The sequence below is a fragment of the Aotus nancymaae genome, unplaced genomic scaffold (genome assembly GCF_030222135.1).
Source record: "Aotus nancymaae isolate 86718 unplaced genomic scaffold, 86718_ANA_hifiasm-v0.15.2.pri h1tg000007l, whole genome shotgun sequence".
NCBI classification, from domain to species: domain Eukaryota; kingdom Metazoa; phylum Chordata; class Mammalia; order Primates; family Aotidae; genus Aotus; species Aotus nancymaae.
This window is the reverse complement of record NW_026988418.1, coordinates 3,204,081-3,342,010: the sequence shown is the minus strand read 5'-3', so window position 1 is coordinate 3,342,010 and position 137,930 is coordinate 3,204,081. Positions and strand designations below refer to the sequence as shown.

Genomic DNA, 137,930 nt, shown 5'->3' with positions numbered 1-137,930 from the left:
CCATCTCAAAAAAAAAAAAAAAAGCAAAAAAATAAAGAAATTAGAAAAAGTATGTTGGCAGAGATAGCTGATGGGACAGGAGAAGAGACAGCTGGTCCAAAGACAGTGTATCCGGCTTGCACATGGCTGTAGGTGAAAACCCCTAATCACAGTCATCCCCACCAGTTAGAAGTCTGGAAATAACTAGTACAGTGCTAGTATGATGAATCCACGATCATCAGAGCCCCGTGCTTTCTGTTGTATTGCTCTACCATTCTCCGCTATCTTTAATGTGATGTTTCTACCTCATTGTCTGATATGGTTGCTCAAGCTCTAGTAATCGTGTCTGTATTCCAGCCCAAAGAAGAAAGGGGTAGAAAATGGCCTGGTCTAGGACCTTTTCTTTCTTTTTTTGAGACGGAGTTTCACTCTTGTCGCCCAGTCTGAAGTGCAATGGCATGATCTCAACTCACTGCAACCTCCACCTCCTGGGTTCAAGCAATTCTCCTGCCTCAGCCTCCTGAGTAACTGGGATTACAGGTGCCTGCCGCCATACCCGGCTAATTTGTTTGTGTATTTTTTTCTTTATTATTATTATTTTTTTAAAGATGGGGTTTCACCGTGATGGCCAGGCTGGTCTTGAACTTCTGACCTCAGGTGATCCACCCACCTCGGCCTCCCAAAGTGCTAGGATTACAGGCTTGAGCCACCGCGCCCGGCTTGTTTGTATATTTTTAGTAGAGACAGGGGTTTCACCATCTTGGCCAGGCTGGTCTCAAACTCCTGACCTCAGGTTATCCTCCTGCCTCGGCTTCACAAGGTGCTGGGATTACAGGCATGAGCTACCACATTTGGCCTCAGTCCAGGAACTATTTAAACAGTCATAATTGTGGGGGCTCATGCCTATAATCTCAGTATTTTGGGAGGCCAAGGTAGGAGGATTGCTTGAAAGCCCAGGAGTTTGAAACCAGCCTGGGAAACATGGTGAAATCCCGTCTCTACAAAAATTCAAATAATTAGCTGGGCGTGGTGGCACATACCTACAATCCCAGCTTTTTGGGAGGCTGAGCCCAGGAGGTTGAGGCTACAGTGAACCATGATTGCATCACTGCACTACAGCCTGGACAACAGAGTGAGATCCTGCCTCAGAAAAAAAAAAATACAAAACAGTTCCTGGTGTGCAGTACTATGTGACAGTAGTCCCAGCTACTTGGGAGGCTCAGGTGGGAGGATCACTTGAGACCAGAAGTTCAAGTCCAGCCTGTGCCAAATAGTAAGACCCTGATTCTAAAACAAAGAAAAGGCTGGTTGCAGTGGCACGCACCTGTAATCCCAGCACTTTGGAAGGCTGAAGTGGGAAGATTGCCTGAGCCCAGGAGTTTGAGACCAGCCTATGCAACATGGCAAGACCCCTATCTCAGAAAAAAAAAAGAAAAAAGAAAAAAGAGAAGAAAAGATAAATTAATTAATTAAAAACAGTTCCTGGGAGTTGCACAAAACACTTTGCATACAATCTGTTGGCTAATACTTAGTCACACCTAGCTGCAAGGAATTCCAAAAAAATCATGGTTTTTACTGCAGACCAACTACGTGTGTAGCTAAATATCAGTCTTTTATGACTAAGGACAAGCAAGATGATATGGATATTAGGGGAAAACTAGTAGATTTAGCTTCAGAAAGCATTCTGACAAGCTGATGCTTAACCTGAGTTTTGAGAGATGAATTAAAGTTAGCCAGGCAGAGTAGAATGTTTTTGGCAGTAGGCTACAGAGTGCATTTTTGGAAATGCAAGCGAGTCAGGGTGTCTCCAGCATGAAGTACATATTTGGATGTAGTATGATACACCCACAAGATCACCTCTTTTTGAGATGGAGTCCCACTCTGTCACCCAGGTTGGAGTGCTGTGGTATGATCTCAGCTCATTGCAACCTCCACCTCCTGGGTTCAAGTGATTCTTCTGCTTCAGCCTCCCAAGTAGCTGGGACTACAGGTGCCCTCCCTGACGTCCGGCTAATTTTTGTATTTTTAGTAGAGACAGGGTTTCACCATGTTGGCCAGGCTGATCTCAAACTCCTGACCTCAGGTGATCTGCCCACCTCAGTCCCCCACAAGGTGCTGAGATTACAGGCATGAGCCACCACGCCCAGCCAAGATCACCTCATTTAAGGGGTCATTCTGAGTGGAGAAGCATGGCCCATTCTGAAGAAAGAGGCATACCTAGAGGTGGAGCAGGGAGGGGCCAGCCTGGGCTAAAATTAGGTTCTTCAGTAGAGGAGGCAGCTTGGGTATGGCTTGGCCATAGAAGTCCCTAAACTCTCCTCCATCACAGGCCTAGAGGTCCAAGAAACACTGATTTGCAATTAGGACAAGTCCCCTTAACAAGGAGGTTGTGGAAGCTCTGGAGCTTAGCTAAAGTGCTGAGGTAACAGTCTAGGACTGGCTAATGATATCAAGGCCATTGGCCCCACCAGCCTCAGCCACTGGTCAATGTCAGGGCAGTGGGGAAGGGAGTAGAGCCCGCATAATCTGCCAGCTGGAGCCTCCTCCCCGACACATCACCAGGACTTCCAAAGGTTGTGTTTATTTCCCTGATGTGTTTGCAGACATCAGGGCAGGGCAGCTGGCTGGGTGCAGGGTGCCTGGCATTCTGGAGGAATGAACTCAATCCCCGTGACTCTGCCTCCACTGACCTTCTCTGCTCCTACAGCAGGTGGACAATGACCTTGGCCCCCGTCACCAACTCAGAGAGTTCAGCAGGGAATCCCAAATGTTCTAGCACCTCCCCATTACCTAGCAGAGCCCCTCAGCTCCCAGTGGCCCTTGTCCCCTCTCCCAAAGACACACATCACATGCAGACACACCAAACATATTGTTGACACAAGTGATCCCCAACCTTTTTGGCACCAGGAACTGGTTTCATGGAAAACAATCTTTCCACAGACTAGGGTGCGGGAGAATGGTTTCGGGATGAAATTGTTCCTCCTCAGATCATCAGGCCTTAATGAGACTCTCATAAGGAGCACACAGCCTAGATCCCTCACATGCACAGTTCATAATAGGGGTTGGGCTCCTATGAGAACCTAACGCAGCCAGGTGATCTGACAGGAAGTGGAGTTCTGGCAGTAATTCTCACTCACATGCCACTCACCTTCTGCTGTGCTTAAGACCAGCTCAATCTGCTGTGCTTGATTCACCAGCTATGAATCCTTGGCATGGGGCTTGTGCTTTCTGAGCCTCAGTCTTCTCTTCTGTAGAATGGGGGAAATTGTGTTTGCTTCCTAGGGTTCCTAACAGCCCACGGACAGGTACTGGTCCGCAGGCTGGGAGTTGAGGACCCCTGGCTTGTACCACATACTTAGATCCTCACCTATCTCCAGATATACAGTTATAGTTATTCACACACAAAAGTCACACACATGACACATATGCTACATATAGATACAGCCCTCCCACTACCCACATCACATATAGAAACACCCACCTTGACACCCACGTTACATACAGACATCTATACACTACACACATGATAGTATAGTACGCCATGACTCACGACACACCATACCTTGTACACATCCCACACATACATCCATACCCATACACTCGCCTGACATTACACCCAGACCCCCATCGATATTGGTTTCTATGTTTGTGGGGCAAGAATCCCAAAGTTCTCTTATTCATAGGAACCCTTGTCTTTTGAGCTTTGATGGGGCAGAGACTCAGCCACGCAGTTACAGGAGAGAAGGAAGCACCCCTACCTCCCCAACTCAAATACATATCCTCAGCCCACGGCAAAGAAGGAAGACCAACCTTTCCCCCACTACCCTCTGGACCTACGTTTGCCCCTGACATTGAGGACATGGAGTTCTGGGCAGTGGATCCAGTGTGATGCCTCAGTCCAGCCCCCACTGCCCAAGATGCCCTAGGGACAACAGCCACAGCCAGCAGCCTGGAAGCAAGGCTGGGCCAGGCCCCCAATGTCACGGTGGCAGGAGAAGCTCTTATGCAACAGGTACTAGGGAATGTGCAGGAACCTACAGGAACTGACCCAATGGACCTGGGAAAAGAGTAAAGAGGAAAGGCCCTCACGGTTGTTGACATCCACTCTGTGCCAGGCACTGTACCCAGAGCTCCACAGCATTGTCTCCTGTTGTTCTCATACCAAATGTGATCCCCATTTTATAAACAAGAGAACTGGAGTCCAGGGAGGTGCTCAAACCCTCACAGACAGTAAATGATAGGGCCTTGCTTTGGACCAGGGATTACCTGTTCCCACAGCACTGGCCAGCACCCTGAAGTTGGGCTGGGATGCTGCAGCCAGGCAACTCTAGGGCAGGAGTAAGGATCCCTGGCTGCAGGGGCCTCTGTCCTGCATGGGCCTCCTTCCCTCCCTCTAAGTGGGGAGCACTGAGGCAGGAAACCACAACCCAGGCACATGGAGCTGGGGATCAGGAGAGAGGGAAACAGATGGGTTCTAAGTTTGGTCCCGATGCCATAGGCTAAGCCCATACTAGTCCTGGATATTGAGCCAAAGCTGGCGCCAGGCTAGGGGCTGAACTACAACTTAAGGCAGGTCAGAGCTAGAATCGAAGTTTCGACTGAGCCAGGAGCCAAACCTGGAACTGCTGCTGCTGCTGCTGCTGCTGGAACAGATCCAGGTCAGGGCGAGGAGCCAGAGATGGAGGGGACAGAGACAGAGGCTCAGGCGCCCCTCCACACACTCCCAGAACTCCTCAGCACATTGGGTACCACACCGGGCACAGAAGAAAGGACACACGGGAGCTCACACTGCATAGTGAGGGAGAGAGAGAGAGGAACGCAAAGAACTTTAATCCAAGGCACACCGGGCTCCGGCCAAAAGGCACTCCATGAAGCTGGGCTTTGAAGGATGGCCAGAACTTCAGTCATCAGAGATGGGTGAGAGAGATTGTGGTGGGCAGGGTTGGTGATGGGAGAGGCCCAGAGGCAAGAAGGCCTGGCCCAGGGCCTATTCCCAGGAGGAAGAGTCAGCATTCTGTTTGGTAAGAGTGCACAGCAGGTCAGAAGGGCAGTGAGTATGAGGCTGCTGAGGTCAATGACAAGAGCCCACAGAACCTGGTGACCTGTACGGGAAGCTGAACTTTAGCCAGAGGGCAATGGGGTATCATTGGCAGGCACTAAGAAGGTCAGACCTGTGTTTTAGAAGGGCCCTCTGGCTGCTGATGTGGAGAAGAGACTGGGGGTGGGGGTGGGAGAACCGGAAGGCAGGGAGATGAAGGAGGAAGCTGATGTCATACCCAGGGCAAGAGACCGTGAAGTGCAAGCTGGGAGACTGAACCAAGGGTGGAGGGAAGGGGACAGATGCAAGATCTGTAGAAGGGGAGGGCTGACAGGAGTTGGTGATGATTTGGAGGATGAGTGTGAGAGAGGGTGAAGGCTAGAAAGGCCCCCAGGGGTCAGGGAGGCAAGAGGCCGTTGCAGAAGTGGGGCCACCCCAGGGAAAACTGGAGAGACAGAGCCTGAGCTCCAGGCTTGTCCCCCGCAACTCTGCCTCTCACCAGCTGTGAATCCTTGATGTGGGGCTTGTGCTCTCTGAGCCTCGATTTTCTCTTCTGTAGAATGGGGGAAATTGTATTCATGTCCTGGATTTTTCATGAGGATTAAATAAAACATGTCTGAGAGTGTCCGGCACGTAGTAAAAGTCAATGCATGCTTCACAGTTCAGCCCTGCTCAGCCCAGATCTCCAGCTCCCAAGCAAGATGCTGGCTTCTATCAATGATGATCTCCATGCCTCATGGCCACAAGGAGTGGAGCTCGCTAGCCTGGCCTGCAGCCAGCCTGGTGTCCCACTGGGGGCAGTCTGAGGAGCTAGGATTGCAGCCGTGGGCATCTCTGGCCTCCCAACTTCTCCACAGCTGAGAATGTCCTGGGTGTGCTGTTTGCTCACTCTCAGCCAGTGGGGCCCAGTCAGGACCTTCTTCTCAGTTCCCCTTCTCAGCAGTGTCCCAGAGGCCCACTAAGTGGCCCTGGAGAGCAGGAGGGAGCTGCTGAAGGGCACGTGGGTATCCTGAACTTGCCTGGAATCTTGTTCCACCTCACCCTTTATCTGATGACAGCCGTCTCTGCTCAGAATCCCTCCTCCCCACCTGTTCCTCAGTCTGCCTCTGTAGTAAGGTTTTGGGAACAGGTCCAGCCCAGCAGGATGGAGGCTAAGTCCACCTGGGGAGGCAGCTGGACCCTTCAGTCTTTTGGGCTCCTCTCCTCCTCCTTTAACTTCCTTACAATTCCTTAAACTTTTTTTTTCTTCTTTTTTTGGAGACAGGGTCTCACTGTGACCCAGGCTGGAGTGCAGTGGTACCATCACGGCTCACTGCAGCCTCGTCCGCCTGGGCTTGAGTGATCCTCCCACCTCAACCTCCTGAGTAGCTGGGACTACAGGCATGTGACACCACACTCAGCTAATTTATTTTGTATTTTCTGTACATACAGATTTCACCATGTTGCCCATGCTGGTCTTCAACTCCTGGACTCAAGCCATCCACCCACCTCAGCCTCCCAAAATGCTGCAATTACAGGCGTTTAATTGTGCCCAGCCTCTTAAACATCTTGTTGTTGTTGTTTTTCTGAGACAGAGTTTTGATCTTGTTGCCCAGGCTTGAGTGCAATGGCACGATCTTGGCTAACTGCAAAGTCCGCCTCCTGAGTTCTAGCGATTCTCCTGCCTCAGCCTCCCGAGTAGCTGGGATTACAGGCAAGCACCACCATACCTGGCTAATTTTGTATTTTTAATAGAGATAGGGTTTCACTATGTTGGCCAGGCTGGTGTTGAACTCCTGACCTCAGGTGATCCACCCACCTTGGTCTCCCAAAGTGCTGGGATTACAAGCATGAACCACCGCGCCTGGCCAAACATCTTTAATCCCTTAAATACAAATGGATCCTCACAGTACATCCTAGGCCTCTGGCTCTTTGCACACAGTCTGGTGGGGGTGATTTTACCACTCCCCAGAGCCCCTGTCTTATCCATGGTGAATCTTAAGCCCAGCTTCCTCTCCTGAGCACCAGAACCCCAATATTCCACTGATCTCCTCGTGACCGACCCAGACTCGCAGACTCCACATAGCTAAAAGCAAGCCCATTCTCCCTCTGGATCCTCAGTTCAGTGAACGGGTCCACCTCCCACCCCTTCTCCCAGGCCAAAAACCCAAGAGTCAACCTTGTCTCCTCTCTCTCCTCCAGACCCCACATCCTATTAATTCTTCCTTCTAAATACCTGTTCCCTGTCCTCCAGCCCACTCTACTTTCAGGTCAGATCAACCTTTCTTCCACCCAGTCACTAACTTCTACCTGCTAGCCTCCAGCTATGCAAACCCAAAGGCCTGCAGATCTTTTACTTGGTTTAGGGGACTCAAATGGCATAAGCAGCTCATTCTGACATGTTTGAGAAATCTTTCATTAGATGTCTTAGGGCCAGTGTGGTGGCTCACACTTGTAATCCCAGCAATTTGGGAGGCTGAGGCAGGAAGATTGCTTGAGCCCAGGAGTTCAAGACCAGCCTGGGTAACATAGTAGACCCCTGTAGTCCCAAGCTGTTCGGGAGGTTGAGGTGGGATGATCACTTAGCCCAGGAGTTTGAGGCTGCAGTGAGCTATAATGGCACAACTGCACTCCAGCCTAGGCAACAGAGCAAGACCAAGAAGAATAAGAAAGAAGGCAGAAGAAAGAAGAAGGAGGAGGAAGAAGAGAAGGAGGAGGAGGAGGAGGAAGAGGAAGAAGAGGAGGAGGAGGAGAATCTGGAAATAAGAAGATTATTTCCAGAAAGTACCATTTTAAAAATCAGGCAATCAACAAGAATCACAACTAAATAAGGCTGGGCTCGGTGGCTCACGCCTAATCCCAACACTTTGGGAGGCCGAAGAGGGCAGATCACTTGAGCTCAAGAGTTTGAGACCAACCTGGTCAACATGGTGAAACCCCATCTCTACCAAAAATACAAAAAATTAGCCGGGTGTAGTGGTGTGTGCTTGTGGTCCCAGCTACTCAGGAGGCTGAGATGGGAGGACTGCCTGAGCCCGGGAGGCAGAGGTTTCAGTGAGCTGAGATTGCACCACTGCACTCCAGCCTGGGTGACAGAATGAGACCTTGTCTCAAATATAAAATTAAATTTAAAAAAATCACAACTAAATAAAGTATCTGCCTTTAAAAATAAACTTGCTTTTCAGACCCTTATAACAGGGAAATTGTCCAAGAGTTTTTTATTATACAACAACTAACACCACTTTGCAAAAAAAAAAAAAAAAAAAGAGGCTACAAATAATATTTAAAATAATGTATTATAGCCAGGTGCGGTGGCTCACACCTGTAATTCCAGCACTTTGGGAGGCTGAGGCGGGTGAATCACCGGAAGTCAAGCGTTCAAGACCAGCCTGACCAACACAGAGAAACCCTGTCTCTACTAAAAACACAAAATTAGCCAGATGTGGTGGCAGGCACCTGTAATCCCAGCTACTCGGGAGGTTGAGGCAGGAGAATCACTTGAACCTGGAAGGCAGAGGTTGTGGTGAGCCAAGATCATGCCATTGCACTCCAGTCTGGGCAACAAGAGCAAAACTCTGTCTAAAAAAAAAAAAAGTATTAAATGATTTTAAAAAGCCACTTGCCTCTAGCGTAACACTCAACAGCAACTTACATAACACAAGCATCTCAAATCTTCAATCCCTTCAAAAGAAGCCAAAATCGAAGTTTTAGATGAAATTTCATAACTTTTTTTTTTTTGAGATGGAGTTTAACTCTTGTTGCCCAGGCTGGAGTACAATGGCATGATCTCAGCTCACTGCAACCTCCGCCTCCCGGATTCAAGCAATTCTCCTGCCTCAGCCTCCTGAGTAGCTGGGATTACAGGCACATGCCACCACACCCAGCTAATTTTTGTATTTTTAGTAGAGACGGGGTTTCACCATGTTGGCCAGGATGGTCTCGATCTCTTGACCTCGTGGCCCACCCACCTCAGCCTACCAAAGTGCTGGGATTACAGGCATGAGCCATCCACCCAGCCCCAAAATTTCACAACTTTTAAATGTTGACAATCAGTCTGGGTGCAGTGGCTCATGCCTGTAATTCCAGCACTTTCGGAGGCCAAGGTGAGTGGATCATCTGAGGTCAGGAGTTCGAGACCAGCCTGGCCAACATGGTGAAACCTTATCTCTACTAAAAATACAAAAATTAGCTGGGCTACTCTGAAGGCTGAGGCATGGGAATCACTTGAATCTGGGAGGCGGAGGTTGCAGTGACCCAAGATCACGGCACTGCACTCCAGCCTGGGTGACAGAGAAAGGCTCAGTTTCAAAAAAATAAAAAGTTGGCAATCAATTTTTTTTTTGAGATGAAGTTTTACTCTTGTCTCCCAGGCTGGAGTGCAGTGGCACGATCTTGGCTCACTGCAACCTCTGCCTCCCAGGTTCAAGCCATTCTTCACCTCAGCCTTCTGAGTAGCTGGGATTACAGGTACCTGCCACCGCACCCGGCTAATTTTTTGTAGTTTTAGTAGAGACAGGGTTTCATTATGTTGGCCATACTGATCTCAAACTCCTGACCTCAGGTGATCCACCCACCTTGGCCTCCCAAAGTGCAGGGATTACAGGCGTGAGCCATCACGCCTGGCTGGCAATCAATTGTTTTTAAAATCTCTAAAACCACTCACTGTTCAGGCCTCCAATTAGCAACTTTGGGCTCCTCTAGTCCATGCTCCACTCCTGAAATGGTCTTTTTGTAATAATAAGAATAAAAATAATTTTAAAAGTTCTACATTTAACAAATGCTTAATAGTTGCAGACATAGTTCCAAGTGCTTCACACAGAATTTAATCCAACACTCCATGAAGTAGTGGAACTACCTCCACTCATAATCCAACACACTTCAGCTGAGGCCGGGAGAGGTTAAGGAATTTGCCCAAGTTACACAGCTAGTCAGTGGAGGAGCCAGGATTCCAACCCAGCAGCCTGACGGTGTACACAGCCATGAACTGTGAAGGTCCTTGAGATCAGGGACTATGTTTTCATGCACTAACTCTTGCCACAGCTGGATAACTGATGGATGCATGAATGAGTGGATGCGTGACTGAATGAAAGCCAGCGAAGATCTAGTCTTCTCTGCCTGATTAATACCTCCCTGAAAACCGGGGGCCCTGCCCCAGCAGCGGACGCCAAGAGCGCGCGCCAGAGGTCACAGAGGCTCAGCGGGGAGCGGGGCTCACACAATGCAGGTGCCGGCTGCTCCCTCCCTTCCGCCGCTTTGAGGCTTTAGAACGACCTCGGCGCTGCTTCCTGCCCTCAGCCTGGGGCCTGCGACGTCCGGCTGCCGATTCCCATCTCTGCCTCCTCCAAGCCACAGGCCTAGGTTGTCGGGGAGGATGGGTGGGGGAAGAAGCGCCCCTTGATAGGCATGGAACATCTGGCCAAGTCCGGGGCTGAGGGCTGGTGTCCAGTCCCTGGTCTACCTCTCGGTTGTGCGACGGGCCACATCTTCCAATTGTGCTGTAATGGATTTGTTGCTTCCTAGTCCTGCTCCTCCTTCCTCCTGGACACACAGGGTGTCAGAGTAGACCTGCACTCAGAACCGCTTTGAATTCGGCACCCCCGCACATCCCAAATATAATAACAATAATAGCTTCGACATCATGGAACACCTTCTAGGTGATGGAAACGCCCAGCTAAGAGTTTTGCAATGGATTATCCTATTTAATCTTCAACACAGCCAGGCATGATGAGTAGGATTCTCCCTATTTTACAGGAGAGGAGACAAGATCAGATTGGTTTAGGTGCCTTTCTCAGGTCACACAGTTAGTAGTGGCACAGCCCAGATGTGTCTGATTCCAGTGTCTTGCTTGTTCCTGGGCGTTCTATGTGGTGGCTGCAATACTTAGGACCAGGGAATTGAATCAGGCCTGAGGATATGAACCTGGGGTGGGGGGTTTCCCTGCCCTTCATGAAGCTCCCTTTCTGATGAGGGAACACGTTCTAGCACTAGATGATATAGAACCGCACTTCATTGCCAGGCAGACAGAAAGGGATGCCTGAGCACTTAAGTACAGATGGATTTCAGGTGGGTGGAACAGTTGTGCAAAGCTGGAGAGTGGGTGGGAACCTCCAGGCCACATTTGTGCAACAATACAATACTCCCACAACGGCCCCAACAATTGCCTGCTCAAATGGGGTGCTCCCTCCACAGGGATATCTCTGAGTGTGTCTGTGTTGGCAAGATCTCTGGAAAAGCCCATGTCCTCCCCCTAACTCCTGATGTGGGGATGCCTAGGCAGCGATGTCCTGGCAAATGTTTAACAACCTGGAAGGTGGGCAGCGGGAGGTAGGGAACCTGGATTTGTAGCATTTGTGGGTTTTCATGAAATAAATAGTCTGCCATGACCAATTGCAAGCAACCAAAGTCGAAGTTTGGCCGGGCATTGTGGCTCACGCCTGTAATCCCAGCTACTTGGGAGGCTGAGGCAAGAGAATTGCTTGAACCCAGGAAGCAGAGGTTGCAGTGAGCCAAGATCACACCATTGCACTCCAGCCTGGGCAACAAGAGTGAAACTCCATCTCAAAAAAAAAAAAAAAAAAAAAAAAATGCTGGGCGAGGTGGCTCACGCCTGTAATCCCAGCACTTTGGGAGGCTAAGGCGGGCAGGTCACGAGGTCAGGAGTTCTTGACCAGCCTGGTCAATGTGGTGAAACCCTGTCTCTACTAAAAATACAAAAATTAGCTGGATGTGGTGGCGTACACCTGTGGTCCCAGCTACTTGAGAAGCTGAGGCAGGAGAATCTCTTGAACCTGGGAGGCAGAGGTTGCAGTGAGTCAAGATTGTGCCACTGTACTCCAGCCTGGGCAACAGAGCAAGACTGTTAAAAAAAAAAAAAAAAAAAAAAAAGCCAGGAGTGGTGGCTTACGCCTGTAATCCCAGCACTTTGGGAGGCCAAGGTGATCAGATCACTTGAGGTCAGGAGTTCGAGCCAGCCTGATCAACATGGAGAACGCCTTGTCTCTACTAAAAATACAAAATTAGTCAGGTGTTGTTGTGGGCTCTTGTAATCCCAGCTACTGGAGAGGCTAAGGCAGGAGAATCGCTTGAACCCTGGAGGCAGTGGTTTCGGTGAGCTGAGATCTCACTATTGCACTCCAGCCTGGGCAATAAGAGCAAAACTCTGTCTCAAAAAAAAAAAAAAAAACCATGAAGTTGAAGTTGGACAGTAGCACATCACTATATAGTACTTTCACCATAACTGATACAATAGGTAGATAATAGCTAAATTAGTAAAATAATTAGGGACTAATGGGTTTGGAGTCTTTTTATCATTTTTATTTTATTTATTTTTGAGACATGGTTGACCGCAGCCTCAACCTCCCAGGCTCAAGTGATCCTCCCACCTTAGCCTCCTGAGTAGCTGGGACTACAGGCACTCACCACTATGCCCAGCTGATTTATTTATTTTTTTTGAGATAGAGTCTTGCTCTGTTGCACAGGCTGGAGTGCAGTGGTGTGATCTCTGCTCACCACAACCTCTGTCTCCCGGGTTCAAGCAATTCTCCTGCCTCAGCCTCCAGAGTAGCTGGGATTACAGGTGCGTGCCACCACGCCAGACTAATTTTTTGTATTTTTAGTAGACACAGGGTTTCACCATGTTGTCCAGGCTGGTCTCAGACTCCTGCCTTTGTGATCTGCCTTCCTCAGCCTACCAAAGTGCTGGGATTACAGGTGTGAGCCACCGTGCCCGGTCACGCCTAGCTGATTTTTGTATTTTTTGTAGAGATGGAGTTTCACCCTGTGTTTCAGGTTGGTCTCAAACTCCTGGTTTCAAGTCATCTGCCTACCTTGACCTCCCAAAGTGCTGAGATTATAGGTACAAGCCACCATGCCCAGCCCAAATAGTTTATTTAAATGTAAATTTACATCGTTTAATTTTTACTTTATTTATTTAGTACCCTAATCCCATGACATATTATAATTTTTTTTTTTTTAATTGAGATACGGTCTTTCTCTGTTCTCCCAGGCTGGAGTGCAGTGGTACAATCATAGCTCACTGCAGCCTGGACCCTCCAGGCTCAAGTGATGCTTCTACCTAAGCCTTCCGAGTAGCCAGGACTAGAGGTGCACACCACCATGCCTGGCAAATTTTTTAATTTTTTTGTAGAGACAGGGGTCTCCCTATGTTGCCTAGGATGGTCTCAAACTGGGCTCAAGCAATCCTCCCACCTTGGCCTCCCAAGGTGCTAGGATTACAGGTGTGAGCCACCATGTGCAGCTATAATTTAATATTATAATTTACTATTTAATGATCAGGTTTAACAACCAGCTCTTAAGATTCCTGAAAATGCAACAGTCAACTTTCACCAAGCTGATACAAGCCAGTTCCAGCACAGCACTGAACCTAGATCACTCGGTCCTGGGGCTTTCAGCCCCTTCTGTTTCCTCCAGCCTCAGGGCTCCCACGCATCTAGCCTGTGTTTCCCTCACCATCTCTCTAGCCTGGGTTTCCCTCTAGTGGACAGAAGAGTTATTTCCAGGTGATTCTCTTGCTCCACCTGTGCCCAGAGCTCAGTACCCTAAGAAAGGTGCAGAAGAAGTTTGTCATCACTCCTCCTTAAGACCTTAAGGGGCTGCTCTGCCTATGGGGTAGCCATTCTTTTATTCCTTTACCTTCTTGATAAACTTGCTTTCACTTAAAAAAAAAAGGTTCCTTAAGGAGGGTACATACAGTCTTACAATTGCCCTCAAGCGCAAGATACTTAGTGTTATGTCCCCGTGAGGGGCAGTGCCAGGAGGGCCCCCTTGGACTTTAGTCATTATCACAATCTCCAGAGCTGTTCAGAAAACACATTTCATCCTCCGTGTGGCAGCTCAGGCTGGCTATATCAACCCTTCAGGTTTAGGGAACACTCTGCCCGCCCCCCACCCACAATCAATTCTATCTCTAAGAAAATAAACTGGAAGACTCAGTTTGTGTTAGGAATTAAGCTCTCACCCAATTCATAGCTCACTGGGGAAACACTGATGGAGACCATTCATATGTTGGGTACAGATGAAACCATGGAGCCTGTTAGATGCAGATCTGGGGCTCAGGACGCCGCATCCTGCATTACACTTCTCCCAGAAGTGACTTTTCCAAAGCACAGATCTATCTGTCACTCTTCTGTTCACAAGCCTCCTCTGATTCTCCAATGCTTTTGGCTTTAGTCCAAGCTCCGTAGCCAGGCTTTCAGGGCCCTGGCTGGGACCTCACCCAGATTGTGTACCTTAAATGTCCAAAGAAGAGAAGAAAACTGGCATTTTTGGAATTCTCTTCTATGCCAGATGCTGTGCTAAAACTTTGCAAACAGTTTAATTTAATTCTCCAATAATGCTCCTAAATAGGAAAAAAACACTCTACAGATGAGAAAACTAAGGCTTAGTACAAGCCTGCTCAGCGTGACACTGCTTCAAACAGAGTTTTTCCTTCAACCTACCTCTCTTTATTTATTTATTTATTTTTTTGAGACAGAGTTTTGCTCTTGTTGCCCAGGCTCGAGTGCAATGTCGCAATCTTGGCTCACTGCAACCTCCGCCTTCCAGATTCAAGCAATTCTTCTGCCTCAGCCTCCTGAGTAGCTAGGATTATAGGTGCCCACCACCACATCCAGCTACTTTTTGTATTTTTTTTTTTTTAGAAACTCGATGTTTATTTTCCATGAATCTTATATGTTGTTTAAGAGGCCACACAAGAACAGCTTAAGACCATTCAGCAGTTGCTCCTACCCATTCAGTGGCCTGAGCAGTGGGAGCTGCAGACCAGTCTTCCGTGGCAGGCTGGGCACTCCAGTCTTCAGTAGGGAACTGCTGGATAGGCACAGAGGGCACCCGCACGCCTTCAGACCAGTCAGCAACCTCAGGCTGAGTAGCAGTGAACTCAGGAACTGGAGCAGTCCATTCGCCCTGAAATTCCTACTTGGTCACAGCCTTTTCAGCAGCAGCCTGCTCTTCTTTTTCAATCTCTTCAGGATCTCTGTAGAAGCAGAGATCAGGCATGACCTCCCACTGGTGTTCACGGGAAATGGTGCCACGCATGCACAAAACTTCCAGAGCCAGCATCCACCACATCAAACCCACTGAGTGAGCTCCCTTATTGTTGCATGGGATGGCAGTGTTGCAGAGGAGAATCTGTGTTACACAGAGCAATGGCAGGTAGGTTAACATAAGACGCCTCCTTGAGAGGCTGGTGGTCAGCCCTTGGGTCAGTAACCACAAGCAGCTGTGGCTCCCAGAAGGCTGCTTGGATCTGGTTGGTGAAGGTTCCAGGAGTAAAGTGGCCAGCAACTGGAGTGGCTCCAGTGGCGGCAGCAAACTTCAGCACAGCTCTCTGACCAGTATTCCTGGAGGACATAACACTGACATCAGCAGGGTTTTCAATGGCAACAATGGCACGAGCAGCCAGGAGAAGCTTCTCTCAGGTCCTCTTCAGATTTATGATGTAGATGTCATCACTTTTCCTTTTATAGATATACTGTTCCATCTGGAAGTCAAGGTTGGTGCCACCTAAATGGGTTCCTGCTGCCAGGAACTTAAAGACATCCTCCTCCTTCATTTGCAGGACATCAAGGGCTCCGGACATTGTGAAAGTTTCCCTTTAAGTTATGACGGGAATCCAGAACAACACCGTATGGAGCCCTCGGCAGGTGGCGCGGAAAGGCTAATTTTTGTATTTTTAGTAGAGACAGGGTTTCGCCATACTGGCCAGGCTGGTCTCAAACTTCTGACCTCAGGTAATCTACTGGTCTCGGCTTCCCAAAGTGCTGGGATTACAGGCATGAGCCACCGCACCCAGCCTGTTCTTGAAAGCTGCTCTTTTCTCTCTAAGCCTGGCCCCTTCCCCAGGTTGGCTGTAGAGGGAGATGCAAGGTCTCCTGAACCCTTTTTTCACTGAACTTAAAGCAAGGCCACATTCCTTAGGGTTCTAAGGAAAGGACAGCTTTGCAGTGAAACCCAAGCCAAGGTAACAGAGCCACAGATGTAGGAAAAGAAACCAGATTTTTTTTTTTTTTTTTTTTTTTTTTGAGACAGAGTCTTGCTCTGCCACCAGGCTGGAGCGCATTGGCACACTCTCGGCTCATTGCAACCTCCACCTCCTGGATTCAAGCAATTCTTCCGCCTCAGCCTCTGGAGTAGCTGGGACCACAGATGCGTGCCACTACGCCCGGCTAATTTTTTTTGCATTTTTAGTAGAGACAGGGTTTCACCATGTTGGCCAGGATGGTCTTGATCTCTTGACCTCGCCCACCTCGGCCTCCCAAAGTGCTGGGATTACAGGCACGAGCCACCTCACCCAGCCAAGAAACCAGATTTTAAATCTGGTTAAATTCTTCTGGGGCCAGCTCCAGAGCCCTTCCTCTTCCTACCTCCCCACTCCCTAAATCTTTTTTCTCCTCCTCTCCCATCTTCACCTTTTTACTTCCACTAAAATCCTAGGCATCTTATAGATCAGATCAAATTTCCCTCCTCCAGAAAGCCCTCTCAGACCACCTGGCTCAGGAATCTGCCTAATCAAAGTAAGAATTGTTGGCCAGGTGTGGTGGTTCACGCCTATAATCCCAACACTTTGGGAGGCCAAGGGAGGGGGTGGTTGATCACCAGGTCAGGTGTTCAAGACCAGCCTCCCATCTCTACTAAAAATACAAAACAGCCAGGAGTGGTGGTAGGCGCCTATAATTCCGACTACTAAGGAGGCTGAGGCTGAGGCAGGGAATTGCTTGAACCCGGGAGGTGGAGTTTGCAGTGAGCCGAGATTATGCCACTGCACTCCAGCCTGGGCTACAGAGTGAGACTCCATCTCAAAAAAAAAAAAAAGAATGGTAAGAATTGTTACAGTTTAAAAGGAAGAAAAGGCTGGGCGCAGTGGCTCACGCCTATAATCCCAGCACTTTGGGAGGCCAAGGCAGGTGGATCATGAGGTCAGGAGATCGAGACCATCCTGGCCAACATGGTGAAACCCGGTCTCTACTAAAAATACAAAAATTAGCCAGGCATGGTGGAGAATCACTTGAACCCGGAGGCAGAGGTTGCAGTGAGCTGAGATCACGCCACTGCACTCAAGCCTGGGCAACAGAGTGAGACTCCATCCCAAGAAAAAATAAATAAACAGAAGAACAGCACAGCACAGTGGCTCACACCTGTAATCCCAGCATTTTGGGAGGCCAAGACAAGTGGATCATTTGAGTCCAGAAGTTCAATATCAGCCTGGCCAACATGGTGAAACCCTGCCTTTACTAAAAATACAAAAATTAACCAGGGGTGGTTCTGTGTGCCTATAGTCCCACCTACTTGGGAGGTTGAGGTAGGAAGAGGGCTTAAGCCTGAGAGGTAGAGGTTGCAGTGAGCCAAGATTGCACCACTGCACTCCAGCCTGGGTGTCAGAGCAAGACCCTATCTCAATCAATCAATAAATGGAAGAACAAATTCCTGGCTAAATATGAAGATTGTTCACATGTGTTTATCTCCACTCACTCCTGAAATTCCACTAAAATGACAGCAAGTGGATTAGAAAAAATTTTTTTTTAATTTACAAGCACACACACACACACAAAAGAAACACTGAGTGCGGTGACTCACACCTGTAATCCCAGCAGTTTGAAAGGCCAAGGTGGGCAGATCACCTTAGGTGAGGAGTTCAAGACTAGCCTGACCAACATGGCAAACCCTGTCTCTACTAAAAATACAGAAAAAATTAGCCAGGCGTGGTGGTGGGCACCTGTAATCCCAACTGCTCAAGAGGCTGAGGTAGAAGAATCACTTGAACCCGAGAGGCAGAGGCTGCAGTGAGCCGAGATGGTGCCCAGCCTGGGTGATAGAATGAGACTCTGTTTCAAAAAAAAAAAAAAGAAGAAGAGAAATAATAGGCCTGGCGTGGTGGCTCATGCCTATAATCCCAGCACTTTGGGAGGCCGAGGCAAGTGGATCACAAGGTCAAGAGATTGAGACCATCCTGGTCAACATGGTGAAACCCCGTCTCTACTAAAAATACAAAAGTTAGCTGGGCATGGTGGCGCACGCCTGTAGTCCCAGCTACCTGGGAGGCTGAGGCAGGAGAATTGCTTGAACCCAGGAGGCGAAGGTTGCAGTGAGCCGAGATCGCGCCATTGCACTCCAGCCTGGGTAACAAGAGCGAAACTCCATCTCAAAAAAAAAAAAAAAAAAAAAGAAGGGAAATAATAATAAAATAATAAAGCAAAAAAGAAGAAAGCAAAAAGACAACCCATAGAATGGGAGAAAATATTTGCTAACTGTGTATCTGATAAGTCTCTGGTACCCAGTTTTATCCCCACTGACAGTTCTTGAGTGGCTCTTTAAAATATATAAATTTTTAAAATTATATAAAAAGAATCTAGTATCTAGACTAAATAACAAATTCTTATAAAAAGACAGCTCAGTTAAAAAACTGGCCAAGCGGCCAGGTGTGGTAGCTCACACCTATAATCCCAGCACTTTGGGAGGCCCAGGCAGGAGGATCCTTTGAGGCCAAGAGTTCAAGACCTGCCTGAGCAACATAGAGAGATCTCCTTTCTATAAAAGATTAAAAGATTAGCTGGAGCCAGGCACAGTGACTCACACCTGTAATCCCAATACTTTTGGAGGCTGAGCCAGGTAGATCATTTGAGGTCAGGAGTTGGAGACCAGTTTGGCCAACATGGTGAGACCCCAGTCTCTACTAAAAACACAAAAATTAGCCAGGCGTGGTGATGCACACCTGTAATCCCAGCTACTCGGGAGGCTGAGGTAAGAGAATCACTTGAACCCAGGAGGCAGAGGTTGCAGTGAGACGAGATTGAGTCACTGCACTCCAGCCTGGGTGACAGAGTCAGACTCCGTCTCAAAAAAAAAAAGAGGAGTCGGCCAGGCGAGGTGGCTCTGTAATCCCAGTACTTTGGGAGGCCGAGGTGGGTGGATCATGAGATCAGGAGTTCGAGACCATCCTGGCCAACATGGTGAAACCCCGTCTCTACTAAAAATACAAAAATTAGCTGGGCATGGTGGCGTGCGCCTGTAGTCCCAGCTACTCGGGAGGCTGAGGCAGGAGAATTGCTTGAACCTGGGAGGCGGAAGTTGCAGTGAGCCGAGATTGTGCCACTGCACTTCAGCCTGGTGCCTGGCGACAAAGTGAGACACCGTCTCAAAAAAAAAAAAAAAGAGGAGTCAAACTTCCAATCCTCTTTTTTTTTTGAGACAGAGTCTCACTCTGCTGCCCAGGCTAGAGTGCAGTGGTGCGATCTCGGCTCACTGCAACCTCCGCCTCCCCAGTTCAAGCAATTATCCCGTCTCAGCCTCCCGAGTAGCTGGGATTACAGGCACGCACCATCACACCTGGCTAATTTTTGTATTCTTAGTAGAGACAGAGTTTCACCATGTTGGCCAGCCTGGTCTCAAACTCTTGACCTCATGATTCATTTGCCTCAGCCTCCCAAAGTGCTGGGATCACAGGCGTGAGCCACTACACCTGGCCTATTTTTGTATTCTTTTGTAGAAACAGGGTTTCACCATGTTACACATGCTAATCTCAACTCCTGGGCTCAAGCAATTTGCCCACCTTGACCTCCCAAAGTGTTGGGATTACAGGCAAGAGCCACTGCACCTCGCCTGAATTACACACTTTAAATGGTTAAAATGTTAAATTTTATGGCATGTGAATTTTCCCTCAATTTTTAAAAAAAGAAAACAAGGAAGAGGATACAACATTAACTGACAGATATCTACAAACCTTGTGAAGCTTAAAAGCAGACAGATAAGGGCTGGCTGATTTAGCAAAAGGTCAGGAGTTTGAGACCAGCCTGGCCAACATGGTGAAACCCCGTCTCTACTGAAAATAAGAAAATTAGCTGGGTGTGATGGTGGGTGCCTGTAATCCCAGGTACTCTGGAGGCTGAGGCAGGAGAATAGCTTAAATCCGAGAGATGGAGTTTGCAGAGCTGAGATCACACCATTGCACTCTAGCCTAGGTAACAAGAGTGAAACTTCCCCCCCCCAAAAAAAAAAGAAAGAAAGAAAAAGAAAAGGAAAGAAAATAGGAAAATAGAAAGATGCACTGGTACTGACAATTGAGGAGTCCCCTGCTAGGAACCTGCCTAAAACCCTTTAATGAAGCTCTGTAATTAATACCCCCCACACATACATATAGAGCTTTCAATCAGCTTTTAATGCCTCATTGTTTTGTTTTCTTTAATATGGGGTCTCATTATATTGCCCAGGCTGATCTTGAACTCCTGGACCCAAGCAATCCTCCTGCCTCAGCCTCCCAAGTATCTGCGATTACATATACACACCACCATGCCTGGCTTTACTCTGTAATATACATAAACATTTATATCAAGGATTATTGGATATTTGATGAAAGCCTCTAATGAAACACACGAAGCAAAGTAAACAAGAGAGAAGTCAGAGAAAACAGAGAAAACAGGGAGCAGGAAATACTTTCCAAATTTATAATAAATGTGAAAACTAGTATTAATAGCCTCAGAGGCAGGAGAATCACTTGAATCCAGGAGGCAGAGGTTGAAGTGAGCAGAGCTCATGCCATTGCACTCCAGCCTGGGTGACATAGCAAGACTCTGTCCCAAAAAAATTAAAATAAAAAATAAAAAGTTTTTTTAAAAAAGTCTCAGAGGAAAATGGGAAAAAGATTGTGTCCATGGAAAAAGGACAGGAAACTTCAGAAAGGGAACATTTAGGGAATAACAAGAAAAAGAGCTCTTAAAAATTAAAAACTATCAGTCAAAAAGTGTTTAAGTCAATAAAAGGATTGGAAGTTGAGAACATGAGTAAAAGGACTGGATGTTTGGCTGGGTGTGGTGGCTCACACTTATAATCCACCTGTAATCCCAGCACTTTGGGAGGGGAGGCGCGTGGATCACGAAGTCAGGAGATCGAGACCACCCTGGCCAACATGGTGAAACCCCGTCTCTAGTAAAAATACAAAAATTAGCCAGGTGTGGTGGCATGCACCTGTAGTCCCAGCTACTCGGGAGGCCAAGGCAGGAAAATTGCTTGAACCGGGGAGACAGAAGTTGCAGTGAGCTGAGATCCCACCACTGCACTCCAGCCTGGGCAACAGAGGGAGACTTTGTCTCAAAAAAAAAAAAAAAGGATTGGAAGTTTGACTCCTAGGAAGTCAAACAGAACACATAAAGTGTTGTTGAGATGAGAGAAAAGACAAGACAAAACAGGAGTTTCAGAGAGGGAGAAGGGAAAAAATGGAGGAGAGGAATTTTTCAAAGAAATAATTACAGAGTGAATTGGTTTCCAGATCAAAAGGCTTATGGCAGCTGGGCGGGGTGGCTCACGCCTGTAATCCCAGCACTTTGGGAGGCCGAGGCAAGCAGATCACTTGAAGTCAGGAGTTTGAGACCAGCCTGGCCAACATGGCAAAACCTCATCTCTACTAAAAATAAAAGATTAGCCAGTTGTGGTGGCAGGCGCCTGTAATTCCAGCTATCTGGGAGGCTGAGGTGAGAGAATTGTTTGAATCCAGGAGGTAGAAGTTGCAGTGAGCAGAGACTGCACCACTGCACTCCAGCCTGGGTGACAGAGCAAGACTCTGCACCACTGCACTCCAGCCTGGGTGACAGAGCAAGACTCTGCCTCAATTTAAAAAAAAAAAAAAAAACTAGGCCAGGTGTGAGGGCTCATACCTGTAATCCCAGCACTTTGGGAAGCTGAGGCGGGCAAATCACGAGGTCAAGAGATCAAGACCATCCTGGCCAACAGACTCTGCACCACTGCACTCCAGCCTGGGTGACAGAGCAAGACTCTGCCTCAATTTAAAAAAAAAACAAAAACTAGGCCAGGTGTGATGGCTCATACCTGTAATCCCAGCACTTTGGGAAGCTGAGGCGGGTAAATCACGAGGTCAAGAGATCAAGACCATCCTGGCCAACATGGCGAAACCCTGTCTCTGCTAAATACAAAAGTTAGCTGGGCATGGTGGAGGGTACCTGTAGTCCCAGCTACTAGGGAGTCTGAGGCAGAACTGCTTGAACCCAGGAGGCGGAGGTTGCAGTAAGCTGAGATTGCACCACTGCACTCCAGCTTGGCAACAGAGATCTGGAGTTAGGCCCAACTTCACAGGTGAATGGCACAGTCTCCACAAGACTGCCCTCACTTCAGAAACCAGCTATTAATAGAAGCTCAGGATTTCCCAGGCCACACACACTTTTGACCAACTGGCTACAAATCTGGGGGTTCCCACTACCCACTCAGGTTCAATAATTCCATAGAACATCAAAATCAGGAAAGCACTATACTTATAGTTACAGTTTTATTATAGCAAAAGCAATACAAATCAGGACCGGACAAAAGAAGAGACACAAAAGGCAAGGTCTTGGAGGAACCCAAATTCGAAGCTTCCAGTGTCCTCTTCCGACAAAGTCAGGATGTATCATCCTCTGGCATATTGATATGTAACAATACACACAGACTATTATTAACCAGAAAAGCTCACCAGAGCTTCAGTGTCCAGAGTTTTTACTGAAGGTTCATTATGTAGGCACGACTGACTGAATCATTGTCCACATGATTGAACTCAGTCTCTGGCACTCTTCCCCTGCCCAGAGGTCAGACTGATTATCAAGTGGCTCAAAGCCCCAACATTCTAATCACATGGTTTGCCTTTCTGGCATGGGCGGCCCCTATCATGAGTCATCTTAAACTACCTAGGGGTCCCCCATGGGTCACCTTATTAGCTTAAGCTATCAGGGCCCACCAAAAATAACAGAAACTCCTACTGCCCAAGAAATTCCAAAGATTTAGAGGCTACCTCCAAGGAACTGGGGAGAAAGGCCAATAAATTCTTTGTTACAACAGACCCACACCAAGGCACATCATTGAAAACATTTAAAATGTCAGGGACAAAGAATATATCCTAAAAGCTTCCAGAGAAACAGGTCACATACAAAGATTTGTAGATGAAATGATATCAGTCTTCTCAATAGCAATACTGGTTGCTAAGAAACAGAAAAGCAGTACCTTTAAAATTCTCAGGGGAAATTATTTTCTAATCTAATATTCTATAGCCAGCCAAACCATCAACCAAAGGGTGTACTAAAGATAATTTCAGAAACACAGAGTCTCAAAAATTTTACTTCCCAAGTACCTTTTCTCAAAGCAGATGCTGGAAGATGTGTTCCACCAAAGTGAGGAAGTAAAACAAGAAAGAAGAAGAAATGAGCTCGAGAAAACAGGGGATGCAACACAAGAGAGAAGCAGAAGGAATTTCCAAGATGATGGTAAAGGGAAGTCACAGGATGGCGATTATGAAGCAGGCCAAGAGATCAATAAGTTCAGACTGGAACAGGAAGACAAAGGGCTCCAACCAAGGTGATTCCTAGAAAAATAATGTAACTGAGAGAGTGATTACCTAGTGTGTTGGACCATATGGAGTAATCTTTGTAGCTCTAGCGGGAATGTGTAGGGTTAAATTAACAATAGATATGTAGAAATCTAAGCAAAAGAAAAACTGAGACAATCTAACACTGAAAAAAATATTGTATAAGAAAGGAATTGTAGGCTGGATGCAGAGGCTTAGGCCTATAATCCCAGCATTTTGGGAGGCCCATGTGGGAGGATCATATGAGCCCAGGAATTCAAGATCAGCTTGGGCAACAAGGTGAGACCCTGTATCTATAAAAAAAATTTTTAGCCAGGTGTGGTGGTGTGCGCCTGCAGTCCTAGCTACTAGGGAGGCTGAGGTGAGAGGATCACTTGAGCCCAGCAGGTTGTGGCTACAGTGAGCCAAAATGGTGCCACTGCACTCAAGCCTGGGCAACAGAGACCCTGTCTCAAAAAAAGAAAAAAAGAGAAAGGAAATTTAGGCTGGCTTTGGGAGCTTTGCCTATGTGAGTTAGCCCTGCTCTGCAAGGGGCAATTAAAAAAGAAAACAAAACAAAACAAAACAAAAAGGGCTGGGGATAGTGGCTCATATGACTATAATCCCAGCACTTTGGGAGGCCAAGGCAGGCAGATCACCTGAAGTCAGGAGTTTGAGACCAGCCTGGCCAACACGGTGAAACTCCATCTCTACTAAAAATACAAAAATTAGCCATCCATGGTGGCACACACCTGTAGTCCCAGCTACTCAGCAGGCTGAGGTAGGAGAATCACTTGAACTTAGAAGGCAGAAATTGCAGTGAGCCAAGATCAAACCACTGCACTCCAGCCTAGGTGACAGAGTGAGACTCCATCTCGAAAAAAAAGAAAAAAAAAATGTAGTTGTAGTATACCATACAGTTAAAACACTGTGGATATTAAATATTTATTTATTTATTTAAAAATGTAACTACGGGCGGGCGGATCACCTGAGGTCGGGAGTTCAAGACCAGCCTGACCAACATGGTGAAACCCCATCTTTAAATAAATAAATAAATCAATAAATAAAAATGTAACTACAATTTTATTGGTAGAATAAGGGAAAACAAAATATAAGGGCATGGGAAGGGAAATTTATAAGAGCTATATCTTCTCCTGTTGTAGGATGCCAACAGAAATTTTTTAAAAAATTGACACATGGCATCCCTAATTAAAAAAAAAAATAGAGGCTGGGTGCAGTGGCTCACACCTATAATCCCAGCACTTTGGGAGGCCGAGGCAGGTGAATCACGAGGTCAGGAATTCGAGACCAGCCTGACAAACATGGTGAAAGCCCGTCTCTACTAAAAATGCAAGTCTGTAATCCCAGCTACTCGGGAGGCTGAGACTGGAAAATCGCTTGAACCCGGGAGGTGGAGGCTGCAGTGAGCCGAGATTGAGCCACTGTACTCCCAGCCAGGGCGACGGAGCAAGACTCTGTCTCAAAAAAAAAAAAAAGAAAAGAAAAGAAATAGAAGGGATAAAAAAACAGCTAAAACAATAGTTGCCTTTGGGGAGTGGGAATCAGGTGACGGCAAGACAGAAGATGGCCTTCTTTTTAACTTTGCCATATGCCTAGTTGATTTTTTTAAAAAAATTATTACATGTATTGTGATTAAAAACATGTTTTAGAAAAAATAAAGAAAATAGAATATTGCAGAAAAATGGAAGGTCCCTGGGGTGGCATTTGTTACCTTGGTGAATCCATCACCATCCTGGGTCAAGCTTAGAAACCAGAGTTGGTTGCCCTAAAAGCAGCAGCATCTCTACAGAACAGACACACATTAACCAGGCTCATGAGACTGATATTTCAAATCAGATGCCAATTCATTAATTTATAAGAGGAAGCAGGGCTTTGAAGCAGACTGGATCTTCCTGTTCAATGATGAGTGCATTCTCTCCCTGTGGACTGATCTACATAGGAAACAGAATGGTTTTTAGAGGGTTGCTTGGTGATCCAGAGATGAGTGAGGTAGGGGGTGAATTGGGTGGCTCCAAAGAATGATACTTCCATCTCCCCTGTTCCTGGACCAGCATCTTTGTCCCCAGAGAATGGACACTGCTGGTGATTGTCTTGGCAACTCTCCTTGATCTCTGGCTTCCTTGGCTGCGCAGCCCCTCCTGACTGGCACCCTTTTTCTTTAGCTGTATTTTTTTTTTTTTTTTGAGACAAGAGTCTCACTTTGTCACCAGGCTCCAGGCTGGAGTGCAGTGGCACAATCTTGGCTCACTGCAACCTCCGCCTCCCGGGTTCAAGCAATTCTCCTGCCTCAGCCTCCCGAGTAGCTGGGACTACAGGCGTGCGACCACCACACCTAGCTAATTTTTGTATTTTTAGTAGAGACGGGGTTTCACCATGTTGGCCAGGATGGTCTCGATCTCTTGACCTTGTGATCCACCTGCCTCGGACTCCCAAAGTGCTGGGATTACAGGCTTGAGCCACCGCATCCGGCCTCTTTAGCTGTATTAATAATACTCTTAACCAGGTTGTGGTCTAGACTGGGCCTGAGAGTTATTCTGTCTCTGTAAGGTATGGTTGGGTTCTGTGTCCCCACCCAAATCGCATTTCAAATTGTAATCCCCACATGTCCAGGGAGAAACCTGGTAGGAGGTGATTGGATCATGGGGGCAGTTTCCCCTATGCTGTTCTTGTGACAGTGAGTGAATTCTCATGAGACCCGATGGTTTTATAAATGGCAGTTTTTCCTACACTCACACACTTTCCTGCTGCCTTGTGAAGACGTTGTTTGCTTCTCCTTCCCTTTCTGCCATGATTGTAAGTTTCCTGAGGCCTTCCTAGCCATGCAGGACTAAGAGTCAATTAAACCTCTGCTGTTTATAAATTACTCAGCCTCATGTATTTCTTTATAGCAGTGTGAAAACAGACTAATACAATTGACATATCTCTACTTTAAAGCATTAGAGGTGGGGTGTGGTGGCTCACATCTGTAATTCCAGCACTTTGAGAAGCCAAGGCAGGAGGATCACTTGGGCCCAGGAGTTTGAGACCCCATCTCTATAAAAAATTAGCTGGATATGGTGACACATGCCTCCATTGGTGCCAGCTACTCAGGAGGCTGACATGGAAGGATCCCTGGAGCCCAGGAAGTCAAGGCTGCAGTGAGCCATGACTGCACCACTGCATTCCAGTCTGGGCAACAGAGTGAGACCCTGTCTCAAAAAAACAACAACAACAAAATAGGGAGGCCGAGGTGGGTAGATCACTTGAGGTTAGGAGTTCAAGACCAGCCTGGCCAACATGGTGAAACCCCATCTCTACTAAAAATACAAAAAATTAGCTGAGCATGGTGGTGGGTGCCTGTAATCCCAGCTACTTGGGATGCTGAGGCAGGAGAATCACTTGAACCAGGGAGGCAGAGGTTGCAGTGAGCCAAGATTGTGCCACTGCCCTTCAGCCTGGGCAACAGAGTAAGAGTGAGACTTTGTCTTAAAAAACAAACAAAAAACAACAACAAAAAAAAAAACGCAAAAACTAAAGCATAAGAGTTTTGTGTTCAGTCACATACTTAGTACCCATGATGTGCCAGGCTCTGTTCTAAAGCCCTGGGGTACAGCAGTGAATAAGGCTGACATTTGTCTGCCCTCATTGAGTTTACAGTCTGATAAGGAAGACATTAAACAAACAAAATTTGCAAAGTGAAGAAGCAGCCTAACTCTCAGAAGACAACCTAATTTCCTTTTTCCTACTTCTTGACGAAGGGCAGCACCTCCTGGTTACCCCCAGATATCATCTACAATGAAACCATGGGAGGAGCTGCACGGTAGGGGCTCTAGTCTAGGTAAAGAAGGCCCATTCTCCGAACATAAATTCCCAGCCTCCTGTGAGGTCTATATCACCAGTTCTTCCAATAAAGTCATTTTCTGCTTACATTTGTCTAAGGTTGGTTTCTGTTATTTGTAACCAGTAACTCAGACTAGTACAGCAACCACCTCAGACACCTGCCGACCAGAGAAAAGTCACCAAAAGGCAGTCCAATGCCTGTGCCTCAGGGCTGCAATCAAACCTGGAACCCTTCTGATCTGTGGCTTCCGTTTAGCACAAAGCAGGGCACACAAGTTGTCTCAATGAAATCTGGTTGGCTGAGTCCCTCAGTAAGTCAATTAGTTCACAAATGTCTGCCAGAAGCTGTTCCAGGTGCAGAAATCACAAAGCAAGTAGGAGCAGGTTTCTGCCTGCAAGAATGTCCCACATGCAGCCCAGACCCAACATATTTAAAACGGAAGGCTGACTTTTTCCCTGCCTTCTCTCCCAACCTATATAACAACTCACATCTGTGTCCCATGCTCCAACCACACTGAACTGCTTGCCCTTCTCACTTCTGTCTGCCAACAGTGAGTAGTTTGGTGTTCTTAGACCACAGGGGTGTGAGGCAAAGAGCGAGACAGCAGGCAGTCAGGCTGAGGTAGACAGACACCAGACCTTGATGCCAGGTGGAGGAATCTAGATGTATTGGCTGCTATCCCAAGTTACTCTCCTCTGTCCTAATCTCAGACTGGCCATATAGTTTAATTTTTTCTCTTTCACCAAAGGTCATCTGCGTAGAAGATGACACAAAGGGGGACCCAGGACAGTGTCTCATGCCTGTAATCCCTGCACTTGGGGAGGCCAAGGAGGGAGGATCGCTTGAGCCCAAGAGTTCGAGGCTGTGGTGAGTCATGATCCAGCCACTGCACTCCAGCCTCAATGCTGAGTGAAAAAAATATATATTAAAAATTAAAAAGAAGATTATACAAAGGGGTTATCTATCATCTTGGCCAGCGATGCAGGGCTAAACTCGAAATGACTTGGTCCTGCAGTATTTTCCAGATGCCAAATTCTCATTCTCTTTTCTCTACTGTACAGCTCAGCTCCTACAGTGTTTTGTGTGAGAAGAGAGGGAGGGCGGCGGGTCTCAGCCCTGGTTTTGCCCTGGGAAAAACTCCTCCTCACTTCTGCTCCCGGCCTCCCCTTAGCCCAGGGACCTAAGCCAGCTCCCTCTGCCTCTCCTCCTGGCCCAGGCCCCTTCCCTAGTTGCTCTATTTCCCTAAATCCTCACAACCCTGTGAGGTAAGCATTCTTATTCTTTCATTTCACAGATGAAACTGAGACTCAGAAAGGTTACGTTTCAGGCTTATCTAAAGCCCAGAATCTTCTCTTTACTTCGCTGCCGTCCAGGCTTGGGCCACCGAGCTCAAGAAATGGGCCAACGGGTGACCAGGCGGACGCCAGGGCCAACCCAAGTTCAGGGCTGAGGGCCGCCAGGTGGCGCATTTCCCTTCTCCTCCCCCGCGGCGGCTCCGGCGCACCTGAACCTAGCGAGGCGCGCCAGGGAAAGTAGGAGCGCAGGGTGGGGCGGGGAGTAGCCCTAATTCGCCAGCTCGGAGTGGGCAAGGAGCACGGTTTGGCTCAGCGGGCTGGGACCGCCAGCGCCTCGCTAGAGTCACGCCTCCACCAGGCGGCCGCTGGGCCGCATTAACCCGCCTCTTGTTTGCGCTCCCCAGCGTGCAATTTATTTGGGGGCCTACCGGCGATAGAATGGAGCGGGCGAGCCTTGCCAGGAGGTGGGGCCGGCCCCACCTGTCGACTGCCCGGAGTGGGCAGGAAGGGGGCGGGGTTTGTCCCATAGGGCCCGCCCCCCAGTCCCCGGGTCCCGGGCGCGCGACGAGATATAAGGCTCAGGAAACAATGCGCCTGCAGCTCGCGCTCCCGCGCCGATCCCGAGAGCGTCCGGGTCGCCGTGCGCGAGCGAGGGAGGGGGCGCGCGCGCGCGGGGGGCGCGCTCGTGAGTGGGGGGCTCGCGCTCGGGGGCGCGCATGTGCGTGTGTGCGGGCTGCCAGGCTGCCCCGAGCCGGCGGGGAGCCGGTCCGACCGCTCCAGGTGGAGGGCGGCGGGAGCGAGGTGAGGCTGCGGGTGGCCCGGGCACGGGCGCGGGTCCCGCGGTGCGGGCTGGCTGCAGGCTGCCTTCTGGGCACGGCGCGCCCCCGCCCGGCCCTGCAGGGCCCTGGGAGCTGCGCTCCGGGCGGCGCTGGCAAAGTTTGCTTTGAACTCGCTGCCCGCAGCCGGGTCCGCGCGCTGAGAGCGTCTTCCCCAGCCACTCTGACCCGGGGCCCGGCTTCCCTGGACGCGAGGACTGGGCGCAGGCTGCAAGCCGGTGGGGTTGGGGAGGAACAAGACCTGGCAGCCGGCTGTGCCGAGGGACCCGGGGACGCTTCCTTCGCCCGGCCGGCACCCGGTCAGCACGTTCCCCCTTCCCTCCCGCAGGGAGCGGACATGGACTACGACTCGTACCAGCACTATTTCTACGACTATGACTGCGGGGAAGATTTCTACCGCTCCACGGCGCCCAGCGAGGACATCTGGAAGAAATTCGAGCTGGTGCCATCGCCCCCCACATCGCCGCCGTGGGGCTTGGGTCCCGGCGCAGGGGACCCAGCCCCCGGGATTGGTCACCCCGAGACGTGGCCCGGAGGGTGCGCCGGAGACGAAGCGGAATCCCGGGGCCACTCGAAAGGTTGGGGCAGGAACTACGCCTCCATCATCCGCCGTGACTGCATGTGGAGTGGCTTCTCGGCTCGAGAGCGGCTGGAGAGAGCGGTGAGCGACCGGCTCGCCGCTGGCGCGTCCCGGGGGAACCTGCCGAAGGCATCCGCCACCCCGGACTGCACTCCCAGCCTCGAAGCCGGCAACCCGGCGCCCGCCGCCCCCGGTCCCCTGGGCGAACCCAAGACCCAGGCCTGCTCCGGGTCCGAGAGCCCAAGCGACTCGGGTAAGGACCTCCCCGAGGCATCCAAGAGGGGGCCACCCCATGGGTGGCCAAACTCTGCCCCTGCCTGAGGTCAGGCACTGGCTCTTCTCAAGTCCTTGGGCCATATCCCCCTCTCTCTGACTGAAGCTGCCCGTGTAGCCCCCAACAGTGTCTGTCTGGCACGTGGGTATGTTGGTAAACAATTTGGAGAAGTGGCGTGGGAGCCAGCGTCCTTTCGATGATGATTGGAGCCGCAGGGGACCAGGGTTATGTGGTGAGGGTTGGCGCTTAGAGAGGACAATACTGGGGTTGGACTGTAAGGGATTTCTGTCTTAAGGAGTCTGGAAGGGGGTCCCTTAAGAGTCACTCCAAACCTGAAGTTTTTTTTCTGCTGCCTCTTTCCCTGGGAAACTCACACTCCCCTGGGGGGAGAACAAGCCGAGAGCCTTTTGTGCAAAGCCAAAGCCTTCATCCTTTTAATAAAAACCTAGGTCTCCAGTTGGCTTTACTTTAAAATGCCAATAATGAATGCCCTCTTCTTGCGCCTCCCCACCACCACTTACCACTTGTGCGTTGGTGAGACAGGGAGGGAGGAATGAACATTCCCCATTAAGAGATGGAAAAACTGAGGCTTAGAGATAGAAAATCACTACAAGTCAGTTCCAGCTTTCTGCCATCTAGCCAGCCCCTCTTCCCCAATGCTCCGTTCCAACCAGGCACCTCTTCCTTGATGTTTAGGTCTTTGTGGTAGCTTATCTTAGAAGGATTACACCTTGCCTTGCTGTTTGTCCTGAGATGGAAAAGTGTCCTTCCCGCTCCCTCTCAATACAGCTCCAGCTTCAGCTGCTCCCTTGCATTCCACAAATATTCACTGGCTTCTACTTTGTGGCAACCTGTGGGCTAGGTTCTGGGGTCAATGCCATAGAGCTCCAGGCACTCCTCTCCCATCCTTGATGCAAGTGCAAACCTTGCTGAGGCAGACTGGGGCATCCTGTGCCACCAGACTACATTGTACTTATTCCAGCATCTTAGACCTCCGCACCCATGAGAAGTACTGGAGAGGGTACTTTTGTAGAGTGTAGCCTAGTGACATATAAATCAGGACCAAGAAAACTCACTAGTCTTTAAGAATAACTTTTACATGACCATTTGATAGGGAACCGGGGGATGGGTTATGGAAGTGGTCATACACTTGAGAGGAAAAATAGGATAACAAGAAAAATTAAAAGTCTTTTTTTTTCCAGTCCACTGCATTAAGGTCGTTTTTAACCGGCTTGCTTTCTACACCAAGAGTTTATGTTTGTTTAATGGCTGGAAAGGGAAACTTGAGATCAAAAACCCAATAAAGATGTATTTCTACAACGGCTGGTGGAGTGGTAGAATGGAAAGGGCATTGTTTTGGAAGTTTGGACATTTTAGTTTGAGATCCAGAACATTACAAAGGTGATGTGGACTTGGCTTATCTGGGCCTCAGTTTCCCCATTTGCACACGATGGGGTTGGACTTAATTATTCTGCTGAAGACATTTCCTTTTCTGTGTAGAGTAAGACACTACTCTCTGAAAGGGAGAGTGGTGTCTTAAATTATTTCTTCCTGAGATAGAATCTTCCTGAGCCATGAGGCTTACCACTGAAAATTAAAGGTTTGGGATGTGGGGAAGCCTGCTGAATCATTTTCTGACCTACCCTTTAACCTGAACCTGTTTGTGAGCGCCTGGTTCACTCACAGGCCACATGGCCCGGAACAAAATGCAACAGATTGCAAACAATGAGGCGGGGGATGGGGAAAGTGATTGGCAGTAGAGCTCAGCCAATAGGGGCTAGGGGCTGGGTAAGCCAGCATTCCAAACCCAGCATAATCAGCCAATCATGGGCTTTGGGGCCAGGAGGGCTGAATGGTCAGGTTTTATTAATGGAGAAATAATACGATTGTCCACACAATGGAAGCCGTCCTGACAAAGGGGCTCAAGCTTCCTAATATGCAAAGAAGCTGAGAACGGAGCTCTTCTGTTGTCAGGCCGAGATGCATTAAAGTGGACTTCTGTGTGGAAGCTGCAAAACGTGTGGAGCAAGAGGAGAGTTTTCTCCCAATTGCCCCTCTCCTGGTCAGGTTAACCTAAGAGACCTTCAAGCCAGTGAATTAAATTAAGGGCATTTCCAGGTGTCTCCAGGTCTCTGGTGTTTTGGGCCCCGTATCTGGGGCATTCTACTGCCCAGTCTCTGCCTCTGGTGCCCAGTCTCTGCCTCTGGTGCAGGTAGTTTGGAAATGGTTGCTTGTATCTTTGTGAAGTTCCTGCAGTCTCGCCAACCTATGATTACAAATCTAACCTTCTGGTCCAGGGAAGGAGGTGGGGCAGGCGACCTATAAATGATGGATGACTTTAGAAATCCATTGAACCCAGGAGCAAAATGCTCCTTAGGGAAACCCTTTCCCTCCCCTCTGTGGGTGAAGAGGGATGGCTTGCAGCCCTCCCTTTTCTGAATCTTCAGCTGAAAGGGATGGCAGAATAGAGAGGTGGGGGAATAATAGGATTTATAACTTGTGAAAAGTAACAATTCCCCAAGTGCAGGCTGTGCTGGGCAGGAACAAAGGGCAGCTCTGCCCACAGACCCCTCATTTACAATTCTGATGGGGCATGAAAGAGCCCGACTGGGGAAGATCTTTATAGCTAAACTCTGTCCCAGGCTGGTAGCTCTTTCTCTCCATCCCCTCCATGGGGGAGGGGAGAGCCTTTGCAGACTGGGGGCTGTTGGCTTGGGTCTGCCTTTTGTTCTTATCTAAGCCTTGCTGTGCAAAAGGAAATTGGAGAATATTTTCCTTCTTGCTAATGTCCCCTCCTTTCCTTCACCGTCCCCTTACCCCATTACAAATGAGTCCACTTTCTGCTCACCTCAGTTTGTTTACATCTAAATTGGAAAAATGTCACCTACCTTCCCAAGCCCTGACATAGACAGCTAAAGCTGTAGGGTCTATGTTTGTGTTTCTTATGGGATGTGTTTCTTCTCTTGATCTCTTTTCTGGGACAGAGAATGAAGAAATCGATATTGTGACAGTAGAGAAGAGGCAGTCTCTGGCTATTCGGAAGCCGGTCACCATCACGGTGCGAGCAGACCCTCTGGATCCCTGCATGAAGCACTTCCACATCTCCATCCATCAGCAACAGCACAACTATGCTGCCCGTTTTCCTCCAGAAAGCTGCTCCCAAGAAGAGGCTCCAGAGGGGGGTCCCCAAGAGGAGGCTCTGGAGAGAGATGCTCCAGGGGAAAAGGAAGATGACGATGAAGAGATTGTGAGCCCCCCTCCTGTAGAAAGTGAGGCTACCCAGTCCTGCCACCCTAAACCTGTCAGTTCTGATACTGAGGATGTGACCAAGAGGAAGAACCACAACTTCCTGGAGCGCAAGAGGCGGAATGACCTGCGTTCGCGGTTCTTGGCCCTGAGGGACCAGGTGCCCACCCTGGCCAGCTGCTCTAAGGCCCCTAAAGTAGTGATACTAAGCAAGGCCTTGGAATACTTGCAAGCCCTTGTCGGGGCTGAGAAGAGGATGGCTACGGAGAAAAGGCAGCTCCGATGCCGGCAGCAGCAATTGCAGAAAAGAATTGCATACCTCAGTGGCTACTAACTGACCAAAAAGCCTCATTGTTCTGTCTTACAAAGACACAAGTTTATTTTTTAACCTCCCTCTCCCCTTTTGTAATTTGCACATTTTGGTTATGGCGAGACAGTCTGGACAGTAGATCCCAGAATGCATTGCAGCCGGTGCACACACAATAAAGGCTTGCATTCTTGGAAACCTTGAAACCCAGCTCTCCCTCTTCCCTGACTCATGGGAGTGCTGTATGTTCTCTGGCGCCTTTGGCTTCCCAGCAGGCAGCTGACTGAGGAGCCTTGGGGTCTGCCTAGCTCACTAGCTCTGAAGAAAAGGCTGACAGATGCTATGCAACAGGTGGTGGATGTTGTCAGGGGCTCCAGCCTGCATGAAATCTCACACTCTGCATGAGCTTTAGGCTAGGAAAGGATGCTCCCAACTGATGTCTCTGGGGTGATGCAAGGACAGCTGGGCCTGGATGCTCTCCCTGAGGCTCCTTTTTCCAGAAGACACTTGAGCTGTCTTAGGTGACGAGAAGCTCGCAGACTTGATTAACATGGACCATTACCTCACTGTCAGACACTTTACAGTAGCCGAGGAGTTGGAAACCTTTAATATATATAAAATGATGTTAGCTGACCCCCTTCCTCCCATCTAAATGCTGCGACCCTGGGAACATTTAAAGAGCTTGGCCTCTAGATTCTTTGAGTCAGGGCCCTCTGGGTCCTCTCCTCTGAGGGAGGGACCTTTCTTTCCTCACAAGGGACTTTTTTGTTTCATTATGCCTTTGTTATGCAATAGGCTCTATAGCACCCTTTCTCACAGGTCAGAAATATTTCCCCAAGACATAGGGAAATGGATCCTAGCCTGGGGCCTGGGGAAAGCTTGGAGTCCTGGCTCATGAACTTGATCCCTGCCCACGTGTTTTCAGAGGGGCACTTGAGGCCCAATCTTTTCTCGAGGCAGGTGTAAGACACCTCAGAGGGAGAACTGTACTGCTTCCTCTTCCCACCTGCTTCTCATTTCAGTCGTAGACCGGCAAGTTTGAAGTTCTGGAACCATGCAAATCTGTCCTTCTTGTGCAACTCCAAGGAACTTGCTGGCTCTGCAGCCACCCTTGGGCCCCAGGCAGCCTGCCATGAATCAGATCTCTTTCCCAGAATCTGGGCCTTTCTGAAGTTTTGGGGAGAGCCGTTCTGGATTCAGTGCTCCAGAAGGTGGACTTGCTTCTGGTGGGTTTTAAAGGAGCCCCCAGGAGATATGCTTAGCCAACCATGATGAATCCATCATGGTTGCCTCAGCTGGACTTGGCAGCTCCAAGTGGAATCCAGGTGCAGCCTCCAGTCTGAGAAAGTCACCCAACCTAGCAGTTGTCATGTGGGTAACCACAGGCATCTCTAGGCCTGTCTTGGAAGAAGGACCAGTAGCCCCTCCAGAACTCTGCCCAGGATAGCAGGTGCCTCCTGGCTCTGGGTTTGGGAGTTGGGGTGGGTAAGTGGTGGTAAGTACTATATGTGGCTCTGGAAAACCAGCCGCTACATCCAAATCTACTGTCCATAATGGTTTCTTTCTGAGGTTGCTTCTTGGCCTCAAAGGACCCCAGGGGATGTTTCGAAATAGCCTCTCTAACCTTCTGGAACATGGTTTACAAAAGCCAGCTGACTTTGGAACTGTCTATGGAGGACAGTTTGGGTGTAGGTTACTGATGTCTCACCTGAATAGCTTGTGTTTTATAAGCTGCTGTTGGGTATCATGCTGGGGGGAGTCTTTTTTTTTTTATATTGTATTTTTGTATGCCTTTTGCAAAGTGGTGTTAACTGTTTTTGTACAAGAAAAAAACTCTTGGGCAATTCTCCTGTTGCAAGGGTCTGATTTATTTTGAAAGGCAAGTTCACCTGAAATTTTGTATTTAGTTGTGATTACTTATTGCCTGATTTTAAAATGTTGCCTTCTGGGATATCTTCAATAAAAGATTTCTCAAACATGTCAGAGTGGGGGCAGCGTATGCCACCTGAGTCCTCCTGAACCATGGAAAACTATTTCAGGGTAGCCACAAGTGATCCAGAGGGCTGCCTTTCCCTAACCATGTTGCTAACCTGGTCATTCCACTCTGGGTTCCTGAAATGCCATTTCAGACATGTCGAAACAATGTAGGCTTAGTACTCAGTGAACACAGAATTCTCTTGTGAATTGCAAAGAGTGCTGAATTTGTACTTTAGAAGGCTTGAAATCCTGGCTCCACCACTTCTGCGGCCTTTAGTGTTATCTTTCTGAGTCCTAGTTTCCTTATCAGTAAAATGGGGATAAATGCTACTTCACTGGGTTTTTGCAGGTATTAAATGAAGTGGTAGACTTTAAACTGCTTTCTAAACTGTAAAGCCTTATACTCTTTAGGATGGTATTATTCTTATCTTAGTGGTATGATGATCTTCTGCAAGATGTCTTTTAAATTTTTTTCTGAGAATTTGTGTTGCAGTGTACTTTTTTCTTACAGAAAGATAGTTTTAAAATTCTTTTTCCTGGCTGGGTGCAGTGGCTCATGCCTGTAATCCCAGCCCTTTGGGAGGCCAAGGCAGGCAGACTGCTTGAGCTTAGGAGTTCAAGGCCAGCCTGGGCAACATGGCAAAAACCCATATCTACAAAAAATACAAACATTATCTATGCATGGTGGCAAATGCCTGTAGTCCCAACCACTCGGGAGGCTGAGGTGGGAGGATGGCTTGAGCCCAGGAGGCAGAGGTTGCCCTGAGCCTAGATCACACCACTGCACTCCAGCCTGGGCAACAGAGTCAGACCCTGTCTCAAAAAAAAAAAACTTCCTCCCTTAATTAATGAAAGAAAGTTTTTTTTTTTTTTTTGAGACGGAGTTTCGCTCTTGTTGCCCAGGCTGGAGTGCAATGGCGCGATCTCGGCTCATCGCAACCTCCGCCTCCTGGGTTCAGGCAATTCTCCTGCCTCAGCCTCCTGATGAAAGAAAGTTTAAGCTTCATTTCCCTCCCATAGTTCTCATAAACTTGCTGTAAATGCAAGAGAGGAATTCAGTAATAGCTGTTCCTCATAGGGCACTGCTTATGTCTGAACACTTTGCCATATCAACCATGTGTCAGGGCTACAGATGAGGAAACTAAGGTTCTAAGAGTAAACAAAGCTATGCAAATTCACAAGCTTGTAAGTTGTGATTTGAAACCAGCTCTGCCTATTCCAGAGCAAGAGGTCTTAGCCACTACATTATGATGATCAGCTTGTTGGTTGGCACGGAGTATATGGAGTAGGTAAACATGGAATTCCATCACTTAACTGCTTGTTGGAACTCTCTCTCTTTGGGGCTACTGTGCCTGCCACTTATTGGGATGAAACGGAGCAAATGTCCCACCAGCAACTCTGAGGCATATGTGTGCCGGGTGGGATAGTCTTGCTGCAAAAAAGCCCCCTCTGGGGCTGAAAAGAAAACAGTTGCTGTTCAGGGTGGCCATTAGCATCATGGTGAAAGATGGCAGCTTTGGCTTTGCCTCCACTAACTCCTCCTTACAGATGGGACTTGTGTTAGTACTGCCCACCTGGATTCTTATGGAGCCTCAGTAGGGTCAAAAAGCTCTTAATTCCTCACGTTTACAAAATTACCCTCTTGTGACCTTCCAACCTGGTAAGTAAGCAATATCTGCCTGATGGTACTGGAGCCCAGAGAGTTTTCTTGCTCAAAATCACATAGCAAAATCAGGATCCCAAGCCCAGTTTCCTCTCAGGTAAGCTTTTTCCACATGTTCCCCACTGCACGAAGGTAACAAACTCAGAACCTAAGAAGCTGTTTGGTAAAACCGACATAGATTATTGGAACTCTTTTCTTAAAACTCCCAGTGTATTTATCTTCCTTTTTTGAGGCCACTAGTCAAGAGTCTGGTTTGTAGGACATACCTCCCTTTACTGGACCTTGAAATAATTCAATAAAAAATTTTGAAAGCACTTAGTACAATAGTATGGATCCATGGGTACAGGCATGAATGTTAGTAGCTTTGCATATCTTAATTCTTACAATAACCTGGAGAGCAGGGTGCTGTCAGCCCCATTTCACAGATAAACCAACTGAAGATCAGAGACATTTAAGTCATTTGTCTAAGCCCACACAGCTAGTACCAGCTGCCTGATTCCAAGCTTCAGCTCTTTTTGAGTCAACTCTGCTGAGAAAGAAGTGGGAATAAAGCCATCTCCTGGGGGAAGGGAGGGTGTTTCTGGAATGCGAAGTATTTTAAGCTCCTTCCTAGCTCATTTCTACAGACTCCTACCTCTATCTTTGTCTGAAAATAGCCAGGAGTTTATTCCTGGATTTCAGAAGACAATTTCTACAAATTAGGTTTGCCTCTGAATAATGCACCTAAGGGATCACACTCCCAACTCAGAATGTAGACGATACGGGGTGACCCAGAAGCCACACTGGGTGCAAAGAGAGGAGGACATCGTCTCTGTCAGACAATAAAAGGCTAAAGTGTATGCTTAACTTCTGCTTCTGTTGGCAGTTATTTTGTGAGGAACTGAGATAGGTTGAACTATCTTAGATGTGCTGAATTTGTCTACAGTGCTCCCAAGGTCAGGATATTCCAGAATACTAACTTTAAAAGGGGAAAAAGAGGATGGGGATGGCTTTTTTGATCTGTGATAAGTGATAGGAGGGACTGTGAGAGAGGTTCCTTTTTAAGCATAAGATAACCAGCTGGGAGATGACTGATGACCGGGTGACTGGGAAGGGGGAAGGAGGAGGTGTCTGAATGTGTCAGCTAGAGTTCTGTTGATTGGTGTGTAGGCATTTCTACTGTAAGCCCAGTGGGCGGCTTTTGTTAATGTCTGTTTATTTATGCTCCAGCCAAAGGGAGCAACTGTATTAATGTTACCATTCTCGTGGCAAGGAAATGTAAATATTTTAAAAAGAAAGTCTCTAATCAGGTGTGTTATTAAATGATTAGGCTCAGTACCAGGGATCTAGTAGGTGCTCAGTAAATAATGGATTGCCTTTAAACTTGTGGGATGCAGTATGATTGAGTGGTCACCCACACCCGACAGGTCTCAGTTCCAAATCTTGGCCCTGCATTTTCTTGACCTTGGGCAAGTTATTAACCTCTCCTAACCCTCGTTTTCTTATCTATAAAATAGGTAGAAATAGTAGCATGTGCTTCATTGGGTCATCAGAGCAATAGTTAAGTGTTCAGTAAATGATTAGTATTGTTTAAACCATGTTAACTAGCCACAGTTGGAATACAGATTAGTCGTATCTGAAAGGTGATAGAAGTAATTGGTAAAATAAGAAAACTTCTCAGAGTGCACATATTGATGCTGGTTAATTATTAGGAAAGGAATAGCCAGGTTTGGGGAGCTTGTGATAAGCAGAGGAGGAGGGAGGGCAAAGACTGGAGCCTCAAACTGGTTCACAGCATCCACAGCCCGTGGCCAGCAGAGATTGTGCATCAGCAAAGCCATTGCACATACAAATCCTCTACTTTTCCTTACTGGGCGTTGTGGTGCCTTTACACTGAGCTAGAGTCAACTGACTCCAATTAGTCATTAATGCCTATCTTGTTAAGATAGTAATTCTCAAATCTGAGTGTGTCTTAAGAATCTACCCACCCTGGGTCTGGGCCAGGAATCTGCATTGCTAACAAGCAAGCAGGGAGGTGAATTCCTAAGGCCACACTTAGAAAAACATTGGCATAAGGGGTTGGAGCCCAGGTTTTGCAAAGACAAAAAGTATTAACAGAAGGTGGTATAGATGCCATAGTATAATGGTTAAGAACAAGGACTTGGGGCCAGGCAGTGACTCATGCCTGTAATCCCAGCACTTTGGGAGGCTGAGGTGGGAGGATCACTTGAGTTCAGGAGTTTGAGACCAGCCTGGGCAACATAGCAAAATCCCATTTCTACTAAGAAATTAAAAAAAAAAAACAAAAAGCTGGCATGAAGGCTGACACTGAGGTGGGAGGATCACTTGAGCCCAGGAGTTTGAGGAGGCTGCAGTGAGGGAGGCTGCCTGATTATAGAATCAGGCCACTTCAATCCACTCCAGCCTGAGTGACAGAGTGAGACCCTATCTCTAAACAACAACAATAAACAAGGACTTGGGGTTACTACCTGTGTGATATTGGGCAAAGCATTCAATCTCTGTGAGTCCTACAAGTATCCTTCTTCTGTTAAATGGAGATAATAATGATATCTATATCATAGGACTGTTGTGAAGATTAAAGCAGTTGTTACATGTAAAGTGCTTAGAACAGTGCCAGCTACGTAGTGAGAGCAACATGTTTGCAATGATACATGAAGCTATGGTTTCTTCCTTCTGGAAGTTTATAAGCGTGGAAATATAATCAGAAAACATTCTGGTTTGAAGAAATAATAATAAAGAGATCACAAACATGATCACTATAAGGCTGGTTGCGTCGCTGGGAGCTTGCGCACACCTCTCCCTCCCTCGCCAGGAGCTCGGACGCTCCCCACTCCCTCGCGGGGAGCTTGGATGCTCCCCCCTCCCTCACGGGGAGCTCGGACACACCCCCTTCCCTTGCAGGAGCTCGTGCACACACCTCCCTCCCACGCGGAGAGCTCGGACACACCCCCCTCCCTCGCGGGGAGCTCGGACACACCCCCTCCCTTCGCCGGGAGCTCGGACACACCTCCTTCCCTTGCCAGGAGCTCGGGCACACCTCCTTCCCTTGCCAGGAGCTCGGACACCCCCCACCGGGAGCCTGGGAAAAAAAGCCCTGCCAGGACCTACCTGATACCATTTTGTCCTATCTGGGCCCCACTCCCTGCCATTTTGTTCCATCTGAGCCCCCACTCCCCACCATTTTGTCCCACTCACCTTGAGCACAACCAATCAAACGCTTCCACTCCCTATAAAACCCCACGTCTGAGGGGAGTCCGTGCAACTTCTCCGGCCCTTCCTGTCGGACCACAGAACCTCACCTGGGAGACTGAATAAATTCCTTCGCATTGGATTATTTTCATGCTGGCCTCAGTTTCTTCGTTTTATCCTGAGTGAGAACAGACCTTACAGATGGTGCCGAAACCCGGGAGAGTTGTAAGACCCCTCTTGGGGGAAACTGACTCCTCCACGCAGAGCCGGACCAGGAAGCTGCCGTTTCACCACAAGGTAAAACTTCTGTTACCCACTACCCCACCTGCTGCTTTCAGGGAGTCCCTGTCCAGAAACCGCTTCGCAGCGTCAGGGATTCCCACTGCCCCGGGGTCCGTAACCCCCAGCTTCCCTGCTGCGGGGTCCGTGACACCCAGCTTCCTTCTCCACGGGTCCGTGACCCTGGCAGGCCTCCCGCCGTGAGTCCGTGACTCCGGCTTCCCTCCCTTCCTTCCCCACGGGTCCGTGACCCTGAGAGGCCTCCTGCCACGAGTCCATGACTCTGGCTTCCTTCCCCATGAGTCCGTGACTCCAGTTTAGAACCTGAGTGTAAGAGGAGACGTCCCTACACTCTTGTTCTCTCCCCATCAGGGGTCTTTTTTTAGGGTCAGGAATTTGAGGGAGACGTCCCCACTTTCCTGAACCCTCACCAGCAACCGAGGTGTGAGTACTCAGAAGCCCTGTTTAAGCAGCCCTGCCTCACGGCAGAGTTAAATCCTCCGGCTTACACCAAATTCTTTAATTCAAACTGGCCCATTTGGCATAAAGGCTCCCGTTAGAAAGAAACTGAAAATACAGTTTCCTTCTCATCTGCTTTTCTTTTTTGGTTTCTCTTTCTCTTTCTGTTTTTCTCTCTTTCTCTCCACCTCTCTTCTAAAATGGCGGCCGTACCGCACCCTTAAGATGGCGGCCGCTTTCTACCTTTAACTCTATCCTCTCCTTTCCTAACTCCGATGCGAGTGAGTGAGTGAGTGAGTGAGTGAGTTTATGTGTAGTCCCACGGCCTAACAGCTATGGGGCTTGTGTGGGCCTTCACCCGCGGTTCCACGGGGACATCATAAGGCATAATGGTGATTCACCTCAGAGCTGTCCTACTCGGACTTCCATTCTGGGGTGACCAGGCCTGGGGTTTATATGGGTACACCTTAGCCAAGACGCCCCTGAAATATCCCTTCAGGGACGTGGCTGGGAAGGCATCAGACTGGTCTCCCATCTGGCGGCACCCACCCTTTGTCCGTCAGTCTTGTATGTGGTACTGTCTTTATTGTAGCCATGTGGCAGATAACCCTAGCCATGTCTTTTTTTGTTTTCTTCCTGATTATAATCATTATAAATGTGCAGGCTTTCTGGTATCTTCATTCCCGACCCACCCTCTGTTCCTCTTGCACCACCGCCCAGGTGCTTCTAGCTGAAGAAACCTCCTCTTCACCCTTAGCCCCTCCACCCTCCTTCTCTTCCTTTTCTGACCTCGATGCATCTGAGGAACTCTCCTTTCCGCTGGTCCGACCCAATAATCCTCCACCCTATGACAGACCTCAACCCCCCTCAGCTCTTCCACCTCCTAATTACAACCTGGCCTCTCCTGTTAGTGCTCACACCCGCTCACACGGTGCTCCCAATGACGAGGCCTCCCTCCTTTGCCCCCTCCGCGAGGTGGCCAGAGCAGAGGGCATTGTCCGAGTGCACGTTCCCTTCTCCCTCTCTGATCTATCAGCCATTGAGAAATGCCTAGGTTCTTTTTCCACCAACCCTACTGCTTACACTAAGGAATTCCGTTACCTTACTCAGGCATATGATTTAACCTGGCATAACACATTTGTAATCCTATCCTCCACCCTCACCCCAGACGAGCATGACCGGATTTTTACAGCAGCCCGGGAACATGCTAATCAGGTACATTTGACTGATAACCAGATGCCAGTAGGTGTGGCAGCGGTCCCAGAGGCTGACCCTAATTGGGACTATCAGGACTGTTGAGATGGCCGCCGCCGCCAAGACCAAATGCTACAGTGCCTCCTGGCAGGCATGCAAAACGCAGCCCAAAAGGTAGTCAATTAAGATCAGTTAAGGGAAATAACTCAGGGACCCGATGAAAACCCAGCCGTCTTCATTGACCGCTTGACTAATGCTATGATCCTCCATACACAGCTGGATCCGGCCTCCTCAGTAGGAGCTATGGTCCTAGCCACCCACTTTATCTCCCAGTCGGCGACTGATATAAAGAGGAAACTTAAAAAAGCTGAGGAAGGCCCCCAGACTCCAATGCGAGACCTGGTAAACATGGCATTTAAAGTTTTTAACGGCCAAGAGGATAAGGCTGAGGCCACCTGACAGGCCCACTTAAGGCAGAAGGTAGGCCTCCAAACCCAAGCTCTTGTAGCAGCCCAGAGGCCGGCAGCCCACCGAACATCTGGTGAGGGAGGTCCATTGAAACCCTTCCGAAATGTTTTAAGGGCCCCGCCCGGGTCCTGTTATAGATGTGATCAAGAAGGACACTGGGCCCGGGAGTGCCCCTGTCCTCATCCACCTCCTGGACCTTGCCCAGATTGCAAACGGACTGGACACTGGAAGGTTGATTGCCCATCCCAGACCAAAGGCCCACTCCCCGCACCTCTATGTGAGGAGCAGGCCAATCTGCAGGAGGCAGTCCCTTCACCTGAATTTCTTGGCCTTCTGGATGACTGATGCAGCCTGGACTCGAGGACCCCCTTCACCCTTGCCGAGCCCAGGGTAATGCTGCAGGTAGCGGGTAAGTCCATTTCCTTCTTAGTGGACACGGGGGCTACCTACTCTGTATTACCTTCCTACTCAGGGCCTAGCATACCTTCCCAGGTCTCGGTCATGGGAGTTGATGGAAGGCTTTCCTATCCCAACCAAACCCCTCCCCTAACCTGTCTCCTCGAGGGACACCCCTTCTCTCACTCCTTTTTAATCATACCCTCATGCCCAGTTCCCTTGCTAGGAAGAGATATTCTCCAGACTGTGGGGGCCATTCTCCAACTCACTAATCTCACATACTCAAATTCAAACCCCTCACATATATACACCTCCTACTGTCTCTCCTAATGGAGGCTACACCCTGTCCTAACCCTATGTCCCAACTCCCTATCCCTCCGGATGTAGTTGATCCCGTGGTGTGGGATACATCTAAGCCTGTAGTGGTGAGACATCACACACCAGTTAAAATACTTCTCAAAAATTCTACTCGTGTTCCCTCATGTCCTCAGTTTCCTATTTCAAAGACCCACCATCAGGGCCTGAAGCCTATCATCGCTCGACTCCTAGCTCAGGGACTCCTTATACCCACGAGTTCCCCTTGTAACACTCCTATATTGCCAGTCCAAAAGCCGTCCGGCGACTATTGCTTGGTTCAGGACCTACGCCTTATCAATGAGGCAGTAGTACCCCTGCACCCGGTAGTCCCCAACCCATATACCTTGTTATCTAGCATTCCCTCCAGTACCTCCCACTTCACAGTTCTGGACCTCAAGGATGCCTTCTTTACCATCCCTCTACACCCTGAGTCCTTCAACTGGACTGATCCGGACACCAATTTGGCACAACAGCTTACCTGGACAGTTTTGCCCCAGGGATTTAGAGACAGTCCTCATATTTTCGGGCAGGCCTTAGCAGCTGATCTCAGCTCCTGCCCTCTCCAACCCAGTCTCCTTCTCCAACATATGGATGACCTTTTACTCTGTAGTCCTTCCCTCTCCCTGTCTCAACCGCATACTGCCACTCTTCTTAACTTTTTGGGATCCAAAGGATACCAAGTATCCTCATCCAAGGCACAGTTGTCAGTCACCTCAATAGTATACGTAGGCATTCGACTCACCCCTACAACTAAGAGCCAGACAACAGACCGTAAAAAGGCACTCCTTTCGCTACAGCCTCCAGAGACAGCAGACCAAATTCTCTCTTTTTTAGGGTTTGCAGGATTTTTCCACCATTGGATACCGAATTTTGCCTCCCTAGCTAAACCTCTGTATGTGGCAGCTAAAGACACACCCACGGGACCCCTCTCCCACCCTGGGGTAGTAAAACAGGCTTTTAAAACCCTACAAACTGCCTTGTCCATGGCACCTCCACTCCAATTACCCAATCTCAACCGCCCCTTCCATTTGTTCACTGACAAACAGGGAATTGCAGTTGGAGTCTTAACCCAGCCCCTAGGACCTGTGTATCATCTGGTAGCCTATTTATCAAAGCAACTTGACCCTACAGTCAGGGGATGGCAGCCTTGCCTGCGGGCCTTGGGGGCGGCAACAGAACTCACTAAGGAATCCCTAAAACTTACCTTAGGCCAGCCCATCTTGGTATTTTCTCCCCATTGGCTCACTGACCTTCTCTCTAATAAGTCTCTCGCACACTTAGGACCTTCCCGGTTACAAGAGTTTCATCTACTCTTCATTGAAAATCCTTCAGTCAATCTTCATCCCTCTTCTCCACTCAACCCGGCTACTTTACTTCCCCTTCCATCCCACTCCCCTTCCCCAATTCATTCCTGTCCTGAACTAATAGAGGCATTTGCTAAACCACGAGAGAGTCTGTCTAGCCTTCCACTCTCCAGCCCAGACCTTACCTTATATGTAGATGGGAGTTCAGTAATAACGGCTGAGGGATGGCAAAAAGTGGCCTATGCTGTAGTCACAGATTCAGCCACCCTCGAGGCACACCAACTCCCTGATGGGACGACATCCCAAAAGGCAGAGCTCATCACCTTAACTCGAGCTCTTGCACTAGCAAAAGGGAAACGAGCAAATATCTATACAGACTCCAAGTATACTTTCCTTACTACCCATTGTCACTCTGCCCTCTGGAAAGAGCGAGGATTCCTTACCATAAAGGGGACCCCCATAGTCAATGCCACCCAAATCTCTAACCTCTTGCAAGCTCTGTTACTGCCCAAAGAGGTTGCTGTCATCCACTGCCGAGGGCACTGAGCCCAGCAGGATGCCGTTTCTTGGGGCAATGCAAGAGCAGACATGGTAGCCTCCATTCTTATTCAAGAGATCATCCCCCGCTTCAGCCTACCTGCCACCATCCAGTCAGACAACGGTCCAGCATTCATAGCCCAGGTAGTCCAGCTGGTCACCAAGTCTCTCAACATCTCCTGGAAACTACATATTCCCTACCACCTTCAGTCATCAGGTAAGGTCGAACGGGCCCATGGCATTCTCAAAGACCGTTTGGCCAAACTGACCATTGAGGTAAAACTTTCTTGGCCTACTCTCCTACCTCTTGCCCTAGCCCGGATCTGAGCCACCCCATGGGAACCAATGGGCCTTAGTCCCTTTGAGTTGCTGTACGGCCAACCCTTCCTGGTCTCTCATAATTTCCCAGTACAACCACCTCCCCTAGCCTCATACCTTCCCTATCTATCTCTCCTTTGCCACTTAGGGAGCATGCAGATCGCGCTTTCCCCATCGTACCAGGGCTTGGAGACTCGCACCCAGCAGCACCCCTACGGCCAGGTGATAGTGTTCTCCTCCGGGAGCTCCAGCCAGGATCTCTGCAGCCCAGGTGGTCAGGACCCCATATTGTTATCCTGACCACCCCCATGGCTGCCAGGCTCCTGGGTCACACCCCATGGTATCATGTGTCCCGCCTTAAACCGGCACCGCAAAATAACCAGTGGAAATCCAAATCCCTGGGCCCCACTCGCCTTCACCTCACCCACGGCCCCTGCCCATCAACTCCTGATCTTTCAAATTCTCCTTCTAACATTTCTTCTAATATCTCCCCCTAAAGCCAGCCCCTACTATGCCTGGCAATTCTACTTGCAGGAATCCTGGAAACAAGGCCCCACCACTAGAACCCAATACAGTGCTACAAGCTCATATGCGAGAAGTTGGACGAGTGGCTGTCAACCAAATGCTGTTTCATCCCTTTGTCCGACTCTCAGTCGAGGCGCCAGCCAACTGACCTGTCCCCCTTACTTCGCCCCTATTCAGCAGGAAGTAGTCAGAAACAGCAGTGCCCTCTATCTATCATCAAAAGGTCAGAATATAAGGCTGGTTGCATCACTGGGAGCTCGTGCACACCCCCCCTTCCTCGCGGGGAGCTCGGACACTCCCCCCTCCCTCACGGGGAGCTTGGACACACCCCCTTCCCTTGTGGGAGCTCACGCACACACCACCCTCCCTCGCGGAGAGCTCGGACACACACCCCTCCCTCACGGAGAGCTCGGACACACCCCCTTCCCTTGCGGGGAGCTCGGACACACCCCCTTCCCTTGCGAGAGCTTGTGCACACACCACCCTCCCTCGCAGAGAGCTTGGACACACCCCCTCCCTCGCGGGGAGCTTGGACACACCCCCTCCCCTCGCAGGGAGTTTAGACACACCCCCTTCCCTCATGGGGAGCTCGGACACACCCCCCTCCCTCACGGGGAGCTTGGACACACCCCCCCGGGAGCCTGGGGAAAAAAGCCCCACCAGGACCTACCTGATACCATTTTGTCCTATCTGGGCCCCACTCCCTGCCATTTTGTTCCATCCGGGCCCCACTCCCCACCATTTTGTCCCACTCACCTTGAGCACAACCAATCAAACACCTCCACTCCCTATAAAACCCCACGTCTGAGGGGAGTCCGTGCGACTTCTCCGGCCCTTCCTGTCGGACCACAGAACCTCACCCGGGAGCCTGAATAAATTCCTTCGCATTGGATTATTTTCATGCTGGCCTCAGTTTCTTCATTTTATCCTCGGTGAGAACAGACCTTACAATCACAAAGTAAGGCAATATGTGTCTCAAAGAAGGGCTATGAGCCTCAGAAGGGGAAGAGAACATTTTGTTTGGAGTCATCATGAAAGTTTTGTTGGAAATTGTGACATTAACCAGAACTAGAAGTACAGATAGTATTTGGCTAAGTGAAAAGAAGGATGTTCTAGGCTAAGAGAATAGCTTTGGGAAAGAGCAGTTAAGAAGGTTGTGTCAAATCTGGTCTGATTTGCTGGCTGGGTAGTCTCACTTTTACAAAATAAAGAGAATTGTACTAGATTTCTAAGGGGATACTTTCAATAGCAAACATCCTCTTGTGATTCTTTGAAATAGGGAAGTCAGGGGAAGAAACTGATTGTGGTTTGGGACATGATGAAATTAAGGTGATGGGGTCATCCAAAATGAAGTACCTAGCAAGTTGAAAACGTGATATTGAGGCTTTAGAAAGGGATTTAAATGGAAGATACAGGCTTAATACTCATCAGGATATAAATATGGCCAGATGAAGTGGCTCATGCCTGTAATCCTAGCACTTTGGGAGGCTGAGGCAGAAGGATCACTTGAAGTCAGAAGTTCGAGATCAGGCTGGGCAACATAGTAAGACCGTGTCTCTACAAAAGATGAATAAATTAAAAAGCTGTTTTTTCTTAATTTATGTATTTATTTTTGAGACAGAGTCTTGTTCTGTTGCCCAGGCTAGAGTGCAGTGGCACAATCTCAGCTCACTGCAACCCCTGCCTCCCAGGTTCAAGTGATTCTCCTGCCTCAGCCTCCTGAGTAGCTGAGATTACAGGCATGTGCCATCACATCTGGCTAATTTTTGTGTTTTTAGTAGAGATGAGGTTTCACCATGTTGGCCAGGCTGGTCTCGAACTCCTGACCTTAGGTGATCCGCCCACCTCAGCATCCCAAAGTGCTGGGATTCCAGGCGTGAGCCACCACATCAGGCCCTAAAAAGCTGTTATTTTGATACTGGGAAGCTGAAGCTGGAGGATCACTTGGGGCTACACAGATGATTAAGGCCCAGAATACCAAGCTAAGAGAAAGAGAAAGGACCAGGGAAGTAAAGGACAGAACTCAAAAGAGTGATGAGATTAGAATTGGAAAAGACCTCTGATGGCTTTTTCCCTTTTGCATCTCCGCCACCCTGATTTTGCAGCCTTCAGGGATCCTCTGCTGGGTTGCAGGCTATCTTAGCGGGCTCTACAGGCCAGAAGTAAGCTGCCTCTCAGAACATTCTAGTGTGCTCTGGAGCAAACCATAAAACTTAACTTTAGGTGTAACATAAGCCCTGTAACAAAGTGAGCTCTACTCTCTTCTTGGTCTCACTTGCTTTGAGCAATTCTGATGCTCCCCAAAATTCAAATGTGAATTGGCCAATAGCCAACGGAAATAGTAATGTAAATAGCAATTTACTGACCCAATGTAAGATACTGTGATTACTCATAGGCACTGTACTAGAGGATGGGGATATTGTCATCCCCTCCCCAACACCAAAATTCATGTCCTTGCAGAACTGTGAAGGTGACCTTATTCGGAAATAGGGTCTTTGCAGATGTAATCAAGTTAAGATGAGGTCATACTGGATTAGGATGTGCCCAAATTCAATCACCGATGTCCTAAGAAGAGGGAAATTTGAACACAGACACACACACAGGGAAAACATTCATGTGAAGACAGAGGCAGAGATCGGGGTTATGCTACCACAAAACAAGGAACAACAAAAGATTGCTGGCAACCACCAGAAGCCAGAGGAGGAAGGGAGGGATTCTTCCCTAGAGGGAAGCATGGGAACTTGGTCCTGTGGACACCTTGATTTCAGACTTCTAGCCTCCAGAACCAGGAGAAAATAAATTTCGCTCTCTCTCTCTTTTTTTTTTTTTGAGATAAAAGAGTCTGGCTTTGTGGCCCAGGCTGCAGTGCAGCGGCGCAATCTCTGCTCACTGCAACCTCTGCCTCCCAGGTTCAAGCGATTCTCGTGCCTCAGCCCTGCCCCTGACTGGGTAGATGGGACTATAGCTGCACATCACCACGCCCAGCTAATTTTTGTATTTTTAGTAGAGATGAGGTTTCGCCATGTTGGCCAGGCTGGTATCGAACTCCTGGCCTCCTGCCTTGGCCTCCCAGAGTGCTGGGATTACAGGTATGAGCCACCATGCCCTGCCAATTTCCCTTGCTTTAAGCCATGAAGTTTGTGGTAATTTATGACAGGCCTTGGAATCTAATATAAGAACCATGTTCATCATAAAATATCTCCCACAAGAAATATATATATATATATATTTTAGCATTTAAAATGAATTTTACTGTTTGAATTTTACAAGTAGTCTTTAGAGGCCTCGAACAAGAACTCTGTTGCAAAACTCTAATAAATAGCTTGCCCCAAGTCCCCAAACAAAGTAATTTTTATCTGGGGTAGCTAATTAGCATGAAGATTGGGCTGCAAAAGCATCTAAGGTTGTACCAAAAAGCTTGTTGGCCATGTGTGGTGGCTGACACCTGTAATCCTAGCTCTTTGGGAGTCTGAGGCAGGTGGATCAGTTGAGGCCAGGAGTTCAAGACTAGCCTGGCCAACATGGCAAAACCTCATCTCTATTATAAACTTTTATAAATAAATTTTTAAAAAGCTAATGCTTGTCTTTGACCAAACTTTCTTTCTTACCTGGGAAATAGATGCTTCAGGCCTCCCATAGCATATTCCTTTTTCTGTTCTAAATGTCACTACATCCTCTAGAATTCCATCTGCACTCTTTGGATGATCTGCTTTAAATGGCCCTTTTACTCTAATGGCTTTATTTTTTGCCTTCTCCCTGTAAATTTCTTTCTTTCTTTTTTTTTAGATGGACTTTTGCTTTTTTTGCCTGGGTTGGAGTGCAATGGCGTGATCTCGGCTCACTGCAACTGTTCCTCCTGGGTTCGAGCAATCCACCTGCCTCACCCTCTCGAGTAGCTGGGACTACAGACGCGCGCCACCATGCCCAGCTAATTTTCTTAATTTTAGTAGAGACAGGGTTTCTCTTTATTGGTCAGGCTAGTCTCAAACTCCCGACCTCAGGTGATCCACCCACCTCGGCCTCCCAAAGTGTTGGTATTACAGGTGTGAGCCACCACGTCCAGCCAAATTTCTCTCTTTTTTAAAATAAATTGTAAATGTGTTATTTAAGGTATACATAGGCTAGCAAATACTATTGAATAAATACTTATGGGTCATCACTGAGATTTTGCTCCCTATCTTTTTGCACTTCCCCCACTTTCTCCTTTCCTGCCATCTTTCTGTGCCCATCCGACCCTATGTATTGCTCTCAATTTCCTAAAGAAGGTGAGGTAGTTGCAGAAAGCCTAACTATATATCTGCCCTTAAGGTACAACTCACACACACTGTGGGTGAGAATTAAATGACTAACTGTGGGCTTTCAGTAAGGCAGGTAAGGAATTATTACTCTCCAAGTAATTTGAGTATCCCTGGTATCTCATTTCTGCGTTTTAGATATGCTCTTCCAGGCTGAACTTATTTTGGCATTTTTGCCAAAACCATAATTTCTTTGCCCGTAATAATCTGTAACTCATGAAGCATGTTGGAGATGGGATTCTGCATCCATCACCTCTAGATATATACATACATTGTAAATGAGAGACTTTTTTTTAGCCACCCTTCCAGAACACAGTGAGCTACTTCCCCTCTGGCCTCACAGAAAGGGGAGGGGAGTCAGAGCCAATACCTAGGCATGAGTACAATTAGCTTTCCTGACTCCCTTTTGCCTTCTTTTGTCTCTTCTTTACCCTGAAAAGCTTCCCATTAGAGGGTTTTATGTCGTTTTTGAAAGAAATACTTATTATCTCTTGGTCATAGACTTCAATTTCCCAATTTTCCCTAGAACTTAATGTCTCCAATTAGGATTTCAAGTTACAGAATATCTTTCAGGACCTATTTTTAGTATAATTTAGAGTTCAGAAGATCACTAGGGAGACAAACAAAGCTACAAATAAAATAGCCTAAGGTATTTTTAAAAATAATGTTCCCATTCTCTTTTGGTAGGACTAATAGAATTATGATGAATGGAAATGGTCCTATGTTTTTTTTCACTTCTCCTCATTTGTTTTGGACCACAGGCTCCATTCTGATTTAGGAGTCTTTCCTGCACAGCATTTCAGTGATAATTCTCCCCATGGTCTATAGGATCCCTGTTCTCCTTGTTTCTATAGCAACAGTCCTGTGTTGCTTGGCTAGAAGCAATTTTCTGCTGCTATGGTGAAACTCCATTTTTCCATTCCTTTCTCCCTAGTTGCCTTGGTAACGAGTCTCTTCATCTTCTGGTCTCTTGGTGGTAAATTCCACCCCCATCTTTTTCTCTTTCTAGTAATAGTCAGCTGGTCATGACTTGGACAGTGCTATCCCATCTGTGAGTGAGCATACTCTGTCATGGTCAGATTGTCATCATGAAATCAGCCTCCCTTTTCCTTTAATTGCATCATTTCTCTGGCCTGCCATCTTTCTGGTGGTTGTCATGGTAACCGTACCCTCTGAAAGTCTCTAGGCAAAGGTTCTACAGTTAACAACCATCATGTGAGAATGTCTGCCAATATGTGGCCATGCATCTCCATTTTAAACCCAGCCCCAGGTGGGTATCACAAATTGGAGAGAACAGGGCTTTTGATCAAAGCAGGCTGGATTGAGAAAAGGAGGTACAGGGGACCCAGAACTGGGAACTGGTATGCTCCAAACAATCTAGGTGGCAACAAGGTTTAGGCTGGGTCTGCAAGAGTGGTCGTTATGCCAATGGTGATTCAAGTGATTGAGAACTGTATTAGCAGTCATTCCAGCAGGCCTGTCAAATGCTTGAAACTTGCAAGGGTCACTCCTTTGGCCCAGGGGATCCTGGTGATAGGACCTGAGAGTTAGACAGAGCCAATCTCAGTGAAAAAGTAATTAGAATTCTAAAATTGACTAACAAGGGGTCAGTAGAATAGTTATTTAGGCACATTTACACATTACTGAAAATTTCTCTGCCCTTAGGCTGCTGCTTTTACCTCTTCAGAGAGGCAGGTGGGATGTTACCATTATAATAATACAAAGTATTCAACAAATGGTAGGTGTTATGTTCCAGGGCATTGCAGCAGGCAGTTTTCAGACATTACCTCATTTTCTCCTTATGGCAATCTTGAGATGAATTTAAAGATAAGAACACTGAGGTTAAGAGGTAAAGTTAGGCCAAGAGTGCGGGCTCACTCCTGTAATCCCCGCAGTTTAGGAGGCCCAGGCAGGAGGATCACTTGAGCCCAAGAGTTGGACACCAGCCTGGGCAACATAGTGAGACCTCATCTCTCAAAAAGAAAAAAAAAAATAGTGGGCATGGTGGTATGGGTCTGCAGTCCCAGCTGGGGTGGGGTGATGGGGTGCTGAGGTGGGAGGACTGTTTGAGCTCATGAGGTCAAGGCTGCAATGAGCTGTGAGATTGCACCACTGCACTGCAGCCTGGGCAATAGAGCACGAACCTGTATTAAAAAAAAAAAAAAAAAGGTGTGAAGTTAATGAAGGCCACAGAGCTGGGATTTGAACCCAGCTCTATATTACTCCAAAGCCCTTTCTTAAAACGGTGTGGTCTCTGGAATTTTGGTCCTCTCTGGTCCTAATTTTTTCCACCTCCATTTTAACCTGAAGGTTGCTACAACTTTAATCCTTTTTTTTTTTGGAGGCGTTTTGCTCTTGTTGCCCAGGCTGGAGTACAATGGTATGATCTGGGCTCACTGCAACCTCCACCTCCTGGGTTCAAGTGATTCTCCTGCCTCAGCCTCCCAAGTAGCTGGGATTACAGGCATGCGTCACCACGACCACCTAATTTTGTATTTTTAGTAGAGACGGAGTTTCACCCATGTTAGTCAGGCTGGTCTGGAACTCCCAACCTCAGGTGATATGACCACCTCGGCCTCCCAAAGTGCTGGGATTACAGGCGTAAGCCAGGCGCCCAGCCAACTTTAATGATCCTTTCTACCTGCCTTCCTTTTCCTCTTCCTGTTTTGCAGATTGTAGTTTGTTTTTCTCTGTTCTTACCCCACTTGTTGCATTCTTTGGCCAATGAGATGAAAAGGTTTGCCTTTTTTTTTTTTTTTTTTTGACAGAGTTCTGCTCTTGTTGCCCGAATTGGAGTGCAATGGTGCGATCTCGGCTCACTGCAACCTCCGCCTCCCGGGTTCAAGCGATTCCCGTGCCTCAGCCTCCCGAGCAACTGGGATTACAAGCATGCGCCACCACGCCTGGCTAATTTTTGTATTTCTAGTAGAGACGGGATTTCCCCATGTTGGTTAGGCTGGTCTTGAACTCCTAACCTCAGGCGATCCACCATCGTTGGCCTCCCAATATGCTGGGATTACAGGTTTGAGCCACTGCGCCGGGCCAAAGGTTTGCCTTCTGATAGAGTATGAGGTTGTACTATGGTATGAAAATATTAGAGCAGTTGCCCTGGCCTGAGAACTGGGCAAATCTCATTCTGGAGAATGCCACACCTCTGAGGTCACTGCCTCGGGCACTAGATCCCCAAGTCATTCTCCTCTTCATTTAGCAAGTATTGGGTGTCTGTCTATTCGGTACCAGGTACTGGGCTAGGCACTGGAGATACAGCAATGATCTAGGCAGAATTTGTCCCAAGATGTCAGACAAAAAACAAGATACCTATTTATAATTTTATATTGTAATAAGTGCTATGAAGAAAAATAATTGAGTGCTGTGAAAGAATAATAAGGACAGATCTATTTAGATAGGGCTGCTAGATGTACCATTTAAGACGGCAGGTAGTTGCGGTTCTGACACCAGCTAGTTGAGTGCAGTCATGTCGCATGGGTGCTGCGGCTCCCTCCTCCCTAAGTAACCTTGCTACAAAGCCTCAGATCCGCGCAGGCGCACAGACGGTTGCCATGGGGACAGCTGTCCGACGCAAGCGCAGACGGCCATAAGATGGCGTCCGTGGCGGCTGCCCGAGCAGTTCCTGTGGGCCGTGGGCTCCGAGACCTGCAACGAACACTACCTCTTGTAGTGATTCTCGGGGCCACAGGCACCGGCAAATCCACGCTGGCATTGCAGCTAGGCCAGCGGCTCGGTGGTGAGATCGTCAGCGCTGACTCCATGCAGGTATGGCAGTGCGGTTGGCCCGGGCGCCTGGGAACCCCGGAGGCCGCTTGGACACCCTGTGGCAAAGGTCTAAAAGGGTGAACCCGAGGCTTGTAGGGGCGGAGGGGGTAGGTAAAGGGAGCCCATACTTACTAGGCGCCCGCCGCATGCCAGACACAGTGCCAGATGTTTCCCTTTTAATTCATTAACTTCTCACGACGTTACTTTTTGGTAGGTTCTATTACCTCCTTTTATGGAGAAGGGAGTTGGGGCTTAGGGAGGTGAAATGACTTTCCATGTCACATCGCGAATAAGTGGAAGACATGGTATTTGAACCTACAAGATCGTTATATAGGCATCCAGTAAATATCTTTTGAATGAAAATTATTTCAGCGCTTAAAATTATTTTAGCTCTAACCCTAGCCCAGCGAGATAAGGATAAATTGGATACCGCCTATGGTGTGTGCTGCGGGAGTGGAATAGAGTTGACAGTCAGGAGACCTGGATTCTAGTCCCGAATCTGTCATTGGCCATGCGACTTCGGATCAACAATGTCTTTTATTTGGACGTTGTTTTATGTGACTGTGAAGTGAGGAAAATGTCACCTACCGCACAAGGTTATAGTGCTTGATAAATGAGATCTTGAGTGTTAGAACGAAGAACAGAGTGCCCTGTACCGAATAAGGCCAAACTCGTTGTAAATGCTTTTTTAAGCGGAGGTTTTAAATCCTACTGACCGATTTAAAGTCGAAGGGACTTTGTCCTCTTCTTTGAACTAGGAGGCCCAGAAGCGATGTACATCACATCTGGGAGCATTTTGCTCGATTAAGAGTGGATGACATTTTGGGCAAATATCTGATGGAGGAATTACAGCAGGTATTGAAGAGAATGTAGTTTTGAGTCTTCACAGAGTAAATGAGATGTTGAACATGAAATGCCTGGCACTGAACCTAGCACCTGATGAGTACTCAGCAAAGAAGGGCATTTCCTTTCCCCAACTCTCCCAGAAGCCAGTGGGCATGGTTTCTGCTTTCATTAGTTATTTGGCATGACAAGACCATCAGCACACATGAAATGATCGGATATTCAACAAATAATTTGTTTGCAGTCTACTTTGTGCCAGCTTCAGAAGACAATTTAGTTCAAATGCCAGCTGTCTTTCCAAGATATGCAACTATAGCCTAACCTCTTCATGCCTTTGTTTCTTCTTCTGTAAAGTAGAAAGAATAATATCAATAACACAACATTATTGTGATGATTAAGTGAGATAAAGTATGTGCAGTACTTTATACAATATATGGCTCATAGTAAGAGGTAAAAATATAGGAGCTGCTATTTTCTGCAGGGCCCTACTGAAGAGACAGAATCATGATCCCTGCCCTTAATGAGTTTCAGTCCAGCTGAACATGAAACAAGGCAGAGCTAATAAATGTTTGGACAGAGGTATTAATGGATTTGCAAGGTGTTGGGAGGAGAGAGACTACAAATGCTAGATTTTATGACAAACAAGTATTATAGAATTTCTGAGACAGGAGAAATCAGTGAAGGCTGGCTTAGTATGGAAAGCTCTCTGAAAAGGGGCTTTAAAAATAGGTCAAGTTTGGATAGATAAGAAAGAAGAAAAGGCTTATTAAAGAAAAGAGCACGAGGCTGGTCCAAAGGTACTGAGTTGTCTTAGTTGATTGTTCACAGTTACAAGTGGAACTCCTTTTTCTACTCTTTGGCCCCTTCTCACTACTGTACATGTTAAAATAAAAGGAACATGAATGAAGATGAAGATTTAGAAGGTGAAATGGGCATAGTGTATAGGTAGGATAGTAAAAGGAGAATATTTAATTGTACATATGGAATGTGAGATGAGTAACATGATGAAGGCAGTGTGTAAGGAACATTAATTTGTGAGCAGTACATATGGTACTTGAATGAAAAATATCCAAGAATGATGTAATAATAGATCTTTGGTCTGATACTTCAGAGACTTGAGTAATAAGAGTTTCAGTAAGATGGAGTTACACTGATGACATCTAAGTCCATGCCAATATTTATGTTCTATACTTTATTTTTTTGTTGTTGTTTTTATTTTTGAGACAGAGTTTCACTCTTGTCGTCTAGGCTGGAGTGCAGTGGTGTAATCTTAGCTCACTGCGGCCTGTACCTCCTGAGTTCAAGGATTCTCCTGCCTCAGCCTCCCAAGTAGCTGGGATTACAAGCATGCACCACCACACCTGGCTAATTTTTGTATTTTTAGTAGAGATGGGGATTCACCATGTGGGCCAGGCTGGTCTCGAACTCCTGGCCTCGAGTAATTCACCTCAGCCTCCCAAAGTACTGGGATTACAGGCGTGAGCCACTGTACCCGGCTCTTGTTCTATAATTTCTATACTTCTGGGTTGGCTTGGTGTTAGTGGGAATGAAGAGGAAGAAAGAGATGTAACATTTTGAAGGTAGTGTCATGTTACAATAGGAGTTGGGTAGTCAGGGAAGAAAATGATTCCCACAGTGTGAGTCTAGATTCAGGTTCACATGTCTGCGAGAATATGGTGAACCTGGAAGTCAGAGAGATCTTGCAGGGCACATGGGAGTGGCAACAGGACATCCAAAGGGGATGTCTAGTTGGTGGATTTGTGGAGAATGGCACAGAAGTGAATCTACTTCAGGACACTTTTTCCCTCTACTTAGTGGAACCTCTGTGCCTACATAACCACGTGGCTTGCTCCCCTCTTTGTTCAGGTCTTTACTCATGTCACCATATTAAGACCTCTGACTCCCTCCCCCCATAAACCACGCATAGTTCCTGTCAAGAAAGTGTTCTCAATAATTTTCCATCTTTTTTTTTTTTTTTTTGAGACAGAGTCTCACTCTGTCACCCAGGCTGGAGTGCAGTGGTGTGATCTCGGCTCATTGCAACCTCTGCCTCCCTGGTTCAAGCAATTCTCCTCCTGCCTCAGTCTCCCAAATAGCTGGGATTACAGGCGCCCACCCCACACCCAGTTTTGTATTTTTAATAGAGATGGAGTTTTGCCTTGTTGACCAGACTTGTCTGGAACTCCTGACAGGTGATCCACCTGCCTCAGCCTCCCAAAGTGCTGATAAATGAGATCTTGAGCCATAAACGAGAACGTGAGCCACCGTGGGCCTTACATCTATTTTTAAGTAAGTTACTGGGTTCTGGCAGGGAGGATTGGATATAGCTCTGTAATAGCTATTAGGTCTTTTTACTCTTTCTAGCTGTGTACCATAGAAACGTTTGTTTCTTTTCTTTCTTTCTTTTTTTTGAGACAGTCTCCCTCTGTCACCTAGGCTGGAGTGCAGTGGCATAATCTTGGCTCCCTGCCACCTCCACCTCCTAGGTTTAAACAGTTTTTGTGCCTTAGCCTCCCAAGTAGCTGGGATTACAGGTGTGTGCCACCACGCCTGGCTATTTTTTTTGTATTTTTAGTAGAGATGGGGTTTTGCCATGTTGACCAGGCTGGTCATGAACCCCTGGCCTCTTGCCTCGGTCTCCCAAAGTACTGGGATTACAGGTATGAGTCACAGTGCCTGGCCTACAGCTTGTGTTTGTTTGTTTGTTTTGTTTTGTTTTGAGACGTTGTTTCACTCTTGTTGCCCAGGATGGAGTGCAATGGCTCAATCTTAGCTCACTGCAACCTGTGCTTCCCGGGTTCAAGCGATTCTCCTGCCTCAGCCTCCCGAGTAGCTGGGATTACAGGCATGCACCACCACAATCCACAATCGGCTAATTTTGTATTTTTTTTTTTTCAGTAGAGACGTGGTTTCTCCATGTTGGTCAGGTTGGTCTGGAACTCCTGAGCTCAGGTGATCTGCCAGCCTTGGCCTCCCAAAGTGCTGGGATTATAGGCATGAGCTACCGCACCCAGACTATAGCTTGTGGTTTTCTTTTTTGAGACTATGTCTCGCTCTGTTGCCCAGGCTAGAGTGCAGTGGCACAATCTTGGCTCACTGCGATCTCCGCCTCTTGGGTTTAAGTCATTCTCCTGCCTCAGCCTCCCAAGTAGCTGGGACTACAAGCGTGCACCACCACGCCTGACTCATTTTTTGTATTTTCAATAGAGACAGGGTTTCATCATGTTAGCTAGGATGGTCTTGATCTCCTGACCTCATGATCCACCTGTCTCGGACTCCCAAAGTGCTGGGATTACAGGAGTGAACCATTGCACCGGCTGGGAATTTTTAACTTGTATGCCACTCATTCTTCATAGGAGTGTGCTACATTCTGATCAGGATATAGATATATTTTAGGATTCATATTGTAAATCACAGTGTTAATTCATAGTGGTATCTGTCAAGTGGAGTGTTTAGCTGACTGGAAGCCACCTGATGCACTCTTTGAAGATAAAATTTGCTCCAGCTAAGAGATATTAATAGAATCTAATGTCAAGTTGGTACCAAAGACAGTGTCTATTGGAACAAAGGGTAAACTTGGACTTGTGGAGAGCCTAGACAGAACAGTAAACTTCTTTGTTGTAACAGATCAAAGGGTGACCAAATAGAAAGTGTGATGATTAGAAAGTCTTTTCAAGTTTCCAAATTGGGTTTTTTACAACCAGTATTTGCATTTTAATAATTCCTTTTGGTGTCCTGCTGAAAATTTTGTATTTAGAAGTATACCAGTAACTCAAAAACTATTGCACTACACTATCTTAAATGTTAAATTATCTCACACCTCATACTGCTTTTGTCACCCCTTTGTCCTACTTTAAACTGTAGGGTCATCCCCAGAGCAACACCTATAGCACCTATAGGGCAGTTCCTATCCAGAGAAAGTATTTGTTTTTGTAAACATTGAACAAGTGCTTTAAACTCCTGAGGTAAAACTACAATGGGGTTGTTAAAGGTATTGTGTCTAGAGCGATAGTTTCTTCATGTAGCCTGATATGCAGTGACTTACTTCTCTAGCCATCTGGCATCTGAAGGTCCTGCCTGTCCTCTTGCTTCCCAGTATTTTTTTCTTTTTTTTCCTATGACACAAACCCAGGAGGTCCTGAAAACATTTTCCCTCCCTTATGCATAGATTCTTATGCATGGTATTTGTGGACTGGGAAATCATAACTACTTTTTGAGGGAATTATCTGCTTTGGGATTTCTCTTAGGTTTTGCTGAGGATTTCTACATGGCAGTTCTGACAGAAGTGAGAAAAAACATTTGTGCTTCATTTGCTGAGTCTTCTGAATGGTGGTTGTTTCACAAATTATAGAAATAAAAATAGTCTCATTCCGTAGTAAGAGTCTGAATTCAAGGAGGTACAGGTAATACAATCCCTGTTTTCCAGGATGGAAAAACTGGAGGTACAGGAAGATTAAAGAGCCGTCTAGAGATCACACTGCAAGACACTGGGAATTGGATCTGGGTCTTCTAACTCATTTGTAGAGTCTGATATATTTCAGGAAGATGATACCGAAGGTCTTCTTTTCAGTCTGTCTTTTTCTTGGCATGTAAATTCAAGGTACAATGCGAGGCCTTCAGTGACTGGATGAAACCTTGTACTGAGAAAATTGAAGGCCCTTGCCAGACATGTACAATGATGGCCTGGAAATACAAACTACCAACTATATGCTAAGAGAAAAGAAACAAAGTGTTCTGTTTGTGTTTATAGAGAGGAAGTGTCTCTAATGCCTCAGCTCTTCAAGTCCTGTGGAAAAGCATTAGCTGTACATAGGAGCACAGTTCCTTTTGTGTTTGTTTAAACCTACAAGAGGAAAAGCAAATGATTCTTGGCAGTCTGACTAGTAAGCAAGCAGAGTATGTATCATCTTATCTAATAGATGTGGAGCTCTTTGTTCTTCTTCCTTTTCTTTTTTTTGAGACGGAGTCTTGGTCTTGTCACCCAGGCTGGAGTGCAATGGCGCGATCTCAGCTGACTACAGCCTCTGCCTCTTGGGTTCAAGTGATTCTCCTGCCTCAGCCTCCCAAGTAACTGGGATTACAGGCTCCTGCCACCACACCCAGCTAATTTTTATATTTTTAGTAGAGATGAGGTTTTACCTTGTTGACCAGGCTGGTCTCGAGCTCCTGACCTCATGATCCGCCCACCTAGGCCTCCCAAAGTGTTGGGATAATAGGCGTGAACCACTACACTTGCCTTCTTTAAAAAAAAAAAAAATAGAAATGGGGTCTCACTATGTTGCCCAGGCTGGTCTTGAACTCTTGACCCCAAGTGATCCTCCTGCATTGGCTTCCCAAAGTGCTAGAATTACAGGCATGAGCTACCCCACCCGGCCTCTGTATTCTTTCTGTCTGCTTTGGGACGTACTGTAGGAGCAGTGTTTGTACCAAAAGACTGTCTGATCAAGGGAGATATGGAATGCTTGCGGGTTGGGGGGATATGAAAGGAGAGATGGAATGGTGGATGACAGTGGCTTAATAAAATGTGAAATAAAAGGCTTGAAGACCTGTTCACCAGGAGAAATGGAGTCTGTATGAGGCTATTTGCCACAACTGACAAAGGCAGTCTTTTAAAAGGACTAAGACTTACAAGAGGCTAAAAAGGAAATCTCAAAATTTTCAACTCATCATATATATATATATATATATAATTTCTAGGTCCCTTGGTTCACCTTCATTGTAAGTGAATTTAGTTTTCTTTTGTCTACAATATTAAGCTGTGTATGTTGTACATATGTGGTTACGTTTTTGCAGCAACAGGGAGAATTTGGAGTCAAATCTGTGTTCTACAAGGAAGGAGAAGTAACTACTGGACAAATGGGAAATCATAGGAGAGCACAAATGAGGCTTACAGGTTCAGATTCATGAGGATGAGTGCTACCCTGATGTTTCACCCTGGGGCAGGGTGTTGAAGCAGCTCCACTTCAAAAAGAAATATGTATTTGAGGAGTAAAAGTTACTTGGAATGCATAGGAATTCACATATGTGCTCCAGTGTGATTTAATGGAATTAGCTTTGTTTTTTTGTGTACTTTTGAATTCCTTAGAAACTTGAATCAGACCAGGATCCTGTTTGCCACTTGATCCCTTTGGGGCTCTATTTGTGAGCAACAGCCTCCCTGCTCTTCCCTCGTTGTGGCAGCCAGAGTTAAAGCCCTCACTACTGTACCATGAATGATCATAATAACTATACTGCTGAAGATAATAGCAAAAAATATATATGTCAGGCACTGTTCTAAAAGTTTGACAAATATTATCTAATATCTTCATCACAACCTTTTGATATGGGTGCTGTTATTGTCTCATTCCTACCCAAAATTACTGTCTTGAACCCTGTCTCCATGCTGTTTTATACTTTTCCCTCTAAGTCCTATTTATTTATTCATTCATCCTCCATCCCATTCTTTTCTTCTGTACCACTGTGTACATTTTATCAAGCAGAGAAGTGGGAAGAATAATATTACTGACAAAAGAACACTATGGGCAAAGTTAAGAAAGTGCATGATATGTTTTCAAGGAATGACCAGCAACTATCTGGCATAGAGGGTACTTGAGGGACAGTAGTAGGAGGTAAAAATAAAAAATCTAGATCCTGGGAACAAATTTTTGAGACCCTCAAAAGTCATGCCATGAAGTTTGAGGTTTTAAAGAGGGAAGTGGTAGTAAATCTGTTTTACAAAGTAATTGGGTGGAGAGTGGGTTAGAGAAGGAAAAAGTTTAGGATTCTGTTACATTAGCCTGGGTGAGAGAGGCTGAAGTTGGGTTTTCGCTAGAGAGAATAGGTAACCATTTGAATATTTTAGAAATACAACCAATAGGATTTTGGTTATTGAATTGGAAACACTACGGAAAAAAATGAGAACAAATGTATTTTTGTATTTTTAGTAGAGATGGGGTTTTGCCATGTTGGCCAGGCTGGTCTCAAACTCCTGACCTCAGGTGATTTCCACCTCCTCAGACTCCCAAAGTGCTGAGATTACAGGTGTGAGCCACCGCGCCCGGCCAACATTGAGCTTCTTTTCATATGCTTATTTTCCATCTGTATATCTTTGGTGAAGTGTCTGTCAGATCTTTTGCCCACAGGAGTGGGGTTGTTTGTTTTCTTATTGTTGAATTTTAAGAGTTCTTTATATATATCCTGGGTACAAATCCTTTATCAGATATGTTATTCACAAATATTTTCTCCCATTCTGTGGCTTATTTTTTCATTTTCTTCACAGTATCTTTCACAGAGCAAAAGTTCTAAATTGTTATAATGCCTAATTTATCTGTTTTTTTTCTTTTATGAATTGTGTCTTTGAAGTCATCTTAAAAACTTATTATCAAGCCCAGGGTCATGCAAATTTCGTTTTCTTTTCTTTTTTTGAGATGGAGTCTTGCTCTGTTGCCCAGGCTGAAGTGCAGTGGCGCAATCTCGGCTCACTGCAACCTTTGTCTCCCGGGTTCAAGCAATTCTCCAGCCTCGGCCTCCTGAGTAGCTGGGATTACAGGTACACACCACCACACCCGGCTAATTTTTGTATTTTTAGTAGAGATGGGGTTTTGTCATGTTGGCCAGGCTGGTCTTGAACTCCTGATTTCTGGTGATCCACCTGTCTCAGCCTCCCAAAGTGCTATGATTACAGGCATAAGCCACTGTGCCTGGCCTCCCCCTTTTTTTTTTTTTTTAAGATGTTTTATAACTTCATACTGTACATTTAGGTCTGTGATCAACTTTGAATTAATTTTTGCATAAGGCTGTATATCAGATATATATATGAATGTTCATTTGTAACAGCACCAGTTTTGAAATACTATCCTTTCTCCATTGAATTGGCCTTTGCACCTTTGTCAAAACTGATTATATTTTTAAGTCTGTTTCTGATATCTCTATTCTGTTCCGTTGAGCTATGTGTCTGTTCTTTCACCAATATCACATTGTCTTGTATTGAAGCTTTATAGTAAGTCTTGAAATTGAATAGTGTTAGCTCTCCAGCTTATCTACATTATTGTTTTAGTCCCTGTTTATTATTTCATCATATAGATGCACCATGATTTACTTAACCAGTTTTCTACTGAAGGACATTTGAAGTGTTCAGTTTCTTGCTGTTACAAATGATGCTGAGATGAACATCTCTGCACATATGTATTTTTGCCCTTATATGATTCTCTCTTCAGGATAAATTGCTAGAATGATATTGTTGGTTGAGAGGATACACACATGGCTTTTTTTCCCATCTTCTTCCACTTCAAGAGCTTCAGTAGAGGGTATATTTTGTATTATTGTTCTTATTGAGGTTAAAATCACCTAACATTAACCATTTAAAAATGAACAATTCAGTCGCATAGTACAATCACAATGTAGTACAGCCACCACATCTATTTAGTTGCAAAATAGTTCATCACCCCAAAAGAAAATCCCATATCCATTAAGCAGTTACTCACCATTTCTCTTTCCAGGCAGCCCTGGAAACCTCCAGTCTGCTTTCTGTCTCTATAGATTTACCTATTCTGGGTTATTTCATATAAATCACACACACACACACACACACACACACACACACAGAGAGAGAGAGAGAGAGAGAGAGAGAGAGGAAGAGGTGGAGTCTTGCTATGTGGCCAAGGCTGGTTCCACCTCTGCCTCCCAAAGTGCTGGGATTACAGGTATGAGCCACCATCCCTAGCCTGTGCCTGGCGTCTTTCACTTACATTAGTTGTAGCATGTATTGGTACTTTATTCCTTTTAATAGTTGAATAATTTTCCATTGTATGTATATACTACAGTTAGTTTATCTGTTGGTAGACATTAGCACCTTTAGGCTATTGTAAATAACACTACTGTGAACACAGTGTACATGTTTGTTTTGGTACCTGTTTTGAATTATTTGGGGTATATACCAGGGAGTGGAATTGCTAGATCATGTGGTAATTCTGTATTTAACTTTTTAAGGAACTGCCATAGTGTTTTTCACAGTGGCGATACCTTTTTACATTACCACCAGCAAAGTACAAGGGTACCAGATTTCTCCCTATCGATTCTAACACTTACTATTTTCCTTTTTAAAAAATTATAGCCATCCTAGTGGGTATGAAGTGGCATCTTACTGTGGTTTTGATTTATATTTCCCTAGTGGCTAATGATTTTGAACATTTTTGGTGTGTTTGTTGGCCATTTGTATCTTCTTTGGAAAAATATCTGTTCAAAGTCCTTTGCTCATTTTACACTTGAGTTGTTTTTTGCTGATGAGTTGCACAATTATATTTTGAAACATATTGCCATACTACTTTGGAGAAAGTTTATACCCAGTAGTGTGTCTGTTTCACCTCACATTTGCAGTTCTGTGTATTCCCGGTCTTTTGCATTCTTGTCACTCTGGTAAATAACAAATGGATTTCATTTTAATTACATTTCCGAGGGAGGTTAATTATCTTTTCAAGGCTGTATTGGCCATTGGTGTTTCTCCTTAATTTTATTTTTGTAGGGATGTTGTCCCTCTGTTTGCAGGGCTGGTCTTGAACTCTTGGCCTCAGGTGATCCTCATATCCCAGCCTCACAAAGCACTGGGATTACAGATGTGAGCCACTTTACCTAGCATGGCCACATGTGTTTGTCTTTTTTGAGTTTTCTGTTTGTTACGCCTTTTATTTATTTTGTCTTTGAGACAGGGTCTTACTCTGTTGCCCAGGCTAGAGTGCAGTGGTACAGTCTCTGCTCACTGCAGCCTCTACCTCCCGGGCTCAAGCGATCCTTCCACGTCAGCCTACCAAGTAGCTGGGACTACAGTCCCAGGTGCGCCACCCACACCTAACTAATTTTGTTTGTTTGCTTTTGTAGAGACGGGGTTTTGCCATGTCACCCAGGCTGGTCTTCAACTCCTAAGCTCAAGCCATCTGCCTGCCTTTGCCTCCCAAAATGTTGGGATTGTAGGCGTGAGACACCATTCTTGGCCAGCCATTAAAAAAAAATACTATACTAGAGAGAGAGAGATATCTCACTGTTGCCCAGGTTGGTCTCAAACCCCTGAGTGTAAGCAGTCTTCTCACATCAGCCTCCCAAAGTGTTAGGATTATAGGCATAAGCCACCACACCCGGCCTACAAATAGTTTTTTAACACTCTTTTTGAAAGAGTTCATGTCTGCCAGGTGTGGTGGCTCATGCCTGCAATCCTAACCCTTTGGGAGGCTAAGGTGAGTGGATTACTTGAGCCCAGGAGTTAGAGACCAGCCTGAGCAACATGACAAAACTCTATCTCTACAAAAATTTAAAAAATAACCTTGGCCTGCTGGTGCACACCTGTAGTCCCAGCTACTTGGGAGGCTGAGATGGGAGAATCGCTTGAGCCTGGAAAGTTACTGCAGTCAGCTGAGATTGCACCACCACGTTCCAGCCTGGGCAACAGAGCACCACCCTGTCTCTTAAAAAACAGAAAAAAAGAAAAGAAAACCATTATTACAAATACTGTGTTAGGTAATGAGAAGTAAACCAAAAAAAGAAAAAGGGAAGGAGAAAAAAGGAAAGGAAATTGGGTAGCTAACCAAACATATCCAGACCTAAGTATGCCTGGATAACACAGGACCCCACAGTTAACCTGCAGTTACCTACAAGTATGTAGGGAAGAGCAACAGGGGCAATAAAGGCTTGAAAGCTCTGGGTATATATTCATTTATGTTAGCAACACTAGCAACTAGTGACTTTTTTTTCTGAGATGGTATGCTGCTCCATCAACCTCATAGACTAAAGTGATCTTTCCACCTCAGCCTACCGAATAGCCGGAACTACAAGCGTGTGCCACCATACCCATGCTCAGCTAATTTTTAAATTTTTTATCCCTATGTTGTCCAGGCTGGTCTCGAACTCCTGAGCTCAAGTGATCACTCCCTGCTTAGTGCTCATCTACCTGGCATCATTCTGAACATTTTGCATGCACTAACACTAATCCTCAAATAACCTGATAAGGAGTGTAGGTGCTCATAATATCCTCATTTTACAGATGGGGACACTAGAAGCAACAAAAAATTAGATATTTAAATAATCTGCTAAGTGAAGGCCACCGCTGGATGGCAGAGGCAAAATTTGAACCTAGATGGTCCACTCCATGATACTCTATTGTCTCCTCCTAACTTAGACATGGACCTCCAAATACTGGAGTACCTCAGCTCTCATATGCTATTTTAGGTATCTTGAGATAAAATATCACTGAAATCATCAAAGATGGGCCAATCTTAAGGCTGTACAGATGGCCAAAGAATGGAAACTTCATTATGAACCTTACTTTCTCTCTTAAGCCCTTTGTTTTTGTGTCAGCATTATGGTCACATGGCGTTGTCTGTGTGTATATTTGTAGCTTTCTCTCATAAGAACCTTGAAGGGGTTCAGTGTGTGGTAGCTGTCTTTTCCTCAGTTTCTGGAATTTAATTTCACCTCAGTAGGAATTCATTACTTAAAGCAAACAAACACACCAGAGTCAAATGGGGACAAAAATTCTACTAGTAGGAGGCAGCAGAAATAACTTGGGTTATAGGCAGGGCATCCTGGCATTAGTCCTGTCTCTGCTTCCAGCCGGTTACATGGTCAGGGGAGCCTCAGTATTCTCAAATATACAATTTTGGGTGTTTGGACTGGATGGATGTTCTGAATTTCCTTATGCCCGTGCTTCTCCAGTGTTTGTTTGCAGGTGAACTTCCAAGCAGCCGCTGCAGAAGCTCTATGTTGCAGTTTCTCATGTTTTAACTTAAAAATATGTGCCAATTTTGCATTATCTGCCCTAATGTTTGTTTAGATGTAAAAATGTTTCAATTTTTTAAAACTACTTAGTAAGATTGATGCTTCAGAAGAATGTACCACATGCGTATTATACACATCTCAGTTTGAAAACTGTGGCCTTATATGATTCTGGTTTCTTTTCCCTTAAAGGGAAGAGCCATAGGAAAGAATAAAAGCCGTGATCTGCACTCTAAATTCCAAACCATGAGTCTCACCACACTTACTCAACAAATCAGGCACAGGTTCTTCTGCTTTTTTTTTTTAAAATTAATTTTTTTTCTTTTTTTTTATAGACGGGGTTTCACCATGTTGGTCAGGCTGGTCTTGAACTCCCGACCTCAGGTGATCCGCCCACCTTGGCCTCCAAAGTGCTTGGATTACAGGCATGAGCCACCACGCCCGGCCGGTTCTTCTGCTTTTTCATTTTGTTTTATTTTTTTGAGACAGTGTCTTGCCTTGTCGTTCAGGCTGGAGTGCAGCAGTGCAATCATGGCTCACAGCAGCTCTGACCTCCTGGCTCAAGCAGTCCTCCCACCTGAGTCTCCTGAGTAGCTAGAATTATAGGCATGTGCCACCACAGCTAGCTGACTAAAACTGCCTTGGCCTCCCAAAGTGTTGGGATTACAGGTGTGAGCCACTGTGCCTGGCCTCCTCCTGCTTTCTGAGCATCTTAATCTGTCCAATTTATTCAGCATGTCTACAGTTGAATTTCTGCCACAGTTAAAAAGAATAATGGCCTTGATGTTCCTACAGCAAACTTATTAGTCTTAAACTACTGAAGTTGTTTTTAAAAACGTTAGTTTTGGCTGGGCGCGGTGGCTCACGCCTGTAATGCCAGCACTTTGGGAGGCTGAGCGGGGTGGATCATGAGATCAGGAGTTCGAGACCAACCTGGCCAATATGGTGAAACCCCGTCTCTACTAAAAATACAAAATTAGCTGGGCGTGGTGGCACGTGCCTGTAGTCCCAGCTACTCCAGAGGCTGAGGCAGAAGAATTGCTTGAACCTGGGAGGCGGAGGTTGCAGTGAGCCAAGGTCGTGCCTGCACTACAGCCTGGGCAACAGAGCAAGACTCCATCTCAAAAAAAATAGTTATGATTTTTTTAATAAAAAAGTAAAATTAATCAAGAGATCAACCTTTCCCCTACTCTTCAACATCTCTTCAGTTGAACTTGTTTAAAGGAAAATCAACTTCCCAGTGAGTGTCAACATCCTTTAAGAAAATAATTTTTCCTTTCATGTACCTATGATAAAACTATCTTTTCTCCCGAAGCTTGGACTATTAGAACTGGAAGAAATTAGCTGGGCGTGGTGACAGGTGCCTGTAATCCCAGCTACTTGGGAGGCTCAGGCAGGAGAATCGCTTGAACCTGGGAGGGGGAGGTTGCAGTGAGCCAAAATCACGCTACTGCACTCCAGCCTGGGAAACAGAGACTCCATCTTAAAAAAAAAAGAACTAGAAGAGATGTTAGATGTGAGAAACTTGAGGTTCCAGAAGAGAAATGTGACCTTCTTTCCCTCCTTCCTTCCCTCCCTCTCTCTCCTTTCTTTTTCCTCCCTTCTTTCTCTTCCTTCCTTATTTCCTTCCCTCCCTTTTTTCTTTTTTCTTTCTTTTTCTTCTTTCCTTTCCTTCCTTTTTTTCTTTTCTTCCTTTTTTATTTTTATTTTTTAAAATTTTTCTTTCTTTATTTTTTTTACTTCCTTTCTTTCTTGTTGTGCTGCCCAGACTGGAGTGTAGTGGTGCAGATATGGCCCACTGCAGCGCAACCTCTTGAGCTCAAGCAACCCTCCCATCTTAGCCTCCTGAGTAATTGGGACTACGTGCATGCCACCATACCTGACTAATTTTTTTTTTTTTTTTTTTGGTAGAGACAGAGTCTCACAATGTTGCCCGGCTGGTCTTGAACTCTGGGCTCAAGTGATCCACCTGCCTAGGCCACCCATGGTGCTGGGATTACAGGTGTGAGCCACCATGCCTGACGAGAGTCCTTACTGTTAACCACTTTTCCATATATCATGTGCTTCTCGATTATGTCCACTAGACAGTTGAATATACAGGTCTGACACCACAAAAAGAGAACTAGATTGTGGATATGGATTTTGGGAGTTATCAGCACAATAATGGTTGTAGAAGCCATGGGTGTCACCCAGAGAAAGTTTATAATACTAAAAGGGCAGGTGGATGCCATAAAGACTGCTGTTTCTCAATATTGTTCCCTGATGGGTATTGCTAATAGATCAGTGGCTGGCCTCAGTAAAATAGATGGAAGAAGGTCTAGTGGGATAAGAAGAAAAACCTGGAAAGAATGGTGCCCTTGAAGCCTCAAAGGGGAGTGATTTATGGAGAGAGAGCTCAATACTATCAGATTGTTGCTTTTTCCATTACTTGTTTTGAGAACTTAGTAGAAAAGTGTTATATTTGGCAGTCAGGTTCATTAATGATCTCAGTGAGATACCCATAGGGCAGTGGAGGGCAGCAAGCAGTGGATGATTATATTGAGCCATAATCCAAGGTTATGGTTTTCAAGGCAGGTATAATCCATTGAGGCAAGAAAGTGATTGAAGGACTTTAAGATCTAATTTGAAATGGGAAGGACATGAGTGAAAAGGTGAATGATAGCTTGCAGGGAAGGAACCAAACCATGGGGCAGCTTTCCCTTTTGCTTGTAGACAGCTATATTGGGACATCACAGCCAGCACCCAGAGCTCTGGGATCTGCCCACTGCCATGGACACTGCTGCTGATTAGCACACTCAGGGCCACCCTACAGCAAGGCAGCCCAAAGGGATGGAGCCTTAAAAGGATGGGATCTTTGGCTATACACTAAAAAAATTGTGGGGAGTATCTGCAAAGTGAAATTTCTTTAGATCAGAGATTCTCAATTTCAGGACTGTTGACATTTTTGGACCAGATAATTCTTTGTGGTAGGGGCTGAGGGCTAGACCAGAGTGCATCATTGAATGTTTAGCAGCATCCTTGCCCTCTACCCTCTAGATGCTGGTAGCACTCCCAACTCCACAGTTGTGACAATCAAAAATGTTTCTTGCTGGGTACAGTGGTTCACACCTATAATCCCAGCACTCTGGGAGACCGAGGCAGGCGGATCACCTGAGGTAAGGAATTCGAGACCAGCTTGGCCAACATACTGAAATCCCATCTCTACTAAAAACACAAAAATAGGCTGGGTGCGATGGCTCACGCCTATAATCCCAGCACTTTTGGAGGCTGAGGCAGGTGGATCACAAGGTTAAGAGTTCACGACCAACCTGGCCGATATGGTGAAACCCCATCTCTACTAAAAATACAAAAATTAGCTGGGTGTGGTGGTGCGTGCCTGTAGTCCCAGCTACTCAGGAGACTGAGGCAGGAGAATCGCTTGAACCTGGGAGGCAGAGGTTGCAGTGAGCTGAGATTGCGCCACACACTCCAGCCTGGCTCCATCTAAAAAAAAAAAGAAAGAAAGAAATAGAAAAAAAAAAAAAAACCACAAAAATTAGCCAGGTGTGGTGGCAGGTGCTTGTAATCCCAGCTACTTGGGGTCTGAGGCAGGAGGATTGCTTAAACTCAGGAGGCAGAGGTTGCAGCAAGCCAAGATTACACCACTGCACCCCAGCCTGGGCAGTAAAGCAAGACTCCATCTCAAAAAAAATAAGGTTCTGGACATTGCCAGATGTCCCCCAGTGAACAAAATCACTTTTGAGTTGAGAACCACTGCTCTGGATTCTGCTGGTTTTCCTGTAGGTCTCTGTTGTAGATTTCTTTGTTTTTTTGTTTTTCCATATCTTTTTTTTTTTCCGAGACAGAGTCTTACTCTGTGGCCCACGCTGGAGTGCAGTGGCACAGTCTTGGTTCACTGCAACCTCCACATCCCTGGTTCAAGTGATTCTCCTGCCTCAGCCTCCCGAGTAGCTGGGATTACAAGCACGCACCACCACACCTGTCTAATATTTGTATTCTTAGAAGAGACAGGGTTTCACCATGTTGGCCAGGCTGGTCTCAAACTCTTGACCTCATGATCCACTGCCTCGGCCTCCAAAGTGCTGGGATTACAGGCATGAGCCACAACACCTGGCCCCCTGTTTCTTCCATATCTTTGTCGTTGTTGTTGTTTGTGGGGGTTTTTTTTATATCTTTTTTTTTTTCCTCTGTTGTAGATTTCTTTTACCTCCATTAGTTCCTCTGGGCATTTCAGCTCTGTTGATTTGGAGAGTTCAAGTTATTTCAGCCTTGTACCATTTTTCCAAAATTTATTTTCAGTCTGGAAATAAACCGTCAACAGAGATGAAACAAAAAGGTATACTTTTCTATAATACCCAATTTAATGCCTAGAACATTAAATGTTTAATGGTTATAAACTTTTATATCATGTATCTCCTTTTATTACAGCTATTTGTGTCTAACTTGGACTCTGAGGACTAGCACTCTTTTTTTTTTTTTAAAGAGACAGCGTCTTGCTTTGTTGCCCAGACTGGAGTGCAGCAGCACTTTCTTAGCTCACTCCAGCATTGGATTCCTGGGCCCAAGTGAATCTCCTGCCCCAGGCTCCCAAGTAGCTGGGAGGCACGTGCCACCACACCTGACTAATTTTTAAATTTTTCGTAGAGATGGAGTCTCACTATGTTGGACAGGCTGGTCTTGAACTCCTTATCTCAAATGATCCTCCTACTCAACCTTCTAAAGTGCTGGGATTATAGATGTGAGCCACCATGCCTGGCCATGGGACTTTCTTAATCTTCTTTGTGTAACTAACATCTTGCAGTATACCTACACATAGTAACCTCTTAATAAATGTTTGCAGAGATAAGTCAGTTATGTTAGATAATTGATGAAGTGGGTTAAACCTGGAATTTTTCAGAATATTTCAGTCATCAGGCCCTACCAAGAAGCCAGTAGTCCCTCAGTATTGTCCAAATATTGTTTGTGCAGAAAAAAGCATTTTATTCCAAATCATTTCTATATACACAGATCACAGGTGTACTTTGGGAGAAGGGGAAATGGAGCAGAGTGGCATGCTGTCTTTGAAAGATAGCACAGATCCTTTTGGCTCTTCCCAGCATTCAGGATGATTGTAGGTAGGGTAATGCTGAAACTAATTGAAGCTGAAAAATAGGAGAAATGTAAGACATTCAGCTACAGATCTCATATGTGAATGTTTTCTAGGCTGGTAATAAAATCATAAGCCTGATTGTGGCATTTACACAATGGATGTGACCTAAACCTCTGGACCAAATGTGATGTTTACAAACTTGATTGATTTCTGGGTTTGTTTAGATATTTATGCTTGGTGAAAATGTGAAAAATGTTGTGTTTTTGCTTTTTAGCCGTGCACTACGATTTTAATTGATAAATAAAGGATACCCATAAAAACACACAATTCATAACTATACAGCTCAATACATTATCAAAATATTAAAATACCTGTGTAACCACAACTCAACTGAATTTCAGTTCAAGAAATAGAACAGTATCAGCTATCATCATTTTGAAAATTTTATTTTATTGCTGCTATTCACTGGTTTCTTATTGTGCCTAAAAGCTATCATCCAAGTCTTTTTTTTTTTAATTATGGTATAACATTGACCATTAACCATTTCAGTGGCCATTTTAGTCCTTTCAGTATTTCATTGGCATTAAGTACATTCACATTACTCTGCAATCATTACCACCTTCCATCTCCAATAAGTTTTTATCTTCTTAAAATGAAACTGTATCCATTAAACAATAAATCCCTATTTTTCCCTCTCCCCAGTTTCTGGTAACTAACCTTCTACTTTATGTCTCTATGAATTTGACTACTCTAGGTACTTCATATGCATGAGATCGTACAGTGTTTGTCCTTTTGTGATTGGCTTATTTCACTTAGCATAGTATGTTCAAGTTTATCCATGTTGTAGCATGTGTCATCATTTCCTGCCCTTCTTTTTTTTTCTCTGAGACAGAGTCTCGCTCCCTACCCCAGGCTGGAATGCAGTGGCGCGATCTCGGCTCACTGCAACCTCCGCCTCCTGGGTTCAAGCAATTCTTCTGTCTCAGCTTCCTGAGTAGCTGGATTACAGGCGCCTGCCACCATGCCCAGCTAATTTTTGTATTTTTTCATAGAGATAGGGTTTTACCGTGTTGGTCAGGCTGGTCTCGAACTACTGACCTCAGGTGATCCACCCACCTCGGCCTCCAAAGTACTGGGATTACAGGCATGAGCCACCTCGCCCAGCCAATTTCCTGCCTTTCTTAAAGCTGAATAATACTCCATTGTATGCGTAGACCACATTTTGTTTGTCCATTTCTCTATGGATGGATATTTGGATTACTTCACCTTTTGGCTATTGTGAATACTGCTGCTGTGAACATGAATGTGTAAATACCTGTCCAACACCCTGTTTTCAATTCTTTTGGGTATGTACCTGAAGTGGAATTGATATGTTGTATGTTAATTGTTTTATTTTTTGAGGAACTGGCATATTATTTTTCTCCTAATTTTTGTTGTTTTTAACCTCTAGAGATGGGGGATCTCGTTATGTTGCCTAGGCTGACCTTGAACTCCTGGGTCTACCTCGGCCTTCCAAAGTGTTGGGATTACAGGCATGAGCCACTTTGCTCATCCCAGAACTGCCATATTGTTTTCCATAATAGCTGCACCATTTTACATTCCCCTGAGCAATGCACAGGGGTTCCAGTTTGTCTACATCCTTGCCAACATTTGCTATTTTCTGTTTCTGTTTTTCTTTTTCTAATAACCACTATAATGATTGTGAAGTACATCCATGTCTTTTTTTAAATAAACTTTTTGTTATGGAAATTTCCCAACATATAAAAAAAATAGGGCAAATAATGAAATGAACTACCCCTATATCCATCGCCTAGAATCAATAATTATGAACACTTCACCAATCTTGTTTCACTTATAGTCTGTCTCTCCTTTTCCTGTTGTTGCAATGCAGATCACAGTCATATACTTTCATTTATTGTGCTTTAATACACTATTATACAGGTGAGTATCCCTTATACAAAATGCTTGGCTTGGGACCAGAAGTGTTTTGGTTTCCTAGCTTTTTCTAATTTTGGAATATTTGTATTATATTTACCAATTGAGCATCCCAAATCTGAAAATCCAAAATCCAAAATACTCCAGTGAGCATGCCCTCCAAATGGTGTGTTTGGTGCTCAAAAGTTTTCAGTTTTGGATTTAGTTAATGACTATAAAACATATCCATAAAACCATATTATATGTAAATCAGATGTCTAGTCAGTATCACCCACATATTTATGTCCCATTTCTTTTAATCTGATGGTATAAGAGGCAGAGGGTTAACAGATCACCCAAAGATGACAACTTATGTTAGTAACTGAGTTGTAGTACTTTTATGAATTACAGTTTTTAATTTGTTAACTCTATGAGTTTAAACCATTAATACTCTTTTCTTTTTCCTGATATTTGCTGGCATTTCTATATATCATAAGCGGTACAATAGGCCACTTCCTTTAGTAAATAAGGTGAGCTAGCTCTGGGTTACCTTCTGTTTGAATTATATTTATGTGTCAGTTTTCTTAAACTCACCATTTTAAGGGACTTTAGAAGATACACCTAAAGTCAAATCACAGGAAGAAACTTTATCTAGCCTTCTAGTGTCTCTAATAGAAGGTGCTGGTAGAGATATTTACATTTTGACTTTGTTAGAGATGTGAGTAATTGTATATTTGCAGCTATGCATATGATACTGATTAACATTAACTAACATTAATCTCAGTGTGAAATTTTAGAATCTTTTTTACTGTAACATACTTAACAGGATTCAGGAATCCTCTACTAGCAAAATCAAGTCTTTGCTATGTGAACTCTTTAATATTGGATCATTTGGAATTCTAAGCCACAGCAGAGCCAACCAACGGTTGTGGGAAGAGAGAGAGAGGGGAATAAACAGTTATTATTAACTCTTTTCCTCCCTTCAGTTTTTTTTTTTTGTTGTTGTTGTTGTTGTTGTTGTTGTTTTTTCTTTTTGAGACAGAGTCTTGCTCTGTTGCCCAGGCTGGAGTGTAGTGGCATGATCTTGGCTCGCTGCAACCTTTGTCTCCCAGGTTCAAGAGATTCTCCTGCCTCAGCCTCCTGAGTAGCTGGGATTATAAGCACACACCACCACACCTGGCTAATTTTCTTGTATTTTTTTTTTTTTAGTACAGACGAGGTTTCACCATCTTGGCCAGGCTGGTCTTGAACTCCTGACCTCAGGCGATCCACCTACCTTGGCCTCCCAAAGTGCTGAGATTACAGACATGAGCCACCATACCCAGCCCCTTCCGTTTTCTTTTCTTTTCTTTTTTGAGACAAAGTCTGGCTCTATTGTCCAGGCTGGAGTGCAGTGGTGTGATCTGGGCTTACTGCAATCTCTGTCTCCCAGGCACAAGTGATCCTCCCACCTCAGCCTCCCCAGTAGCTGGAACTACAGGTGCCTTCCACCACACCCAGCTAATTTTTTGTATTTTTTGTAGAGATGCAGTTTCACCACGTTGTCCAGGCTGGTCTCGAACTTGTGAGCTCAAGCGATCCGCCCACCTTGGCTTCCCAAAGTGCTGGGATTGCAAGTGTGAGCCACTGGTCCTGGCCCCTTTCGATTTTTTGTTTGTTTGTTTTTTCTTTTTTTTTTTTGAGATGGGGTCTCGCTCTGTTGCCCAGGCTGGAATGCAGTGGCACGATCTCAGCTCACTGCAACCTCTGTCTCCCCTTGGCTCACTGCAACCTCTGCCTCCTGGGTTCAAGCGATTCTTCTGCCTCAGCCCCCTGAGTAGCTGGGATTACAGGCACATGCCACCACGCCCCACTTGTTTTTTGTGTATTTTTAGTAGAGATGGGGTTTCACCATGTTGGTCATGCTGGTCTCGAACTCCTGACCTCATGATCCACCCACCTCAGCCTCCCAAAGTGTTGGGATTACAGGCATGAGCCACCGCGTCTGGCCTCCCTTTTAATTTTCTTAATTTGCACAGAAGACACCAGTGTATGATAACCATATGACTTTGTATAACATTAGAAGGAACTCTTGTTCAAGATATACAGAAAAGAATATGATTTATGATTCCATTAATTTTCAGGTATGAGAATGCGAGTCTGCTGTCAGGCACAAATTAAATGAGTTAAAAAGGCAGAGTTGATACTTTCCCTATGGCTCTATTTACATTATTTTTTATTTATATGCTGTTTTACTCTTTACCGATTTTATTTCATTGAACATAGCTTATATCCTTGCTTGGTAAATGACCTCAGTCACTAAGAGCATAGAGGCTTCTGAGTATTAAACAGTAACACTAAAATTATTTCCCCTTCTCCTTTAGTTATTGTGATAGTAGTAATGATAATGATAGCAATTAGGTAGTACTGACCCTTATGTGCCACTTAACAATGTGCCAGGCAAAAACTAAGTGCTTTTTAGTAGTAACTCATTTAATCCTCACAGTAATCCAAGGAGATAGGTATTATTATTTTCCTTTTACTGATGAGGGATGAGGCCCAGAGAGGTTAGTAACTGCCTTCTCCAACTACAAATAACTAGTAAGTGGCAGAGCTAGGAAATGAGCTGAGGCAGCCTGGCGCCAGGGTCTTTCCTCCTAACCATTACACTGGACTGTACTTATTTGACACCCATGTAAGTAAAGGGAAACGTGAGATAAAAATGCTTTTAACATCTTTGTGGGTTCTACGGAACTTATTATTTGTTCATTCAGTGCTCCCTGTGGAATCAGTGATTACAGAGAGAACATTTAATCTCAAAGTATTCATCCCTATTTTCAAACTAGTATTTTCAGATCTGTTCTTGGAGACCTTGCATTTAGAAAAAGTACACTTGAACTTTTTAGTCGAATTGGCAGATCAAGAGCTCACAGACAGGATATTGCCTTTGAGTATTTATATTGTCCTTGCTGACCCCTGAAGCAGTAATTTTGATAGATCACAATGTTTCCACTAGAGTACAGCAGTATTAGGGGTTCTGACTTCAAAGTGTGTATGTGTATGTTTTACATGTATTTTTGTAGTTAGACTACTTTTCCACAAATGGAACCAATCTTATACAAATTCTGAAAACCTTTTAGAGCCATTTAAATCCAAGAAATATCTAAGCATTTTGAAGTAGAACTGAACAACCAATGCAAAATGTTACCTTTCTGGAGTCTTGTGATAAGTAAAATAAATAAAACAACCTGCCCAAGTTTCAATGCTTTAAAGTTCTGGCCTAAAGGACCTCCTTTTAATCTTGCAGAATTAGTTTTTACTTGGGCATGGATTTTCATACCCTTCTTACCTTTTAAACTGAGCTAATAGCTGCTATTTGATAAGAAAACCAGTGCTCTGTTTTCTTCTTTCTTTGTTTTGGGTTTCGTAAATCTGGCTGTGCTCTCTGTTAGAATACATGTACCCTGGTGCTTTGGGTTAGTGAAGTGTTTGGCAGGAGGGACAAACAGATCAAAATTTCTATCCATAAGTATGCATTTTATGGAGGTGGTTGACTTTCTCATGTTAATTTTCTTTCCTTTAGGTCTATGAAGGCCTAGACATCATCACGAACAAGGTTTCTGCCCAAGAGCAGAGAATCTGCCGGCACCACATGATCAGCTTTGTGGATCCTCTTGTGACCAATTACACAGTGGTGGACTTCAGAAATAGAGCAACTGCTCTGATATCCTTAGGAAAGGCACTGGCTGGGTTTCGTGAGTGAAAGCAGCCTAAGCCAAGAGAGAATTTTTCTCGGTAGCAGCAATTTCTTCTCAGAAGGGGCACCCAAGGCCTAACTACTGATGGATGCCATCCCCATCAGACTATGAGCTGAAAGATACAGTGCCTTTTTCACTCAGATTCTTGTCCTTAGACTGAGTGATGTCATCATCCTCTGGAAACCTGTTAGAAATGCTGATTCTTGGGCCCCACTCCAGACCTACTGAATACGAATCTGCATTATAACAGGAGTCCCTGGTGATTCATAACACACATGAAAATTTGAGAAGCACTGTTTTAGTGATAAGAACACTGATTTAAGAATCAAATTTTGGGTTATAGCCCTAGAACTGCCTCCTTTGGCCGTGTGAATTTTACTGGGTAAAGCATTTCCTTAACCCCACTGAGGTTTGGTTTTCTATCCTTTAAATGGAGATACGAAGTTTATCTATAAATATAATGGAGTTATAGTTAGAATTTCAAAGGGATTGGTAGATGGGAGAAGACTGGAAAATATGGTTCTGGGTAAAACCAAGAAATTTTTGCAAAAAGAATAATATAAGGGGGATTGCCCTATGTGTTAACATGCAGACTGCCTTTAGTATCTGGATTGCTATATATTAAAATATTGAAAAGTCATAATAATTATAATAGGATGGAACTTTTTTTTTTTTTTTTTTTGGAGACAGAGTTTCACTCTTGTCAGCCAAGCTGGAGTGCAATGGCACAATCTCGGCTCACTGCAGCCTCCACCTCCTTCAAGCGACTCTCCTGCCTCAGCCTCCCGAGTAGCTGAGACTACAGGCACACACCACCACACCTGGCTAATTTTGTATTTTTAGTAGAGACGGGTTTCACCATGTTGGTCAGGCTAGTCTCAAACTTCTGACCTCAGGGGATCCACCCACCTTGGCCTCCCAAAGTGCTGGGATTATAGGCATGAGCCACCATGCCCGGCCTAGCATGGAACTTATTTAGTACTAGATATATTTGTGTCACAGAATAGAAAACCCAGATACAGATTCAAATGAAAGTGTGTAAATTTTTTTTTTTCTGGAGACGGTCTCACTCTGTTGCCTGGGTTGGAGTGCAGTGGCACTGTCATGGCTCGTTGCCGCCTTGACCCCCTGGGCTCAGGCGATCCTCCCACCTCAGCCTTTCAAATATCTGGGACTACAGGTGTGTACCACCATATCCAGCTAATAATTTTATTTTTTGTAGAGATGTATTTCGCTATGTTACCAGGCTGGTCTTGAACTCCTGGGCTCAAGTCATCCTCCCGCCTCGGCCTCCCAAAGTGCTGGAATTACAAATGTGAGCCAACACACCTGGCCCCAATCAGCCTTCTTGATTTGACAGGTGAAGGTACTAGATACTGAGGCCCAAAGGGGAGAATGATATTTGCTCAATATCACAGTCATTTCACGGCTTGCACAAATAAGTTAAACCTTTTCCTGTGAAGTATTCCCTATCCAATCTTATTTCCACTCTCTCCTTTTCTGGAATCTTACCATTTTTTCCTTCCCCTTTTCATTTCCTTGCTTACTTTCCCTTTGTTAATTATACTACAGGTTAAGCATCTGAAACTGTAAAATCCAAAATGCTCCAAAATCTGAAACTTTTGGAGTGCTGACATGGTGCTCAAAGGAAATGCTCATTGGAGCATTTTGGTTTTCAGATTTTCAGATTTGGGATGCTCAACCAGTAAGCATAATGCAAATAATTCAAAATTCAAAAAAATTCAAAATCTGAAACATTTCCTTGGTCCCATGTAAGGGATATTTAACCTGTATATAATTGATGTTTTATCTTGCTTTGCAAATTGTATGCTCCCTATACTTAAAGGGAGAAATAGATAATTTGTTTTCTGTTTTTAAAACAAAGATTTTTTTTCTTTATAATCCTTGATTGGTTCAAGGATCTTTCTTCCCACCCTGCCTCAGCCACTTAACGGTTCCCACTTAACGGTTAGTGGGATTCTAGTAGAAAAGAGCTGGTCTGTCTCTATGCCTGCAGATTGGCTGGCTAGAAGAAGTGTGTAAATGATGATTTACCTGGATATTAAAAGTCTTTTTTAAAAAATTACTTTCAGCCATGCACAGTGGCTCATGCCTATAACCTCAGCACTTTGGGAGGCTGCAGTGGGCGGATTGCTTGAGCTCAGGAGTTTGAGATCAGCCTGGGCAACATGGTGAAACCCTGCCTCTACAAAAAATACAAAAAGTAGCCAGGTGTGGTGGCATATGCTTGTAGTGCCAGCTACTTGGTGGTGAGGAGCTGAGGTGGGAGAATGGCTCGAGCCCTGGGAGGTCGAGGCTGCAGTGAACTGTTTTCATGCCACTGCACCCCAGCCTTGGTGACAGAGTGAGACCCTGTCTCAAAAAAAAAATTTATTCTAAGGAAAAAAGGCCTTCTTAAAGCAGATAATTATCTGTTCAATGGAGATTCTAAAGAGAAAGATTTAAAATAGCAGAGATAAAAAAACAATAGTGGCTAAAGTAAATTGAGTGCTTACTGTTTTTTAGGCATTGTGGTAGGGGATTTCTATGCACTGTTACATTTAATGCTCATAAGAACGCATGGGGATTTTTACAGTGAGAAAACTGAAGCTCAGACAGGGTGAGTAACTTGCCTAAGAGCTGAACCTGGTAACTGAAGTCTATTTATCTTCAGAACCTGTGCTTCTCACTTAATTTGGTGAAGCCTCAAGTAGCAAAAATGTGATAGTTGCTCCATGATGGTAGAGACTGATTGAGTCTAAGAATCTTAAAAGAAATCAGCTTGTGTTTTGCCTTAGAAGGCAAAGTCACGCAATGGATGCCACGTTGGTGGCCTCCTGAGCAGCTGACACTTGGTTCTGTGAGAGTCCTTGGGCTTCTGCTTGTAGAACTGATTTGAAATACTAATAAGACTTTGACTTTTAGCAGCAAGACCTAGAAAGTTCTAGAACTGGAAGAAATTACCACTAGGCATTTGTCTCTGGTTTCTGCAAGTCTCTCCAGAACTGATTGGACATGATTCTGGAAATTTGTTGGAAGCATTGAAGGCTGGTATTAACACATTTTGGTGCCCACACTTTCTCCTCTGCTCTTCAGATAAATGAATGTGGTCTCTTGCTATAGTGTCCTTCCCAAGTGAGTCAGATTCTCTTGATACTAAATACCGTAATGTCTTTCTTAATGTTCACATTGAAGATATATTTGCCCGAGACAAAATTCCTATTGTTGTGGGAGGAACCAATTATTACATTGAATCTCTGCTCTGGAAAGTTCTTATCAATACCAAGGTAAGTTTAGTTTGCTTGTAACTTACTGAGGAAATGGGTTGCTCTTTCTTGCTTGCTAATTTTAGTAGGAGGAAGGTTGGCTCTTGCCCATTTCTTATACTCAGCAACTATAATTTTCCTACTTAATATTCTCAAACAAATGCCGCCTCCATATGTGAAGTATGTTCATTCAGGCTGGCCTACAGCCAGGGGCTGTGTGTGGGAAAAATGTTGTGTAAATTAATTAGCATCTCCTTATAAATTAACAGTACATTAGGAGGTGGCTGATGCCTGTAATCCCAGCACTTTGGGAGGCCAAGGCAGCCGGATCACCTGAGGTCAGGAGTTTGAGACCAGCCTGGCCAACATGGTGAAACCCTGTCTCTACTAAAAATACAAAAATTAGCCAGGTGTGGTGGTACATGCCTATAGTCCCAGCTGCTACTAAGGAGGCTGAGGCGGGAGGATCACTTAAATGCAGGAGGCGGAGGCTGCACAGTTAGCCAAGATCACGCCATTGCACTCTAGCCTGGGCAACAGGGTGAGACCCTGTCTCAAAAAAAGAGAGAGATGCAATTCAAGAAAAAAATATGTACAATTTTTTTTTGTTGTTTTGAGACAGAGTCTCTCTCTTTTGCCGGGCTGGAGTGCAGTGACGCGATCTCAGGTCACTGCAAGCTCCATCTCCTGGGTTCAAGTGGTTCTCCTGCCTCAGCCTCCCAAGTAGCTAGGACTACAGGTGATCACCACCACATCCAGCTAATTTTTGTATTTTTAGTAGAGACAGGGTTTCACCATGTTTGCCAGGATGATCTTGATCTTTTGACCTCATGATCCACTCACCTCAGACTCCCAAAGTGCTGGGATTACAGGTGTGAGCCACCGTACCCAGCCAAAAATATGTATAATTCTTTATTTAAAAAACTATTAAAATATTGCTTATCGCCGTTACTGGAAATGAAGAAAAAAATATATATTTAAATAAACTTTTAAAGGAAAAAAGCCCAGTGCATTAGCCTGATTCAATATTTCCTAACTGGCAATGCAGTATGTTATGTCAGGGAGATGTCCAACACTGACCTTACTTACGTGGGTGCTACTGTGTAGGGTAAGACTGTGTAAATTGTGATTTGCTGGCAATCCTGGTCTCTTTGGTCACCTTGCTGAGAAGACTAGACTCCTGGATATGTTAAAATAGATACATTAGCCCTGGTACCTGTTTGAACTTCTGACAAGGAAGCAAAGTAGCCGACTATTTCCCTATGCTGTAAGTCTTCTTTCCTCTTTGTTTGCTGTGGCCTTAGAGCACTTACCACAGCATATTGGAATTTTCTGTTTATGATCTGTCTCTCACTATATGGCAAGATCTTCTGATTATTCTGTATTCCTGACACTTAGCAAAGTGCCTGGCACATACAGTGTCTCAGTGTTGGTTGAATTAAATTTACCTTTAAACCATCATTTAATAGCCCCAGGAGATGGGCACTGAGGAAGTGATTGACCGAAAAGTGGAGCTTGAAAAGGAGGATGGTCTTGTACTTCACAAACGCCTAAGGCAAGTGGACCCAGAAATGGCCGCCAAGCTGCATCCACATGACAAACGCAAAGTGGCCAGGTAAGAAAGCTTGGCCCGCTGACCCCAAATTCCTTTACAACTAGGGAGCAGTCAGTTCTTCGGTTTGCCCAGGTGATGAGAGAGATTTGGTAATAGCAGTTAGTGGAGACTGATGTGTTGTTCTAGCTCAGCAGGTTGGGAGGCCCTGAGTTACTGCCTCAGTTCAACTCCCTCAATAAATAATTGCACCCTACTTTGTTACATTTTAAATGCATAGTACAATATCGTTTTCCCCTAGGGCCTATATAATATTGCTTCATTTTCTATTTGATCTTTGCTTGTATAACAGTTTACATATACATTTTTTTCTGGCATGCAGTTTGTTTACATTGTGATTTGGGTTTCATAATTGTGCAATGCTATGTTCTGCCCCAGCAGCTTTCCCAGTGGGAGGTGGATTTTGTAAACTGTCTCATAGATCAGCTCACCTTTGCACATGGAAACTATCTTGTAGGGAAGAGAGGTAGTGAATCAACTCACAAGGGTCATGTTTTTTTAGGTTGTTTTGAAATTGCAGCCTCATGTTAGGTTTATTTTTCTGCAGTATTGGGAGTGATACCACTTCTGGCATAGTAGAACATCTAATGAAGGACCTACTCTATTGATGTTATTGATTAAATATTAAAGTAACATCTCATATTCATAGGCATTGTGAAGAATTCCACTCAAATGAATTTGATATTTTTCCTCCTAATTTTATCCCCCCAATGAAATTTAATGTTAGAATATAGGATTTAAAACATTCATTATTCATTATTATTATTACTTTTTTTTTTTTTTTTGCTAGAGTCTTACTTTGTTTCCTAGGCTGGAGTGCAGTGGCACGATCATGGCTCACTGCAACCTTGACCTCCTGGTCTCAGGTGTCCTCCTGCCTCAGGTTCCTGAGTAGCTGGGACTAAAGGTGTGCACTACCACACCTGGCTAGTTTTTTAAATTTTTAATTGTTTGTAGAGATGTTTTGCTATGTTGCCCAGGCTAGTCCCAAACTCCTAGGCTCAAGCGATCCTCCTGCCTCAACCTACCAAAGTGCTGGGATTATAGTCATGAGCCATAGTACTCAGCCAAGAAAAGGATTTCTTCAGGTAGGGTTGTCCTTTGGGCAGGGCGGAGGGGGCACAAATTGTAATATCTAAGTTTTCTCACCCCCTTAAAGGCAATATAACCCCATTAAGAATGCAAGTTTTGGACCAGGCACGGTGGCTCACACCTGTAATCCCAGCACTTTGGGAGGCCAAGGTGGACAGATTGCCTGAGCTCAGGAGTTCCAGACCAGCCTAGGCAACACAGTGAAAACCTGTCTCTACTAAAATACAAAAAATTAGCCAGGCGTGGTGGCATGCACCTATAGTCCCAGCTACTCAGGAGGCTGAGGTAGGAGAATTGCTTGAACCCAGGAGGCAGAGGTTGCAGTGAGCCAAGATTGCAGCACTGCACTCCAGCTTGGGCAACAGATCGAGACTCTGTCTCAAAATAAAAAAAAAAAAAAAGGAAAAGCGAATGCATGTTTTAGATTAATGAAGTTTATTTTCAGTATCCAAACATTTTAAACACTTTAATAGAAAACATTCAATTTTTTTTAAAGTTAGGAACATTATGATGAACATTCATTTTTATATTGTTTATTACATGCTTCTAGAGCTTGGTGCTTATTATTCTCTCCTTTTACTAATCATTTCTTTGCTGTACCTCTCCTCATTTTGCTGCTTCTAAATGAGTAATTAGTTTGATAATTTTTTTTTTTTTAGTAAGAGTCAATAGGTTCTAAGCAAGAGCTCTAGAGTCTCCTTTAGAGAATGAGGCCTTTTTTTTTTTTTCAATCTTTCTTTTGGCTTGAGGCTGTATTTTAACTCCAGATAAGTGAGATATCTGTTACTACATTTTTTTCTCATAGATCTTCTTTGAGAGACCAGTGATACTGAAAAACAAGGGGTCTACACTCTTGCGTTAGGGTTTCAGGAAGTAGAATTGGGTCAGGAAGGGAAAGATCACTTTCAGGCTGATAAGTTGCAATCACCCAGAGTGGTAGAGTATAGATTTGGGAGTTAAATTACCTGTGCCGCATAGCATAATAGATACGGACAGAAGTGGATGGTGGCTTAAGAATAAGTACGTGAGTTCTTTTCTCAGTGATCTTTGTGCCAGTAGAGCACTGGATTAGCCAGGAGCATTCTTCATTAATTTGACATATTTAAAAAGAAAGCTGATGAGCTGGATGTACAACATGCTTTTGTACTGTGGGAAAGGCATGCCAGCGAGACCAGACTTGTTGGCTTGTAACAAAGTGTCCCAAACAAGCTCTTTTACTGTTTATCTGAAAGTGAGTGAGTACCATTCTGTTTTATAGAAGAAACCTGTTGTTTCCGAACCTATTTAACTGATTTCAGAAAAGTTTATGTGTCTTTAGAGAAACAGTATTATTTCTTACTTTACCTAAAGTTTTCTTTAGTACCCTTTTCTGAGTAGCTGTAGGACCAGAGTAACCCTAGACCTTCATGTCTTTTGGGACTTAATGCAGTGAAAATAAGAATAAGCCTTTCTGCATTCCCTGCTTTTTGAAGAGACAGGGTCTCTCTGTTGTTGCTTAGGTTGGTCTTGAACTCCTGAGCTCAAGCAGTCCTCTCACTTTGGCCTCCCGAGTAGCTGGGACTACAGGCGTGCACACTGTCATGCCTGGCTTTGAATGAGGCTTTCTGTAATAAACAGCCTTTCTTCTTGTTTTACTTGAGAATGAATATTTTCTAATGGTTTTTATGGGTGTGCCCCCTTTGCCCCTTTTTAAATTACTTAGGAGCTTGCAAGTTTTTGAAGAAACAGGAATCTCTCATAGTGAATTTCTCCATCGTCAGCATGCAGAAGAAGGTGGTGGTCCCCTTGGAGGTCCTCTTAAGTTCTCTAACCCTTGCATACTCTGGCTTCATGCTGACCAGGCAGGTAACAGCCCTTTGATGCCCTAGAGTCCATCTGTGATGGAACTTAGAGTAATAAGTTACTATATATATAAAATGCTTAGAACCTTGGGTGGCTCATAATAAACACTAAACAAGTATTAGCTATTAATTTTATTATCATTATCATTATTATTTGTTGACTTAGGCACAGTACCATTCCCCTAGATATCTGTTTGGAAAAGGAGAAAGTGTAGCCATGGCACTAGGATAAGACATCATGGGTAGAGTGGGATGGGATGGATGGAATGGGAAAGAGACTGCCATCCAGGGAAGATCCAAAGGAGAAAAAGAAGGAAGTCTCTTGTGGAAGTTTGGCTGGAGGCTAGAATGTTCTAGAAACAGTATGCCTTATAATTAGCTTGCTGGCTTGATGATGTTTTGTTGCTAAAGTATAATTATGCCTGTAACTTATTCATCCAGCAAACATTCAGTAAGCATTCAGTGAAGTGCTGGGTATTCTGTGTTGTACTTGGGTTTCAGAATTGAAGAAGAGACAGTGCCTTTTCTTAAGGAATTCCTAGTCTAGTGGGACAACAGACAAGGAGATAGATTCTATCTGTCTGTATATTATTTATGTGATAAATGCTGGGCTAGAGATATTTTCAGAGTGCTGTAGGGCCACAGAGAAAGGATGACAAACATTCTCTGGGGGAAGTCAGAGACCAGTTTGCAAAGATAGCCTATGATAGGCCTGGAAAGATGACATTATTATGTGGACAAACAGTGGAGTATAGCACTGAAGAGCACAGGCTCTTGAGGCAGACTGTCTGATAGCAAATTCCTGCTCCACTAGCTTCTAGTTATGTGAATTGTAAGACAAATTAGTTTACCTTTCTGTGTCCCAATTCTCCTGTAAAATGGAGATAATAATAGTATATATTTCATAGCTCCATTAAGGATTAAATGAATTATTACATATACAGTGCTCAGCGTGTGGTTGACACATGATGAGTCCATAACAAATGCAAACTTTCTAGGAAGGTTACTGTTTCTGTAGGCCAAGAAATCGCAATGGTAGAGATGTAGAAGAACATAATTAAAATGGTGACAATGAAAAAAAAAGGTGACAATGTATTGTTAAATTAATCTGCCATAAATTAATAGAAAAAGTTAATTTTTCAATAATTAAGTTTTGTAAATAAAAACATATACTCTACAGTTCAGCATAAAATAATGGTATCTGATTCATAATAAAACTGTCCCATCTGACCAATTACAACCTTTCACTCTTTGCTCCTTTGCTTGGCTCAGTAGCTTAGAATGTATCTAGGATGTCTTTGGATTAAAGTTCCATGTTCCTATCCAAGGTGTCATCTAGAGATTCTCAAACATAAGTAACACTAAGTTGCAGTATAATGGCACATTAAATTAAAAATAAGAAAGGTAAACCGGGGGGTCCTCAGCCACCTCTAAAACACATTGGGTTATACATTCCATATGAGAATAAAATATTTGTCCTTCACAATAGCTGTAATTTTATACTTTCTCTATATAATGAGAAGGCGTGTGCTTCATTGTGGCTGTTTTTATTTGGAGTTGCAAAGTCATAAGTGTAAGTGTACAAAGTATGAATTATTACATAATCTTTGGAATCTGAATTCTTTCTTCCTTTTGGACAAATTATCTTCTTTTGTGACTGCCTGTTCACTCGTCATGTAAGTATATACCTACAACTTGCTTGCTGGTTGATGGGCTAATTTGATTCAAGTTCTAGATGAGCGCTTGGATAAGAGGGTGGATGACATGCTTGCTGCTGGGCTCTTGGAGGAACTAAGAGATTTTCACAGACGCTATAATCAGGAGAATGTTTCGGAAAATAGGTGAGGATTTGGCTGTTATTCTGACCTTTTCTCCATCTTTTGCCAACAGTCAAAAGACCATAACACTAATACTGGCTTTGGGTCTACTGGTTTATCAGTCTTTGTTACAGATGCAGTTTTTTAATCTTTCAGACATTGCCAGGAGTTAACTTTTCAAGGAAGTAACCTGGTGGGTAGAGGAGGGGAGAATTTCAGAGAATCAGTAACTGCTCAGGATCTTAATTTCCTTATCTGACAGATGAAATGACTCAACTAGGTCCATCTCCAAAGCCCCTGCTAGCTTTTAGGAGCAGTGGCTCATCTGCTGATGCCCTCCTGTTCCCAGCCAGGACTATCAACATGGTATCTTCCAATCAATTGGCTTCAAGGAATTTCACGAGTACCTGATCACTGAGGGAAAATGCACACTGGAGACTAGTAACCAGCTTCTAAAGAAAGGTGTGAGTTCTTCCGTCTAACCTAGTCTTGGACATCTTTGGGTGACAGAGTACTCTACTGGTATGGTCTGAGAAAGAGCCAAGGCTCAAAGCGTCCCAAATAGCCTTCAGTTCAGAATTGAGATTTTTCATCACCAAGTCTGACATTGTACTGCCATGGCTGATTTTCTCCTCTTGGGCTGGGAGGGCTTGCCTCTCTGCAGGGTAAGGAGTGCTTACCTAGATGTTCTTAAATCTATTGTTTAACTTTCAGGTATTGAGGCGTTGAAACAAGTAACCAAGAGATATGCCCGGAAGCAAAACCGATGGGTTAAAAACCGTTTTCTGAGCAGTAAGTCTCATGTTTTTCCTTATCCCATGGGTCTGTTTTCAATAGAATATAGATTCCTCAGCTCACTCAGAAAGTGAATTTTAGTTTCTGGGCCTGTTCTAAGATTTTGGATCTGACCTAGGGGAAGTTCTATAACATAAATGATTATCCAGGGATATTTTCTTGTGATGTCTCAGAAAAAAAAAATTGTTTGCATTGAGGAGTCTGCCTTCTGCCTTGAACAGATGGATACTGGCTACAAACAGCTAAGAACGACAGCAGCATCTTCTTAGGAGAGTTGGTGTTCAGGGTCAATTTTTAGCTTCAGTTTCGTACCTGAAGAGCAGTCAGATTTCTGTAGGGAGGATTTCCTAATTACAGTGTTTTTTGGGGGCCAGATGAGTAGTATAAAAAGACACCTTCACCATTTCTCCCAGCGTCTCCACATGGTGCTTTAGATTGCTTCAAATGAAACTTTAGCTGAATAGCATTTTTAAGGGGAAAGAAAGGAAATTCTCATTCATTTGACCCTGTACTGTGCCTTTGGCACTAAATTTGATCCTAGACATATATTATTGAGTCTTCAAGGTAGGTGTTATTCTTTTCTTTTTACAGATAAGAAAATGAAGGCCTATCGAAGTTAAATAACTTGCCAAAAATCACTCAGCTAGTCGGTAGTAGATAACTGAAGGCAGGCCTGACACAGAGTCCATACTCTGCTTTATACTACTGCTCTTATTTCCTTTAGCTGTAACTTTAGCAAGACACCATTAGTATTGGACTGTGGGTAAAAAACTATGTGATTATGAGCTAAAGGAGGCTAAGCATAAGTGAAACTTCAGTTTTATCTTATGGACGTGTTTTAAATATGCGTCTGAATCATCCTGTGTTTACCTTTTTCTGGTAGACTTCTGCTCTCAATTACAGAAAGGGCCAGCTGAAGCCTCTGCCCCCTTCAATGCCTCTGAAAATACATAACTTGAACCTTGCTGTTTACCACTAAACTGCTGACATTCCCTCTCCCAGCTCCTGCTCTCTGCCTGAGCTCTCCAGTGTCGTTGTGGTGTGAAGAGGCTTGTAAAGCTTTCTTCTGCCTATCCTGCTTTCTCTGCATGTCCTGGTAGATAGAAGTCTTAGTGTCATCTGAAGTTGAAGCTCACTACTGTTCTATAAATTTCTAATGGAGCTTCTCTTCTCCCCATGTCTGACAATAAGCGTGTAACGGAAGATTTTTTGGTAATAATTTAGAACTTCCTGTAGTAAAACCACAATAATTCCTCCATCTCTGAGGCAGGAGGAGTTGATGGCACGGTATGTCATATGCCTGTTCCTCATTCGTGTGTATGCCAGTATCGTCCTGGTGCTGGAGTGAAAGGCACAGCTGCCCTGTAAATCAGGAGCCGTGCATGATTGGCCAGGGCTGGTCTGCTGGGATATGGTTCTGGCAGGAAGCCAGAGGGACTTCCCCACCCCAGCTTGGCCTTGGACCCAAGCCAGAAATAGCAGCTGGGAGCCGAGAACTTGTTGAAAGGTGCTTAGACAGGGCACAGAAGCCCAACAAAGGGCTTAGAGGAGAAAGGAAAATGTAGAGTGGCCTGGAAACAGGTGCAGAGCTTAGCCAAGGCCAGGTGTGCTGTGGATGCTGCCTGCACCCTCCTAGTCTCACCTTTCCGTGTGGTGGCAGGTGCAGCCCGGTCCAGTTTATGAAGAATCTTATTTGTGGTTGGCACAATTAAAAGGCCAGCACCTGCCAGTCGCTGGCATCCCAAGGCCTTTGATGTTTTTGTCCATGGTCGATGCTCTTTGCCTTTAGGCAACTGACTTAACCTAGCTGTGGAAGGCAATTGAGTGTGTTCATAGGCTGAGAAGCTACCACAGAGACTAAACTCTTGCAACATGGTTGGCTCAGGTGGGTGAAATACCTGTAGCTTTACTCTTTGCTACCTTCAGTCTCATCTTCATTCAAAAGTGTCTATCAGGGGGTCTTGAATACCCTCTAGATCAGGTCTTTAAAAGAAGTTACTCAACTACATCAATTCCAAGGTTTATTTCTAGTTCGCAGATTCTGCGGCTTATTAACTGATGTAATTCCAGCCCATGCTGTCAAGGAATTTCATGAGTCCCAGGCCGCTGAGGCAGTATATCCAAACCCAAGACTAGTATCTGCTCCTAAAGAAAGCTGTGAATTCTCTTGCCACAGATCGCCATCATTGTAAGATGATTTGGAACTTAAAATAGGCACTTATTTAAAGCTGTTAGTTTATTTCTTCTTATGATGTGCTGTCTTTGTGTTGTAGAACACACTATTTTGGTTTCCTGGCTGATTTGGAAGATCCTGCACCCATGTATTCAGATTATGTAGCTAGTCTTACTGGCTGCAGAGCAGTTAAACCTCTAGGTCTTTCTTGGATTGTGGTTCATGTTCGGCTAGAATGAATAGCATGGTCAGCATGTTTACTCCTTTGGCTCTGTGTGTTTCCCTGAAGGATTTCAGAGTCCTGGGTGCAGAATAGATTGGGTCTTAGAGGCTAATCTCTCACAACCTGTCTTTGTCATAATTAGGACCCGGTCCCAGTGTTCCCCCTGTCTATGGCTTGGAGGTATCTGATGTCTCGAAGTGGAAAGAGTCTGTTCTCGAACCTGCTCTTGAAATTGTGCAAAGTTTCATCCAGGTAATTGTGAATCATGATATAGTCGGTTGTCTGGTTTTCAGAGCACTTTCGTTAGCTGACACCTTTGTTGCTATATTGAAGAATCAGGCCTTCTTTTCCATAGAATAAAGCAGAAGAGCTGGCTGTTTTTCGATAGAGACTGGAGACTGCTTTTCTACTTTTACATTTAGAAAAGTTGTTGCTAGAATCTGTATACAGCCAATCTGCTCTCTGGGGTGAAAAAAAGAAATCTTAGGAAAATCCTACTTCCCTTAATAGAGAATTATATCCAGATTTCTTTGAATTGAATACTCCTTCCACCCTTGATCTTTTAGGGCCGCAAGCCTACAGCCACTCCAATAAAGATGCCATACAATGAAGCTGAGAACAAGAGAAGTTATCACATGTGTAACATCTGTGATCGAATCATCATTGGGGATCGTGAATGGGCAGGTAGAGTATGGGGAGGGGCATGAAGAAATCTGTAAGGGTGGGTTCACACTGACTTCATGAAATTTAAGGTCTTTGGTAGATTGAACCTGCAGTCTATTTATTTATAAAGGGACAGCTAGATTCCTCTAAGAGCCTATGCTCAAATTCCTTGGAGGCTTTCCCCAACTGGGGAGTTGTCTCTGTATTCTGAGATTCAAAGGAAGATCAAATGCTCTCCATCTTCAGCTGGAATTGATACTTTGTACTAAGAGATCTGCAGTTAACTTTCTAGAGCTCCTTTGACTTCATGGTCCAGCCTTAGAGGAATTTCTTGGCCTTTCATGTTTATAACTCAGTGGGTGTGATATTAGGAAGTAAGGGTCTAAGGGAAGCCAGGCAGCTCATCCAGTAGACTGGAAGAAGCAGAAGCATAGCTGGGTGGGGGCAGGATATACAGTTACTACTCTTAAGTGTGTTTTTTAAAAGTGATATCTCTTCAGTAACTTTTGAAGTAATTGTTGACATAGTGGTAGTTGCTAAAACCGTGATGAAAAGATGTGAAGGGAAATTGTGTGAAAGCAAGCCTGTCACACATGTATAAAGAAGGTTAGTTCCCCACCACCTCAGGGCCAGCCCCACCCTAAGGCTCTGTATCCCTGCATTAGAGCCTGGATCTGCCTCTGCCACAGAGTCGCATTGCCCTCACATTGTTGGATTTTCAGATTTCTGTAGTCATCCAGTCAAAGCCCAGGACTTCATCCTCAAGCCTTGAGTTTAATATATTTAGAAACAGGTGTAAGGCTTGCTCCTTTCAGGCACAGTGGGGCTTATCATTTACCCAGCGGCTGGGATCCTTCTGTTCAGAGTACTGTTTTGCATGGGATTCTCAGAGAAGTAAATTTTTCTCCCCAAAGCAGCCAATAGAATGATTAGGTCTATTAACTGGTAACTGGCAAAATGAACTCCATTGTCAGAGACTGGGGACGGCTGTGATTGCCCAACCAGCAGAAGAAGCCTCGATTGTCGTTGGTTTATAATGATGAAAGGGAAAGAGAAAGAGAGTGTCTGATTGTTTTTTTCTAAAGGAAACTTAGTGGTTCGATTTGTTGAATGTCCTTCAGGGATAGCCTTAGAGAAGCAACATTTGTGAGCCTTTGTGAGCTTAGCTTGTGTAAGCCCTTCTGTAGTGCCATCTGTCAAGTCCTTGCTCCCATCTCCTGCTGCCATGGAGAGCCAGCCCAGAAGCCTATTTTTTGCCTTAGGCTTTAGCTGGAGAACAAAGCTGACTTCTTTCCCCAAGTAAACTTTTCTTTTACTTCTAACCTCTACCTTACTTATTCTTGCTTCTAAACTCTTAAAAATGCTGTTTTAAATATATATAAAAGAGAATTTAAACTAGTTGTCTATCTCTTTCAGTGTTACCAGATGAGATTTCCTTGAAAAAAGAACAGGATAGTGAAAATAAACCTGTACGAGTCAGTCAGAAGGTGGAAACTGTCTTAGGGGTGACAGGTCAGGAGTTGATAGCAGGCAGCAGTGGCCTTTAGCTTGGCTTCCTCTGTGGACCTTCAGAAGAGATCGTCGGTGATAAATGCACCTTCCTGTCTCCCTGGAGCAGTATGTGCCTAGAGAATAGGAATCTTGCCAGAGTCATTCACATGACCTTTTTGACCCAGGCACAGGGATGTCAGACCAGGAAGGACAACAGGCAATGCCCTGCAGTACAGATTAGGATTTGAATTTCTAACTTTTCAGACTTACAAGTTAAATGCATCTGTAGCAGGAAACCCCATACTACAGAGATCTGATTCTGGAAAGCGGGATCTCTTTTTGAAGCTGTAGGTCTAAGTAGAAGAGTTTACCTGCTGTGTGACCTTGGACATTTTGTAAGACCTCTCTGAACTTCAGTTTCCCTTGTATAAAATGGGCAGAATAGTACCATCTTACAAGACTGCCATGAGGATTAGTGATGTAAAGTACCTAGCAGGGAGCACTTGATATGTGGTAGCTTTATTTTGCTAGCTCGCTGGCCATATAATTTATTCTTCCCTCAAAAATGCTAAGCAGCTATACGTTGATCCTGCTATTTATTGTTGAAGAAAAGCATTGTATAGTTAATTTTACTTGCTTCTAGGATTAATTCTAGAAAATTCTAATGAGTTTTTTCTTTGTTTGTTTGGTTTTGTCTTATCAGCGCATATAAAATCCAAATCCCACTTGAACCAACTGAAGAAAAGAAGAAGATTGGATTCAGATGCTGTCAACACCATAGAAAGTCAGAGTATTTCCCCAGACCATGACAAAGAACCTAAAGAGAAGGGATCCCCAGGGCAGAATGATCAAGAGTTGAAATGCAGCATTTAAGAGACTTGTCCGGTGGCCTTTGCAAAGGTGGCAGGGATCCAGTTCAGGAGGGAGTGTTATGTCTGTCTCCCAGTCTGGGCAGAGAGTGCTATGTAGAATTGTCTGCGTAGTAGAAAAGCTCCCACCATTTTCTTTCATTCAGTGGTATGGTTTTAAAGTCTCACGTTGTCTGTAATGGAAACAGCAGGTCTTGTCAGCTCCTTGGTGTGGTTGATGTGTCTGGAAATGATGTAGTTCAGGAAAGCATTTTTTTTTCTTTGAACCTTAAAGGTTCTATTTTTAATAAGGCACGGATTCCACATTTTTGTATGTGAGGATCTTTTTAGTGGTGAATACCAGGATTGACTATATCCCTTTAAAGAAGTTTTATTATGACCAAAATTATCTGATTTCCAGATGCTTTTGTAGATGACTGAAGTATTTGTGAGCCGCATATCAGGAGCTCTAGATTTGAGTGAATGGCAGGAAGGACCATCCCCATTGAGATGATTAAGTGAACCACTCTAGTTCTCGGAATTCTACAGAAGAAGGAATCAGACTGAGGAAGCTGTGACATGGGACTTGAAGATCAAAGACTTTGAAATTGGCGAGCTGCTCATATGTAATAGTTATTATCACTGCTGTCTTTCTGTTGAATTACAAATCTATATTTTTATTGAAGGTTAAATGAAGAAAAAATTTACAAGAGCCTCTGTGATCCATAAAAAGATATACAAGTCCATGTCTAGTTTATGCACAGTATGCTCCGTTATCAACATGATAGCTTTTTCTCAAATTTGACATTGTTCATAGATCATGCTGTCCGTTCATTCATATAGCAGGTGTTTACTTAACACATTATAGTCCTTGAAGACATTTAGAGAAGGTCTTTTATTGGAGGTCTGTTACTTCCAGTTGAAGCCCTCTAGAGTGACCTGAGCTGCCAGCAATGTTAAATAGATACTTACTTATATATATAATATCAAATATAGCATTTTTAGGGTATAATTAAGCAAAATTGACTACATTTACAATGTTGTGCAATTGTTACCACTATCTGTTTCCAAAACTTTTTTGTCACTCCAAACAAACTTTGTGCCCCTTAAGCATTAACTCCCCATTCAAATACGTTTTGTTTGTTCAGAATCTGCTATATGAGAGGCCTTGAATTAGGCTAAAGGGAATGCAGAGATGAGATGTAGTTCTTGCCTTCAGGGAGCTTGTAGATAATTGCATGCGTACACAAACACCAATCCAGGCAATTGAGTATCAGAGGCCATAAGAGCTGTGTAGAATTTCAGTTTAGAAGGAAGGGAAGGGATCATGGAAGGAGGAGCATTTCTGCTGGACCTTGAAAAGCAATTATTGGTAAATGTTTTGTTTCCTCTGCGTATAAGACTTCACAGAGGAAAAGCTAGAATGAAAAAACCTAACTCAATTGACCTTTTTAAACAGAGCCTCACCCATCTTTAGCTGATTTGAATCTCAAAAATAAGTTTATTCTCTGGGCTAAGAAGTTTATTAACTACTTTAGAACCTAACAAAGTGGGAAACCACATCTTCCCAGTGGGAGGGAGATGACTACTTACTGTGAGCCAAGTAGTGCCAAGTCCTCTTTATGCGTTATCTTCTCACACAGCCCTGGGAGGGAGATGCTGTTAACCAGGGGGGAACCTGAGGCTCAGCGATGGAGTACAACTAGCGAGTGGCAGAGCTGGAATTGAGGTGAGGCTGGTAGACTCAAGCTATTAAGCCCTGTGTTAAGCTGGCTGTTTGTAGGGAAGAGCCTTAGTTTCTCTGACCAAGTTGCTAAATATGTTTTAAAGCCTAAAAAGCCTTTAATCCTTCCATCTGAAATACCTGGAGCAGTAACTTCTCATTGAACTCGTTATCTCCATGGCAATTGGAAATCAGGCATTTTTTACAAAAAAATCAAAGTGTCTAATGGTTACAAAGCACTTACTAAGTGTAAGGCACTGGTTGAGCCCACTGATCATCTTAGAAATTGTAAATTCAGCCAAATGAATTCCTTTAGCAGCAGCAAAGAGCCTGGGAAAGGCAGAACACTCACTAGAAATCCGTGTGGTGCTCTGGTCTGAGCCATTGCCCTGAGTAGATTTCCCCTTTTGTGCCTGCTGCCCTATGAATGACTTTGCTGTCGAATGTAGGGAAGAAAAGTAATTTGTCTTGTGATGGTCATAAATGTAGAGATGAAAGAATCCTTTACCTCTTGTATGGGTGGGGAAACTGAGGCCTAAAACATGGATGTTCCAGTCACAGAGCAAGGCAAAGCCAGGACAAACCTTAGATCACCTTTCTTACTCTGCTACTAAATCTCATACCAAATCTCATCTGAGAGCTGAAAAGTACCATAGAGCTTTGGGCTATTTGCTCAGCCTGGAGTGAGAATGAGGAATGCCATTTTGTACCATCTGGCCATAGCTAATCACCAGGCAAGCATAGCCCTCCAGTCCAGGTACCCAGAGCCTCCGCTCCATCACACCAGCAGTGCTATCTAAATGGCTTTGGCAATTAATTCCAATACTCAGTGAGCTATTAGGTTCATCTGCTTCTGTCAGTGAAAATCTTGATTAGGCTTTAGATACTTTTTTTTTGAGATGGAGTCTCTCCCTGTCGCCTAGGCTGGAGGGCAGTGACACAATCTCGGCTCACTGCAACCTGTGCCTCCCAGGTTCAAGTGATTCTCCTGCCTCAGCCTCCTGAGTAGCTGGGACTACAGGCGTGCACCACCCACTATGCCCGGCTAGTTTTTGTATTTTTAGTAGAGACAGGGTTTTGCCATATTGGCCAGGCTGGTCTCGAACTCCTGACCTTGTGATCCTCCTGCCTTAGCCTCCCAAAGTGCTGGGATTAGAGGCACGAGCCACTTCCAACTGTAAGAAGTATCTAAAGCACTTGGCCGGCTTTAGATACTTCTTACAGTTCAGGCAATTATTGTAAGTGGGTAGAAAGTACTTTGATTCTGAAGAGAGATCTAGATTCTTAGACTTGAAAATACTTTACTTGATTTTTAGGGCTAAGCAAGAGAACAGCTCATTTGTACTCCAGGAATATGGCTTGATCCTTCCTAACTCAGTAATTTTTTGTACTCTCTTAGCTCTGTTTAGTTCCAAAGAGGATTTTTTTTTGCTTAAAACAAAACACACAGTATAACATTAAAAAACAATAGTCTGGATGTAGTGGTTCACGCCTGTAATCCCTACACTTGGGGAAGCTGAGGCAGAAGGATCACTCAAGCCTAGGAATTTGAGACCAGCCTAGGCAATGTAGTGAGATCCAGTCTGTACATAAAAAAAAAGAAAATGGCCGAGTTTGGTGGGACATACCTATAGTCCCAGCTACTTGGAAGGCTTAGGTAGGAGGATGACTTGAGCCTGGGAGATTGAGGCTACAGTGAGACACAATCATGCCACTGCACTCCAGCCTGGGTAACAGAGCAAGACCATGTGGCTCAAAAATAAAATAACCCCTTCCCCGAACACATGCCTGAAATCAACCTTTTATGAATGCAGTGACTTGTTAATATCCCTGGCACCTAGAAACAGTCAAATATTTGTTAAATTAATTGCACCAAAGCATAAAAACTAACTAGGTCTCTACATAAGTGATCTACTTCAATCGTTAAATATCCTTTAGCCAGGATGAAGAAATTTTGGGATAGCCACTGGCATGAATTTTAGTATTTGATTATCACCTACTTGGGCAGTTAGGGCTGTTTTCTAAAATGATGGCTAACTGGTTATTTGTAAAGCTACTCTGAATGCTTACAAAGGAAGCTTCATGTTTGTATTAGTGTGGGTAAAAGGCTAAGTTGTTATAACAAAGAGAATCAACGATACAGTGGTTTAAAGAACAAAGAAGTTTATTCTTTCCCATATAACATCTCTGAAGGGAGTTAACCTGTCTAAGTGAGCAGTCCAGGTCATTGGGACAGCTCTGCTCCAAATGGTCATTCAGGGACACAGGTTCCTCGTATCATGTTGCTTCTCCATCCTCTGGGGCATTGTCTTCATCTGCTGCGTGCTTGAAGCTGGATCATCACTGGTCCCAGCTGATGGGAAGGGGAAAAGGAGCAGGGAGAAGGCTGACCCGCTGCCTGAAGGCCTAGACCCTGCAGTGGCATGGATACTTCTGCATACATTCTCACTTTCCACTGGCAGGGACTTAGCCCGATGGCCACACCTACCTGCCAGGAAGGCTGAGAAACGTAGTCAAGCCATGTGCCAAGAAGGAATGGGAGGACAGATTTTGGTGGGTAACTTACAGTCCCCACTAAATTGGTATCATGGAAGGAGCACTCAACTCCAGGCTCATTTAACGAATTAATTAACTCTGTTAGTTTGCTAGGGGCAAATCTATTTCCCCATCTGTGAAATTAGTGAGTTGTGTTGAGCTGACCTCTGAAATATTTCAAAAAGTAAAGCTTAACAAAATTCTGACTGGTGAGACTTAGGATGAGAATAAGAAAGCATTATAGGGAATGGGAGACCTTATAAACCTCAGGGCCAATGGCTGATACTCTAAAGACGGTGAGGGGGAAAGATGGAAGGTGTTTTGGTGGCATTTTTGAATAACTGAACTAATAATAACTGCCTACCTCCAGACTTCGTTTTATGTGGCGGGGAAGGGGCAGGGGGAGAGAGAAGCCACTATTTGTATTTGCAGCTGAACACTTTACTTTCTAATATACTATCTGTGTGATCTTGGGAATATTGCTTAAAAGCCTGTTTCCTCATATATTAAATGAAGTTATCTGTATTCCAGGGGACATGGTGAAGATTAAGTGAAGTCCTTTTGTAAATAGCATAGTGTTTTGGCACTGTACTGCCAAGTAAATGGTAGGTATAAATTGGATTTATTTGCTTCATTGGGGAAAAAGTTTTTTTGTTGTCTTTTGAGACAGAGTCTCACTGTTGCCAGGCTGGAGTGCAGTGGCGCAATCTCGGCTCACTGCAACCTCCACCTTCCGGGTTCAAGCAATTCTCCTGCCTCAACCTCCCAAGTAGCTGGGATTACAGGCACGTGTCACCACGCCCAGATAATTTTTTGTGTGTTTTTAGTAGAGACAGGGTTTCACCATGTTGGCCAGGATGGTCTCTATCTCCTGACCTCATGATCTGCCCGTCTCGGCCTCTCAAAGTGTTGGTATTACAGACGTGAGTCACCATGCCTGGCCAAAAAATTGTTAACGCTACTAAAATGTTGGTTTATGATATGGTGTCATTTCTTGGAAGTTATCAGGGCAAGCTGTGACTTCAGACTGACTAGTTGAGTGGACTGTAGTACTAATGGCCAGAAATGGTGCCTCAGGCTTTATCTGCCACCCACCTAGGCTTCAGCTGTTAGGCTTTGTTTGTTTTAATGCATATGATTACTTCCATGGTTCAGCTCATTTCTTGAACTGTTTTCTTCCCTTGAAATGTCCTTTCCCCTACTCTTCACCTAGTGAACTCCTGCACATCCTTCAAGGCCCAGATCTGATGTCCTCTCCTTAGATAAAGCTTCTTCGACTCCTCTGAGGAGGTTTAATTTCTCCACCTAGCAGTTGACACATTAGTGTTAATATTAGCTGGTGCTTATGTAGTCCTATGAGCTAGGCACTGTTCCGAGCACTTTTACACATATTAACTCAATCCTCACAAAGCCCTATAAGGTAGTATTGTCATTGTTCTTAGCTCTGTCTTACAACTGAGGAAACTGTGTAGAGTAGTTAGGTAACTTTGCCGAGGGCAAGCTGGTATTTGAAAATAGGCGGGTGGCTCCAGAGTCTGTTCTGCCTCATTATTTTGCTACAGCTCGTAGCACCCGTTAATCTATCTCTTGTTCCCACAGGAAAGTAAATTCTGCCAGGATCTGAGTACTATTTTAAGATGAATGTGGAACATATAGTGGGCACCCAATGTATATTGAGGCTAATTCCTGTAAGGCACACCTCCCTGTCTAAACAAAGACATGGCTTCTCTTCATTGAGTGCTTTCTGTGTGTCAGGCATTGTATCAAGCACACATGTACTTTATAATGATTCCTTAAAACAGGCTGGGCGCAGCAGATCACACCTATAATCCCAGCACTTTGAGAGGCCGAGGCGGGTGGATCACAAGGTCAGAAGTTCGAGACCAGCCTGGCCAATATGGTGAAATCTCTTCTCTACTAAAAATACCAAAATTAGCCAGGCAGGGTGACATGCACCTGTAATCCCAGCTACTCTGGAGGCTGAGGCAGAAGAACTGTTTGAACCTGGGAGGTGCATGTTGCAGTGAGCCTAGATCGTGCCATTACACTCCAGCCTAGGCGACAGAGACTCCATCTCAAAAAAAAAAAAAAAAGCAGGCAAGATAATTTATTATCACCATTTTATAAACACAGCTTAACGAACAGTGGTTGGCACAGAGTAGGCATGCAAATATTTGCTGAGTACCAGAGAGAAAGCTTGGTAAGGGCAGCGATTTTTGTCTGTTGTTCACTGCTTTATCCCTGGCACCTACAAGGTTCTGCTGCTTAAAAGCTCTCAGTAAACATTTGAGTTTTTGTTTTTTACCTGAAGTCAGCCTTTTATTTTTTCCAGCTTTACTGAGATAGTGACAGATAAAATTATATATATTTAAGCTATACAAAGTGATTTTTTATGTGTGTGTGTATATATAACAATCAAGTTAGTTAAAATATCCCATAAACATTTGTTGAGCTCGGATTTGAGGCCAGTTTGGGCCAACTCCAAACCCATGCTCCAACCACAACCCTCTACTTCTGCAAGGGCATTTCTTTAGGGTTTCTGAATGTACAAATTTAGGGTTTTTGAATGTACAAATGATTTATATCCCATCTACTTTTTTTTCTGAGATGGGGTCTTGGTCTCTTGCCCAGGCTGGAGTGCAGTGGCATGATCTTGGCTCACTGCAACCTCTGCCTCCCAGGTTCAAGGGATTCTCCTGCCTCAGCCTCCCGAGTAGCTGGGACTACAGGCACGCACCACCATGCCTGGCTAATTTTTGTATTTTTAGTAGAGACAGGGTTTCACCATATTGGCCAGGCTGGTCTCAGACTCCTGACCTCATGATCTGCCCACCTCGGCCTCTCAAAGTTCTGGGATTACAGGCGTGAGCTACCACGCCCAGCATATCCCATCTATTTCTAAGAAGAAATCAAAGGAAGAAAACGTTAAAAAAAAAAAGAAGAAGAAGAACACAAGATGATTGAAGAACTAACTCTTGTACAAAAATGTTTATGGCAAGAATCATGGTTACAAATAAGACAAGTCCAACTCAAACTAATTTAAGTAAAAAAGTGAATTTATGATTGGGTTATTGAGGTATCTCATCAAATTCAAGGGCAAGAAAGTATCTAGGCTCCAGGCACAACTTGCACTACCCAGTCTGAGGCTGTAGAGACTTTCTCTTTTCTCTGCAAATCAGCTCACTCCTCTGTCACTGTAAACAGGCTTTCTCTACGTGGCAGGAGACAGGCCTGCTAGTAGTGCCTGTGTTTCACCTCTTATGGCCTTGACAACTGGAGACAGATTGTGTAGTTGTTTTCTCTGGTTCTAAGTTCAAAAGCCCTAAGACACCTCATACTCACTAGAATGGCTGCTATAAAACAAAACAAAGCAAAATAAACCCAGAAGATAACAAGTGTTGGTAAGAATGTGGAAAAATTGGAACCTTTGCACTGTTGGTGAGAATGTAAAATACTGCAGCTGCTGTGGAACATGGTATGGCAGTTCCTCACCCCCAAGTGCTGGTAATAATTCTTTTATTTTTTGTAGAGGTGGAGTCTACAAAGCTACTTAAGAGGCTGAGGTGGGAGGATCATGTAAGCCCAGGAGATCAAAGCCTCAGTGAGCCGTGATCGTGCCACTGTACTCCAGATCCTGGGTGACAGGATGAGACAGCCCCTATCTCAAAAATAAGAATGATTGGATAAACAAAATGTATGTACATAGGTTGGAGTATTCAGCCTTAGCAAGGAAGGAAGTTCTGACGCTTGCTACAACTTTGAGGACACTATGCTGAATGAAAGCCAGCCAGTCCAGGCGCAGTGGCTCACGCCTGTAATCCCAACACTTTGGGAGGCCAAGGTGGGAGGACTGCTTGAGGCTGGAGTTTTGAGGCCAGCCTGGGCAACAGAATGAGATGCCACCTCTACAAAAAATAAAAGAATTATTACCCAGCACTCGGAGGTCAGAGGTGAAAGGATTGCTTGAGCCTGGGAGGTCAAGGCTGCAGTGAGCCTTGGCACCACTGCAATGCAGCGTGGGCAGCAAAGCAAGACCCAAGCCAGTCACCAAAAGACAAATATGTTATAGTTCCACTTACATAAAGTGTCTAGAATAGTCAAACTCATAGAAACAGTATTGTGGTTGCCGGGGATGGAGGGGAAGGACAAATGGAGACGTTTAATGGGATAGAGTTTCAGTTTTGTAAGATGAAAAAGTTCTGGAAATCAGTTGCCAGCAATGTGAATATGCTTAACACTACTGAACTATACACTTCAGAGTGAATTTTACCACCATTAAAAAAAAAAAGTCAAAGTCCCAGGAAAGGGATCCTTTGGCCCAGCTTGGGTCTAGTGCTTATCCTAAGGCTCATCAGCCAGGCTGGAGATGGATTCCTGAAAGGATAGGACAGCTTCATGGAAAGGATAGAGTGGAGGTGGAGTGATTCTCAGAGGAAGAGTGCGGCGGGTTTGTGGGAGGGAGAGCACCTGGGCAGACAAGCAGGGGTGTCCCCTGTGGAGCTGCTGTCTGCTACTCAGCAAGACACTTGCTTTTCTAGCAGCAGGGCTGAGCTTAAACTAAGTCCACATGCCTTCTGGGTGGTACTTGCTACATCATGAGATATCTGTAGTAGTCATTCCTAAGAAATTTATAGCTCAGTATGGTTTTAACAAAACTACATATCTCATTAGTACTTGCCAAAAAACTTGGAGGTCGTTTCTACAAATGAAGAAACAGACTCACACTATTTCAATGACTTAACACAGGGCTGGTGTTCAGTTGTAAGGGACTAAAAGCCAATTTAAACAAATTTAGGTATAAAAGAGGATTTGTTGGCTTATGGAATCTAAGAGCCAACAACTGAGCTTCTGAACAGACAGGCGAGGTGCAGCTGGGCCTTAGGAACAACTGCTACCGAGGACTCAGACACTACTAGCCCTGTCTGTCTCCTCTCTTCTCAGTGTGCCAACTTCAAATTTTTCTCCATGCAAACCAGCTTTCTTCATATGGTCATTGGAAGCTGCCACACCTCACATCTTACAGCTTTTCTTCACTGCAAAGAAGTGGACCAAATCCCAAGCTTAAAAGCCCCAGGAGGCCGGGCACGGTGGCTCACGCCTGTAATCCCAGCACTTTGGGAGGCCGAGGCAGGTGGATCACAAGGTCAAGAGATCGAGATCATCCTGGCCAACATGGTGAAACCCTGTCTCTACTAAAAATACAAAAAATTAGCCAGGCGTGGTGGCACATGCCTGTAATCCCAGCTACTTGGGAGGCTGAGACAGGAGAATCGCTTGAACCCAGGAGGCAGAGGTTGTGGTAAGCCAAGAATGTGACATTGCACTCCAGCCTCGGCAACAAGAGCAAAACTCCGTCTCAAAAAGAAAAAAAAAAGCCCCAGGAAAATACTCAATTGAGTAGAGCTGAATTCTGGTGTCTACCCTCAGATTAAGCAGGACAGTGTGCCATCTAAGAACATGGCCCTCTCTATAGAACAGTATGAGAGAATGAAGCCAGGGAACAAAGAGATTTTAGAAGGAGGGCAGGGATGGGATTGGTGCTGAGTCGACCAAACAATAGGTGTCCATAGCGGTGACACAGAGTAGGTAGCAGATCAGGAGAGAAGTCCAAGTCCTCTGACTACAACCCTTACTAGCACATGGTAACTACCGAGTACTTCCCACGCAAAAGGAAGGCCCTATCTCTGCAAGACCCCCGGATGGTGCATTATCAAGTGTGAGGCTGGGGTCAGATTTTGAGTCACCAAAAGTGGGGTGACAAGCCACCTGAAAGCAAGGCTTCAAGGAAAACCATTTAAGTCTATGCCTTCTGCCTGAGCCTCCTTGTTAATATCATGGGGATCGAGGTATAAAGATGTTTTATATTTTTGAGACAGGGTCTCACTCTGTCACCCAGGTTAAAGTGAAGTGGCACTCCCAGGCGCAGGTGATCCTGCCCCCTCAGCCTAGGAAGGCTGGGACCACAGGCACCCACTACCATGCGCGGCTAATTTTGTATTGTTTTACAAATGGGGTTTCGCCATGTTGCCCAGGTTGGTCTTGAACTCCTGGTCTCAAGTGATGCCCCCGTCTCAACGTCCCAAAGTGCTGGGATTACAGGCGTGAACTACTGTGTCCGGCCCCGAGGTATAAATATTTATATAGATGTTATTTGTGGATTCAAAAATGTCTCAGTGTCCTGCTGGATCTGCATAATGAAGTCAAGTTGCTTGGAGCCTGGTGGGTTCCTGATGGCAGACAAAAGTACCAGCTTACTCTCTCCAAACTTTCACAGTCAGAATCTTCAAGTGCTTTTTAGAAACTACCTTCTTTCTATTGTTTTAAATGTCAGCATGTAAAGGGTGCAGAGAATTCAGTGATCATGTTTCAGCTGTTTTCAAACTTGTTTTTAGCTGTGGCTCCTTTTTTTTTCCTTCTCCCAAGTCACACATAAATTCTAATATATAATATGTACTGAAATAGAATGGCTTTGGGTCTGGATGGGGCACACGGTCTTCTGGTTCTTCTGATTTGGCGCCCCCCACTGTGGGACACACTTTGAAAATCCCTGATCCAGATTAGCAATGATATTGAGCAGATAGAGAAATTGAGTCCCAGAGAGGTTAAGTCAGTCACCAACAGCAGCATAAAGAGTAAGTAGCAGAGCTGTGCCTGGAACCCTGGTCTCCTGGTTCAGCAGGAGTGTTCTTTTTACTGGATTATGCCACTTCTAGTTGTTTTTGAATTAAAAAGTAGTTGTATTTTTTATCAAGTACATGGTAAGTTGAACTGGACTAATATGAAGGCAAGTAGAGGACTTTAGGAGTCAAAGAGCTTTATAATTAGGAATGCCTGTTAATTTATTCAATAGACTTAAATGAGTGCTTATCGTTCACTATTCTAGGTGCTAAAGATATATCAGTGACAAGACAGTTCCTGTCTTCAGAGAGCTGGAGTCGTCCATGCTATTTCAGTGAATATGATAAATGCTGTAATACGGTAATTCAGGGAACACACAAGATTTTACCTGACTTATTCTAGAAGAGTCTGGGAAGGCTTTCCTCAGGAAATGCAATCTGAAAAAAACATGAGGCCAGTTGCCATGGCTCGGAGGCTGAGGCAAGTGGATGGCTTGAGGTCAGGAGTTCAAGACCAGCCTGGGTGACATGGTGAAACCCTGCCTCTATAAAAAATACAAAAATTAGCCAGGCATGGTGGCATGCACCTGTAGTCCCAGCTACTCATGAGGCTGAGGCAGGGGGATTACTTGAACCCAGGAGGCAGAGGTTGCAGTGAGCCAAAATCGAGCCACTGCACTCCAGTCTGGGCAATGGGGTGGGACTCCATCTCAAAAAAACAAAAAAAAGAAAACCCTGAGAACAATGGGCAGAAGCCAGGTAGGGGAGTGTTAGGGGAAAAGGCAGGAGAGGTCTGCAGAACCCAGGTCATAGAGGACCCTGAAAAGCATGAATCCTGAGAAACATCAGACGTGTTTCCTGGAGAGATCACTCTGGTACAATGCAGAGAAAGGGTTGGCTGCAGACAACCTAGAGGCAGGGGGACAGTTCAGATATTTAGCAGGTGGCATTTATAGGACCTGATGAAATGTTGGGAGTGAGGGAGAGGAAGGGGTCAGGAATGAGGCCCGGGTTTCTGACTTGAACAGTTGATTGGACAGTGGCCAAGTCCTTTGGCCAAGATAAGAACACTGGAGGAAGAGCAGGTTTGGGCTGAGGATGAGTTCAGTTTGGAACTTGTGGAGACTGAAGTGTCAGTAGAGAATCCTCATGGGACTGGATATTCGGGTTGAGCCCAGATTGCACTCTGGGCTGGAGATAGGGATCTCAGAGTCATCAGCATTGATGGTATTTGAAGCTGGAAGATGAGGTCACTCGAGCAGGGGGTGTAGTGAGAAGAGAAGCAATCTGGAGCAGAGCCTTGAACATCGACAGAGCAGCTCACAGAGCTAGGAGAAGGGAGTGGTCTGCAGGGAAGTGTGTGAGGGTCATGCACAATAAGGAATGAGAAGTATCCATTGCATCTGAGTGATAATATTGATGGTAAACTTGGCACAGGTTAGAAAATGGAAGCCATATTCTAGTGGTTTGAGGAGTGAATGGGAAGAAAGAACGTGGCAAGTGTCTAAGTTAGGAACGGAAAGAGAGGGATTTGCTAAAGGGAGGCCTGGGGTTAAAGCAGTTTTGTTTTTTTTTTTTCCTTTACTTCTAAGAGACTTACACATTTTAAAATGCTACTTGGGCCGGGCGCAGTGGCTCACGCCTGTAATCCCAGCACTTTGGGAGGCTGAGGTGGGTGGATCACCTGAGGTCAGGAGTTCAAGACCAGCCTGACCAACATGGAGAAACCCTGTCTCTACTAAAAATACAAAATTAGCCAGGCGTGGTGGCGCATGCCTGTAATCCCAGCTACTTGGGAGGCTGAGGTAAGAGAATCACTTGAACCTGGGAGGCGGAGGTTGCAGTGAGCCAAGATTGTGCCATTGCACTCTAGCCTGAGCAACAAGAGCGAAACTCCATCTCAAAAAAAAAAAAAAAAAAAAAAATGCTACTTGGAAGGAGCTAGTAGTTCTAAATACTAGAAAATGACCATTTTTCTTAATATGATACAGCTCTTCCTTGACACTGTCTACAGGTGGGGTTACCAAGTCATCCTGTTTGGCTTGGGATTTACTGGTCTCCGCACTGAAAGTCTCATGTCCTGGGAAACCCCTTAGTGAGGATAAACCAAGATGATCGGTTACCCTATGTAGAGACTTCCTTCCAGGAGGATTAGGTAAGACACATTCTGCAGTTGCAGAGACTGTGATTTAGCTTTTCTCTGAAGATTGAGAGGAGCACCCACCTCTGAAAAAGACCCTGCTGCAAATAAAGAAGAGAACGTAGGTGAGACCTGATTAACGTTTCAATAGGATTCAAAAGATGGTACATAATTCACTTAGAACCAGCAATCCTACAAATGGAATAATCGGGGATAAGAAGAGATTAGGAGGCGATTAAAGACATGGCTGCTGAATTAAAAACTGCATGGAAGCAATGAACACCAGGTGGAACCCAGAAGATCAATTTAGTAAAGAAAACCAGCTTCAGATGGTCTCCCAGAACACAGGAAACTGATAAGACATGAAAATAAGGTAAAAGAGGAGCTCTAGAGAGCAGAACAATGAAAGATGAATTTTGATAATTCAAAACAATGGACTCATGATTAATAATGAATAATAATCGTGAGGACATGTTGAGTGCTTGCTCTGTGGCAAGCCCTTTCCAACCCTTGACATGTGTGGACTCATTTAATCCTCATAACAATACTGAGGGATGGGTACTGCTATCCTCCTCTCCACCCCATTTTCCATATGGCAAGCCTGAATCACAGATTAGTGAGTCAATGCAAGTTTATGCAGGCAGGAGTTGGGGAGCTGGTGAACTCAGGTGGTCTGGCCGCAAAGTCTTTGCTCTGAAGTGCTGCGCTGCACTGCCTCACAGTGTAACATTGAAACCAACTTGTTCATGCATTCATTAAAGTACTTTTTGGTGTCTACTAAGTGCCAGGCTCAGCTCTGCTGTTGGGAAAATATCAGAGAGACAGACAGGGTTCCTGCTCAAATGCAGCTTATGTTCTCTTAGCAAGAAAGAAAAAAATGCAAGTAACAAACAATGAAGAAAATTTCAGTATGAAGTCCTGTGAAAAACTGAAAAGCAGGGTAGAGAGTGATTGGTGTATGTGTGTGTTAAGGTGGGCGTTCTCGCTCTGTCTCCCAGGCTGGAGTGCAGTGGCGTGATCTTGGCTCACTGCAACCTCTGCTGCCTTTCGGGTTCAAGCAATTCTCCTGCCTCAGCCTCCCAAGTAGCTGGGATTATAGGTGCCTGCCAACATGCCCAGATAATTTTGTATTTTTAGTAAAGACGAAGTTTCACCATGTTGGCCAGGCTGGTCTCAAACTCCTGATCTCAGATGATTCACCCTCCTCGGCCTCCCAAAGTGCTGGGATTACAGGTGCGAGCCACCGTAACTGGCCGGTTAATTTGTTCACCATGTTGGCCAGGCTGGTCTCAAACTCTTGATCTCAAACGATCCACCCACCTCGGGCCCCCAAAGTGCTGGGATTACAGGTGTGAGCCACCGCACCCAGCCTGGTATTTATTCTAATTGCAAAAGAAGGAGTTAAAGAGTTTTCTGGCTGGTTTGTTCATTTAGTGAGGGGAGGAATATGATCTGATTTACATGCTAAAAGATAAGTCTGGCTGCTACGTGAAGAACAGACTGTAAAGGCATAACAAGGAAGTGGTCTGTGGAAGCAGGAAAAAGTTTAACAGGATGTTCTGACTGGAACCAGGGCCTGAAGCTCAGAAGTTTTGAGCTGTCTCTCTGTCTTGGGGCACCTTTGTCTTTTCTTATCACATTCGCTAATTTATCTTCCTGTGGAAAAGGAATCAGAGATCATAACTTCATAAAAGAATGACTACTCTACCCCACCAGCGTCCTAGCTTCTTAGAGCCATGGAGGGCCGGCCGGGCCAAGCACACTCCTCCCAGGAATTTCAAATTGCAGCTCAGTCCTAGCTGGGTACACTTGAATGGAGAAATACAAGAACCATGTTTGTTTATACACAGGAAATAACTATTGGTTGTTATGAATGGGTGTGCTACGAAACAGTGAAGGCGAAAAGCAGCAGGTGTGGGAGGGAAGCCCAGAAGAGGGAGGGAGACAGAGATTCCTCTTGACTTCCCAGCTCCTGGTTCCTGACCCTCCTGAGGCCCACTGTGCTTCCTTGGGTTCCTGAGATACCTCCGTTTCCTTGTAAAAATCTCCATTTTCATCAAAGTGGATTTCATTTCTGTTTACCCACAAGGCTCCTTGCTCCAGGTGTGCACTGCCTGGGGTCCTGGCCTCGATGGCCCACGTCACTCTCATCTGTGGCTCATGGACCCCTTGCTTCCCCACAGCCTCACCAGCTGGGGCCTTGTTGCCATTTTATATTTTTTTCTAGTTTTATGGCCCTATATGGTTATCTTAAAGGTAATTGACTTTGCATTTGTTTTATTTCCTGGTCAGACTATCATTTTCCTAAGATAACTTTATTACTCATGTTGTTTACATTTTAAGACCTTTCTGGGTAGAATCCAGTTTCATACGTAAATACTCAATTCAGTTTATTGGATAATAAACATGTATCTGGGTTTGTTTCATTGTTTTTTAAATCAACACAGATTTCCCCACATTCTCTTTATTCCCTTTGTTTTGTTTTTGTTTTCGTTTTTGAGAAGGATCTCACCCTGTCACCCAGGCTGGAGTACAGTGGCACGATCTCGGCTTACTGCAACCTCTGTCTCCCGGGCTCATGTGATCCTCCCAACTCAGCCTCCTGAGTAGCTAGGACTACATGTGGCACCATGCCTGGCTAATTTTTTTTTTTAATAGAAACAGGGTTTTGCCATGTTGCCCAGGCTGGTCTCGAACTCCTGAGCTCAAGCGATCCTTCCGCCTTAGCCTCTCAAAGTGCTGGGATTACAGGCATTAGCCACCGCGCTGGGCCTCTTTTCTTTTTGTATTCTACAGAAGATTGAATAGAAATTCATTCATTCATCAAGCATCCTTTGAGTTCTTATTGTGTATCAGCCCGGGTATATGAAGATGAGCCCGTCAGAGTCCCCATCCCTCACTTTGCCCACCCTAGAGAAGTCGGTCTCCCGAGCCCTCCTCTCCTCTTGGGGGGCAAGTCCTCCCTGAATGATTTCACCTGCCCTCAGGCTTTCCCACCTGTTCCACAGGATGAGCAGGCTTTTCATTTGTTTTTAATGATATGTGACTGTTACTGCATGCCCTTTGTATTCAGTGCTTGCACGTTCAGTTTGACCCATGGGAAATTTGCCTGAGATATTTCTGATACTAGCAGAAATACCTTGGTGCCGTCCACAGCTATAGCCTAAGTTAAACGGGCTTACACACTAAAAAGAATCTTTGCATGCACCAGTGGGACGGGGGCGGCTCTTCAGGAGCCAGCAGAGTTTACCCAGAAGCAACTCAGCAGCGCTGATCTACTTGGACCTTTGGCCTGTAGCTGCCCGGCACGGCCCCGGGAAGGGGTGAGGCTGCCTGTGCCAGAAGTGACACCTGGGTACTCATTGGCAGAGGCGATTTGGCTTGGCTTCTACTCACTGCCAAAGAGGGAAGTGTGTGAGGAAGGGTGCTAGAGGGTGGCTTAAGTGCCCAACAGCTGGATTTAGGAGAGACTTTTGGTCTCACATCACAGAGTAGGAGCTGGAAAGGGAAACCCATGTCCTTGGCCACATGTTCCCCCAACAGTTTTCAGAATGGAGCCGGTGTGCACTAATCTCCCTCAAGCTCTGTCCTAGGTTCCAGACCTTCCTTCTGGATGTCCCATGCACACTTCAAACTCACCATGTCCAAGACAGAGTCCCACCATTCCTCAAACCGTCCCCTCCTCACTATCCCCAGTCCTGATTGTAATGGTCTCACTGCCAGCCCCATCACCCATGCCGAAATCCTCACCTCTTCCTCAACGCTTTCTGGGACCCAGCCCTTTCCTTCTTTGATAACCATCTGGTCACAGGATCTTAACCATCTGTATTAGCTTCCCATTGTTGATGTAACAAAGCCATTGACCCTTGAACAGCAAGGCTTTGAAGTGCATGGAGAGTCAGACACAGAGTTTTTTCAACCACAGATTGAAAATACAGTGTTTTCAGGATGAGAAACCTGTGTATACAGTGGATTCCACATGTACCTGCCATTACTTCAGGACTCGAGTATGTGGATTTTGGCATACTTAGGCTGTCCTAGAACCAATCCCCCACGGATACCAAGAGACAACTCTAACCACAAACTTTGTGGCTTAACACAACACAAATTTAGTATCTTTCTTACAGGTGTGGTGATCAGAAATCTGAAATGAGTTTTGTGCGCTAAACTCAAGCTGTTGGTAGGGCCGGTACCTCTGGAGGCTGTGGGTGAGAGTCCGCTCCCCATCCCTCCAGCTTCTCCAGGCGGCCTGCATTCCTCGGCTTTATCCATATCACTTTGATCTCTGCTTCTGCCATCATGTTGCCTTCCTCCTACTCACTGTGGTGGAAGACCCCTGTGATTACATCAGGCCCCTGGACAACCTAAAATAATCTCCTCATCTCTAGATCATTAATTTAGTCATGTCTGCAAGGTCCCTTTTGTCATTTAAAATGACAGTCACAGATTCTGGAGATGAGGATGTGGACATCTTTCATGCCATCCTGACCACTTGTAATTTCTGAACTCACCTGTTCCAGCTGTCATTGCTCTTCAGGCCAGATCATCTCCCTCTCTTCTAGGCTGTTAAGACAGCCTCCTAATTGGTCTCTGCCTCTGGTCCTGCCCCCTTCAACCCATGATCCTTCCAATCTTCTATGTCTCTCTCTTGATTCTGAGTTTGTACTGACTCCCCATTATCATCAAGATACAGTCTGAGCACCTTAGATGGTGTGCGAGGTCTTTCTCCCGCTCACTCCTTCAGCCAAATCCCTCACCTGCCATGACAAAACTATTTTTCCTGTCTCAAGACAGAGAAGAGAGTGGCTTTTAGAGTTTCTGAGGCCACGCTTTTTTTTTTTTTTGAGACGGAGTTTCGCTCTGTTGCCCAGGCTGGAGTGCAGTGGTGTGATCTTGGCTCACTGCAACTTCCAATTCCCAGGTTCAAGCGATTCTCCTGCCTCAGCCTCCCGAGTAGCTGGGACTACTGGCACATGCCACCAGGCCCAGCTAATTTTTGTATTTTTAGTAGAGATAGGCTTTCACCATGTTGGCCAGGCTGATCTTGAACTCCTGATGTCAGGTGATCCACCTGCCTCGGCCTCTCAAAGTGCTGTGATTACAGGTGTGAGCCACCGTACACAGCCCTGAGGCCACATATCTCAGGCTTGGATCTCAGCTTGCCAAACAGGAATTCTTGGCCCAGTAACTTAAATGCCTGTGCCTCAGTTTTTTTCTTTTCTTTTTTTTAAGACAGGGTGTCACTCTGTCACCCAGGCTGGAGTGCAGTGACAAGATCTTGGCTCACTGCAGCCTTGACCTCCTGGATTCAAGCGATCCTCCCACCTCAGCCCCCAAGTAGCTGGGACTACAGGCATGCACCACCATGCCAGGGTAATTTTTGTATTTTTTGTAGAGGGGGTTTTGCCATGTTGCCCAGGCTGGTCTCGAACTCCTGAGATCAGGCGATCCTCCCACCTCAGCCTTCCAAAGTGCTGGGATTACAGGCATGAGCCACCACACATGGCCCTCTGTGCCTCAGTTTCATCTTTTAAAAGTCCCACAAAAGTGCTCACTTTGGCAGCACAAATACTAAAAGTCCCACAAAAGTTGTGATGATTAAATTAATACTTTAAAAGTACCTATTAAAACAGTGCTTGAGCCAGGCATGGTGGCTCACGCCTGCAATTCTAGCAATTTGGGAGGCCAAGGCGGTCAGATCGCTTGAGCCTAGGAATTCAAGACCAGCCTGGGCAACATGGCAAAACCCTATCTCTACTAAAAACACAGAAATTAGCCGGACTTGGCATGTGCCTGTAGTCCCAGCTATTTGGGAGGCTGAGGTGGGAGGATCATTTGAGCCCAGGAGGTCAAGGCTGCAGTGAGCTATGATTGCACCACTGCACTCAAGCCTGGGGACACAGCAAGACCCAGTGTCAAAAAATAAAAATAAAAGAAATAAATGAAACAAACAAACAAACAAACAGTGCTTTGCACATCATTAGCTTTTTCTTCTTTAGTCCACGTTCTCTCAGTCCCCTTGATGCTGGCCGGAGTGCTCTCTCCCCACCCACCTTTCGTTTCCCTGGAAATTGTTACTCATCCCTTCCAGGCCTAGCTCAAGCATCACCTCCTCTGCTCTGGCCTCCAAGCTGTCCCCACACCACAGCCAGGTGAATCAGCCACTTTCTTCACTGCAGCCCTTAAACTCCATCACCCCTAACCAGAGATCCTACCACACTATATTTTCAATTATTTGATTATGTGCAGCAGGAAAACATCCTGAAACACTAGTATTTGTCCTTTTTTTTTCCCACTTCCTTGTATGTGACCCTCCCCCTCATCAGCCAGAGGCATTCCATTGCCTTCAAGAATTAGTATTTTTATAGTAGGAATGCACAAAGGACGGGGAAAAAAACTACATTTAGTTTTTCAACTTCCAAACTAGACCTCAATGTGGTCACCCGCATGAATAATTTTGAAAGCCAAGTGAGTGCTCAGCTTTATGGAGAGAAAGGATTTTGAGAACCCAGAGAATGTCCCTGAAGGAGGCAGAGTGTGAAGTTAATGCCTTAGGCGTGAGCTGGAAGGAGCCGAGAAGTGCGTCTGCCCCATCCTGTTCACAGGGAGGCTCGTTAGGGGTCACTCAGGCTTGGAACAGAGACATGAGTTGATTTTGGAAGAGATCAGAGTGGCTTGAGATGGAAGCAAAGATATGGAGAGGAGCAAAGGCAGCCTCAAGAGACGCCCAGAAGCAGGGCCGGTATGTTATGGCAGCCAAGCAACACCAGTAACCATCCATCTCCTCCAGTTAACACGGCCGGCACCTGGGCTGAGGAGCCATAGTAGCGGTCCTGCTCCTCACTTGCTGGGAAGCTTTTCCTTTTCTTTCTTTCTTTATTTTTTTTTGAGATCGAGTCTTGCTCTGTCACCCACCCTGGAGTGCACTGGCATGATCTTAGCTCACTGCAACCTCCGCCTCCTGAGTTCAAGCGATTCTCCTGCCTCAGTCTCCCAAGTAGCTGGGATTACAGGCACCCACCACCTTGCTCGGCTAAATTTTTTTGTGTGTGTTTTTAGTAGAGGCAAGGTTTCATTATGTTGGCCAGGTTGGTCTCAAACTCCTGGCCTCAGGTGATCTGCCCGCCTTGGCCTCCCAAAGTGCTGGGATTACAGGTGTGAGCCGCTGCACCAGCCAAGTTTTTCTTTTGTCATCTGCACACTGCTGCCCTTCAATCAGCTAGCAGAAGTGATGCCCACCCACCACCCATGCTTGGCCCCTTTGGAGGCATTTCCTGTGGACACTCTTTTTTCTTTTCTCTCCTTTTCTTTTCCTTTTTTTTTTTTTGAGACAGAATCTGGAGTACAGTGGCACCATCTTGGCTCTGCAACCTCCACCTCCCAGGTTCAAGGATTCTCCTGCCTCAGCATCCAAGTGACTGTGATTATAGGCATGAGCCACTACGCCCTGCTAATTTTTGTATTTTTAGTACAGATGGGGTTTCTCCATGTTGGCCAGGCATGAACTCCTGACCTCACCCACCTCGGCATCCCAAAGTGCTGGGATTACAGGCATGAACCACGGCCTGTAACACTCACTTTTCATAACAGCTCAGGAGTCTAGACACTCACTTTTCATAGCAGCTCAGGAGTCTTGTACACTGTCAGTGCTGTGGGAAACAAAGTCTCCAGCACCTGAGTTTGGGAGAAACCAGACATGGAGGTGATCCGTTTCACATGACCACATGCCAAGCCAGACTGAACCTCTGCAGAGGCAGCAAGCACTAAGTTGGATTCATCTCTGTATCCTGAGCACATGGCTGGTGCTTGGTGATTACTGTATGGAGAGAATGAATGAAAATCACAGTCTAGTGAGGAAAACAGACACATAATTATAAGACAACCTAAGTGCTGTGACAAGGGACTGTAGGAATCACAGCATGAACAGAAGAGGAAAAGGGCCCAGCGACACTGGGGATCTCCTGTAGCGACACCAGGATAAGCACACAGGTCTCTTGACTGCTGCCCAGAGCACCATTGGAGTAGGGGCCCCTGGGGACGCCTGCTCAGCTTATAGGCTGTCTCTCGGCACCGCAGGAACTGGTCCCTGGCGGCCCCTCAGCCATGGGCTGTGGGTACAGGACCCAAATTAAGCAATGGGTTCCCTGTCCCATGATCTTGCTGAATCCCATTCAGAGATGCTGGTGTGCTTCCTCTGGTTACTTGAACTGAAACCTGAGAGCCAGCCATGTTAGGTCATGAGAGAACCGGGGGACATTGATCTGCCAAGAGGTGTAAGAGTGAAGCAGACAGGCCAGGCGTGGTGGCTCACGCCTGTAATCCCAGCACTTTGGGAGGCTGAGGCAGGCCGATCATGAGGTCAGGAGATTGAGACCATCCTGGTCAACATGGTGAAACCTCATCTCTACTAAAAATACAAAAAAATTAGCCGGAGGTGGTGGCGGGCACCCGTAATCCAGCTACACGGGAGGCTGAGGTAGGAGAATCGCTTGAACCTGGGAGGCAGAGGTTGCAGTGAACCGAGATCGTGCCATTGTACTCCAGCCTGGGCAACAGAGCGAGACTCCGTCTCAAAAAAAAGAGTGAAGCAGACGTGCAGAAGGAGGGTGGATAGTAGGAGACAGTGAGACCCAGAGAGGGAGAGAAGCTTCCTGCTTCTCATTCTTCGGATCCTGGTTCTCATGCCTCTGGCTGCCCCTACCCTCCAGATCCCTGTGCCATCTCTGAAGACGTGATTAAAAGCTCTCAGCCGGAGCTTGCCCGAGTGAGCTTCTGTGCCACTGAGTCTTGGTTAGCATTGTTCCCACTGATGGTCACCCTCAGGCTTGTGGTCGCAGCAGACATTTCCACAGCCCTTCCACATGCAAGACTGTTCTGAGAGCTTTACATGTAATAACCCATTAAATCCTCGTAATAGTCCCGTGAGGTGGGGACAGCGATCATCCCCATTTTTCCATTTTCTTCTTTTTTCGTCCCTGTTTTTCAATAAAGAGATGGAGCTACAGAGAAGATAAGTCATAACTTGTTCGTGGACACACAGCTAATAAGTGTATGAGCTCATATCCAGCATTGCAGTTTTATCACATTTTATTGAGCAAAAATGTGTGTGTGTGTGTGTGTGTGTGTATATATATATATATATATTTTTTTTTTAACTCATTCTCCTGGAAGAGTAAAGTTCTAAGTGCCAAGCGCCACAAGGACCCCCGAGTGAGTCCCTTCTCCTGCCTAGGCTCAGGATCCTTGCCAGAAGCATGAGGCCAGGTGGGCTGGGAACCAGCCTGCTCTGCCCGCCCCACACATCCTGCCGCTCACTTTGCCGGGCCTGGCGGCCGAAGCACGGAAAGGAGCTGCTGGGCCAGGTAAAGGGCTTGGCGGCAAAATGGCTTGTGCGGCGGGAATCCAGAGCCACACCCTGGCACCTGGCAGGCAGCCCAGCCCCGCCGTTGAGAAAATACCTGCAACAAAGGCGTCCTCCCACCACACTGGCTGCCTTTCCTTGTCCCGGTAACTCCTTGGCTGAGGAATCTGACCTCTGGGCCAGGCCAGGTCAGGTCCTTGCATGGCCTCAGGAGGCTGCAGAGAGGCCTCAGGGCCCAGCCTGGAACACCTTCCTGGCTGTCCTGGGTTGGTGTCCCAGAGAGTGGCCCTGGTCCACCCCACACTGCATGGACTCCGGGCCAGCTGCCACCCAGGCACGCTGCTGAGCTTCCTGAGCCTCCCAACACTGCCATCCTCCTCCGTGGTGTCCGGGCAGGTGGCTTCACAGATCTAGGACCTGAAATCCCCCCAGCCAGGAGGTCTCCCTCAGAGCAGTGGCTTGTCAGATGTGCACACTGCACACAGGTGTGTCTGTGGTGAACAGGAAATGGCCCTGCCAAGGAATTCAGACATAATCCACAATGGGTGTTTGGGACAGTTGATCTGGACTGGTGCCTGGGAGAATGAAAAGTCAGGAGCCCCTGAGACTCCAAGGGTGTGTGTGGGTCTTGGCGGACATACCTTATTTTATTTATTTATTCATTTATTGAGATGGAGTCTCACTCTGTCACCCAGGCTGGAGTGCAGTGGCACAATCTCAATCTTGGCTCACTGCAACCTCCGCCTCCCAGGTTCAAGCGATTTTCCTGTCTCAGCCTCCCAAGTAGCTCGCACTACAGGTGCTCACCACCAAGCCCATCTAATTTTTTGTATTTTTAGTAGAGACAGGGTTTTGCCATATTGGCCAGGCTGGTCTCAAACTCCTGACCTCGTGATCCACCTGCCTCCCAAAGTGCTGGGATTACAGACTTGAGCCACTGCACCTGGCTGGAGGACATATCTTAAGCAAAGCTCTGGAAGCTCCTCTGGGAGGTCCAGACTCCTAAGCTGGTGGCCCACAGCCAATTCCATCCTTCCTTCTGAGCAAGACCTCAGGACCATGGGTTTAGGCAAAAGACCAGCTTGCTGCAGCTCTTTCATTCAAATAGCAACTGATTCTGGAACTCCAGGCCAACATCAAGCCTTGCTCCACCACTCCTGGGCTTTAGGGACTGTTGCCATCAGGGCACTGCCAACCTATGTGGTGCCCATGATGACTCAGAAAAAGAAGTTGTTTCCTCTTCTGATAGGGCCCTATTCCAGCCCCCAGCAGTGCCAAGTGGAGCAGGGTGTGGACTGGCCTTCAACCCTGCTTGCCTCTCATCAATATGGTCTTGTGCAGACCCATCCTGCACTGTCTTATGCAGATGCAGTGCCTGTTAGGATAGTCCCAAACATGACCCTGGACCCCTGATCCCCAGGTTAAACCCTGCCCCCTGACCTGGATATTCCCTGGCCTGGACAAAAGGAGGTCAGCCAGGGAAGGCTCCTTTTCACTGTCCCAAACCAGCTTCAGACAGTGGTGCAAGGATGCCTTCTTTCCAGACAGAACCCCCAGCCCTGGAGTAGCCACAGATAAGGGAGCTGTCATCCCTATGAGTAGCCCCGAGGCCATCCTGAGGGCAGGACGCTCTGCAGGGGAGGAACTGACCTCCATTATGTGATTTTGGATGGAAGACAAGCAATTTCTGGTTAGGTAGAGGTGGCACACGCCCACACTTTTGGGCCCAGCCTTCTGTCCCCTGAGCTCACTGCTCAATGCCTGGTCCCAGGGAGCCCACAGGCTCTAGGCCTAGCCTGCCTCAGTTTCCATTTGTTCCACCCCCTCATGCACCTCAGGGCCCAGGGTGGCCCCTGTGCCCACCACAGTCATGCTAGAGCACAGCTGGCACAAATGCTCATGTGATGAATGACTGACTAAAAGAATCATCCAGGCTGGGCATGGTGGCTTATGCCTGAAATCCTAGCACTTTGGGAGGTCAAGGCAGGAGGACCACTTGAGTCCAGGAGTTCAAGTCCAGCCTGGGCAACATTGCAAGAGCCCATCTCTACAAAAAAGTTTAAAATTAGCTAGGTGTGGTGGTGCGTACTTGTAAGCCAGACACTTGGGAAGCTGACCCTGGAGGTCAAGTCTGCAGGGAGCCATGATTGCACCACCGCACTCCAGCCTGGGCGACAGAGCAAGACCCTGTCTATAAAAAAGAATTGTCCAAGGGAAGAGGCCCTTCTCAGGCAGGTGTGGGCCTGGGCACTGCAGCCTGGAGCAGCAGTTCCGCCACTCCCGGCTGTGAGCCTCTGAGCCTCACTTCCTCTCCTGTAACACACACATAAGGCACACCTGCCTCACATGGGCCTGGACAGCTTGCTGTTACTAATAAAACAGCAGCAACCACAGGACAGCTTCACTTCCAGAAACTCCCTCTGTCATGTAGTTTGCATGAATCCTCACACTGGGGCACTCTCCCCAGTTCACCAGTGACTTTGTTACAACCAGCCTTGCTCAGGAAATGGCAGCTGTGTCTGTCCTTTCTGTGTGCAGTGGGGTGTGAGTTGTGTGGAGCCACGGTGTCGGTGGAGTTCACAGGCTGGGGTCAGAATCCAAGGCCCGACGCAGCTGGCACCCCCCAGGTGGTGAGAGTGCCTGATCCAGAGCTGGGGTCCAAGCTGCCGGGGGGTTGGAGTTTTGGGCTCTGGCCCATGTCCACCTCTGATTGGTTCTGCCACCTAGTCTGGTCACTGTCCCTCCCTGGGCTTCAGTTTGCCCCATGGTAAAGTGAGAACTAGGGGGTCAGACTCCTTGATGACCAAGATCTTGGACCATAGCCAAGGCTAAGGGAAGCTCAGGAAAACGTGGGGCCCTTCCAAATTCCCGGCCTCTCTCTGCCCCCTGGTGGACACCGGCAGCCTAGCATCCAGGGGGAGATGACGGTGGGAACCAACTGATTCCCAGGGACTTGAGGACTGGCTTGTGACCTCTGCTAAGACTCTCACTGCTGAGTCGCAGTCCCCATCTGCTAGAGAGGGATGATAATAGAACTAACACCATCAGCATGTTTTGAGGATTAAGTGCAGTGACAAATGAGAAACACTTGCTACTGAGCCACACACTCAAAAAGTGCCCAGTAAATATTAGTCATCATTATCCCCCCTCCTTTTCCCTAACCTCCATGTCCCATCAGTCACCAAGCTCAGCTGCTTCTTGCCCCTCTCACACCCTCTGAACTCCTAGATGAGGTCACATCATCTCCCTCCTGGATTCCTCCAAGTTTCACCACCTTCTCCGCAACCCCTCCAGCCATCCTGCGCCTCCACTCAGGGACCTCATCTGTCTACTCCACAAGCCCAGACCTGAAAATGCCCCACTGCAGTCAGTTGTCTAAGCCCCTCAGCCTGGCCTTCAGGGACCCTCCTTCGCCCCTGTTCAGCCTCGGTCACCCTTTGCCTCTATGTTCCCTGTATTCTGACCACACTCGGCTTCCAGTACCCTCAACACAGGCCCAGTGCCTGCCTCCCAGTCAAGGCCATCAAAGGGATGCCTGATCAGTCTTTGCTTCCCCCTTCCCTAGCTCTGCAGGAGCCCAGAACCTCCCTAGGCCTCAGTTTCCTTATCTGACAAATTGGACTGCAGGAGGATGAAAAGAGAGAATATGCTGAAGTATCTGGCCCAGAGTAGCCACTCCACAGAGGCAGGTGCCTGCAGTTGGACAGAAATTTCAGCTTTATCACAGCATAGCAGGGAGTCATAATATATCGTTCAGAAGGTGGGAGGTGAGATGTAAAGAAAGCCCCAAGGCCCCACTGCAGACCCAGCCCTGGCAGTAGCACGCTCTGAGCAGTGAGCACAGACACCACCTCCAGGCAGAGCGCAGAGCTGAGTTAGCACCTCCATGTGATCTCTCTCTCCATCCACCCAGGACCAGGTGGAGAACAGGCCCTTTGGCTCAGTGGCTCCAGGGGACAGGACAGGGACTACAGTGCTGACAGCCCTGTGATTTAGGAGGAGGGAGGCACACGAAATGAAGCAGACCCCTTCTGATCCTCTGACATGGCTGGGATCAGAGATGCAGATTGGAGTCCTAAGGGCCAATACCCAAAGTCTGAGAGCCAAAGAGGGGGAGCCCTCAGCGGTCCTCCAGTTTATTTGGGGAAACTGAGGTGGGGATTGGGAGAATAAGAAGTTCCTTAGGGTTACATAGAGCCTTCAATAACTCAACACATTTTTTCAGTCCACTTAATATATTGGCTAAGTAATATATTCACATCATTCAAGAAATCAGCCATAGAATTGATATCCTTTAAGAAGTCTCACCAGGCGTGGTGGCTCACACCTGTAATCCCAGCACTTTGGGAGGCTGAGGCGGGCAGATCACGAGGTCAAGATATCGAGACCATCCTGGCCAACATGGTGAAACCCCGTCTCTACTAAAAATACAAAAATTAGCTGGGCGTGGTGGTGCGTGCCTGTAATCCCAGCTACTCAGGAGGCTGAGGCAGGAGAATGGCTTGAAGCCAGGCAGAGTTTGCAATGAGCCGAGATCATGCCACTGCAGCCTGGTGACAGAGCAAGAGTCCATCTCAAAAAAAAAAAAGAAGTCTCAGCCGGGCGTGGTGGCTCACGCCTGCAATCCTAGTAATTTTGGAGGCCAAGATGAGAGGATTATTTGAGTCCAGGAGTTCAAGACCAGCCTGTGCAACATGGTGAGACCTAGTCTCCAAAAAATGAGCAAAAAGCTCTCTTCCTCGGCACTGCCTATGGAGGTGGCAGCCATCTCTCCCTCGGTATCATGGCTGCCCTCAGACCCCTTGTGAAGCCCAAGATCATCAAAAAGAGAACCAAGAAGTTCATCCAGCACCAGTCAGACCAGTATGTCAAAATTAGGCATAACTGGAGGAAACCCAGAGGTATTGTCAACAGGGTTCATAGAAGGTTCAAGGGCCAGATCTTGATGCCCAACACTGGTTATGGGAGCAACAACAACAAATCACATGCTGCTCAGTGGCTTCCGGAAGTTCCTGGTCCACAACATGAAGGAGCCGGAAGTGCTGCTGATGTGCGACAAATCGTACGGTGCTGAGATTACTCACAATGCTTCCTCCAAGAACTGCAATGCCATTATGGAAAGAGCTGCCCAGCTGGCCATCAGAGTCACCAACCCCAATGCCAGCTGCTCAGCGAAGAAAAGGAGTAGACAGCTCATGTGCACGTTTTGTGTTTAAATAAAACTGTAAAAACTGCAAACAAAAAAAAAAAAAAAAGAGGGAGAGCAAAAAATTAGCCAGGTGTGGTGGCATGTGCCTGTAGTCCCAGCTACTCAGGAGGCTGAGGTGGAAGGATCGCTGGAGACTGGGAGGTTAAGACTGTAGTGAGTCAAGATTGTGTCATCACACTCCAGCCTGGGCAACAGTGAGAGCTTGTCTCAAAATAAACAAACAGAAGCCTCCCTGCTACTCCTACTTCTATCCTTATTCCGTTGTCCACCTCATCCATCCACTATAAGTCAACTTTGTTAGTTTCATAGGTGTCTATTTCATATAAATACAGCAAACATAAAATTTTATTCTACCCTTTTACTCAAAGAAGAGTATACTATGTTCTGCATCTTGCCTTTTTCATTGAACAATGTATTTTGTAACTTCTATCAGTCCGTGAAAAGCTTTCTTGCTTTTGTGTGTGTGGAGTTTCTCAGCTGCCTAGCATTCCATGGGGAGGATGTTCTGTAGTTAATGTAACTAGTCCCTTCCTTAGGAATAGACACTTGAGTTGTTTTCAGGCTTCCACTATCACAAACCATCCTGTGATGAATAACCTTACGTACACAGGGCTGATGATTGGGCAGAATACCAGAGCATGCTGTACTAGTTTTGGGGGTTTTTGTTGTTGGTTTTTGAGACAGGATCTCACTCTATATAAGAGTCTGCTCTGCTGATCTAGGAGTCGTGCCATCTCATTGGCTGTGGTAGCTAAAGGAAAGGATAGACTTCTAATCATTGTCTCTAGAGCATGGTCTCCTGTTGACAAGCAGCAGAATTCATAGTGTTACAGGGAACCCGGAGTCAGTGTATACACTCGCTAGGACTGTCCTCTTCACCCAGGGATCAAGCAAGGGAAACATGATCCAAGAGGCACTGTCATTGTCAATAATTATATAAGATTATAGGTGAGCCAGAAAGCAACCCTCCTCCCTAATAAAAAGATATTCCAGTCGGGCACAGTGGCTCACACCTGTAATCCCAGCACTTTAGGAGGCCAAGGTGGGCAGACGGGCAGATCACCTGAGGTCAGGAGTTCAAGACCAGCTTGGCCAATATGGTGAAACCCTGCCTCTACTAAAAATACAAAAAATTAGCCAGTTGTGGTGGCGGGTGCCTGTAATCCAAGGTACTTCAGGAGACTGAGGCACGAGAATTGCTTGAACCCGGGAGGTGGAGGTTGCAGTGAACCAGGATGGTGCCACTGCACTCCAGCCTGGGTGACAGAGCGAGACGCTGTCTCAAAAAAAAAAGAACAAAAAGAGAGATAGATCCAAGATGGCTGATCACTAGCAGCTCGGGCACGTAGCTCCCAGTGAAAGCACAGAGAACGAGAGGACGCCACACTTTCAGACGAATATTTGTTGCTCACGGACCAGGGGATTCCCAGTGGAGGAGCCCCACGGGTCGCCAGAGCGACTCTTGTGGCCGGCGTGGCAGTTTTGCTGGCGCCTTAGCGTGGCAGTTCTTGGTGCAGAGTCTGGAGATTCCCGAGCAGAAAAGCACCTTCAATCTTAACACCGCTGTCTTGGCCAGCGCAGTGGATTGCTCAGATTTTGGCGCTGAGAATCAAAAGTTGGACGTCCGCTCAGAGACCTAGTCAGAAAGCCAGTAATTACAAAGACGACAGAGGGATAAATATATAATGAAGAGAAGAAACCAGCCTAAAAAGGCAGAGAATACTCAAAATCAGAATGCCTCTCCCTCTACAGGGGATCGCAATTCCTCATCAGTAACGAACAAGGCTTAATGGAGAACAAGTGTGTTCCAATAACAGAAGCAGGTTTCAAAATGTGGGTGATAAGAAACTTCTGTGAATTAAAAGAACTTGTTCTAACCCAATGCAAAGAAACTAAGAACCTTGAGAAAAGGTTTGACGAAATGCTAACGAGAATGGACAATTTAGAGAGGAATATAAGTGAATTGATGGAGCTGAAAAACACAACACGAGAACTTCGCGAAGCATGCACAAGTTTAAACAGTCGAATTGATCAAGCAGAAGGAAGGATATCAGAAGTCGAGGACCAGCTCAGTGAAATGAAACGAGAAGAGAAGATTGGAGAAAAAAGGATAAAAAGGAATGAGCAAAGTCTCCAGGAAATATGGGACTATGTGAAAAGAGCTAATTTACATTTGATAGGTGTACCTGAATGTGACGAAGAGAATGAATCCAAGTTGGAAAATACTCTTCAGGATATCATTCAGGAAAACTTTCCCAATCTAGCAAGGCAGGGTAATATTCAACTCCAGGTAATACAGAGAACACCACAAAGATATTCCTCAAGAAGACCAACCCCAAGGCACATAATCGCCAGATTTATTAGGGTTCAAATGAAGGAGAAAATACTAAGGGCAGTCAGAGAGAAAGGTCAGGTTACTCATAAAGGGAAACCTATCAGACTTACAGCAGATCTCTCAGCAGAAACCCTGCAAGCCAGAAAAGAGTGGGGACCAATATTTAATATCCTTAAAGAAAAGAACTTTCAACCCAGAATTTCATATCCAGCCAAACTAAGCATTATGAGCAAAGGAAAAATTAAATCTTTTGCAAACAAACAAGTACTTAGAGACTTCACCACCACCAGGCCTGCTTTACAAGAGCTTCTGAAAGAAGCACTATACATATAAAGGAACAACCAATATCAGCCTTTCCAAAAATATATCAAAAAGCAAAGAGCATTAACACAATGAAAAATGTACACCAACTAATGGGCAAAACAGCCAGCTAGCATCAAATGGCAGTATTAAACTTATAAATATTCTAATTGGATAAAAAGCCAAAACCCATCGGTATGCTGCAACCAGACCCATCTCACATGCAACGATACACGAAGACTCAAAACAAAGAGAAGGAGGAAGATTTACCAACCAAACAGAGAGTAAAAATAAACAAATAAACAAAAAGCAGGAGATGCAATTCTCGCCTCTGATAAAGTAGACTTTAAAGCAACAAAGATCAAAAGAGGCAAAGAAGGACATTACATAATGGCAAAAGGATCAATGTAACAAGAAAAGCTAACGATTCTATAGACCAACCAGACAGAAAATTAACAAGGACATCCAGGACTTGAACTCAGACCCGGAACAAGTAAACTTAATAAACATTTATAGAAATCTCCACTTCAAATACACAAAACATACATTACCACCTCACACCTATTCCGAAAGTGACTACATAATTGGAAGTAAATCACTCCTCAGTAATCGCATAGCATTTCATAGGTTTAAATGAAATATTGGTTGGCTGCTTGTTTGTTATTTTCTTCCCTTATTCCTTCCTGTCTACATCATTAACTATAATTATTGGTATAAAAGAGGTTTTCAATACCCATTACTAAATTGCATTCTAGCCTGGGCAAGAAAGCAATACTCCCGTTCTCTCTCTCTCTTTCTCTTCCTTTTTCTTCCTCTTCTCCATTCTTTTTTTCTTTCTTTCTAAAAAAAAAGAACAAAAAAAGCCCTATGAATTCTAACAGGATTAAAAGAAAAGTACACCTATGCACATCAGAGTAAAATGACTGAAAATCAAAGACAATTTTTTTTTTTTGAGACAGGGTCTCACTCTGTTGCCCAGGCTGGAGTGCAGTGGTACAGTCATGGCTCACTGGAGCCTCCACCTCCCACACTCGTGATCCTCCCACCTCAGCCTCCTGACTAGCTGGGACTACAGGCACATGCCACCATGCCCAGCTAATTTTTTGCATTCCACACCCAGCTAAGTTTTTTTGTATTTTTTGTAGAGGCAGGTTTTCAACATGTTGCCCAGGCTGGTCTTGAACACCTGGGCACAAGCCATCCACCTGCCTCAGCCTCCCAAAGGGCTGAGATTACAGGTATGAGCCACCACGCCTGGCTGGATGAAATCTTAAAAGCAGCCAGAGGAAAGGGCAGTTTTACCTTCAAAGGAAAACTAGACTAACAGTTTACCTCTCAACAAAAACAATGCAAGCCAGGAGACATGAATAACACACAGTTGTCCCTCAGTATCTGTGGGATTTGTTCCAGAACCCTCTGTGGATATCAAAATCCATGGATACTCAAGTCTTTTGTATAAAATGGCATAGTGTTTGCATATAAACCTATGCACATCCTCTCAAATACTTTAAATCATCTCCAGGTTACTATAATACTAATACAAGATAAATGCTATGTAAATAATTGTAATACTGTATTGTGGGAGTTATTTTAGAGATGGGTTTTGCCATGTTGCCCAGTCTGTTCTCAAACTCCTGGGCTCAAATGATCCTCCTGCCTCAGTCTCCCAAAGTGCTGGAATTATAAGCATGAACCACTACACCCAGACTACATCATGTTTTTTGTTTATATTATTTTTTATTGTTCCCACCTTTTTTGGGGGGGAGGACGAAGTCTGGCTCTGTTGCCCAGGCTAGGGTGCAGTGGTGTGATCTTGGCTCATTCCAACCTTTGCCTCCTGAGTTCAAGCGATTCTCCTGCCTCAGCCTCCCAAGTAGTTGGGATTACAGGTGCCCACCACCATCTGCAGCTAATTTTTGTATTTTTAGTAGAGACAAGGTTTCACCATGTTGGCCAAGCTGGTCTCAAACTCCTGACCTCAGGTGATCTGCTCACCTTGGCCTCCGAAAGTGTTGGGTTTACAGGCGTGAACCACTGTGCCAGGCCTCCCCAAATATTTGTGATCTGTGGTTGGTTGAATCCGTAGATGTAGAATCCCGATACAGAGGACCAACTGTACTCAAACTGCTTAAAGAAAATTGCTGCTTATTTAGAACTCTATAGTCAGCAAAAACATCCTTTAACAATTGAGGTGACATAAGCCTTTTTCAGACAAAAAATTAAAAAGGTAGTCCTTTCCAGCAGCCCTATATTGAAGAAAATTCCATAGGGAGCTTTTCTATTGGAAAGAAAATAACCCCAGGTGAAAGCTCAAAAATGTAAGGACTAAAGAATGATGAAAATGGCCAGGTGCAGTGGCTCACACCTGTAATCCCAGCACTTTGGGAGGCCAAGGCAGGCAGATCACCTGAGGTCAGACCAGCCTGGCCAACATGGTGAAACCCCCATCTCTACTGAAAATACAACAAGTAGCCGTGTGTGGTGGTGGATGCCTGTAATCCCAGTTACCTGGGAGGTTGAGGCAGGAGAATTGCTGGAATCTAGGAGGCAGAGGCTGCAGTGAGCCAAGATCGTACCACTACACTCCAGCCTGGGCAACAGAGTGAGACTCCATCTCAAAAAAAAAGAAAAAAAAAAAGAAAAAGAAACGTCTTCATTTGGCAACCATCATAGTAGTAATTGATTTAGGTTGAAACTGGATGATGCAACTTTGATATGGAACAGGATGTTTTTATAGTCTCAGAATATCTCCCCATGAAATATTTATTCATTACTCTTCACTGAACAAGTACGAACTGCTGTTAACTTCCCAGTGGAGAAACCTGGCAGACATCATCTGAGCCAAGTGGTAAACATTAGCATAAGCAGTAATGGGACAAGTTGACATTGTGTGACTCCTAATATGTACACTGAAGAGCCTCGCATCGTTTCTCTGGTGTTCCTATCAAAGATGCATAAATCATGAGGAAACAGCAGACAAACCCAAACTGAGGGATAACCTACAAGGTCATTGTCCTGTATTTTCCAAAAATCATGGCAAGAGAAGGGAAGTCTGAAGAATTGTTCTAGAATAAAGGAGACTGAAGAGACTCCTTGGAGGTGACTGAATTGGATCTTGGGCCTATAAAGGTAATTTGGGGGACAATTGTTGTAATTTGTTGTTGTTGTTGTTTGGCTTTGGGGTTGTTTTTTTGAAACAGGAACTTGCATTGTCAATCAGGCTGGAGTGCAGTGGAGTGATCTTCGCTCACTGCAACCTCTGCTTCCTGGGCTCAAGTGATCTTCCCATCTCAGCCTCCCAAGTAGCTGGGGCTACAGGTGTGCACCACCACATCTGGCTAATTTTTTGGTATTTTTTGTAGAGACAGGGTTTTACCATGTCTCCCATGTTGGTCTTGCACTCCTGGGCTCAAGTGATCCGCCTGCCTTGGCCTCCCAAAGTGCTGGTATTATAGGCATAAGTCACTACACCCAGCCAGTTGGTCTAATTTGAATGGAGTTAGTCCATTAGTTTATATGGCTAATTAATAGCACTTTATCAGTATTAATTTCCTGATTCTGATTTTGTAAGGGTAATGTAGGATAGTATAATATATATTTTTGGAAATACATACTGAAATATTAAGAGTAATAGGGCATAATATATACAATTTACTTTCAAATGGGTTGGAAAATATGCAATAATATAATATGTATTATATATAAGGCATAGATAGAATAAGACAAATGGGTAATCTAAGAGAAAAGTATATGGATGGTCTTAGAACTATTTCAAAACTTTTCTGCAAGTCTGAAATTATTTCAAACTAAAAAGTTTATAAGAAAGTGAATCAATAAAAAAGATACATTATACAAATACCAACCAAAGAATGCTGTTATAACTATATTAATATTAAAAAAAGTAGACTTTAAGGCAAAAATAATTATTATAAATAAAGAGAGACTTTTCATTAAAAAAAAGTTCAACTCATCAAAAGATGAACTAATTCTAAGCCAAGCATGGTGGCACATGTTGTAGTCCCAGCTACTCCAGAGGCTGAGGCAGGAGGATCCCTTGAGCTCAATAAGACCAGATCAGCCTGGGCAGGGAGACCTCATCCCTGAAAAAAGAAAAAAAGAAAAAAAAGAAAATTAAAAAAAGATAAAATTACTCTATACTTAGATTCTCTGAAAACATAGCCTCAAAATACTTAAAGCAAAAATTGACAGAATTCAAAAAAAAAATAGACAAATTCAAAATTACAATGGAAAATTTTAACATACTTCTCAATAATGGGTCAAAAAAATTAGCCAGGTGTGGTGGCACATGCCTGTAGTCCCAGCTGCTCAGGAGGCTGAGGTGGGAGGATTGCTTAAGCTTGGGAAGTCAAGGCTGCAGTGAGTCATGATCACACCACTGCACTCCAGCCTTGGTAACAGAGCAAGGCCCTATCTCAATAAAAAATAAAGAAAGGAAGAAAAGAAAGAAAAAAAACGAAATTAAAAGGGAGGAAAAAGGGGCACAAAAAAAGAAATGTCAGGCTGAGTGTGGTGGCTTATGCCTGTAATCCCAGCACTTTGGGAGGCCAAGGTGGGTGGATCACAAGGTCAGAAGTTCAAGACCAGCCTGGCCAATGTGGTGAAACCCTGCCTCAAAAAAATTAACCAGGTGTGGTGGCACAAGCCTGTAATCCTAGCTACTCGGGAGGCTGAGGCAGGAGAATCACTTGAACCTGGGAGGTGGAGGTTGCAGCGAGCCGAGATCACACCACAGCCCTCCAGCCTAGGTGATAGAGCAAGACTATCTCAAAAAAAAAAAAAAAAAGGGTCAGAAATGAAAAGGGAGACATCACTATAGACCCTACAGATGATGGTAACTCATACATTTCTGGTAGAACTGTAAATGAGTACAAGCATTCTTGAAATCAGTTTGGTATTGTTTACTAAAGTTGAAGGTATATATATCCTGTGACCCAAAATTTTATTCTTAGGTGTACAGCCAAGAGACATACATGCACTTCGGAGGAAAAAAAGTCTCAAATATTTATTAATAGTAAAATGTATAAGTGAAAAATTCTATGCAGCAATGAAAACAAACTACTGTTTTATGCAACAGCATGGATGACTCTCACAAATCTACCATTGAGGAAACAAAAACCATACCCCCAAAAACATATACTGTATAATTCTACTTACATAAAGTTCCAAAATGGGAAAAAAATAGTGTTTGGTATTTCAAGTCAGGGAAATCAACGAGGGATGACAAAGCACTTATCCTCAGGACTAGCAAGAGCAGAAAAGTGTGATTACTCCTAAGCCTGAAGGAACAAGGGGAGAAGAGGTTGCTAGAATTCAACATAAGAGATGACACCTGGATGAAGTTATGACTTTTAAGTAGAGGAAAACTGCCACTCCCAGATAGGGAGGGATCTGGGGAAATGAAAATCCTGATCTTTTTCCTTCCCATGCTTGTCTTCTGCCAGTGCTCCCCATTGGTCAAGCCCAATCAGAAGCTGGAGAGTAGGAAGTCCATTTTCTGCAGTTTATAGAGGTCAGCTTCCAGGAACACAGAACAAGATGGAGAAGAATAAATAATGGATCTGAAGGAGGAAACAGAGAACACTAGAGCAATATTAAATCTGGAAGAAAAATTATTGGATTATCTAATAAATTTTATGAAAAATGTGGTTATTTGATAACAAAAGCAAACCATATAATGAAGCTTTAAATTTTTCCAAAGTATTACTGACTCCTGAAACTTGGCCAGATGATGCTTACAAACTTCTGTGGGTTCAGTTAAAAAAGATTACTACAATTAAACAAACTAATTAAATATGACATTAAATTAATCATCTTGGCCAGGCACAGTGACTCACACCTGTAATCCCAGCACTTTGGGAGGCTGGGGTAGGAGGATTGCTTGAGCCCAGGGTTTGAGACCAGCTTGGGCAATAGAGTAAGACCTCATATTTACAAAAAGTTTAAAAATTAGCTGAGTGTGCTGGTGCATGCCTGTGATCCCATCTACTCAGGAGGCTGAGGTGGGAGGTTCACTTGAGCCCAGGAGGTCAAGACCATAGTGAGCTATGATCACACCACTACACTCCAGCCTGGGTGACAGAATGAGACCCTGTCTCAAAAAAAAAAAAATTAGCTGGATGTGGTAATGCATGCTTATAATCCCAGCTACTTCAGAGGTTGAGGTGAGAGGATTGCTTGAGCCCAGGAGGTTGAGGCTGCAGTGAGCCACGATCAGACCACTCTGCTCCAGCCTGGGTGACAGTGCGAGACCCTATCTAAAAAAAAAAAAAGAAAAAAAAAGAATAATCATCTTCATCATTTGGTCGATTATACAGATATTGTATATATGAAAATCTTACATGCCTACTAAATAGAGAATATTAGTGGTAAAATTTCTAGAGGAACACTCGACTTTATTTATTGTTTATATTTTTTTATACAATTTTAATGATTTGGTATAAAAATATAAGCACTTTTCATGTTACTTACTCCAGTAAACAACGCTAGAATATTTTTTAGCTCACTTAATATTATAATTGTTAGAAGAACTTTCATACGATTGCTGTTAGTTCAGAAGCTAAGAAAAGTTTTAGCATCATGAACAATATCACTTTTTTTGTTGTTTGTTTCTTTGTTTGAGTTGGAGTTTCACTCTTGTTGCCCAGGCTGGAATGCAATGGTGTGATCTCGTCTGCTCACTGCAACCTCCGCCTCCCAGGTTCAAACGATTCTCCTGCCTTAGCCTCCCAAGTAGCTTGGACTATAGGCACCTGCCACCACACCTGGCTAATTTTTGAGTTTTTACTGGAGACAGGGTTTCACCATGTTGGTCAGGCTGGTCTTGAACTCCTGACCTCAGGTGATCCACCTGCCTCGGCCTCCCAAAGTGCTGGGATTATAGATGTGAGCCACCGCACGCAGCCAATATCACTGATTTTAAGAAAAAAATTTCTGTTTATTGAGAGTGTAAGTCACCTAAAGATGACAAGTCAATTTAATGGGGAAGGCATTGGAAGGATTTAATGTCAAATCATGGCTCAGACAGGGGCATCATTCAGCCAGTGACAACTGCATTGTACCAGCAACATACCAACACTTTCTAAAAACCAACACATGATTTTGAAATCATGAGAATAATTTGATGAGTATATTAGCACCCATAATTTGCATCACTTGTTAGGCAGTCATATAATGTATAGTTTAGATAAATTAGAGAAGGGAATATTTTAAAATTATCACTATATATAGACTTATCAGTATGTATATCTACTTGTTAAATATTTTGAATATTACCTTGTACATATGTAATTTCTTAGTGCAGAGATATATCTATATAATAAGCTCTCAAAAGGATTGCTAAGAAGTGTAAGTGCATTTGAAATTTTGATAGGTATTGCCAAATTGTCCTCTATAGAGACTGTGCCATTTTTATACTCCCCTTAGGAATTTTAGTTCCTGTTTCCCCACTGCCTCATCATCAGTCTGTGTTGTCAAGCTTTTAGATTTTTGCTCTTTTGATAGCTAATAAATTTTAGCACAGTGTAATTTAGATTTGTATTTCTCTTATGATAAGTTGAACATATTTTAATGTATTTAAAATTTACTTGCATCGCTTTTTTTGGTGAGAACCATGCAAAACATTCAAAAAAAAAAAAAAAAAAAAAGTCAGGCCGGGCATGGTGGCTCAGGCCTGTAATCCCAGCACTTTGGGAGGCCAAGGTGGGCAGATCACTTGAGGTTAGGAGTTAGAGACCAGCCTGGCCAACATGGCAAAACTTGGTCTCTACTAAAAAGACAAAAGTTAGCTGGGCATGGTGACACGTGACTGTAGTCCCAGCAACTCAGGAGACTGAGGCAGGAGAATCGCTTGAACCTGGGAGATGGAGGTTGCGGTGAGCTGAGATTGCACCACTGCACTCCAACCTGGGAAACAGAGTGAGACTCTGTCTCAAAAAAAAAAAAAAAAAAAAAAAAATCTTCAGAACAATGGAAAGGTATTGAAGGATTGATTGCTGGGGAGAAATACAACCTTATCCACATTTGGAAACAAGCACCCCTGCAACTATCTCCTAACGCCTCTCCCTCCACATAGTCCCATCTCCTGCCAATGAATAGTGCAAAGTTCCAGAGAAGCCTGGAGGGATGCGCAGGAGCGTCTTTCAACAGGGGGAAGGAAAGGAGGATTAGGCAGCCGCAACATTAGGTTATCTGCTGAGAGTGAGGAGGGAGAAGGGAAGCTCGAAGTCTGAGGATAGTGCACCTAAAGAAAATGCACTAGAATTGTCTGACGGCATTGAGGTTGGTGACTGAATTTGTAGTGTTACTTACACTCCCAGTAGTTCCTAAAAATGTTTCCTGGCCTGGCTGTAAGCATAAAGGAGATGCATAGTTAGGTTCACCAAGAGTTTGGAGGATTTGTTTTGTTTTGTTTTTTGAAACAGAGTCTCGCTCTGTTGTCCAGGCTGGAATGCAGTGGTGCAATCATGGCTCACTGCAGCCTTGATCTCCAGGGCTCAAGAGATCCTCCCATCTCAGTCTCCTGAGTAGCTGGGAATACAGGCTCACACCGCCATGCCTGGCTTTTTTTTTTTTTTAACCCCCAGTACAGACGAGGTCTCTTTGTGTGGCTCAGACTGGCCTTGAAGTCCTGAGTTCAAGTGATCCTCCTCCTGCCTTGGCCTTGGTGCTGGGATTACAGGTGTGAGCCACCATGCCCGGCTGAGTTTGTAGTTTTGATAGGTTGGTGCTGAGGAAAAAGGGAGAGCCAAGGATTTTAGGATGATTGAGAGGAAGTGATGGGAATGATGGAACATGATATTTAAGCTGGTTAAAGAGGAAAATGAAGGCAGAAATGAGTTGATGGACAGGGAGAAATTGAGGGAGGTCTTGAGGAGGTCCAGAAAAAGAAGTACCTTGATTGGTGGAGCAAGCAAGTGGGAAGGACATGAATCTGTGGACCTAACAGAAGTCCTGGGCTTTGACTAGTTGCAGAGGGTTGTCAAAGACACCGGAACACAGTGAAGCGGGGAAGGAGGGCAAATTGTGATGGGGAGAAAAGGAACTAAAAAGCTGGGGGTTGGAGGGGCAGAGCCATGAACAATGGTCCTGGACCTTTCTTTGTAGGTTGAAACTTCAGAGGATCTTGGCAGCACTTGTGTGGGGAATGTGTGGAAGAACAAGGTTTCACGTTTTGTTTGTATTAAAACTGTGGGAAGTAGAAGAGTTCCTCTTCAAAGTCTCATAAGTGTTAGAAATAATTGTTTTAAAGACTTTCTTCAAAGCCTTCTTGTTTTTTGCTAATAACTCTTTGTTAAGCCCTATCCTACATAGCTGTTGGACATGTTTGTAGGCACGTAGTACATTCTGTGTCCTTGTGCTTTAACAAAGCTATCTGTGCTGGACGTGCTCACAAGCATGTCCCAGCTTGCAGCCTATGCCCCTTCCTTATTTGGACTTCCTTTTTGTTCTCCATTGCTTTTACCTGTTTAGAAAAGTTTTAAGTTGTTAGCCAATTGGGTTTTAGTTTAGATTGTGAGGTCTGACTCCAACCAGTGGAGATCAAACACAGTAGTAAGGACAACCCTAAATGTGTAAGGGATAAATATGTCTGCTTTTCCTTTGTTCATTGTAGTCTTGTGGTAAGATGGCCTGCAGGTACCCTTTCTTAAAAATTGCTTTGCTGAGAGATCCTTTGTCTCGCTGCTAATTTTTCTTTGAGGTACCGAGCATCTGTTTCCAACAAAAATTTTGGAGACTCATATCCACCTTGGAGTGGAGACTTAACATTTAAATGTATTACAATTAGGAGGATGGGCGTAGTGGCTCATGTCTGTAATCCCAGCACTTTGGGAGGCTCAGGCAGGCAGATCTCCTGAGGTCAGGAGTTCGAGACCATCCTGGCCAATGTGGTGAAACCCTGTCTCTACTAAAAACACAAAACCTAGCTGGGCATGGTGGTGCACATCTGTAACCCCAGTTACTTGGGAGGCTGAGGCATGAGAATCACTTGAACCCGGGAGGCAGAGGTTGCAGTGAGCTGAGATTGTGCCACTGCACTGCAGCCTGGACAGAGCAAGACTCCATCTCAAAATAAAAATAAAAATAATAAACAAATTAATAAATGTATTACAATTAAGCCCTAGAAGTCAAAAGGTCTTTTCAGGACACAAATGCACTCAAATGCACAGCCTCTGTAAACTTGCCAGAACCAGTCTGTGGTCAGTGGTCTTACTATCAGGAGAAAATTATTGAAATCAGTCTCTTTCCCAGTCCAAGCTGCAGTTTTGGCTTGTGCAAACAGTGGTCAGTTAGTGGATGTGTTGCAATTATTTTAATATTGCTTATCTCAAAGCCTGTGCTTATTGCTCTGCAAGAGAAAACGAAAACCTTGTGGCTGTGAGAACTTAGTTTATTATTTAAGTGTAGGGTGACTTAACCCTTGCCTGGCTTGGCCTGTTTTTTTGTTTGTTTTTGTTTTTTTCTGAGATGAAATCTTGTTCTGTTGCCCAGGCTTAAGTGCACTGGCATGATCTTGGCTCACCTCAACCTCTGCCTCCTGGGTTCAAGCAATCCTCCTGCCTCAGCCTCCCAAGTAGCTAGGATTATAGGCATGTGCCATCACACCCAGCTAATTTTTGTATTTTTAGTAGAGACAGGGTTTTGCCATGTTGGCCAGGCTGGTCTCAAACTCCTAATCTCAAGTGATCTGCCCACCTTGGCCTCCCCAAAGTGCTGGGATGACAGGCATGAGCCACTGCACCCAGCCTATAATTTTGTATCTTATTCCCACAAAAGTCTGTCCTGTCAGTCTTATGATCTCTATTTTAACATCAGTGCTGGTCAGTTGTTGTGTCTGAGCTCCAAAGGGCACCTCTTGTCCTGCCATGGCTGGGGACTCCATTCCTAAGTTTTTTCTGGTGTCCCCTTGGCCAAGAGGGGGTCCATTCAGTTGGTGGGGGGCTTAGGATTTTATTTTTAATTTACAGTAGGCAACTTTTGGTGGGAAAGGAAGTCATAAAGAAATGTGAAAAATATTTACTTCTGAATAATGGAAAAACTACATGAAAGTTTGTAGGACACAGCTTAGCTGTGTATTAGCAGCACCTAGAGGCAAATTTATATATTTAAATATATTTGTTGGAAAACAATACATGTAAAAATAAACAAGCTCCCAAGAGAAACAAAAACATATATCCTTACAAAGACTTGTAAGTGAATGTTCACAGAACAGCTGTTTGAAATAGCCAAAGAAGGAGAAACGACACAAATGCCCATCAGCAGGCGAGGAGACAAACGAAGTGTGTTCATCCATCCCTACAGTGGAATACTAGCTGCCAATGAAAAGGAGCAAAGTACAGCCACAAGTTACGACGTAGATTAGTCCTCAGTAACATTAAATGAAAGAAGCCAGGCACAAAATGCCACATACTGTATGACTCAATTTTTGTGAAATGCCCAGGAAAGGCAAATCTATATATAGAAAAAGTAGATTAGTGGTTGCCTAAGGCTGGGGGCAGAAAAGGGGATAAACTGTAAATAGGTGTAATATTTCTTTTTTGGGTGATTGAAATATTCTAAAATTGTGTTTTGATGATGGTGGCATAACTTTGTAACTGTACTAAAAATTATTGAATAAGGCTGGGTGCACACCTGTAATCCAAGCACTTTGGGAAGCCGAGGCAGGCGGATCACAAGATCAGGAGATCGAGACCATCCTGGCCAACATGGTGGAATGCTGTCTCTACTAAAATAATAATTTAAAAAATTAGCTGGGCATGGTAGTGCACGCCGGTAGTCTCACCTACTTGGGATGCTGAGGCAGAGGACTTGCTTGAACCTGGAAGGCAGAGGTTGCAGCAGTGAGCTGAGATTGCGCCACTGCACTCCAGCCTGGCGACAGAGCAAGACTCCATCTCAAAAAAAAAAAAAAATCATTGAATAGTACCCTTAAAGCAGGTGAGTTTTATGGTGTGTAAATTATACCTCAATAAAACTGTTAAAAAATAAATAAGGTAAGCATTCAGTTTAAGTTGGTGAAAAAGAGCAATAAAACAAATACACAGAAAGCAAGTACTTAAACCAGAAACCAAGGAAAGAGAACAAATAAAAGAAGGAAAAATATTTTAAGCATTTTTTCAGAAAAATTAATAAGATACATAAGGCTGTTGAGTTTGTTTATCCAGTGGTGGGTTAATTATCCAGGGACTATGAGTTCATTTACAGATTAAGTAAACAACTCCTGTTTCCAGTAACAGACATGCCATCCAAGCTTGCAGTCATCACATTCTTCACTGCTGACAGGACTTGCCATCCCAATTCTAGGATATGCCTTCTGTTGAGTGGCTAGTACCCATCCCATCCAAGCACTTCGCATGTATTTTCTCCTTGCCTCCTCACAACAGCCCGAAGAGGTAGGTATTACAATGATCGCTATGAAACCGATGGGGCTCGGAGGGATGGGAGCCTTGGCAGAGGTCAGAGTGCTGGAGTCATCTCTCCCTGAGTGTCCACCAGGGGGCAGAGAGGCCGAGAATTTGGAAGGGGCCCCACGTTTTCCTGCGCTTCCCTTACACTTGGCGGTGGTCTGAGATCTTGGTGATCGAGGGGTCTGACCCCCTAGTTTCTCACTTTACTATAGGGCAAACTGAGGCCCAGGGAGGGACAATGACCAGCTCAGGTGAGAGAACCAATCGGAGGCAGACGTGGGTCAGAGCCCAAGACTCCAACTCCCCTAGCAGCTTGGACCCCAGCCCTGGATCAGGCACCCTCAGCTGGTGGGTGGCAGCGGCATCAGGGACCTTGGATTCCAACCCCAGCCTGTGAACTCCACAGACACCAAGGCTCCACACAACCCACACCAACTGCACACAAAAAGGACACAGCTGCCGTTTCCTGAGCAAGGCTGGTTGTCACCCGAGAGAGCGCCCCTGGTGAGACGGTGTGAGGATTCATGCAAAGTATATGACAGAGGGAGTTTCCGGAAGTGAAGCTGTCCTGTGGTTGCTGCTGTTTTATTAGTAACAGCAAGCTGTCCAGGCCCACGTGAGGCAGGTGTGTCTCATGTGTGTTTTACAGGAGAGGAAGTGAGGCTCAGAGGCCCAAGCCAGGAGTGGAGAGGCTGCAGTGCCCAGGCCCACACCTGCCTCAGGAGGGCCTCTTCCTTTGGAACATGGTTTTATGCATTCATTGTCTGCACATGAGCCCTGCGTAATGCTGCTATCCTAGCTCTCTAGGCAAGTACAATTATACCATCTAACACTCGAGGAGTCAGAGGACCAGAGAGGTTCCGGGTCACATGGCCCATGCAGAGCTTTGATGTGAACCCGTCTGTGTGATTGCAGAGCAGATGCTTTCCCCTGCCCACCCCCAGATGGAGTCTTGTTCTGTTGCCCAGGCTGGAATGCAGTGGTACCATCTTGGCTCACTGCAACCTCCACCTCCTGGGTTCAAGCAATTCTCCTGCCTCAGTCTCCCACGTAGCTGGGATTACAGGCACGCACCACCATGGCTGGCTAATTTTTGTATTTTTAGTAGGGATGCGGTTTTGCCATGTTGGCCAGGCTGGTTTTGAACTCCTGACCTTGTGATCCACCGGCCTCAGCCTCCCAAAGTGCTGGGATTACAGGCATGAGCCACCACGCCCGGCCCAGAGCAGGTGCTCTTGACTTAACCATTGCTTAGCCCTCAACCATCCACCACCCAGTAGAAGGAATGAATAAAACCTTCAGGTCACTAGGATGTGTCCATGTGCATAAATATTGAACTATAAGATGTCAAAGGTGCTCTGTACCTGCCCCTGCATTCTGCTTGGTCCATTCTAGAGAGTGATTTGAGTACGAATGTCAAGGCCAAGCTTGTGCGACCCAAGGCCCGTGGGCCACATGCAGCCCAGCACAGCTTTGAATGCAGTCCAACACAAATTCAGAAACTTCCTTAAACACCATGAGGGTTTATTTATTTATTTTTTTTTGCCATTTTTTAAAAGCTCATCAGTTATCATTAGTGTTAGTGTATTTTATATATGGCCCAAGACAATTCTTCCAATGTGGCCCAGGGAAGCCAAAAGATTGGACACTCCTGATAGGCATTACTCTTGGTCATTTTTTAAAAAAATATAGGAT

General features: G+C 45.3%; 2 protein-coding genes, 1 long non-coding RNA gene and 1 pseudogene across 5 annotated transcripts; 2 read left to right on the top strand and 2 right to left on the bottom strand.

Annotated features, from left to right (window-relative positions):
- Window positions 1–14,716: 14,716 nt before the first annotated feature.
- On the bottom strand, window positions 14,717–15,596 carry LOC105733263 (small ribosomal subunit protein uS2B-like; annotated as a pseudogene).
- A 13,560-nt stretch (window positions 15,597–29,156) lies between these two features.
- MYCL (MYCL proto-oncogene, bHLH transcription factor) lies at window positions 29,157–35,779 on the top strand. Of its 2 annotated transcripts, XM_021672104.2 has the most exons (3): window positions 29,186–29,270; window positions 29,638–30,138; window positions 33,144–35,779. In XM_021672104.2, the coding sequence occupies exons 1-3, from the start codon at window positions 29,186–29,188 to the stop codon at window positions 33,737–33,739; spliced, it is 1,182 nt and encodes a 393-aa protein (XP_021527779.2). In that variant the 3' UTR covers window positions 33,740–35,779. The 2 variants fall into 2 exon arrangements, with proteins under 2 accessions (XP_064228278.1, XP_021527779.2); XM_064372208.1 differs by having other exon boundaries at window positions 29,157–30,138.
- LOC135273387 (uncharacterized) lies at window positions 31,992–54,614 on the bottom strand. The gene is made up of 3 exons (XR_010341171.1): window positions 54,344–54,614; window positions 33,048–33,371; window positions 31,992–32,478 (listed from the first exon to the last, which is right to left on the bottom strand). It is a non-coding gene; the product is annotated as an uncharacterized LOC135273387 (long non-coding RNA).
- Window positions 54,254–94,315, top strand: TRIT1 (tRNA isopentenyltransferase 1). Of its 2 annotated transcripts, none has more exons than XM_064372205.1 (11): window positions 54,254–54,447; window positions 77,595–77,737; window positions 80,960–81,056; window positions 82,505–82,650; window positions 85,442–85,584; window positions 87,310–87,421; window positions 87,747–87,859; window positions 88,112–88,189; window positions 90,731–90,840; window positions 91,155–91,272; window positions 93,446–94,315. In XM_064372205.1, the coding sequence occupies exons 1-11, from the start codon at window positions 54,274–54,276 to the stop codon at window positions 93,613–93,615; spliced, it is 1,404 nt and encodes a 467-aa protein (XP_064228275.1). In that variant the 5' UTR covers window positions 54,254–54,273; the 3' UTR covers window positions 93,616–94,315. The 2 variants fall into 2 exon arrangements, with proteins under 2 accessions (XP_064228275.1, XP_064228276.1); XM_064372206.1 differs by lacking the exon at window positions 54,254–54,447 and adding an exon at window positions 71,280–71,365.
- The last annotated feature ends 43,615 nt before the right edge of the window (window positions 94,316–137,930 follow it).

What these genes read in the sequence shown, in the direction of transcription:
- TRIT1 (XM_064372205.1), top strand. Translation starts at nt 54,274, where the DNA reads ATGGCGTCCGTGGCGGCTGCCCGAGCAGTTCCTGTGGGCCGTGGGCTC. An exon ending in GCTTCATGCTGACCAGGCAG is followed by an intron (nt 85,585 to 87,309) that starts GTAACAGCCCTT and finishes ATTTGATTCAAG; the next exon opens with TTCTAGATGAGCGCTTGGAT. An exon ending in TAAAAACCGTTTTCTGAGCA is followed by an intron (nt 88,190 to 90,730) that starts GTAAGTCTCATG and finishes TGTCATAATTAG; the next exon opens with GACCCGGTCCCAGTGTTCCC.
- MYCL (XM_021672104.2), top strand. Translation starts at nt 29,186, where the DNA reads ATGTGCGTGTGTGCGGGCTGCCAGGCTGCCCCGAGCCGGCGGGGAGCC. An exon ending in TGGAGGGCGGCGGGAGCGAG is followed by an intron (nt 29,271 to 29,637) that starts GTGAGGCTGCGG and finishes TCCCGCAGGGAG; the next exon opens with CGGACATGGACTACGACTCG. An exon ending in CGAGAGCCCAAGCGACTCGG is followed by an intron (nt 30,139 to 33,143) that starts GTAAGGACCTCC and finishes TTTCTGGGACAG; the next exon opens with AGAATGAAGAAATCGATATT.